This window comes from Leptidea sinapis, chromosome 15 (genome assembly GCF_905404315.1).
Source record: "Leptidea sinapis chromosome 15, ilLepSina1.1, whole genome shotgun sequence".
Lineage (NCBI taxonomy): Eukaryota > Metazoa > Arthropoda > Insecta > Lepidoptera > Pieridae > Leptidea > Leptidea sinapis.
Genome location: NC_066279.1, coordinates 4,123,991 through 4,268,169, shown reverse-complemented (window position 1 = coordinate 4,268,169; position 144,179 = coordinate 4,123,991). Strand labels below are relative to the sequence as shown.

The 144,179-nt window shown below is 37.5% G+C and overlaps 4 protein-coding genes across 4 annotated transcripts; 1 reads left to right on the top strand and 3 right to left on the bottom strand.

Moving 5' to 3' along the window:
* Positions 1–8,391: 8,391 nt before the first annotated feature.
* Positions 8,392–9,269, bottom strand: LOC126968429 (ubiquitin carboxyl-terminal hydrolase-like). The gene has a single exon (XM_050813461.1). It carries the CDS (start codon positions 9,171–9,173, stop codon positions 8,499–8,501), a length of 675 nt encoding a protein of 224 aa, XP_050669418.1. The 5' UTR covers positions 9,174–9,269; the 3' UTR covers positions 8,392–8,498.
* A 22,123-nt stretch (positions 9,270–31,392) lies between these two features.
* LOC126968176 (dedicator of cytokinesis protein 3-like) lies at positions 31,393–48,773 on the bottom strand. Its single transcript, XM_050813033.1, has 12 exons — positions 48,752–48,773; positions 46,930–46,947; positions 44,631–44,711; positions 44,368–44,443; positions 39,271–39,384; positions 38,117–38,245; positions 37,182–37,376; positions 36,477–36,618; positions 34,583–34,743; positions 33,549–33,656; positions 32,926–33,057; positions 31,393–31,578 (listed from the first exon to the last, which is right to left on the bottom strand). The coding sequence occupies exons 3-12, from the start codon at positions 44,705–44,707 to the stop codon at positions 31,393–31,395; spliced, it is 1,320 nt and encodes a 439-aa protein (XP_050668990.1). The 5' UTR covers positions 44,708–44,711; positions 46,930–46,947; positions 48,752–48,773.
* A 2,845-nt stretch (positions 48,774–51,618) lies between these two features.
* On the bottom strand, positions 51,619–135,159 carry LOC126968175 (dedicator of cytokinesis protein 3). Its single transcript, XM_050813032.1, has 18 exons — positions 135,005–135,159; positions 134,466–134,549; positions 131,652–131,845; positions 129,953–130,101; positions 81,138–81,252; positions 77,557–77,832; positions 76,028–76,139; positions 74,686–74,786; positions 73,525–73,624; positions 72,843–73,078; positions 70,607–70,766; positions 68,566–68,689; positions 67,874–68,028; positions 66,675–66,843; positions 65,473–65,607; positions 64,161–64,407; positions 61,738–61,860; positions 51,619–51,693 (listed from the first exon to the last, which is right to left on the bottom strand). The coding sequence occupies exons 1-18, from the start codon at positions 135,039–135,041 to the stop codon at positions 51,619–51,621; spliced, it is 2,592 nt and encodes an 863-aa protein (XP_050668989.1). The 5' UTR covers positions 135,042–135,159.
* Positions 89,727–125,450, top strand: LOC126968410 (innexin inx3). Its single transcript, XM_050813430.1, has 9 exons — positions 89,727–89,974; positions 102,837–103,022; positions 117,439–117,635; positions 118,166–118,288; positions 119,627–119,722; positions 120,408–120,518; positions 121,737–121,873; positions 122,473–122,620; positions 123,686–125,450. Exons 2-9 carry the CDS (start codon positions 102,860–102,862, stop codon positions 123,869–123,871), a joined length of 1,161 nt encoding a protein of 386 aa, XP_050669387.1. The 5' UTR covers positions 89,727–89,974; positions 102,837–102,859; the 3' UTR covers positions 123,872–125,450.
* Positions 135,160–144,179: the final 9,020 nt, after the last annotated feature.

Genomic DNA, 144,179 nt, shown 5'->3' with positions numbered 1-144,179 from the left:
TTTAGAATTCTTTTTGATGTCATTTTCAATATATTAGATACTACTCTCTCTCTCCCCTCTCCCAGCATTCCTTTTTCTGCGCTCTTTTCAATAAAATATACAATATTGTACAGTCATTTCTATCGCTATAAAATAATCATAATCTAGTCCCAGGCTGTTCGAGTACTTAGATATTCAGCTGTGGTGTAATAGGATTTACGACAGAGCCATTTTTTACAAAACATTTAAATTTATTTATAGATAATGCCTGAACAGTGGGTGGGACTTTATTATAAAAGTGTATACATTTACCCTTAAAGCTATTATGTATCTTATGAAGCCTACTAGAATAAGTTACAAGCAATCCCTTATTTCCAGTGTTATAATAATAAAAATCACTATTAAGAGCAAATAATAACAAATAATAACGCTATCAAAAGATGGGCTAAACAAACCAATGGACAAGAATCAAGCAGAGATGTTTCTCGTTAAGTAAGGATGGCTGCATCTAGTTTGTTTAACGACTCCACGATACGAGCTGACAAGATCAGCCGAGCCCATGGTGCCCACGTTGTGTCACCAGTGGCTACTATGTTATTTAATTTAGACAATTTACTGTTTTCATTGGGATCGTGTCTTACCTTACCGTTTCATGGAAATCGTAAAATAGCTGCTGCGATGGCGCGTTGTTGTAACTATAATTTTGGTATATTATTTTTTATAATGTCCACGATTTTTTCCTTGGGTTGTGTTGTATTTTGGGTACCTAATTAGTTGGTCATAGGCATGTTTTCTTGTAAGAAGAAATATTTAATTTTTTTTATGACATAATGGGACGAGACGAGCAGGTCGTTCAGCTGATGGTAATTGGTACGTCCTGCCCATTACAAACCAGTGCCGCTCAGGAAATCTACTTGAAAAATCCATGAAATTCTCCAGAGGGTACACAGAGGATACGGACTTATTCTTACTTCTACCTCAGTGTCCATCTTCTCATACATCTGTTTTTCGTATGCCTGACTTTCCTTTTTAATATATTCCCAACTTACCGTGTAGGGTACTCCAAGGTCGTACACATCCATCCATATAAGTTGATATTACCAAACCACTCAATCATTTTCTTAAAAATAGCTGTCACCACCTCTTCTCTTATTATATCTCTTATAGTTGCAGAAGTATACTTTAATTTTTACTTACAATCCAGAATAGTTACATTGTTCACCAAGGAGATAAGCGATTACACCGAGGGTGTAGTTTGTAGGCACAAGGCAAAGCCGGGGGCTTAAATATATTCGGGGAAACGCGTTTTCTCATATTGTGTACGTTTGAGGAAAATAAAATTCCAATTCAATGGATTATAGTTTAAACAAGAATTAGAGAAAATATAATATTAAAAATAAAATGCAAAGAGATGCTTACAGTACTCTTTTGAAACTGATCATTCAGAAAAAATGATAAAAACTAATGTAAAAAATATTTTAACATAATATTTTTCTTTCCACTACATCTGAAAGCTTTCTGCTAGAATAGTTTTACAAAATAAATTAGGTACTCAGCTTATACCTAGCTGCTGTCACATAAAGGCACTTTACTAGATGTTGTTGTGTTTTAAAAATCAAAAATTTTTAATTACTGCAGTCGAAAGACTGAAAACCAGACTTATCACAAACTTACATATTAAGTAAAATGAAGCACACAACTGCAAGTAGAATGACATTATTTAAATCAAATTTACGGACAAACAAATGCAAGTAGAAGGCCATTATTTAAAGTAAGTTTACGTACAAATAAATATAAGTAGTAGGACATTATTTAAAGCAAACTTAGGTATAAACAATTACTGCAAGTAGAAGGACATTATTTAAATCAAATTTAGGTAAAAACAACTGCAAGTAGAAGGACATTGTTGAAATCAAATTTAAGTACAAACGAATGCAAGTTTAAGAACATCATTTAAGCAAATTTACGTACAAATTAATATAAGCAGAAGGACATTATTTGAAGCAAAATTAGGTACAAACAACTGCAAGTAGAAGGACATTATTTAAATCAAATTTAGGTAAATACAACTGCAAGTAGAAGGACATTATTTAAATCAAATTTAGGTAAAAACAACTGCAAGTAGAAGGACATTATTTAAATCAAATTTAGGTAAAAACAACTGCAAGTAGAAGGACATTATTTAAATCAAATTTAGGTAAAAACAACTGCAAGTAGAAGGACATTATTTAAATCAAATTTAGGTAAAAACAACTGCAAGTACAAGGACATTACTTAAATGAAATGTAGGTAAAAACTACTGCAAGTAGAAGGACATTATTTAAATCAAATTTAGGTACAAACAACTAGGAGTAGAAGGACATTATTTACAGCAAAATTAGGTACAAACATAATAATTAAAACTATAAATAACAGTGCGTGATGACATGAGTAATTGTGGCAATGTTTATGGTTTAAAATCTACTCCATTTTCAAATCGTTTAACTGACTTATTCCACCTATAACTCGTGCGTGCGTCGTACTTACTTACAATTTATAGGATTTACTAAATAAAAAAATCCGGATAGTGCGAGTCGGACTCGCCCACTGAGGGTTCGCTGCATATTATTAGGTACCGCTATATATGAAAAAAGTGGAAATGTTTTTTTTTTTATTCTTCGTCATAAATCTAAAACTATACATATATAATTAAAACTTTTTTTAAGATTGTGCCATTGAAGCCCTTACATACGATACCCGACATGACACGATTAACTCAATTGAAAATTTGGACTGCCCTTAAAAGGCATAAAAAGGCATTTATTTTCTCAAAATTTATTCCTTTAGAATTCTTTTTGATGTCATTTCTTATACTACTAGATACTACTACCGCTTCGGAAACAAATGGCGCTCTGAGAGAGAAGAAGCGGCGCAAGAAACTCTCCCAGCATTCTTGTTTTTGCGCTCTTTTCAATAAAAAAGTTTACTTACTTGCATAAAGACCGGTTTAAGGTTAATGCAAATGTATAGATACTTTTCCCTATACTTGTAGTATAAGACGATTTTACTTAAACTTTCATAGCTTTAGGTCAACAAAAAATACCCAATAAATTTTGATTTCCTTGAGAGTATTAAAAATACGTTTTTTGCGCCATAAACGACTCAATCTTTTTTTTTTTAATAATTTAGAAGTTTTATTTTTTCACAGCAATAGACTGTTTTGAGCATATATTTTTAATTTCAACTCGATACCTCCACGCGTTTCCAAGATAAAGGGTCTTGAGAGACGGACGGATGGACCATAAAGTGATCCTTATATGGGTTCCGTTTTTTCGCTATTGTGTTTATGTTTATTAAACTCAGGTAAAATGTATTTCTCCTCTCGTCACTTTTCCTCATTAAAATAATGGAAGAAAAAATCAAAAAAAAATATCCGCATACCTATTACCTAGGTCAGAAAATTTCTGAAAACTTTTTTTTTTTTATTATTTATTGCAAGAATAAACATACATTTAGACATTAAAAAAAATATTAGTGAGCAATTCAAAACATTTTGTAAAACCATAAAATTTTAACGGTTAAAAAAATTACGCTCAGTACAGTTACTCCCAAGTCACGCCAAGATGCAGTATATCGGAACAATGTAGAATAACACACAATGCCTGAACGCAAGCAAAGCAGTGTTGAATAGACAGCTTATTAATACTATATTGCGGTCAAAAGTTAATCGGGTTTAAGTCGCATCGCCCACGAAGATCCATCACAATCGTCATTATTCACACACAAATTATGTAATTTCAATAAATGGAACTTATTGAATAGTGATGAGCGTCGGTAGGCTCCGCGGGAACCCCTGGCGTGAGCCTCGCACAACCAACCATTACTCATTCGCTTTATTACAACAATCATAACCAGCGAACACGATACATTACTCCTCTTGCAAACGTATCTGTACAAAAGCTGAAGCGAAACTAGCAATGTATATGAAGATGGTATTAAATAGCAGTTCTGCTATTGGTAGACAGAGTCAATAAGCACTTAGATCGTCATTGTCTAAAATAAATGCATTTTGTTAAAATAAATCGAGCGTCTTGAGATGAAGGAGTGTTAATGAACTTTAATAAGCATAAACAGATAATTTAAATCTAAGTGGACTATACTTGTGAGCTATTTATAATTTATATATTTTCATAGAACTACTTGAAGGATTAATTTCCTGTTAGACAGACTGTTGCAAAATGAATACAATAACTTCTAGAATGTTCGATGATTATTTGTTTTCAAGTATTAATTTAATACAATGAGTTTATTATTCCCATAGCGAAAGACGAAAGATGTAAAATTATGCGATTTTATAACATCTTAGAAAATTCCGGGATTAATTTCATTTTGTGTGTGTCATAGATGATTGTGTAAAATAACAATCATATATTTATTTTAACTACCTAAGAATAATAAATTAGGTACTTTAGGTACTTTCAAATGATAAAATACAAACCAAAGTTTCGAACAGTGGGAGATTCATTGCTTTATGAACGGCTAGATCACTTGGCGTTGTATAAAGACGTCTCTATTTGACCTGATTCACACTATAAACTTGGATATTACCTGGACGTCACTCCTCTACAGTGTGGCTTTCAAGTAACTTTCTAACCCCGTACTAACAAACTCTAGAATTGGCTTCCTTAATAGGTATTTCTAGGACGATACGATTTGGGTTCCATCAAAAAGGCGAATTGTCTGGTGCACATGGGTGACGGTGATCACTTCTCCATCCGTCTGTCCCAAAAAAAACAAAGAAAATACGACTGCACATGGAACAAATGCCATTTATTGCATATCAACAGACGAACCGACAAACTGAGAAAAAATCGAAAAATGACGACGAAAATAACATGAAGATATAATACATATATAAAGTTTTTACTTTGACCGGTGTTGGTAGTGAGTGTGTCATTACAAGAACAATAATTGACTAACGGCCGTTTTCAATAACGTATCTCTAGTTACGGATACAATAATGTCACAATAATGACAAGATCTTATCTATCGATAGTTATGTCCAATATAGTTATAGTCCAATGCTTTATGTCGATAGGTTATTGAAATATAAGTAAGCGTATAAGGATAGATTTGTCTACCTCTAGTAAGTTAACCTAAGGATAGATAGGTTATTGAAAACGGCCGTTAAAAGCTACATCAAAATATTTAAATACAAACCTAAGATATAATTTTACGAGCTCGGTTTAGAAAATCCATAACAAATGAATATATTATTGAAAACTATAGCAGAGAGGTACGATTCTGTAATTTTAAATTGCATAATTCAAAGGTGCATTACTGGAAACGTGCTTGTCTCTAAGCACTAGAATTTACTAACATAAGATCTCTGTTTCTACTAACATTCTATGGATGATAGGAACTTATCTGAAATAAACCTTTTTTGAAGTTATACTTCTTTACGCGCGTTATTAAGAAATTATGAGAATGAAATTTTAAAATGCTGCGCATCACTGTAACACAAAAGTAGCAGTTTGAAGTTGGTTCCTAAAATTTTCTGACGTTTGCGTCATTCGTTTCTTTTTATTTTTGGTTTCTTCGTCCATTATTAGGACAGGGAAATGGCAAGCCCATACAGCCGTAAACATTATTTAATAATTAATTGTTTTTACAATTTTTTTTTCCAAAAACGTAGAATAGCACGAGGAATGAAGCAATTTAATGATTTTTGCTTCGTTACGCTAAAGATGTATAACGTCTTGCGTGCAAAAAGAAGTACAAACACACTTTTTTTTATCATCATACACTCACAAAAACTGATTTCCAGAGGGTTAGAGACCATTGTTTTTATGAGAGTCGATTTTGGAGTCTGGATGTTCTAAACGTCAAAAAAATTACCAAATGTCCAGGTAAATGTAGGCATGCATCACAACAGCACACTTATCAAAACACCACAAAACGCGGGATGTTATCGATAAGGATCGCGACCACGAATCTCTAAATTGTTTTTGTTGGTTGACATAGCGCTAATAATACTCATGAGAAAAATGCTGGCCCCTGTCATCTTCCTTTTGTTTTTAATTTCTACCTCAGTGGCACCGATTTAATTGGCCCCAACCGAGCGAGCGCGCAGGGCACCTCCGTATTTCACCCGGCTCGCTTCATTTGAATATTTAAAGCATTTCGGGACTCGGCTCGTATTATTTTCTTTACACAAATACAATATTTATATATTTATTTCAGGGACAGTGTCATTTATTCGGCGACGTGACTTACCGATGCGTCCTTCCCAGTATCGGCTTCACTACGTGGTGGATTCTCTCGCGTTCCATTTGAAAGTTTGTAGTTGTCTGTTTGTTTGTTTGGTTTTTTCTTTTTGTCGTCGAGGCCGCGTGTGGCGAGTTGCGCTCTTCGTTGTTTTCTCGCCAGCCGTTATCTTGGACAAGATTGCTCGTTTTTAAATGAAGTTATATCGCCCGTTTAAACACCGGCCCATGAGGCGAGGCGAATTTTTAATTAGTTTCCGAAGATAGAGAACTTTAAGGAATGCGGGAGTTGCGATTTAAGGGCTAATCCTTCTGGATTGAGATGTGATTGCGTAAATATTTGCATTGTGTTTGAATTTTAAGCAATAAAACTATTAACAGTGGTTTTACTGTAATAGTAGTGTGAATGAAAATCATAATTGAACGCTTTGGCTACATATTATAACTAATCTATTCATTGAATAATAGTTACGATAGATGAACTGTCTTCTGAATTAAGACAGTCTCTCGGTCATTGGTAACCATTATTTTATGTTCGTTATTTTTATAGTTTGGCTTCAGAAAAGAACGAATTAAAGACGTAACATTTATTTTAAAAATGACTTTGAACATTTTCTTTTATATATTATTGAAATATTATTAAAATATCAATAAAATTTAATTGAAATCAAACGGCAATATTCTGTTTATGCTTAAGGTATAATAAGGTCCGGATCTCCGTATGCGGATAAGGCCTTCACCAAACAAAACCGATCTGCATACACTCTTCGATGACGCATGATTAATATTGAGATATAGACATACCCCCTTATTCATAATAGTCTGCTAACTTAAAGAATTGGTAATTCTCACTCTGTCTTCTTCTATAGACCTAAGTCTGAATGAAAAAACACTCCTTAGCGGCTGTTTTAAGTTAGCGGACCATTATGAATAAAGGGGTAAGGCTTTCAATATACCTAATATACAAGCGTATTACAGCAAGATAGAACAGGAAAGCGATTCTGTTGTAGGTAGGACTGTATCTAATTTTGATTGACAAGTCGTAAACTGTCAGCCACGATGGGGTATAAGCTCCTTAGTATTATGAAATTTATGTATTAACTATTAATGTTTAATACATTAACATTTATTTATTTATATATTAAACTATTTAATTATATATTAAACTTCTAGCACACCCATTGACAAATCTAAATTCTTCACGCATTGGGCTGGTGTCTTTATGCTAGTTTTATCTCAGTTTATGACTGTACACACATAATATAAAAGACGACAGTAAATAATTAGAAATGTCACCAGATCTATAGTAGTTTTCTTATTTTAATCAACAGAATACTGAATCGAGCGACAATCAATTTACGTTGGGTAGAAGCACAAACGAGCGTAACCTGTTGGTAAGAGATCACGCCTCATGTTCGAGAACGCTCGACAATTGATTCTCTGACTTTGGCGGAGTCTATATGTTACTGTAATCGCTCTTTCATGACTGTTGACTAAGGCATTTATCCGACCAGTTGCGATGAATGAGAAGCGAGAAATTAGAAACGAATTAGCGAACACGTTGAATGCAAGTGTAATTCCGCGGCCATATTGCTTGTATACGAGTCACGGCCGAACTTTTTGTGACCATTAAATAAGCAACACATCTTTGATATCCTCCTATCGTTGCGACAAACTGGAGAGTCCTCGCTGGCTGTTAAAACAGTCACCGAACGAACATTAATTTAAATGTGTCTCTATTTACACGTGATTTATATCTCTTGTGCGTTTCTTTTGCGAGAAAATAGTTTGGCGATTTCGGGCCAGCAGTGGGCCGTGTCTTATTCTGGTAGAGGAATGGGCACTGGTTCTTGATACTAACTGCGAAAAATAGTAGCACTTTAACGATACTTCTTTACCGATCTTTCCGTTTGTAATGTCGTCGTAAGGAAACATACTCACCAGCATCAAAAAGTCCTTAGTTGCCTCTTCCCTACTTGCAAACATCGTGCTGTCGACACTCGTGGGCCTGATATATCCTTATTTTTACTACCCAGGGTTTGCATATTGACTATGTATGTTTGACAGCCGAATTATTTTCCTAACTTAAGTTACTATTAATTTCAATCTGATTCTTCGACGATCATATACTAGGTATCACTAATAAGAATCTAAAAAAAAATAGAAATTTATCATAATTATTTATTTAGGAATAAATAAAGAACAGTTCAATTAACATAAAATGTATTATAGAGCTAAAGGCACTGAATTCATTATTATAGGAGTATTTAAAAATTATTCAGCTGGTACAAGTGCAACAACATTAAATCCAATATTGTCGGGTTCACGGTCTATAAAACTCCGACAAATTTTAGCCGCGTCCTTCAAGAAATTTTTCGAGGTTGTTTTTCCATGAATTATAGGAAACGACTTGCGACCATCCAATTCTACCAACATCCCATTCTTATGTACGAAAGTCACGAAATGATTATTAGTTTCACCTGCATCTCCATCCACACTTCCTGTCAAATCTTTATAGACATCAAGAAATGCAGTCGAATTTTCAAGAAGAGCACCCTTCGCTGCTGCATCGAGACCTTCTGCGTCATTCAAATATTTCTTTAAGGGACCTTCGTCAATGTCAATTTGCTGCACGTTATTAGCAACGCTGTGAACAAGAGCCACGGTCCCACAAATATTACTAAGGACTTGTTTCAAATGAAATACATCATTTGGTACATTTTGACCTTTAGACTTCACTTCATTCTCTTCGTTAACTCTATACTCTTCATAATTTTCAGAGAGAGGAAAAAGCAGTAGAACAGCGAGTACAGGTTGAGGTACCCACTCAAGGGCATCGTCTTCTAAACCAAGAACGTCAACCATCTTCCATTTATCAGAAACACCCAACTTTTGTAAATATTTATTCATCACATCTGGGTTTGATTCAAGTGGTAGTGCTACAGCCATTATTGCTTTTATATAATTTTCTTTACAAACAATATCGTAGATATCTCGCTTCAATTGCCGATTTTGTTGTAGACAAATATTGACACCTGACTTTTGTTTTGAAGTTACCAACGCATATTTGGAATACTTTTTAAATAATCTGGAAAAAGTTTTAATGTTTTATTAAAAAGTAGATAGTTGCTATAAAATATACCCTTTTTATGAATGCGATATTGTAAGACACTAATTTATTAATTTCCTATCAATCTATATAAAAAAAGAAAATTATTATGGTGATTATCTAAATAATAATAATGCTATTCTTACTACATTGTCTATACTGATACGAGCTAAGTATTGTATCATAAGAGTGCATTCAGTCGCGCTTCCCTCTTATTAAGGTGTCAAATTTTGTCAAACATTCTCCGCATCCATTAAGGGCACCAGATGGGCGTGGTTATACCAAATATCTAGTACAATGTATGCTGTTGATCATAGTAAAAAATGAGTCTGAAGATATTTAATGCATAAAATTCATCATGTGAGTATATATTTTATTATTATAGTTCTCTTATCCTGTGTTAATTGCCGTTCTTTTTATTATTCGTAGACGGCTTCCTAGCATTGTATGGCTAACATTTTAGGCGCATTATTATGGCGGACTTCCAAAGACGGTAAAATTTCAAATGATAGAGTTCGCTACGAAAAATAAGATAGATAAATTGAATTTAGAGAAATATTAATTTATTTATACATATATATATATATATATCTTGAAGCTATATTTATGCCATACCAACTAGGCAAACGAATGTTGATTGGATTGGATTTTATTTTTAAAATAATCCGTTCTTCTAATTCTTAAATAAATTAAAGTAATTATAATTAAATACATGAAATATTTTCTTTGTTGAGCAAATAAGCAGAAAGGAAATGAGAATTTCAACCAATAATTAAACCGTTACATTAAGTACTTACCTTAAAAATATTTCATACATTTTATCAGAAATTTACAATAATAATAAAGATTCGTTTTCGGTATATCTTTTCTTGTTTTTACAAGTTCTCATTAAAAATTGCTGTAATGATTAGTTTTCTAATTAGGTATTTTAATTAAAATAATATTTTTTTTTCTTCATTTAAATCAATCTTAGGTTTTATTTAGATTTTTGCTCATATAGGTATTTTCATTTAGTTGGGTTTCTACATTAAGTTGTTCCAAAATTACAACTTATCGTAAGATGCATCTTCGGATACATAATACCATCTTATTCATAAATCAGGGCGTGTCTGATGGAACGTGCTGACTACCATCAATTACCTTCACCTTAAGAGCGCTCATTACGACATGATTTGGTTAAATACAATAATTTCGCATCATATCGACTGAAGCGCGACCAGCGACCAGGTAGGCGTCACTGATTAGTACTTTCCATTTTGTAACATTAAGTCTTACTAAAATAGATGCCTAGTTCTCTTTTAATTACATAATTTTCAGTGAGTTGTACTATTTACTAGACACTTTCTGATAAGCCTCACCTATATTTTTTATGACAATAAGGGACGAGACGATGACGTTCAACTGATGGTAACTGATGTGCCCTGCCCATTACAATGCAGAGCTGCTCAGGGTTCTTGCAAAGATTCTGAGCGGCACTACAATAGCGCTCGTCTACTTGAGACTAAGATGTTAAGTCTCATTTGCCCAGTAGTTTCACTAGCTACGGCGCCCTGCACTGAATTACAATAATGCTAACACATTACTGCTACACGGCAAAAAAAGGCGCCGTTGTGGTACCCATAATCTAGCCGGCATCCTGTGCAAAGGAGCCTCCCATTGGGATAATATATCTTTGGAGATTGAGGCAACTGATGTAGAAAGGTCTGCTTGAATTTCCTAATTATTATTTCTTAATATCTTTCGATTATCGACCTCGACCTCATATCGACAGGACCAGTCATCGTGGAGATCTTTGGCGGGGGAGGCCTTTGGCCAGCAGTGGACGTCTTCCATCTGAAATGATGATATCTTTCCAGTGCTCGAATTGAGTATGCATATAGTTTATAATATATACTTGCTGTTATTAAAAACGAAAGTATAGAATTATAGAAATATTAACTTTATTAGTTTATTTTCTACCCTGGTTTATGTCAAGCATTTTCATTTTCAGCAAATTTTCGTGAATATCCAAATGCATTCAACGAGACAAGTGAGTCTCGTGCCAGAGTTTGGCGAGTCAACATCTCCTGAGGATGCCTCGTGTAGAGGCGAAACACGTGTCGAATTGTTTAAAAACAAATATTGCTGGAATTAAAACTTTAAAAAACTCAAAACATTTGGATAATTATGGATTTCCGTAAAGTAACGCCTACTTTAATAAAATTAACTTTTCGTGAATGTAAATCTTGTACATAACTTACTACAGATTATTGTATTACAAGTGGTGTAAAAGTATTTAATATTGCCTTCGTTTGATTAATCTTTTAATGTATCTATTGCTACATTTATGAAAATTTAATATACGTTCACAAAAATCGTCACCTTTTTGCTCTTAATAGCGACACTAGGAATAAGGGATTTCTTATAACTAATTATAGTAGACTTCATAAGATGCATGATAGCTTTAAGGGTAAATGTATACACTTTTATAATAAAGTCCCAGCCAGTGTTCTCTCTGTCGTAAATCCTACTACTCCACAGCTGAATATCTAAGTGATCGGACAGCCTGGGCAAGTCCCAGGCCATGATTATTTTATAGCAATAGCAATGACAGTACAATATTGTATATTTTTATTAAAAAGAGCGCAAAGAAATAATGCTGGGAGAGTTTCTTGCGCCTCTTCTTCTCCCTCAGAGCGCCATTTGTTTCCGAAACAGTAGTAGTATCTAGTATATTAGAAATGACATCAAAAATAATTGTAACGGTTTCAATTTTGAAAAAATAAATGCCTTTTATGACAGATTTTATACTTCGACTAAGAAATTAAAGATAACGGGGTTATAAAAACAACATTGATTCATCTAAATATTTATTTTGCCCCAATACATCTTACAATGGCGCCGAACAAACACATCACCTCTATTTTTGCTACTCTTTGTACTTACGTCACGACTCTGATTGTTTCTGTCAGTGGAGATCAAAGTCCACAAATCGAAAAATAAAATAATTGAAAGACGGATATTAATATGTAATATTTTTTTATATAAAGCGATCCTCACATCAATAGAATTTAAGCGCTACTCGCAATTATTTATTAATGGAGGTCTTTAAATCGATCGAAACATGCACAATAAAAAGCATATATTATTTTTGATTGCTAATAAACTTAGATAATTTATACGTCTAGATAGTCTCTTGCTGTTGTAAGGCAACCGATATAAAAAAAGGGGGGGAATGTTAGTTTAGTGTGCGTGACAAGTTACGTCTTACACTCGCGATTTTTATGACACTTTGTGTTAGTGTGCGCGCAGTTCTCTAAATAGAGGTTAGTTCTGAACTCAATTTTTTTTAGACGATTTCACAACTGTCATAATCTTTCTAGACGTATAAATGATCTAAGCTAATAATACTGCACGATAGACATTATTATTATTTCAACTAAAAAAGGGCCAATAAATTAAGTAAGCATTAAATATTATAATTAAAATATAGAAGTATACTTATATATGTATGAATGATATACTTATACGAGTAATAATACACTATTATATATCTAAGAACTCCACCTGACATTAAACACATTGTACATTAGAAAAGAGCGAACGCCATTACTAAACATTACTACAATTCCATTATAAAAATAGCAGTTAAAATATTTGGTTAAATTACATTATGCATATATAACGTTGAGCTCTAAGACTAAAAACACTTTAATTATTGTAACAATCAACCGATATTAACGTATTTTATTAAGTACTGGAAACCTTGACGAAAACAAAATGCAGGCAAATGTCAGGCTTGTCATACAAATGTCATGTCATCGATCAACATATTATACAGCCTAGAGTAACTCTAAAAAAAAAGGGATTCACTCGATTTTATGAAACGTGCCGTCATTGGATAGATTGACAGATGACGTCAATAATCTCGTAAAAACGGAGATAGCCGAAATACACTATACTCCTTATTAATAATGGTCTGCTAACTAAAAGCATTGCTAATTCTCACTCTGTCTTCTTCTGTTGACCTAAGTCAGAATGAAAAATAACACTCTGTAGCAGCTATTTTAAGTTAGCGTAGTATTTACATCCTCTTTGATATTGTAAATTTTTAACTCCGTAGGATATAAGACAAAGACGTGGTTTCAATTCAACTTGTAAGTTTTGACCAAAACTCGCGAATACTATATTATACGCATTTAAACTGATTTACCGAAACTCAAATTTCAGTTCACGTTAATATTGATAATAATATTTATTTGTGTTTCTAATATAGTCTGTGAGCCAAATGTTAATATTTAAACGTCTCGGATTAGCGATAGTCGCCTTTTGTCGCAATCTGTGTGATTGCGGGCTAATGGTAGGAGGCAAACAGCTGTTGTCGATCGCAAGAGCACTGGCGCCGCTCGATATCGGTAAAATAAAGCCGCATATCCTGACTATAATGTTTATTTTCACTGGCATAACAAGTGTTAATTTCGTGTATTTTAAAAGTAAATCTTTATTTGAAGAAATATTTCTTAATTTTTCAGATGTTGTTATACAAATTAAAATTGTTTCATTAATCCCAGAAGTGAGTGATTAGATAGAGGGGTCGATTTGGTAATGTATGTACTAAAAGCAACTCACGGCTATAGACCACGATATGTTTTATTTTTAGCCGCAGATTCAATTTTGAATTTCAAATACTTCGAACTGGTTCATTGACGATCATAATTAATTAATTTACTGTGCAGTCTAACTTTTTGTCTATCGGAAAACCAGCAAAAAAATCATCAAGGGAGAATATACGTCCCGACCTCTCGCACTCGAGTCAGACACAGCGCGTTCACCTAATTTGTCTATAGGTTTGTGCAACTTAATCCGGTTTTCACTCATGAGTCGCAGCAAGCTCTCAGTAATATGAAAAGATTGTCTTATATCAATCGTTAACAAAAAAGTTAAGTAAATTGAAACAATACGCCGAAATCTAAGCGGGCAAAGACGCGGGCGAAAACTCTCATGAAATACGGCAGCGCTTTTAGTCTTACAGCTCACGCCAAGTATTAAAACTAGTGAGAAACGACGTGAATAACAATTATATGACGTAAATGTACAACAAACGAACGACACACACAATATCAGTCAAAATTAGTACTTCATCGAAACAAACAGCGGTAACTTCTACGTTTGTAGTGAATCAAGATATTTTGAGAGACACGGTAGTAAAAATAACTGCAAGAACCGAATATGAACATGATATTTTTTTCGTTATTCTTAATTAGCTTGCCGGTTGATATTTTTTATAAAACAAGTTCAAATCAAAAATTCTGTACGATCTGATATTCCGGAGAACATTGACATGCAAAAAGAACAGTATAACAAAGTACAAATGTAATTTAGGATGCAAACCTATTTATAATATACATTCATACAATGTCATCACGTAACCAACGAATGCAATCTCTATATCGGACAAATTTGAGAAAAAAAATACCTTGAACCCACCCAAACATCACATAATCTATACTTAACATATAATAAAATACAATGGAGTAATATAAATTGGATTAATAGTAAAAATTACCGTACTTGTTCATTAAAAATATTTCTTAAAACTTAACACTACTTCTTAGGAGATTGCTACCTGAATATCGCTCTTACTCTGTAAAATTTCAATAATTTAAACATAAAAGTCAAAGAAATCAACTCAAGTAACACCAAAGAGTGCGGTGCCGTTTAGGATTCTTGAAAGCTTTGAGGTATGTTCGGATATGCACTGCGAGCACTGCACACTGTACAAAAATTCGTTCATACATATATATACTGTCGCAGTACCCTAGGGAAATATATGACGTCATAAATCGCCGCCATATTCTACTGTGAGCACTGGCGTTTTCGAGGTAAGGTACTCGCAGTATTTTGATCACGTGATCAGTCAAAACCACTCGAGTGCCTAACGTTTTATAAACAATACCTACAGTTTAACTAGAAAACTTTAATACACTCATTTGAATGCTGCGTCAAAAAATGCGGCTGACTGAGTATATCTAACTATAAAGGAACGGATTAACAGTATACTAAATTGACGTCACACTGTACAGTGGTCGCAGTGCATATCGAAACATACCCTTAGTATACTGAGCGACACTGCAACACAGCTTTAGTCATAAGATTTAGGATGACATCTATAGAGCAAACTAAAACTTTGCTCAGACTTGTGTAGCGAGTTCAGTCGAAGTCCGTATTTATAAACATCGCTTTGACGCTGAGATCTAGACTTACTTAACTTAGATTTTACTCACGCAAAACTTGTTGAGTTTAAGCTTCGGGTAATCTTTGATAACGTTTTTATATTCGATCGACATATATAATTATGCTGAACTTAAGTTAAGACAGCCCAGCAAAAGTTCGCGTTTTATCAAACTCCGCGACGTTTTTCGTAAGTAAAGTCTGGCCAAAGTCTAAGTTCGCTCTTAAGATTTCAGCCTGAGTGCGCTTAAGCTTAAGCTCAGACTTAAGTCCACCATAACGACGACTTAAGAAAAACTCAGAATATAAGCCGAATAAAAAGGAGATCAAGAAATACTTGCATAATAATAACAGCTGTTAACTAACTTTTACGTAAAATCTAATGTTAAAACACAGTTACAATTACACGCGTGTTAGTCCTTTAAAAAGTGTTTAATTTAAAAATTCTAGAATCTACTACGACAGTTCATGGCAGATTTTTTTTCACCAAAAAAAAATACAAAATATGCGGACAACAGACGCAATATTCAGAGCAGTCTCTTTTATATATTTATTATAATAATAAATTGCTACAGTTTATGTCACAAAAATATCACTTGGTTATTGGAAAGACGATAATAATTGAAGACAGTATTTGGAATAATTATAACTTAAAACTATTTGGGAGATAAATTCGAAACTACAGCTTTTATACTTAAGAATACACAAGAATATAAAGAAATACTGAATAAAGATAATAAATTTTGAGAAGAATGATTCGTTGTATTCGAGATCCTTATTTAAAGCCAAAACTTAGGGAAAACATATTTAAATCTACATCTATATGTTAAATGTAATAATATAATATTTGTACAACAGAAATACATCCACTTAATACACTAACATAATCTCAAATGCAATATTATATAAAAAGCAATATATTTATATATTAAAATTGCACTGATTCTAATTACATATAGAAACTTAATTAATACATTGATTATAAAATAATTTTACTAAAAGCATTACAAGTCTTCATAATTTTTTGGTTCATGCCATTAAATAGACAATCTACCTAAAATATAAAAAAAATAGTTGAATCAAGTCAATTCCTTGAAAGCATAAACATAGTTTTACTGTTTTAAATGTTCTGCACATTTCATAAACCGAAAAGCGATTATTAAAATATGTATTGATGTGAACTATCGCCTATTATTACTAAAAATGAAGTTTTTGTTGCGTCCAAAAATGGTAAAATAAAATAAATAAAGGTGTTTGTCCACAGACACCGTCACCGACAGCGAGATAATTTCTGAACTGGAGCAATTTGAGGTGAAGACGATCGTTTGTCCACTGAGACAATCTCGGTGGTTTAGTCAGTTTATTATAGTGCCATTGTGCCATGCATTTTCTTCGCAAAATGTTTTATCCCACAAACATTCTTAACTTTCTAAAAGTTCCATTAATGAAAAAATGTCGTATTTAAATTTCAAGGCAATTTTATTATATGTACTTAATATATTTTGATAATAATAGTCAAAAGCGATTGCGGTACGACGACGACGACGTCTTAGTAAGACACCTTTGAACGTGTTTTGTATTGCCGCCACTTCGGCTCGTCACAACCTCGAGCCGAGTTTTGGCGGTAGTGCCAAACTAATCGATATGTCGGCGATCGGATGTTGGCACTCGAGTGACGGGCGTACGGCGGACACAAGACCATGGTAAATATACCTATGTATCACTAAATCGGCGCCGACATCTCGTCCTAGCTGACGTCCCAGTGACGGTGGCGGTGGACAAGCGGCCTTAGAGTCAAGAATCACGTTTTTCTGTCAAAAGTATGACTGAATCATTTGTATTTCAGTTGTATTAATTTTATCAAAGTAATGCCATACTATCGGTCTAATAGTAAATGAAACGACTAATAAGAGTAGCATTTGTGTTACTTAGTGACATTAGAAAAGTACTACATAAATAGTAAATACCCTTCTTATTGCAAACCAGTAAACTAAGTTATCCAATTTATGGAAAGTAAAAAAAAAAGGCTTAATAAAGTTTCATAGTATCAAAACGCTGTATCAATGAGAGTTCGCGAATTAATTGAAGTATTCAGTATATATAAAATCAAATATGTACAAAATATAGAAAATATTTATGCAAAAGCACAAATTTATCACAATTGAAAAATACTTGCATTTTTTGTGCACAAAGAAAATCATCATTCAATGAAGCCTGAATACAAAATGTATATTATTCATTGAATATAACAAACAACAATAAACAAAAATATTATTTAAAACTGTTAATGTTGTATTAAATTGCATTCCTAATGAAAAACAATTGAAGTAAACAAATAGTAGTTATAATAGTGAACGAGATGTACATATTATCAGGACACGCAAAAAGTTTGCCGAAAAATCGGTTTTATGTACCTACTGGTTGGTCATCACTTATTTTGAAGGCATGATTTTAATTATAAGTAAAAATAGGAGCGTTCGAATGTGAAAATTCCCTCCTTATTTATACGAGCTAATTTTAAAAATCGAGTGTCATTGAAAAATTAAGCACGGTCAGGAACATTTTAGCGCAATGATTATTTATAAATCATATATCGCCTGAAACCCGAAGAATTTTAAAATAAATCGACTTCATATAGCATTTAACGATAAAAGTCCTTCCATATACGCTGGTATAATTTTAAAATTTGCCTTTCTATACGGTATTCCGGAAGGAAAGTCATGGCAATTTTCCGCCCTCTAAATCTGTTGAAGAATGCGCAAAAAAAATCAACCTTACTTCACGCAATGCAATTTAATTAACACCTTGAAAATATTTGTTGACTATTCTTTACAGTGTGATGGTTAATATCGATAAAAGTCGTTAATTAGTTCTATGCTTTGTAAATTAGTGAAGTAAAAATCAAGAAATACGTTCTTTCGTGAAATCCTCCGAAATCGGAAGTGAGACGAGGAATATTGCGGCTGAAGAAAGTACGAATAATCTGATACCACAAAGATCAGTGCAATATTTGGTACGAAACCTGCTACCAAGAAGACATCTTCCTGGTTCCTGAAAAATGAAACCGTCGACTGTGGAGCCGCTGGTCCATGTTCAGAAGCGTAATTCTCTTGCACCATGGGATCAACGTAAATAACTACAAACGATTGAATACGTTAATAAAGACCAAAGGATTTATTTCGAAATTTAATTCGAAAAGCACAAATTTTTTCTTTCTCCGATATTATGGGGTTCATCGATAAAGCTCCCGATAACTTATAACTGGCATGAAAGTTAAATGAAAAATATATATTTCACTGAGAATTTTTCATGGCAAAAGCACAAAATTCCGAATTGATATCAATGCCGACAGGTATACTACAAAATGCTTGTCAGAGGTTTTTTTCACTGCTGTGAGCAACCTAGATTTAGGCCGCGTGTGACTTTTCAATACCTAAAACAAAAAAATCATCGAAAATGGATACAGTGGCAGTAACAAAATCACCGGAAGATTCGCTATCACCTTTCAAGAAGACTATAGAAGGTGTCAGAAACAGACAGGAAAGTGTTTATAAATTTTTTTTCGAACTTTTTATAGATGTTAGCGGAGAGTTCTTTGAAACTATTTGATTTAAAAAAAGTAACCCATAGGCCATATTATTTGATTTCGCAAAATTTTCTGAGTGTCCTAAAATATATATAACCCACAGCCTCAATTCAATGAAACGTCGAGATAAATAATGATAGGTAATATTTTAATGTAATAAAAATGTAAATTCGCGTCGTAATCCTTGAGTAAGCATTTTTTTTAATGTAAATATGCATGCAGCAACAGAAAGACCTTACCAGAACTTCTTAACAGAATAAACATGCATTGTACGCTAATGCAACTGCGTATTATATTAACAATAATATGTATCAAAAAATCAGATATACAAAACATCTATTTACCACGGACGAGTAAAAAAATAAGGACTCCGTGTCACCTTACATAACAGTGAGGCACCAAAACAAGCCGGTAAAACTTGTAAATACATAGCCCCACGCACACACACTAATACAAGCCGATCGGCCGCCATTATGAGATTTGCCATCGTCTGTAACAGATCAGTTTGCGTCGCAATAAAATATTTTAAAAATGCCGTTGTGCGTTGTGATAAAGTGTAAAAACAATAATATAAAGTATTAGTGGATATATGATTATCTACGGGAGAAAAAATTGTAAAACTGGTATACGCCGTAACCGCACACACACTAGCATAAAGGTGCTTCACTTGCTAATATCACAACGCGGAGTCCTTCTTTTTTTACTAGTCGGTGCTATTTACTTAAAAATATTAAAATAAAATAAAAACATTAAATATTGCGGTCTGTCAATATGTAAAAGATAATAATATTGTAAAAAAAAAATATAATTCATCATAGGACGTATACATAATCTCAACTCCATACAAGGAAGCAGTCAGTAGTGAAAACAACCTACGTTATCATAGAATAAGTTTTAAAAAGTTTATTAAAATTCCGTTTTGGCAATATGAGCTATATTGTTTTATAAATTTGTATTTTAATCTACATATATCACTTATAATATGGCCCCGATTTACAAATAAAATAAATATTGCGCCTGATTTTCAACAGAGCAAAGCACATTAACTAAATTAAATACGTTATAGAATCTCAGGCATGGAATAAATATACCAATGACAACACATATCTAATAATTCTTAATAATTTAAAAAATCAATACCATAACCTTATTCATAGATACGAATTTTTAAATATCAAAAGTCGTGTATGTAATATTAGCTTAATTTTATGTATAATATTATTTATAAATACTATTTGAGAACGCATTTCATTTTTTTTAATATACTTTGATAATATAAGCTTGGTTTGACTAGCTTTATTCATTCGATGCGTGCGTTTTTCATTTTTTTTTTCAATAACTCTGAAATAATCAATTCCTCAACTGTTATATTATCTAACATTAATTCAAATCCGTTATTGTAGGTATGAACCATGCAGCATAGAGATAATGTTAAATTGATTTCAGTCGATTATACTGGTAACTTAGATTGGTCTTCGCTGCGCTCCAACTAGATACCGCACTACCTAAAAACAATAGCTTTTTTATTACGGCAACTACTAGATGCTTTTGTGTGTGGCATCTTGTCACTCAATGGCATTTTCAAATATTGTAGCACACGCTTCGTGTTATTTTAATAAAATATAAAATAATTACTGATGATATGTGATCCCAGTGTCTTTCTTATTTCTTGTAGTATTATTTAGACAAAGTTTTAATACGCATCCTGGCATTTTAGTTTAATTATTCGCAAAGTTTAATAGAACATGTGGCAAGTCAACGTCACACATTGTTCAAGACTGGCACGAGGACGCCCATTTGGGCGTAGTAAAAGTTACCGCACTTTGCGACTACGCCTGCGGTATCTAGTTGGAGCGCAGTGGAGACCAATCCTTAATCTAAGACTGATAATTTCTATAATTACTAATACCAAAAACCTTTCTGTAGTGGTCTAATAAAAATAATATTCTACAAGAATAAAGCAAATGACCCCAAAATAAATGAAAATTATAATGCTAACTGTGGAAATTAACCGTTAATATTAACCGACGCTATGAAATTCTGCAATCACAGCTCAAAGGTTTTTTCAGGCTGATGCATATGTTTGTAAGTGCGTCGCAACGCATTTTACGTATAAACGTAAACGTGCTAATTTTTAAATATAATAATAACGGCGATAAAACTGTTTCCTATTATAAGTCCAATTGCCCATCTAACATAGCTATTTTTAATCATGACTTTTCGAGGAGTCACACTCCGTTCGAGCGGATTGTAACTTACTTAATATGAATTATTACAAGACTTTCTACATTAGCAAGTTGACAGTTTAATTATTGTCCAACCGCAATAAAACTATTAGATGCCTAAAATAGTAAAAAATATGGCAACTATAATGTAATTAAGCCTGAATCTCTATCTCGTGCGCACAGCATAATACAAAGTATAAGTGTAAAATGGTACAAAACGTCAAATCGTTGATGTTTTCAAATGAGCATAAATAGTATTTTGTCTTGAATCTAGAAAAAACTACAATTTCCGACATAATATAAAAACCTGGCCCAGTTTATACTGGGTAAATACAGTTTCATAACAATGATAGATCTCGGAGGAACAACTACTTCGAAGAGTGTTCCATCACCACTTATTTTAAATTTATATTTCCATTCATTTTATACAGGCACCTACATCATTTAAATTAGCACTGATATACGATATTATTCCTGCTCGGCGACCATTTATTAATTGCTGTTTCTAATTAGCAATGGGACTCGCCATTCTCGTGGTGACCAGAATCAAAGCTGCTAAGGTGTCCCAGTCCTTTAGGCGGTATGGGAGGAGGGGTTTCACCTTCGTCGACACGGAGTGGTTCAGACATCATCGATATTATTTCTTCGTAACGCATAGATTCTACCAACTCGAGATCTGAAATTATTAAGATTAATACTATAGGTTAAGTGAGTCAAAGTTAAGTAAAGATTACTGTCTTTACTTACATCTCCAGGGGGTGCGCTTGATAAGATGTTTCTAGCTAGGGTCATAAAATGAATGCACGCAATGGTGCCGTAAGAGGCGACTTAGAGCATTTACCAGTGGAAAGCTCCTTTGCACAGGATGCCAATAGACTATGGGTAACACAACGGCGCCTTTTTTTGCCGTGAAGAAGTATAGTGTAAGTATTATTGTTTCGGTCTGAAGGGCGCTGTAGCTAGTGTAATTACTGGGCAAATCACACTAAACTCATTCTCTAATATATTAAGTCTCATTTGCCCAGTAATTTCACTAGCTACGGCGCCTTTCAGACCGAAACACAGTAATGCTTACACATTACTGTCTCACGGCAGAAACAGGCGCCGTTATGGTACCCATAATCTAGCCGGCATCCGATGCAAGGGAACCTTCCACTGGTATTAAATAGACCAAGCAACAATGCAATAGGTACCATACCCATAATCTAGTCGGCATCCTGTGCAAAGGAGCCTCGCTCAGGTAAAATTATTGTCATAATTGTCCTTACTGTCATAAATAAAAGTATTGCAGTCCATACCAGTGTTCAGCCGGTGTTCGTCTGCGTTGGTATACGCGTGTACGTCGACGCCGGAGTCACGTTCGTCACACACGGCGCGAGTCGCACGACGCGGCACACACGGCGCCTCCGTCCATGTACGCTTCTCACCTGAAGTGGACGTTATAAGTCGATAGAGAGAATAATATCAAAGTTGACTAGTACAGCTAGCACAGAAAAAAAGTTTAATCCCAAAGTTAACGATTTATATAAATGTTTGGTATCATTTATTTAGTAAGTACTCATTACACGCAGAAGTGCTGCGAGTGGGATGAGTTACGGTCGATAAGGTGTGAGTGAGAAGGAACGATAGGCCACAACAATTGAGATTATCTTGTCAATTTACTCGACTTATACTAATAATAATTATGGTATTAGTAATACGAGACGACTTAAAGCGTTGCATAATTTACACAGCCTCGACAACAAAACATTGCACCCATCAACCTGAGATTTACAGAAATTTATTCATTTATATACGAGCTATATATATCAATCTCAGGTTGTATATACGTGCGTTTTTTATATTATGTTATAATAATAAAATAAAAAAGCTACTTAAAAATAAACTCCAATATTTCAATTAAATTAAAAAGAAGAAAATAATGTTATTCAGGGTCTGTGCTTTTATTTGATCCAACAAACGTTGTATTGTTCGAAGAGTAGCAACTTTCAAACCATTAATCGAGGCATTAAAAAAGGGGTTCTGATATGAGATATAAGAAATAGAGTATAGTATACAAAGAACTACCAGAACTTGAACGCAGTGTCACATACTAAGTCCAATTATGAATATTAATACCCTACTACGCACCCAAAGCCTGCATGTATGGAATTTCACAAAATTATGCATATATCTTTGATATACTATAAACAACTTGACTCCCAATCAGAGAAGTCGTCAAATGTCCGAGCCGCGTTGTTTATATGTATACATTTACATTAAACACACTAAAAAAGACACTCCGTCCTTTTTAAGTTTGGATTTTTTTTTAATGATAATAAGGGACGAGACGAGCAATGATGGTAATTGATACGCCATACCCATTACAATGCAGTGCCGCTCAGGATTCTCAAAAATCCCAAAAATTCTGAGCGGCACTACTATTGCGCTCGTCACCTTGAGACATGTTAAGCCTCATTTTCCCAGTAATTTCACTAGCTACAACGCCCTTCAGACCGAAACACAGTAATGCTTACATATTACTGCTTCACGGCAGAAATAGGCGCCGTTGTGGTACCCATAATCTAGCCGGCTTCCTGTGCAAAGGAGCCTCCCACTGGTATATATACTGTTATTTGGATAGTTTCTCACTAAACACTTTGTCATTGCGTGGCGTCGTATTCAAAGCGCGGTCAAAACACAACTGAACGAAAACTCGGCCTAATAGGCAGAGTTTTGCTTCAGTCAATTTTTGAGCGTGATTGTGTCTAGCTGTTTATTGTATGTTAATGGCATATAATATGTACCGGAGACACGCGGCGGTAACGGCGGAGCGTCGTGCTCGCTCCACGACGCACGGCTGTGTCGCCTCGTCTCTACGTCCTCGTCCGGCCCATCGCTGTAATATGAAACGCTGTTCCGATTATTTTATTTTAAATGTATTTAACACAATATAGTCAATTTTTTTACGAGTCAGTAAACGAATTAGGAAAATATTTTTTTTTTTGATTAAAATTATATTATATCGAATTGGTGAAGTGTTGATATTTTGTGCACGTCAGTTGGAATGTTTATAAATCAAATAGTTCAAGCATTGAAATCATAACTAACCTTTTATATTGTATAAAATTTATTCTTTGTTGTCCTTTTTTCACTCTCTATTTTTTGTATCTATTACATTTTCACCTTGTAATGTATACCTTTCTCAATTTTCATATTTAATTAAATTAAAATTAAATTAATTAAATTTAAAACGGTGCTGGTGGCACATTAAGTATTACCTTATAATATTCTGTAGTTAGTAAGATCTAATGTTTCACTGTTTGTTTACACAAATAAATGAAATAAAATAAAATGAAGTATTTTGATACGGGTAAAGTAAAACAAAAACATATTTCGTTAAAGCAGTAAAAAATAACCAATTACAATATCTGTGATACGGATCTGTTGTTCATGCGTATGCAGAGAGTCTTCACTCTGTCGAGTTATTCACAATTACACACAACCGCAACATGTGAATATGTTGTACGGCACAATATAAACTTGTTGGTGGTAGCGACGAGGAATGGCGCTGTATAAAATTATTTTTACTATCAAAGTTAACTACGAGATTTAACAAGATTGCTTACTCTTCGAGCAGATTCGTACGATCTCAGAATCTGTGCTTAAATAATACCTTACTTAATCACTATAAAATTGAGAGATGCAAAATTGGAAGTATATTTACCGATATTTATCACTGACGGGTCTGGTGGGACTTCGAGGGTCTCCAGATTTAGGTCTCAAGGGCAGAGGAGGTGCCGACTTTACCATGCATGTGTCTTCGCTCTCTCGGCTGTCTAATGGAAGACTACTCGACATAATACTGTTCGAATTTTCTATAGAATCTTCAAGAGAATACTGAAAAAAAAAATTATGTGAAAAAGATTTCTGTCCAACGCGCTTTAATTTTAGCACCAGAATGTTTAAATAGTGTAATTACTCTTTAAATATTGAAACTTCTACAGTAAAATATAAATTTCATCATTCGTAATAAATTAAAAAAGGGTTTTATATTTTGCAATGGAGGAAATGTCGAATGTGTTGCTATACATAATAACAACCCTTGCTACGATGTAATTAGCACGTTATATGGTGTGAAAAATACATAAAATAAATTAATTAAGTTAGTAAAAATAATTTCCCGAATCTAAAAAGTGGAAAATGTTTAAGAATTCAATTTGGACAATTACATAACTAGTATTATGTATCTTAATTTATTAACTTGGATTCGAGAGTCCGATGATAAATTACTTACAATGGGTTTATTGTAGAGATGTCCATCTTCGTAGTAGCCGTCGCCTTGTTGTATACTGTGCGAGCGTTTGTCTAAGGCGGGCACGGGAGGTAACGGAGTACTGAAATTATAATAAAACATTTAATAAAATGAATCAAGAGGGCAAACAAGCCATCGGATTAGCATGTGACTTCATTCTAGTTAATAATTATAGATTAAGTTCTCGCAGTTTTGGTAGGCCCCCACAAGATTGACCGACGATCTCGCCAAGATCGCTGGAATACGTTGGATGAGGGCAGCGCAGGACCGATCGTCGTGGAAATCTTTGGTGGAGGCCTTTGTCCAGCACTGGACGTTTTGCGGCTGATGGTGATGATGATGAAGTTCTCTTAATTATGTAACAAAGAATTATAGGCAATAATGATGACCATAATGCTCATTTTATTATCAGTTATTATATAAATTTATTTTAATGTAATGTTATTTGATAATAAGTCTACGTTTTTAAATCATGGAAATCTTCAGCACGAGCACGGCAATACTTTAAGCCGGCTCACATTCTAGCGCTCTACAAAGTGCATATGGAGTATTGCTGTCATCTCTGGCCTGGTGGACCCCAGGATCAACTCCATCCATTTGACCGGGTGCGTAGAGATATTGCTTCATTATGTGTCTTCAACCGCATTTATCACGGGAAGTGTTCGGAAGAGCTGTTTCACCTTTTCACTGCCGTTTAATTAAACCTTACGACACGCCACAAATTAGGATTTCATCCATACGATCTGGTTGTGTGGCGGTCTTCCACAGTGCGGTTTTCAAGGAACTTTCTTCTACGTACGATCACGCTGTGGAATGAGCTTCCTTTTGCGGTATCTCCAGGACGATTCGACATGGGTACCTTGAAAAAAGAGCGTACACTATATTAAAGGGCCGGCAAAGCTCTTATCATTCCTCTGGCATTACAGAAGAATGTGGGTGGTGGTGATCACTTAATATCAGGTGACCCCTACGCTTCTTTGTCCACTCTTTCATACGAAAAAAATATTATTAGCTATGAAGGTTGAAATTAATATAACTTACTTAACAATACTCTCCGACAATTGACGCCTTGCCCTCGCTAGTCCAGGTCCCAGGTTCTGCCTCATCTGTGTGAATCGCTCCACCAAACGTCTGACAACATACGTATTGAAAATATTGTAGCAAAGTATTTTCATAAAAATTCGTTATATAATGTTTTGAATTAAGTCATTGTCGAGTGGTATATGTAATGTTATTAGATTCACCCACAAATCATGTTTGGTTAAAAATTAATATTAATATACCTGTGACGCAACATTCACTATTCAATTTCCGCAAGTGTTTAACTCTCTATTGTCGGAGATCCAGCATGTAATGGAATGAAATTACTTCACTCAAAGAACTTTCTGCCACGTACAAATAAATTGTGAAATGAACGTCCTCGCGATGTTGTTGCAGAACAGTACATCAGTGGTGCTCTCAAAAAAGTGCGTAGTACAATCTAAAAGCTGACGACGTTCCTGTGATTCCTTTGGTGTTGCAAGAGAGTGTTGAGGGAGTTGATAACTAAACATTAAGTATTAAATGACTTTTGTCCGCAATATTATAATATTGATTAGTTAAAGTTGTGCCAACAAGTGCTACCAACGTCATGGAGCCGTAAGATATCCCAATTAATTATTACGTATACAAGTAGGAGGCTCCTTGCTTGCTGGAGGATGTTGGCTAGATTATGAGTATACCACAACGGGGTCTACTTCTGCCGTGAAGCAGTAATGTGGAACCATTGTCGTGTTTCGGTCTGTAGGGCGCTGTAGCTAGTGAAATAACTGGTATAAATGAGACTTAATATTTTATGTATCAACGTGACGAGCGCAATTGTAGTGCCGCTCATAATTACTGAGTGTTTCAATAATCCTGAGCGGAACAGCATTGTAATGGGCATGGCGTATCAGCTGAACGTCCTGCTCGTATCGTCACTTATTTTCATAAAAAAATAAACCTTATTATCACTTCATTTTTAAAAAAAACATAAGAAATACTTGGCACTCCTGGTAACAGCATCACGGTTGGTTGTGGTGCGATATATAAGGTAAAGCGCCAAATTTCAATTGTGAATACTAAGTGGAAACTCTGCCCAAATACCGTGATGATAAGAGTTGCGTGTGTTGATACCAGCACCCTGGTCCCCCAGCTCACCTGTGCAGCGGCCTCACGTCGGCGGGCGCCAGCCGCGCGTGCAGCGCCAGCCCCGCGTCCCCCAGCTCACCTGTGGAGCGGCCTCACGTCGGCGGGCGCCAGCCGCGCGTGCAGCGCCAGCCCCGCGTCCCCCAGCTCACCTGTGGAGCGGCCTCACGTCGGCGGGCGCCAGCCGCGCGTGCAGCGCCAGCCCCGCGTCCCCCAGCTCACCTGTGGAGCGGCCTCACGTCGGCGGGCGCCAGCCGCGCGTGCAGCGCCAGCCCCGCGTCCCCCAGCTCACCTGTGGAGCGGCCTCACGTCGGCGGGCGCCAGCCGCGCGTGCAGCGCCAGCCCCGCGTCCCCCAGCTCACCTGTGGAGCGGCCTCACGTCGGCGGGCGCCAGCCGCGCGTGCAGCGCCAGCCCCGCGTCCCCCAGCTCACCTGTGGAGCGGCCTCACGTCGGCGGGCGCCAGCCGCGCGTGCAGCGCCAGCCCCGCGTCCCCCAGCTCACCTGTGGAGCGGCCTCACGTCGGCGGGCGCCAGCCGCGCGTGCAGCGCCAGCCCCGCGTCCCCCAGCTCACCTGTGGAGCGGCCTCACGTCGGCGGGCGCCAGCCGCGCGTGCAGCGCCAGCCCCGCGTCCCCCAGCTCACCTGTGGAGCGGCCTCACGTCGGCGGGCGCCAGCCGCGCGTGCAGCGCCAGCCCCGCGTCCCCCAGCTCACCTGTGGAGCGGCCTCACGTCGGCGGGCGCCAGCCGCGCGTGCAGCGCCAGCCCCGCGTCCCCCAGCTCACCTGTGGAGCGGCCTCACGTCGGCGGGCGCCAGCCGCGCGTGCAGCGCCAGCCCCGCGTCCCCCAGCTCACCTGTGGAGCGGCCTCACGTCGGCGGGCGCCAGCCGCGCGTGCAGCGCCAGCCCCGCGTCCCCCAGCTCACCTGTGGAGCGGCCTCACGTCGGCGGGCGCCAGCCGCGCGTGCAGCGCCAGCCCCGCGTCCCCCAGCTCACCTGTGGAGCGGCCTCACGTCGGCGGGCGCCAGCCGCGCGTGCAGCGCCAGCCCCGCGTCCCCCAGCTCACCTGTGGAGCGGCCTCACGTCGGCGGGCGCCAGCCGCGCGTGCAGCGCCAGCCCCGCGTCCCCCAGCTCACCTGTGGAGCGGCCTCACGTCGGCGGGCGCCAGCCGCGCGTGCAGCGCCAGCCCCGCGTCCCCCAGCTCACCTGTGGAGCGGCCTCACGTCGGCGGGCGCCAGCCGCGCGTGCAGCGCCAGCCCCGCGTCCCCCAGCTCACCTGTGGAGCGGCCTCACGTCGGCGGGCGCCAGCCGCGCGTGCAGCGCCAGCCCCGCGTCCCCCAGCTCACCTGTGGAGCGGCCTCACGTCGGCGGGCGCCAGCCGCGCGTGCAGCGCCAGCCCCGCGTCCCCCAGCTCACCTGTGGAGCGGCCTCACGTCGGCGGGCGCCAGCCGCGCGTGCAGCGCCAGCCCCGCGTCCCCCAGCTCACCTGTGGAGCGGCCTCACGTCGGCGGGCGCCAGCCGCGCGTGCAGCGCCAGCCCCGCGTCCCCCAGCTCACCTGTGGAGCGGCCTCACGTCGGCGGGCGCCAGCCGCGCGTGCAGCGCCAGCCCCGCGTCCCCCAGCTCACCTGTGGAGCGGCCTCACGTCGGCGGGCGCCAGCCGCGCGTGCAGCGCCAGCCCCGCGTCCCCCAGCTCACCTGTGGAGCGGCCTCACGTCGGCGGGCGCCAGCCGCGCGTGCAGCGCCAGCCCCGCGTCCCCCAGCTCACCTGTGGAGCGGCCTCACGTCGGCGGGCGCCAGCCGCGCGTGCAGCGCCAGCCCCGCGTCCCCCAGCTCACCTGTGGAGCGGCCTCACGTCGGCGGGCGCCAGCCGCGCGTGCAGCGCCAGCCCCGCGTCCCCCAGCTCACCTGTAGAGCGGCCTCACGTCGGCGGGCGCCAGCCGCGCGTGCAGCGCCAGCCCCGCGTCCCCCAGCTCACCTGTAGAGCGGCCTCACGTCGGCGGGCGCCAGCCGCGCGTGCAGCGCCAGCCCCGCGTCCCCCAGCTCACCTGTGGAGCGGCCTCACGTCGGCGGGCGCCAGCCGCGCGTGCAGCGCCAGCCCCGCGTCCCCCAGCTCACCTGTGGAGCGGCCTCACGTCGGCGGGCGCCAGCCGCGCGTGCAGCGCCAGCCCCGCGTCCCCCAGCTCACCTGTGGAGCGGCCTCACGTCGGCGGGCGCCAGCCGCGCGTGCAGCGCCAGCCCCGCGTCCCCCAGCTCACCTGTGGAGCGGCCTCACGTCGGCGGGCGCCAGCCGCGCGTGCAGCGCCAGCCCCGCGTCCCCCAGCTCACCTGTGGAGCGGCCTCACGTCGGCGGGCGCCAGCCGCGCGTGCAGCGCCAGCCCCGCGTCCCCCAGCTCACCTGTGGAGCGGCCTCACGTCGGCGGGCGCCAGCCGCGCGTGCAGCGCCAGCCCCGCGTCCCCCAGCTCACCTGTGGAGCGGCCTCACGTCGGCGGGCGCCAGCCGCGCGTGCAGCGCCAGCCCCGCGTCCCCCAGCTCACCTGTGGAGCGGCCTCACGTCGGCGGGCGCCAGCCGCGCGTGCAGCGCCAGCCCCGCGTCCCCCAGCTCACCTGTGGAGCGGCCTCACGTCGGCGGGCGCCAGCCGCGCGTGCAGCGCCAGCCCCGCGTCCCCCAGCTCACCTGTGGAGCGGCCTCACGTCGGCGGGCGCCAGCCGCGCGTGCAGCGCCAGCCCCGCGTCCCCCAGCTCACCTGTGGAGCGGCCTCACGTCGGCGGGCGCCAGCCGCGCGTGCAGCGCCAGCCCCGCGTCCCCCAGCTCACCTGTGGAGCGGCCTCACGTCGGCGGGCGCCAGCCGCGCGTGCAGCGCCAGCCCCGCGTCCCCCAGCTCACCTGTGGAGCGGCCTCACGTCGGCGGGCGCCAGCCGCGCGTGCAGCGCCAGCCCCGCGTCCCCCAGCTCACCTGTGGAGCGGCCTCACGTCGGCGGGCGCCAGCCGCGCGTGCAGCGCCAGCCCCGCGTCCCCCAGCTCACCTGTGGAGCGGCCTCACGTCGGCGGGCGCCAGCCGCGCGTGCAGCGCCAGCCCCGCGTCCCCCAGCTCACCTGTGGAGCGGCCTCACGTCGGCGGGCGCCAGCCGCGCGTGCAGCGCCAGCCCCGCGTCCCCCAGCTCACCTGTGGAGCGGCCTCACGTCGGCGGGCGCCAGCCGCGCGTGCAGCGCCAGCCCCGCGTCCCCCAGCTCACCTGTGGAGCGGCCTCACGTCGGCGGGCGCCAGCCGCGCGTGCAGCGCCAGCCCCGCGTCCCCCAGCTCACCTGTGGAGCGGCCTCACGTCGGCGGGCGCCAGCCGCGCGTGCAGCGCCAGCCCCGCGTCCCCCAGCTCACCTGTGGAGCGGCCTCACGTCGGCGGGCGCCAGCCGCGCGTGCAGCGCCAGCCCCGCGTCCCCCAGCTCACCTGTGGAGCGGCCTCACGTCGGCGGGCGCCAGCCGCGCGTGCAGCGCCAGCCCCGCGTCCCCCAGCTCACCTGTGGAGCGGCCTCACGTCGGCGGGCGCCAGCCGCGCGTGCAGCGCCAGCCCCGCGTCCCCCAGCTCACCTGTGGAGCGGCCTCACGTCGGCGGGCGCCAGCCGCGCGTGCAGCGCCAGCCCCGCGTCCACGACGGCCAGCTGCGCGGTCACCAGTCGCCGGAGCCGGGCCGCGGCCGCCGCCTCGCGGGGACTGGCGTTTCTCCCGAATTCCGCGCTCAGGAAAGCTTGCTCGTATTTGCTTATCCCACCCTTAATAACATTATAATAATTCAAAACGTGAAATAATTAATAACAATAAATCTAAACAATTTGTTGACCGACTTCTCAATTCTTCAGTATGTTTTTTTTATGTTTGTTACCTTTGATAATTCTTTTTTTACCTGAAAGCTGGTGCTTCCCGTGTGGTCCCATTGCAATATGGTTACTTAATTACTCTAATTCTATTAACGATTATTGTTATTTTTGGAGTCGGTGTCAGCCAAGGCAGATTTGTAACTACATACATAGTTAATGATGGAATGTGCTGAATCACACATGCAACGTGAGGAGGAGACGAGAGCGGGGCCGCGGCGGGAAGAAATCAATAATAACAGTAATCGCTAATACAATTCGATTGAATAAAAACACGCAATTATCAGAGCATACTTTATCTACTGTTTTGGAATTATTTTTTCGAAGTCGGTTGTTATTTTGTTATTTTTTTTGAATTATATGCTTATTATTAGTCTGGGATTAAATATACAAATTAAATTTGTAACCAAAATTTATGAATAATGCGGCACTCGAACCCACGACCTCTCGAATTCCGTCCGAGCGCTATTACCAACTGAACCAACGATTCGAGTGACGCAAGATGAAAGATTAGTATGTCTTGTTCAACTCTCAGTTCGTAACCTAGTCAAAACCAATAATTGTATATTAGAAAATTGACTTAAGATGTCGCTCGTTCCAATTCAAACACAATAAAAAAAGTTGCAAATTTAATTTGTATAATTAATCTAATGACACAGTTCTAATTCTTTAAAATATATTTTTGAAATGTTTTAGTCCAAGAAAATACTAATAATAATTATTACTGTAGAACTTTCTTTAGCTTATTAAACATATCAAGCATAGTCAACTCATCATCATAATCAGCCGGAAGACATCCACTACTGGACAAAGGCCACCCCCAAAGAATTCCACAACGATTGGTCCTGCGCTGCCCTCATCCGACGTATTCCGGCAATCTTGACCAGATCATCGGTCCATCTTGTGGGGACCTACCAACACTGCGTCTTCCGGTATATGGTTGCCATTCGAGGACTTTAGTGCCCCAACGATCATCTATCCGTCGAACTATGTGCCCTGCCCACTGTCACTTCAGTTTTGCAATCATTTCGATTATGTCTCATAAGGCCCATAGTTAGCGACCACGTCTAATCAACTATGGTCAATTAATACCAATAAAACAATCAAATAATTTAATGTATCCTGTTACTGGAGAGTAACGTATCCATTCTACAGACGAACTATAATATTAATATTCACACAATAAGAACAATAGGTGTTTATATTTGTTTTCTTCTGTGATGTTATTAAAAAGGTGCTTCATACCTGTACATTAGCGTCGATTGTGCCCTGCAGCCGCATAGAGAAAGGATTGATATTTCTCGAGGGATCCGCAGTGTACTGAGATATCAAGTTGCGTAGTTCTCGCTCAGTCGACTCCATAGTCTCACACGCAAACTACATATTAATAAAATTACATGAATTACAATTATTTTTTAACTTAACAAAAATTCGTAAATAGTTTTATTAATAGACTAGTTGATCGCCCCTACTTATAAAGCCCCAACTAATATAATGAGTAAAAGCGCCTCGATAGCAAAGTGTAAAAAAACCCACAATGACTACGATGTTTACCTATATTAACATTAATGCAGTGGATCAGTATTTTGTATTTTTATAATAATAACCGTACAGTTTTTGATTGAAATTTAAAAATTGCAAAAGTATGGCAACCGGGACAAATGCTCAGAATCCGTGCCAAAACGGAAGTGCTTAAATTTTTTAGAACCATTTGGAATGTGTCGCAAGCAGCAGAAGAATTGGTAATCTAATAAGAATTTTCTTATATTATTAAATATTTTTGATTACAATTTTTTACAAATTTATTAATTAGTGTTGCAAGAAATGTGTACATCTTTATGCAAATTGTACTTCAATTATAAACTCACTTCAACGGGTGTGATCTCTTCAACAGACCTGGTGACAACCTCCGACCACCTCAGAATGCCAGGCAATATATTCTCTGTTACAAGGGTTGTGCGCTCGATCCACAAACTCTGAAACGATAATGTACTCATGTTGTATTTATTAGTAGTGGAAGGGCTCTTGGCACATACTGTTCACTAGTTTTGAGTTAAGTTCAGTTCCGTGGTCACTTGGCGGCCTTGGAGGCCAAACTGGCCTCTAAAAAGCGTGGTGCACTCAGTAAAGCGAGACAGTACTACACTATAAGCCACCGTCTGCAACTGTATAAGAGGCAAATTCGGCCTCACATAGAGTACTGTTCCCCTGTTAGCGGACGCGCCCCATACAACGAAGAACGGCTCGAATCATCGACGATCAAGTCATGTACGATCGGCTTGATTCCTTGCGTTGCGTTGAGATGTGGGTTCTCTCTGCATCTTCTACCGCATTATCAGTTGGGGTTGATTCCAGCGGCCGACTTCTACCACCAGAAATTACGTCAAAATGCTAAATATCATCTGCATTACGTTGACGTCTGACATTCCTCAACTGCGCGTTTTGCAAGAAATTTCTTGCCTCGCACAGTCACTTTGTGAAACCAATTACCAACTGCTGTTTTCCCGAACCGATGCGACTTAGGGACCTTCAAGAAAAGAGCATACTCCCATCATAAAGGCCGCACACACATCTCTTGATACCTGTTGCTTCAAATGTCCATGGGCGGTTGCCTCACTACTTCCCATCCCGTGAGCCTCTTGCCCGTTTGCCCCCCTTATATAAATTAAACTAGCAGAGTAACGACGCCTTTTTCTACCGGCAAGTAAGTATATATGCAAACACTATTTTATTAGTTGTCGAGCGCAATCGCGGTGCTGCTAGAAATTTAGCGTTTTCAGTATAATATTCAGTCAGCTATTATATTATTGGATTAATTTCAATCACATGGTATCAATGCGCGCATTTATATGCAATTGTATCGTTTGGTCAGATAACAATACCCATAAATTATAAAAAGTACCTTAAACTCGTTATCCTTATCGATGGGCGGTTTATGCAGCGGCCGATCTGACAGAAAAGTGTTGACGTCATTGAACGAGTAGAATCGCTTCACTTGTTCGGGCGCGTTGCTCGGACACGACTCCAGTCTGGCTACTGGCTTCACGTTGCAAATCTGGATATCTAAGGAGTAAACATGCCCCATATATTAAAATATACTATATTGGGTGATTTGAAAAAAGAGAATGGATAAAAGTAGATTTGCTGCACAATTTTTTACGAATAATATTGTGTATGTTGGGGCAGGTCAACCTCCATTTGCCTGACCGACATTACGTTTACTTTACATTTTATTACGACCCATCGAGATTCTTTGCCACATAACCACTACTTTTCAATATTTATTTTCACATAAACAAAAAAATAAAAACGATATTATAATAAACTCTTTGTTATTATAATAAACATATCAACTTGATTTCAAGCGAAAAGAATCCTAAAAAATGTCGTGTGTGACACGTAATCACGACCTCTTACAATTCCAGAGCTTGACTCTCAATAATTGCCTTCCAGATTCGCAATGTACTGAAAATTAGCAAAGTCAAGAGTACCAAAAATAAGAGAGCTCGTACAAAATACTGATGTGAGTAGAAAAACCTGTAAATATTTGCCAGGACTGTGGTCGAAGTTCCATTATCTCATTATTTTAGAACACATACTTTATGTCAGACGTCACAAAGTCACAGTGGACAAACTAATTACAAGAAGGCACGAGACGAGCAGGACGCTCATCTGATGGTAATTGATACACCCTTTCCATTACAATACAGTGCCGCTCAGGATTCTTGAAAAACCCAAAAATTCTGAGCGGCACTACAATTGCGCTTGTCACCTCGAGACATAAGATATTCACATTTGCCCAGTAACATCACAAGCTACGGTGCCCTTCAGAACGAAACAATAATGCTAACACATTACAGCTTCACAGCAGGAAAAGGTTGTACTACTCATAATCTAGCTTCCTGTATCAAGAAGTCTCCCACTGGTAAATGCCCTTAGTCGGCTCTTACAACACCCTTTGGTCTGGGACTTCCATATCCTTTTTATGCCCCCTATTTAAAAACAATTTTTGAAAAAAAAAAAAAAAAAAAAAAAAAAAAAAAAAAACATTCCATTTCAAAATATTTAGAATTCTAATTTTATCTCCATAACTGTGCGTAAAAGAGAAAACAATCAACATTAGATAAAATATTGAGATGCCTTCTGAAATAAGGAAGCTTGCTAGGCGATTAATGAGACAATACCAAAGAACACATGCAAACAGTGCAAGTACAGAAGCCCGCAAAATCAATTAAAGAAATAGGGTCTCTTGCGGCCATACAATAAGGCCAGATTGCACAGCGCTATATGTTAATAGCTACATTTATATTCACCTAGAAGCTGTCTCTCTCTCACCTGACTCGTATCTCTTCTGACGACGTTAGGGTTGTCTTCTTTACCTAAAACTATACCTACCTAGTATAAGGTTATCTTATAAAAATAGTTAAGTTTTTTCTATAATATAAATAGGTATGCAAACATAATTTTAAATCAATATGCTTTCGTTGTCAAACATACATTAGTTGCAGATAGTAATGCATGCGTTGGAAGACCACGACGTAGTCAAACCTACTTAGTATAGGAAATAAATAGCTATCATGAAAGGTTATTTAATAATAATAAAAATCATCTTAGGTTAGATTGTTTCAGCGTTTTAGGAAGCTCAAAAAATTATATTTGGATCGCAATAACCTTTAATATGCTTAGCTTTTTTATGTTTCTCCATTCTTAAAAGATCGGTCGGACCGGTCACTGCCCGCTATGGAGTCCGTACTCCTTACCGGCGTGGGGAGTGAGACAGGCCTGACAATACGTACACTGTCCGTCAGCACTGATGACTGACTCGTCAGGCGGCGTGTTCCTCATCAGGATGTGAGCGGAGACATACTCCGCCTGCAACCGCTGCGTGAACGCGCCAATTCGCTCGTACTCATGCCCGCGATACACAAACTGCTTGTTCTGTTATACAAAAAAAAGTGTAAAGCTGAAGAGCTTTTATTTGCTTAAAAATTTATTTTAGTGTATGACAACCAGATCCATAAGAAATAAATTATATTAGCTGCAGATGAGGTCCTAAAGAATCATTGTGAGCAAAGTTTAAAGAAAAACATCTTAACTGTTGCCTCTCAATATATATAACATTCTTGATAATGTTAAGTATGTACATTCACATAAGTGTACAGGCACATAAGTGAATTTGCTAGAAACTGATGTTAACACCAGGCACAAAAACTTATTATGCTTACTACTCGGCCAAGTCGAGTAAGTAAGTAAGTGCTAGCGTAAGAATTACTTTTACTTACATACTTATTTAAACTTTCTTTTTAATTTATGTATTAGATACAAGTAAGTTACACTATAAAATCAATAAAGGATAACGGTATAGAAATTAATTAAGTACTATGCGTTGAAATTGTAAAATGTATTGTGTGAGCTGTTTGTTATCCCAAAGAAATAAAATAAAATATACAACTCAGATATGTTTAAGTCATACTGTATGTATTCAAGTCAAAATAACTTACCCTAACAAATGGAGGGCAGCCTTTTCCATAGAATCCAACACGGAAGTATTCAGGTTCCGGTCTTAGTTCCTTCATGACTGAGTCGAGGAAGGTGGCGTAAGTACGTAAACACTCCGCCAGGCGCGGGTAGTCACACAACTTCATTTCGTACAGTGTTGCCAGCTCACGAAGTAATGGCAACCCTTTCTCCCAACACTATATAAAGTGGCATGTATTAAGGAGTTTTAATATCCTTCTTATAACAGAAATATGAAGTTTTTATGAAATTTCATGAGCGAACAAACGCCAATACAGCAGTATTAAAATAAAATTTACTAGTATAATGTTACGCGTATTAATTACTTAATTAAGTTGGTTATGATTGGCATACGCAAATATTTTGCAGTAAATTTTAATCAAACTATGAGTAAACCTCGTTGTTTGAACAGTCGAGAACCGGTGCCCAACCTTCAAACCCAACAAATACAACTGTCCTGAAAGAGATAGGTACTACCGACAAGAGAATACCGACTTTGTTATATATTATGTCAATTTCTGTCAGTGTTAGTCAATTTCTATAATAATCTAAATTACGTCTTAATTCGTACTGATTAGTCCACTGGTTCAGATGTTTATGGTTATATTTTGTAAAAGGGCTTTAGAATAGTTCAGTGCAGCCCTGTGTCACTGCGACCAATGTGATCTATTGTGGTAGCCACTGTTAACTATAGCTCATTGCTAAGATTGAATCTTATATTATGAATATTATTATATCACTGAACTAACGTATCTCAAGCAGTTCAAGAATTGGACTTTCCAAATAGACGCTACGTTTACACATTAAAGGACCACATTCAGAGAGGATGTATACCGGTGTTTCATCTGGTTCATATGATTTACTTAAAAATAAAGACCATCGGTACCTGACTGCAATTAATAAAATAATATGTTGTTACCTTGCCCCTGTCAAAATATTGCAAGACTTGATTGTAGAGCGCCTCTTTCCTCTTCCATTCAGGAGTCTCTGGGTGTTCTGGGTCCACGCCAACTTGATCGCTCTCCCAGCTCAACGTTTCGGCATACAACTGTGTAATTATACATCTATTAAATCAAATCAAATCAAAATCACTTTATTCATGTAGGTAAGGAAATGACATTTCTTTTACCTTTTATATTAGCTATACAAATTTGATTAGGCGTTATTTTGCGGAAATCCATAATTATTCAAATGTTGTAAGCCTTCTTGAGTGTAAATTACACTAAGATTCATCTTCAATCTATTCGACACGTGTTTCGCCTCTACACGAGTCATCCTCATGAGATGTTGACTTGCTAAATTCTAGCACGATACAGTCTCCGTGTCGAATAGATTGAAGACAAATCTTAGCGGAATTCACACTCAAGAAGGCTCACAACATTTGAATAGCCATACTAATCTTATAAAGAATAGATTTAGTAAAGGTTAATGCCCATATTTGGCCAATACCACTCAAAGAATTACTTTAATTACAAAAATTCGTTCTTAATTGCATTCAATCGACCGGAATATTCCACGCTTGCGACGCGCTCCCTTCCAAACACACACACACACACACAGAGAGAAGTCAATATAAAACGCGTACTATTTTTTTCTGTTTGCTGTTTTTATATCAAGAATGTTATTTAAGAATTTTGTTTTGCCAATATAAAATCTCTGTTGATTGATCATTGTTTTGTATTATCTTACCTGGCTAAAGAATGATGTAATATGCTGTGGAATTTATGAAATTCAAAAAAAAATGTGCAGATAAAAGTAACAAAAATTTTTATTCTTTCTATTCAGCAGTGCTGCCATTTCTAAGCTCGATCAAGAATAAATAATCGATTATTTTTGTCAACAATTTCGTTTGTAATGTCGCATCTTTTATGTTGTTGAGAAAGCTACCTATTCCAGTGTATTTCACACAACTTAAAAACAACATTCTTAAGTGCGTGATGATTTACGACAAGAGTATGTATTTCTACACAGAGCTGTATATGTTAGGATCAAAACGATTCACTAATATATCAATATGATTTAAATTATATATTGTAATGAAAGGTTGATTTTACTATAAAATATGTTATTTACCAACAACGTGCATCCAGCTTCAACGAAGTTATCTGAACTGATGTGGAGGTCGTGCAGTTTGTACACATATCGTAGGTACATCTCCTTACGGTCTATCTCGTTCTTGTAGAAGTTCTGTAATAATATTTTTTATTTGTTATTCAGATGAATTAAAATTAGTGTTGATTTTATTATAAGTACATACATATATATATATTTTTTACTAGGTGTTCCTACGTATAATGTAACAACCGGGCTGAAAGTGTGTCACTTACGATTTACAAAAAGCGAGCGGAAAAGTTATACGAAAACCTATTATTATGACGCGTTTTTCCTTTGTTTTTTCTTTTTTTTTTGTTTGTGTATTGAATATCTTGACGCTCTGCGATATTGATTAATAAAAATTTACATAAAAACTATGTATCAGCATTAATATTTTGTAAAGAGTCTGGTAAACTTATTTTAAGAAATTAAATAGCCCTAATATGAGTTCAATTCGTTTTCGGTATATTACATTTATACTAGCAGTTTATTTGATAAAATATTAAATATGTATCAATCGGGGAGAAATGCCATTCCACTATTCGAGTGTATTGAGACCCTCGATAACGTCGATTTAGTCACCATGTGGTGGTCCTCCACAGTGCGGTTTTCAAGGAGCTTTCTTCCACGTACTACAAAGCTGTGGAATTAACTTCCTTGTGCGGTGTTACCGGGACGATACGACATGGGTACCTTCAAAAACGCGCGTACACCTTCCTTAAAGGCCGGTAACGCTCCTGTGATTCCTCTGGTGTTGCAAGAGAATGTGGGCTGTGGTGATCACTTAACACCAGGTGACACGTACTTTGTCCTTCTTTTGCATTAAAAAAACGCTTTCGGTTCGCTCTGTTTAACAATAGCTTAAAAGCACTGTCACATCGATAGATGGCGCTATAATATATATAATGATAGTTTTTAGGATCGGCCAATTAATAAAACGATAATGTGTTGCTCTGAAATAATAAAAGATTTATTATGCTTTATAGTTTTTAACACACTTAATTTATGACATCACCATATTAAAACAAACCTGAAATAATAAAAGAAACGACATTAAAGTTTATTCTTTAAATACGCCAACTCCTTATTAATTAATATTGATAGTTTCAACTTTCAATTCTAATCTTTTCTATTTTACCTCTAACCTCCAAGTTTGTAAAATGTGATAAAACTTTAAAACACAGATTAGACACAAGTCACTGACATTGACAACACATTCCTAAAAGCTTTGACATTCCTTTAGGCACTGTGGTAAAATTCATATTAAAGGTAATTAAGAAAATAGGAATATGTTTTCTTTACATCTCCCCTCCCAGAAAAGAAAATTCCCAATTTTCTCAAATCCAGCAGCACCTTAAACATCTAATGTAGGGACTGGTATAAGTTTTGTAACATGAAAAAGGTTTGATTCAGTTTTTCTGTGCCCTGTATAAAATTTTGTAAATTGAGTTTGATATTTTTCTTTTATTTCATAAGGTCCAATTTTTAGTTCATCTAATTTTTTCCTGTTCAGCTTATTTCCATTTTCCACATAAACCATGTCTCCCACATTAAATTCATAGTGTTTTCGATTTTTATCAAATAGTGTTTTATTGTAGTTGTGTGACTTTATTGTGTTTTCTAGTGCTGTTTTTCTGTCCCCTATCCAATCACTATTGGATATCTCTTGCTTTAATTCGTTTGGTAAAATATTAACATCTGTTAAAGCCAGTGACTGAATGTGTAGTGTTGTTATATATATTTACACATTCATGGGCTATTGTTGTCCATGCTCTCTTTCTCCCTTTTTCATTTATCACACGTCAGACACCCGACAAACGCTGCGCCGGCCTCGCGCCATCCTTCCGTCGACACCCGTTCCATTAGACTACGTACAAACACACGCTTTATAACTCACGAGCAGGTTGACAGTGGCGGACATTCTCTTGTCGCGGTGCTCGGCCCCCTGCATCACCGCGCGGTAGTCCAACAACCTCTCCAGAAGGCGCGTCACACACCCGACAAACGCTGCGCCGGCCTCGCGCCATCCTTCCGTCGACACCCGTTCCATTAGACTACGTACAAACACACGCTTTATAACTCACGAGCAGGTTGACAGTGGCGGACATTCTCTTGTCGCGGTGCTCGGCCCCCTGCATCACCGCGCGGTAGTCCAACAACCTCTCCAGAAGGCGCGTCACACACCCGACAAACGCTGCGCCGGCCTCGCGCCATCCTTCCGTCGACACCCGTTCCATTAGACTACGTACAAACACACGCTTTATAACTCACGAGCAGGTTGACAGTGGCGGACATTCTCTTGTCGCGGTGCTCGGCCCCCTGCATCACCGCGCGGTAGTCCAACAACCTCTCCAGAAGGCGCGTCACACACCCGACAAACGCTGCGCCGGCCTCGCGCCATCCTTCCGTCGACACCCGTTCCATTAGACTACGTACAAACACACGCTTTATAACTCACGAGCAGGTTGACAGTGGCGGACATTCTCTTGTCGCGGTGCTCGGCCCCCTGCATCACCGCGCGGTAGTCCAACAACCTCTCCAGAAGGCGCGTCACACACCCGACAAACGCTGCGCCGGCCTCGCGCCATCCTTCCGTCGACACCCGTTCCATTAGACTACGTACAAACACACGCTTTATAACTCACGAGCAGGTTGACAGTGGCGGACATTCTCTTGTCGCGGTGCTCGGCCCCCTGCATCACCGCGCGGTAGTCCAACAACCTCTCCAGAAGGCGCGTCACACACCCGACAAACGCTGCGCCGGCCTCGCGCCATCCTTCCGTCGACACCCGTTCCATTAGACTACGTACAAACACACGCTTTATAACTCACGAGCAGGTTGACAGTGGCGGACATTCTCTTGTCGCGGTGCTCGGCCCCCTGCATCACCGCGCGGTAGTCCAACAACCTCTCCAGAAGGCGCGTCACACACCCGACAAACGCTGCGCCGGCCTCGCGCCATCCTTCCGTCGACACCCGTTCCATTAGACTACGTACAAACACACGCTTTATAACTCACGAGCAGGTTGACAGTGGCGGACATTCTCTTGTCGCGGTGCTCGGCCCCCTGCATCACCGCGCGGTAGTCCAACAACCTCTCCAGAAGGCGCGTCACACACCCGACAAACGCTGCGCCGGCCTCGCGCCATCCTTCCGTCGACACCCGTTCCATTAGACTACGTACAAACACACGCTTTATAACTCACGAGCAGGTTGACAGTGGCGGACATTCTCTTGTCGCGGTGCTCGGCCCCCTGCATCACCGCGCGGTAGTCCAACAACCTCTCCAGAAGGCGCGTCACACACCCGACAAACGCTGCGCCGGCCTCGCGCCATCCTTCCGTCGACACCCGTTCCATTAGACTACGTACAAACACACGCTTTATAACTCACGAGCAGGTTGACAGTGGCGGACATTCTCTTGTCGCGGTGCTCGGCCCCCTGCATCACCGCGCGGTAGTCCAACAACCTCTCCAGAAGGCGCGTCACACACCCGACAAACGCTGCGCCGGCCTCGCGCCATCCTTCCGTCGACACCCGTTCCATTAGACTACGTACAAACACACGCTTTATAACTCACGAGCAGGTTGACAGTGGCGGACATTCTCTTGTCGCGGTGCTCGGCCCCCTGCATCACCGCGCGGTAGTCCAACAACCTCTCCAGAAGGCGCGTCACACACCCGACAAACGCTGCGCCGGCCTCGCGCCATCCTTCCGTCGACACCCGTTCCATTAGACTACGTACAAACACACGCTTTATAACTCACGAGCAGGTTGACAGTGGCGGACATTCTCTTGTCGCGGTGCTCGGCCCCCTGCATCACCGCGCGGTAGTCCAACAACCTCTCCAGAAGGCGCGTCACACACCCGACAAACGCTGCGCCGGCCTCGCGCCATCCTTCCGTCGACACCCGTTCCATTAGACTACGTACAAACACACGCTTTATAACTCACGAGCAGGTTGACAGTGGCGGACATTCTCTTGTCGCGGTGCTCGGCCCCCTGCATCACCGCGCGGTAGTCCAACAACCTCTCCAGAAGGCGCGTCACACACCCGACAAACGCTGCGCCGGCCTCGCGCCATCCTTCCGTCGACACCCGTTCCATTAGACTACGTACAAACACACGCTTTATAACTCACGAGCAGGTTGACAGTGGCGGACATTCTCTTGTCGCGGTGCTCGGCCCCCTGCATCACCGCGCGGTAGTCCAACAACCTCTCCAGAAGGCGCGTCACACACCCGACAAACGCTGCGCCGACCTCGCGCCATCCTTCCGTCGACACCCGTTCCATTAGACTACGTACAAACACACGCTTTATAACTCACGAGCAGGTTGACAGTGGCGGACATTCTCTTGTCGCGGTGCTCGGCCCCCTGCATCACCGCGCGGTAGTCCAACAACCTCTCCAGAAGGCGCGTCACACACCCGACAAACGCTGCGCCGGCCTCGCGCCATCCTTCCGTCGACACCCGTTCCATTAGACTACGTACAAACACACGCTTTATAACTCACGAGCAGGTTGACAGTGGCGGACATTCTCTTGTCGCGGTGCTCGGCCCCCTGCATCACCGCGCGGTAGTCCAACAACCTCTCCAGAAGGCGCGTCACACACCCGACAAACGCTGCGCCGACCTCGCGCCATCCTTCCGTCGACACCCGTTCCATTAGACTACGTACAAACACACGCTTTATAACTCACGAGCAGGTTGACAGTGGCGGACATTCTCTTGTCGCGGTGCTCGGCCCCCTGCATCACCGCGCGGTAGTCCAACAACCTCTCCAGAAGGCGCGTCACACACCCGACAAACGCTGCGCCGGCCTCGCGCCATCCTTCCGTCGACACCCGTTCCATTAGACTACGTACAAACACACGCTTTATAACTCACGAGCAGGTTGACAGTGGCGGACATTCTCTTGTCGCGGTGCTCGGCCCCCTGCATCACCGCGCGGTAGTCCAACAACCTCTCCAGAAGGCGCGTCACACACCCGACAAACGCTGCGCCGACCTCGCGCCATCCTTCCGTCGACACCCGTTCCATTAGACTACGTACAAACACACGCTTTATAACTCACGAGCAGGTTGACAGTGGCGGACATTCTCTTGTCGCGGTGCTCGGCCCCCTGCATCACCGCGCGGTAGTCCAACAACCTCTCCAGAAGGCGCGTCACACACCCGACAAACGCTGCGCCGACCTCGCGCCATCCTTCCGTCGACACCCGTTCCATTAGACTACGTACAAACACACGCTTTATAACTCACGAGCAGGTTGACAGTGGCGGACATTCTCTTGTCGCGGTGCTCGGCCCCCTGCATCACTGCGCGGTAGTCCAACAACCTCTCCAGAAGGCGCGTCACACACCCGACAAACGCTGCGCCGGCCTCGCGCCATCCTTCCGTTGACACCCGTTCCATTAGACTACGTACAAACACACGCTTTATAACGATATCATCTCACAATTTTTTTTTTGTCCTATGCTTCCCCGGGTCATTCACCGATGCCGATTAGGGCAAATGCCGTAAGGAAATCCTTGACCAACATGAATAAAGTGATTTTGATTAGATTTAATAGACGTATAATTATATAGTTGTATGGCGAAACGTTGAGCTGAAAGAGCGATCAAGTTGGCTTTTTCTGCTGTGAAGCAGTAGCTCCTTGCGAAAAGCCAACTTGCCAAAAAGCCAACACTACTGTGTGTAAGCATTATTGTGTTTCGGTCTGAAAGGCGCCGTAGCCAGTGAAATTACTGGGCAAATGAGACTTATCATTTTATGTCTCAAGGTGACGAGCGCAATTATAGTGGCGCTCAGAATTTTTGGGTTTATCATTCCTGAGCGGCACTCCATTGTAATGGGTAGGGTGTATTAATTACCAATTACCATCAGCTGAAGGTCCTTCTCGTCTAATCCCTTAATGTCATTAAAAAAAAACAAATAGCATTAATTTAATCATAGTTCTGTACATATACAGGGTGGACCAAAAGTCCGTTTACATTTGAATCGGTTGCCGCGTCTAGCAGCGGCGGCGGAGGGGGGTGGAAGGGTTACGCATTGCAAGAGCGGCCAATGGGAATTTAGTACCATGGCGTCGTTTAGCGGTAGTCAACGTGCATTTTGTGTACGCGAGTACTATCGAAACAACGATTCTACGACCTTAGCTCAACGAAAGTTTTGCAATCATTACAAGATACGACACAAAAATCAAGCTCCATCAGGTGTGTTAATTAAAAAATGGGTGCTCAAGTTTGAGAAGACGGGTTCAACATTGGATTTACGTCGATCTGGCCGGCCTAGAACGTCGAGGAACCCCGAAAACGTGGAGCGAGTATAATCGTCTGTTCATGACCAACCTGGACTATCAACTCGAAAGCGGTCTGGTGTCCTTAGCGTGCCAAGATAATGATGTATTAAACCGCATTTTCAAGAAAGATTTAAGTCTACATTCCTATAAAATCCAAATGGTGCAGGAATTAAGGCCTCAGGACCATGCCACTAGGTTGCAGTTTGCGAACGAAATGGTAGAGCGATTCACCAGTTTTACAAACATTTTTTTCTCAACAAGGCACACTTCCACCTAAATGGGCATGTTAATAGACAAAATTGTCGTTATTGGATTGACACTATGTCATGGTGATCAAAAACCCCTGCATTCCAGCCAACCAACCTTACTGGGTTCTTGCTTCTTGACGAATTAAAGGATCGTATTCGCACAGAAATCCAAAACATCTCAACAGAAACATGTAAAGCTGTCATCGAAAATTTCCGCTCTAGATTGCAGCAATGCCAGAATAATGAAGGATTGCATATGGATGATGTGATTTTTAAGAAATAAATTCCCCTTTTGTTTACTATCGAAAACAATAAACAATTTTGATCTACTGTAATTAGTTTTTTTTAATCATCATTCCAATTATAAACGGACTTTTGGTCCACCCTGTATTTAGGCAATAAAATCAAAATCTTACACATGATTATAAATATTCAGCATAATATGAAAATGTCTTTAACTGCCTTATTAATAAACGCAATGTAAATAAAATTACTTGTCCCTGTCAAGTAATTCTGTAGTGACAATGATAAGATAAGACATGCGGCGTTATTACAAAAACATAACTTAAACATGGCTTAGGCACGTATTTTGTTAAATAGTGACCCAACTATAACAACATTAGTGACCTAACAATAACGACGGCTTAAATGAAGTTGTCTTTTTCTCTTAGATCACTTATACGTCTAGATAGACTATGACAGCTGTGAAGCTTGTCACGCACACTAAACTAATATTCCTGGCCTGTTTTTATCGGTTGTCTAACAGCAGCAAGAGACTCTATCCAGACGTATAAATTATCTAAGCTATTACTATTACAAAACACTGTTTAGCATGTGTTTACTAAAACTTCGTTAAACACAACTTAAACTGAAGTGTACATCAGTTAGACACACCTTAGACAAGCTTGGATTCGTGTTTTAACATAAGCAATGTCTAAAGTTTGTTGAACGCTGAACAACAGAAAGACACAGCTTTATAGTAGAACTATTTAAAAACAAGTGTTTAACATATTTTTAACTTTTTTGTAATAACATAGAAAAAGTATTAAATTTAGAATAATTTTCCGCGAAATCTAAACAATACTTACACTGAACTTAAATGTTCCCTGAATTGCATGTAGGCATAGAAATAAAAAATTAGTTCTCAGATTTATGTACATAATTCAATAGATTAGAAAAATAATTTTACTTTTGACTCATCAATGTTCATACTATCAAGAATATTATATAAATCCGTTTTCATCGCAGCGAAATAAATAATTATTAATAATTATTTGTGGGCATAAATAAGGTTATTTTGTTTGTTAAAATGTTGCTCAATTGTAAAAATCTCACCCGTAAACAAAAAATTTCTGTAACTTCTTCCTTCCCTTTGCGTACCGCTTCAGTAGTTGTTTCGATTTTACCACTCTATTCTTTTTTAAATTATCAGTTAAGAAATAACCAGGACGTTTCTTATAGGCTGCAAGTATTAAGTCATTTTTAAATACGCGACATGGTTCTAGGTGTAATCTTCATCTCCTGAGATAAAATCTTTTGCTTTCGGACAGGATTTCTTCGAATTCTTTCCCTTACTGCTTTGTCCACGTTTTTCATAATTAATACCAAGCGTATGGAGAGTTTTAAAAATTGCATTAGGCTCCATACCTACTTTGTATAATGCAATCACAGCGATTCAGTTCTCTGTATCACCCCACTCCATTTTAATATCGCAAAATATTGTACAATGTATTGGCGCCAAATTATATAAAAATGACAGATTCCAAATTCAAATGTAATATTTAGTTTATTTTCAATTGTATTTATGGCCACACTAAGTATAATTGCTGAAATATTAAATGTTTGTGGATATAAAGGAGTTGCAATATCTTTCTTGCTAATTCAAATTTAAGTACATATTACTATTTCGAAGCGGTACAAGATCACAGAAATGGAAGTATGGAAATACAAAGTACACAAAACGGCTCACGAACGCCTCAGAAAATCTATGTATTACAAGTCACCGGAACCCTATCCGAAGTGGCATTACCGACATATTTATATATAAAAAAAAGGAAACTTTTGACGTTCATAAGTGCCATTTTATTGGCATACCTAGATGAATATAGTGATTTTGATTTGATTGGAATTGATTTGATTCAGTCTCAAGTAATAATAAAATATAAAATAAATATTATAACTGTTCATTGTGAATATATTTCTGAAAATTTAATATACCTACGTTCACAAAAATCGTCAACTTTTTGCTCTTAATGGTGATTTTTATCATTATAACACTAGAAATAAGGGATTTCTTGTTACTAATTCTAGTAGGCTTCATAAGATACATAATAGCTTTAAGGGTAAATGTATACACTTTTATAATAAAGTCCCAGCTGTTCAGCCAATGGCTCTGTCGTAAATCCTACTACTCCACAGCTGAATAGCTAAGTGATCGGACAGCCTGGGACTAGGTTATGATTATTTTATAGCAATAGCAATGACAGTACAATATTGTATACTTCTATTATTATTAAAAAGAGCGCAAAAAAAGAATGCTGGGAGAGTTTCTTGCGCCGCTTACTCTCTCAGAGCGCTATTTGTTTCCGAAGCGGTAGTAGTATCTAATATATAAAAAATGACACCAAAAAATTCTAAAGGAATCAATTTTGAGAAAATAAATGCCTTTTATGCCTTTTCATGTTAACTCGCCCAACTCTGTTGACTTGTCAGTTTCGTGCCAGAGTTTGGCCTCGGATGCCACGACTAGAGGCGAAACACTTGTCGAATTGTTTTCCGCCAATATTTGTCTTTAAACATTTGGAAAATTATGGAATTCTGTAAAGTAAAGCCTACTTCAATAAATTTTCTTGATATGAATTGACTTGATTCAATCTCAAGTAATAGCGCATGGGTAAATATGTGACTCACACTGTGTCGAAGAGTCTTCGATAATGATCGTCGGCTTTGTTGTCGGCGACGAGCGAGTCGAGTTTGTCGACGAGTGCAGCCTCCGTGCGTCTCGCAGAGCCCGTGGCTGCACGTTCAGCGGCCATTAGCGCCACGAGAGCACCCAACGCCGCGCGACGCAACTCACCCACCAGAGTTATCTCTAGTAAGGCACCTACTGCAGCACCTATTAGCTGAAGTTGCGCGGCACCTAACGAAACGGAATTCAAATTAGAAATAGAAACACTATATTAGCCATTACAAACACTCACACAAAAACATAACAATTTACAATTAATTAAAATTAATTAACAACAAATTAATTAAAACCTTAAAATACTAAATTAAATAACGTAACAAATATTATAAAAAATACAAAAATACTGTTATTTTTCTGAGCGTGATTCCCTGCTAAAAGGAGCTGACTCAGTATATTGTTGGTAAGTGCAGATTCAAATATTTTTGTTCAAAATAGGATTTAAAAACGCTTATTAAACGTCAAAAATTACCACCCATTCAAATAGTGTTTCTCATAAAATCAGGCCAATGGGAGGCTTCTTTGCACAGGATGCCTGCTAGGTTATGGGTAACGGCGCCTATTTCTGCCGTGAAGCAGTAATGTGTTTCGGTCGGAAGGGCGCCGTAGCTAGTGAAATTACTGGGCAAACGAGACTTAAAATCTTATGTCTCAAGGTGACAAGCGCAATTTTTGGGTTTTTGAAGAATCCTAAACGGCATTTCATTGTAATGGACAGGGCGTATCAGTAACCATGAGCTGAACGTGCTTATCGTCCCTTATTGTCATAAGAAAAAAAGACAAGGCGCTTGTCTGTTTGTCCGCTATAATGAAATTAAGTCTCCATAATAGAACTGGATCTCGAGTGTAGCAATGCATTTGAAATATTATTTTAAAGGCTAATGACGAACGCTATGGGATAAGCCATGGAACACTAGAATAATCATCGTATTGGAAAATATGGCGCAAGGCAACTCATTCCACAGTACGTGGAAGGGAGGTCATTGAAGTTTATAACTTATAGTGGATGTTTGAATTTGGCGGCAGGAGTCAGGTTTTTATTCTTATTTTTTATGGATCACTTGGCGATGCGTAGAGACGTCAGCGTCGCTTCGTTGTGTGTTTTCTGCAGCATTTATCACTATATATTATATTACTACTATTTATCACGGGGAGTGTTCCGAAGAGCTGTTTCACCTGATTCCTGCCACCCAATCCCACCACGACACGCCACAAATTAGGATATAATCCCCACCATCTGGGTGTTTAGCGGTCCTCCACAGTGCGGTTTTCAAGGAACTTTCTTCCATGTATTACAAAGCTGTGGAATGAGCTGCCTTGTGCGGTGTTTCCGGGACGATACGACATTCGAAAAAAGCGCGTACACAAAAGGCCGGCAACGCTTCTGTGATTCCTCTGGTGTTGCAAGGTAATATGGGCGACGGTGATCACTTAACACCAGGTCACCTGTACGCTAGTTTGTCCCCCTTTTCAATAAAACAACGCGGTAGAAGATACACATTGACGCGACGTCCTTAAACAACGCCGAAAGTGACCGCTTGTTATGTTACAACGCAGATCAAATAGTCCCTGCTATGGACAGATAAGGACAGTAAAAACAGTTGGTTCATCGACTCAATCCTCATCTAATAAACAAGTCCAATACCGAGCCTGCTCCATACGGCGAGTACTTGCAGGCCAGCCGCCGCCCTCATGGAACTGCGGTCCGGTCCCTTGCCGGTCCACCGCTCGCTCTGGAGCGCGCTGCAAGTCACCAAGGCCACGCCCAGCTCCATGTAGCCCGACCATAACTACACCAAGCCATGCCAAATTCATATTTACTTTGTAATTATTATGACGGGTACTCACGATATATATTTTATTGATTTGATGCCGATATTTCGATCCAATTGCATGAATCGTGGTCACACAGAAGCAAATTAAAAAGCATATCCTAACAACGCGGGAATCAGACTTTTATGTGCCCCCGCGAACTAGGCAATCGAGTTCCATCATACCACGGAAGGAAAATCAATAATTCCCAGAATGGCACGTAGGACGTAGCTTGTCACGCACACTAAAGTAATAAATATGGCCTGTTTTCATCCTTTGTCTAGCAGCAAGAGGCTCTATCTAGGCGTATAAATTATTTAATTCCTTAAGTCCAATATGGCCGCCGCGCAAAACTATGATTTTAATAATATGGGTACTCAAATAAAATTTGAAAACAAAATTTAATTTGTGTATCAATCTCAGAAGTGAGGGTTATTACTTTAAAAACATAACAAATTGTTTAAAAATGGGTATTGTTTCCAATGCAATGGTTTCAGTATAGTAAACAACGAATTTGGGATCATTGTTGAAATCCTACGCCGCATCATTTCTTATGCAATGCATATTGTAATGGATATCTTTCCCAGGGTTCTCAGGGTGGCATAGAACGGATCCTTGTTTTAACTTATCGTATATAAAGCTTGTATTTTATAAAAGCTGTAAATTTTTATATCACATTACATAGTAGATATGAACAACTGTATAAATTACCAACCCAACATTTTTTTGCAATCTTGTTAAGTATGGAAGAAAATGTGAAAAGATAATTGAACTTACCCAATTTTCATATATAATGAGATATTAAATCATTGCTTACAAATCAGGGTCATAATATATGAAAATTACTAACAGTCCTTAATTTATAATAAAAATTACGACGTTGCATTTATCTTCCTTCCTTAAAGTGTCACAAAAATACCAAAAGATTTTTTTAATATTTTGACAACACGAGTACGTACCTGAGAATCAAACTGCGGCGGTTCATCACCCAAGAACCTTTCTAGAAGAGGTTTCGCCAAGTCCTGTAACGCTGACAGTAGAACTTTACAGCTCTGCACGCGAAGCACCATCCAATCTCCTGGAAATACCTGCATAGACTTTCACTATTAATAGACACATTACCTAACTAAATATTAATAAAACGTCATTAGCAGGGTGTTGGGGTGCACATGTGCATCCCAACTCATCACACGACGGCCTCTGCCTCAAATATGTGCGAAGGAAACAATGGCTGGTCTATGTGTCAACTCGTGAACGGATGCTGATTGTGGTGCCAGTTCGACCTGTCATAAATCATTGTTTTTGTTGGATGCGATTACTAATTTTGACAGTAATCAGGACCATCATGTTCACGAAGCATCCTTGCACAAACGATAAATTCAAGATCTAAAGGTTGATGCATCCAATTTACGGTAATTTATATTTATACAGTTTATTTTTAATACTTATATGAAATATTTGATTCGAATCGTGTTTACAATTTACTATGTATTTTACAGCCATTGTAAAATATTCTATTGACCGAAAAAAGTGGCTGTTGAGTTTGTTGTATTTTCTTCTCACGAGCTCACCTTTTCCGAGCATATGGTAATTCAGCAATTTAAATGAAATATTTCAAGTCACGATTCAAAAGCACTTAAATTAAGCCAAATTTTATAAAATTTATTTGACTTTGAAGGGTTTCGCATTAGGTACTTTTCATGTAGGTCCAAGTTACAAATGTTACCATTTACAATTAATTTGGACAGGTTCAGCAGTAATGAGAAGAAGTTGGAAGAAATTCAATGCCATTCTTTATATTAATTACTGCTTCAGCATTTTTAACATAATATATAATATTGTGAACTAATCGTTGTCATCGAAACAATCACTTGAAGAAGTGCAATGTGCAAAGCATACCATATTGCTACAGTGCATGTATCTGAAGTTTGAAATAATAATATTAAGCTTATATTATTATTTTCAAGTGGAATTATTAACAATACTGCATTGCTAACCCCAATATTTAAATATTTCATAAGAAAAATAAATTAAATTTCATTAAAACCACCAAAGACAATACTCACGTCTTGTTCTATAAGGTGTCTGAAGACCAGGAATGCCCTCATAAGGAAGTCTTTCAATGGTTTCCTGTCGTGGGGATGCGGTGCTAAATGACTCCACAGCCGTTGATAATGAGCCCCCTTCAACAGTTCCATAACACCCAGGAGCCCAGCAACCATGGAACCCTGAAAATAAAAAATACATAAAGTGAATTTACCGTAATAACTACAATACCAGCTAGTAACTATAAAATTTGCACAAGACAAGTAAGGACAAGTTAATATGTCTGTTACATGCGATCCACTTTCGAGTTTTAATAAATTACATGCATACATAAAATCACGCCTCTTTCCCGTAGGGGTAGACAGAGACCACTTTTTTCCACTTGCTACGATCCTTACATACTTGTTTCGCTTCGTTCACTTTCATTAAAAAAAAAAATTATAATAAATTAACCTTATTATTAGGCATTATTCTAAATATAAGGCAAAGGGCAAATGGTATACCGCGTGACAGCGCGACTGTCACGTTCAAACGGCACGTCAAAACTGACCAATGCAAAGATGGAGATTTTTTATTTTTCAAACGCTCCAGAGGCGGCAATATGGCTGATTGTACTTTGTATTTACGCTAATTTTCTAGTTTCCGATAGGTTTACGAGCATTAATAAATTATTTTATTAAGGTACAGAAATAATTCTAGGTGGACAAGCCGGAAGATACAGAGAAAATTTACATACTTAATATAAAATAAATACTTATATTGTAGTTCAAATCGTCCATATTTCTTATGAAATGCGTTAATTACGTTAGATTAAAATGATGGTGAACGTTTTAATTCTAATTCTAATCTACCAACAATATTTTTTAATAACTATGACGTACTTGATCCTGTGCATTTCTGAGATATGTATGGATTCGCTTAATTAATTACCACTGATCTATTAAATTATCTTTTATGTGATTTACTATTCTGAGAAATACACAGGTGTGAGTTTTCGAGAAAAAATGAGCTGTTATTTCTGAGCAAAGTTTAAAAATTTTAATCTTTTTGTAAATCATCACATGGCACTACAATCTCCATTTCCAATTAATATAAAATAATTAGAAAGGATTCAACTTTCTTTAATAAACTTACACAAGCAATACAATAATAATTAACTATAATGTTTCAACATCACTCTTGTACTAACATTCAAATCAAAATTAAATTTAAAACGCTAATCTCGGCGTTGTTCACTCTAGTTATGCCAATCGAATAAATGAAATCACAATAGGGCCAACGTCAGGTCAGAGCAATCCTGCTTTAATTCTTTATGCTAACCCGTTATACCAACGTATAGATTATAGATAGATATACATAACATTTTCAAAAGATAAGAACGAAATATTATGACTGGAATCAATGCCCTGAATACAAGCCACCGTGTGTGAGCGAGATAGTCATCTTTATCTCAGCTTAAAATATTGGCCGATCTTGCGAGTTAAAATGTGCTTTGCTTTGATGCGGCTATTGAAGTTTTAAATAGATAGTTCTATTTTGGTAATATTCTTAATAGAAGATAATGCAAGCAAGTAAATCGATTATATAAATTACGTGTTTAAATCTATAGTGCTATTTGGTTTCCTAATTCCTTACCTTGAAATTTTAAGGGAAGATTGCCTTTGATTTTTAGTTTTGAATTGGTTTATTTTTTTATTCATACAATTTTATTTGATTAATAATCTGATAAATTGTTAACATGAATCTCTTAGGATTATTATTGGAATATAAAAAGCATGCACTTTTAAATAATATAAAAAAATCGATATTAATTGCAAATATCGATTATTAATTGTCATTGAAATCGATTTTTGACAAATCGATTAATTTTGAATACAGAACAATCGATTTTTACTTACGGCCGTTTTCAATAACTCTCTAATTACGGATGCCGTGCTGTCACCGTTTAATGTCAAGATCTTATCTATCCATAGTAAAGTCCAATATAGTTTTAGTCCCATGCTTTACGTAGATAGATTATTGACATGTAAGTAAGCTTAAAAGGATAGATTACTGTTTTCCTCGAGATGAGATTCCTACGCGCTATGTCTAAACACTTTCTGGCTGATTCATGGAATGCTTTATGGCAAACCACAAACTAAAGGTAAATTCTATGGTTCTATCCAACCCTTTATCCCCTCTAAGCCCTGGTTCTTTCCTCAAAAAAAAAACAAAATAAACTTTTCACTTCTGTCATCATACGACTTCGCTTGGGATTTGTCTGTTCCCCAGTATTTTTGGCCAAGGTCCGGGTAAGGGACCATTCTATATGTGAATGTGGCCTTGAGGAAGGTACTCTTGAACATATTTTTTTCTATTGCCCTAAATTGTCAATTCCTTTATATGACCTTCTACCGAAGGATATCCCTCGCCCCATCAACATCCCTTTTCTTCTTACTTTATGCCATTCCCCTTTCATAAAGATTCTTTATAAATTTATCTCCCGCAATAATATTAAAATTGTAATTTCTATCCTTCATACTTTCTACGCTTCTATTAGGCACATATTCCCACTTACATTTCTCCCTTAAACTTAGATTAGATACTAACAAGGTAGTTAATATTATTGTGTTATGGGTGTTTATTACTAACCGTACTAACTCTTGTTGCCTATTCTTCAGTTCACAAAAAAACCACAGCTATATCAACCGATCATTTCCTTTTAAATCAGCTCTTTATATACTTCAATCAGATAAATGAAAATAAAAAATCTCTCCACCTTGACGTTGGCCGAATCGTCGACATTTACTCGACGGAGCCAGTTATAAAAAAAAAAAAAAAAAGTAAAGTCCAATATAGTTTTAGTCCAATGCTTTATGTAGATAGTTTATTGAAATGTAAGCAAGCGGAAAAAGATAGATTTGTCTACTTCTAGTAAGTTAAACTAAGGGCAGATAGGTTATTGAAAACGGCCGGTAAGCGATTCTTTTCCATTCATCTCACATCCCTAGCAGCAACTCACAAGTACGGGTGAATTTCCACCAATCAAATGTAGCACAGTCTCGACGAGCACGTCGAGCGTGTTCAGACAGAGCACGTCGACGTCGGGGTCCAGTTGGTCGTCATCGAGCGGCGAGTCGGGCGAGTCCTTGCGCCACAGCAGGGTCACCAGCTCGCCGATCATGTCCGCGCACTGCGGCAACTCGTCCCGCCGCGCCAGGTGCACGCGCAGGTGGTGGCACGCCGTGGTGAGTACTATGTTGCGGGCCTCTGCGACGTAACAACATATTGGATATTATAATTCGGTAATGGGAGCGAGCTGTGGTCTGAAAGAACATGTGAAAAGGAATTGCTGAATTGGTTTGGATACGTGGAGCGAATGCGTGAAGAAAGTATGACGAATCAAATATATATGGCAAGTGTGTGTTGCCAAGTCGGTCGCGGGAGGCCTCGTAGGACATTCGTCGACCAAATTGGGGACGTCATGATAAAAAAGAAAGGTCAAAAGCATCCGGAACCGGCGAACATGTATAAAAAGAAAAGTGAAGAAGATAAGTGTCCAAGTGAAAACACCGAAGGTGCGCTGAGCACTTTATTTTGTGGGTATTTAATAAGACCGAGGTCGATACGCCTTCGCTTTCTTTTCGTCACGGTTCATGAAACTTTAATTCGGGTATGTTGGCTTGGATCGATAAGCCGGCTATGAAATATCGCACTCGAAGGGAGCACATTTAGCAGAGTGATTTATAAACAATTTTAATCATAATAAATATTTTAAATGATTCTTGATCACTTATGATAATTGATCATATTATATTTTCACTTTTATCGTTGCATTTTATATTAATAATACACTTATTTTCCTAACTATTATAAATGATGTGCAATTATAAATGTTAGGAAATTTGTGTGGATTATTCCCCAATATTTTACGCGCATTTTTAAAGGTACGGTGTCGTATCATCCTTGAAACTCCGCACAAGGAAGCAAATCCCATAGTTTAGTTGTGCGTGGAAGAGAGTTACTTGAACCGCACCGTAGAGGAACGCCACGCATCCAGACAGTGGGGATGATATCCGAGTTTTTAGCCAATCGCGCCGTGCGAACATCGATTTCGGCGGCTAGATTCAGGTTAAACAGCTCTTTGGAAGATTCCCCGTGATAAATGCGGTAATAGTTATTTATGCTACTGTTGTGTAATAAGGGTATTAAAACACAAATGTGGATTCATCACGAGGCGAAGCCAAGTGTGATAATAGTATCACATGAGTGTTTTAATACCTAATTATCAAGAGTTGCATCTGCAAGACTTTATCTACACCCATGCTTTAAATCCTCTATTAAAGATTCTGAAACAGAATTTCATAACAACACTCCTATTTTTTTTTCAATCCCTTCATGCTCAAAAAGTTTTAACAGACAGCCACATTCTTATAGCTCGATGCGTGGTGTCTGTATGAATTTCAAAAAAAGAACATTTCCGTTTACGCGCGTTCCACACTACCGGAACGTCGCACGCCGTAAAAAAAAGTAAGTTATTCGAATCCCCGCCATTTTTCTTAGATATTTTTATTGCTTTGTTTACAAAATATGAGCGATTCATTTTAAACGCAAAAGAACATAATATTCAAGTGAATTTTAATTATTTCACTATACAAAATGTAAATTACTACTAAAATAAATAATTCTTTCGTTAATACTTAGTTTATTTGTATGTAATCGGTAATGGGTACCACAAGGGTCAATTCTTGGACCCTTCCTCTTCCTAATTTATATAAATGATCTATCTAACCTTGTAGAAAAAAACACAAGGTGGTATTGTTTGCGGATGACACTTCACGTATATTCAAAGTGAAACGAAGCCAAGTTTTATATGACGAAGTAAACAATGCTCTATCTGACATCGTGTACTGGTTTACCGCCAATAACTTATTGTTAAATAGTCCTCAAACCAAATATATTAAATTCACCGCGCCAAATGTCAAAAATATAGATGCGAATATTTTATTAAATGGAGAGGTGGTAAAACCAGTGGAATCTGCTGTATTTCTTGGCATTACTCTTGATTCCAAATTGCAGTGGGGCCCCCATATTGAAGGATTGGCGAATAGGCTTAGTTCTGCAGCATATGCGGTTAAGAAAATTAGACGGTTAACTGACATAGATACGGCGAGATTAGTATACTTTCGTTATATTCATAGTATTATGTCCTATGGTATATTGTTATGGGGCAGTGCCGCCGATATTAATACCATCTTTGTGCTGCAGAAGAGGGCTATTCGCGCGATTTATAACCTAGGTCCTACAGAATCATTAAGAGAAATATTTCAAGAAATAAACATTTTTACTGTTGACAATACATTTTTGATAATGTTCTGTATGTTCATAAGCACATTGAGGAATTTTCTAGAAACTGTGACATTCATAATGTTAACACGAGGAACAAACATAAACTTGTTATGCCTACTACTCGGTTGGGTCGATTTAGTAAGTCTTTTAAGATCCCAGAAAATGTACAAAACAAATGTGTTACGAAATTTAAAAAAATTGTTAAAAAACGATTGTGTGGGAAAGGTTATTATAGCATAAACGATTTTCTTAATGACACCACGGACTGGGAATAAAGCGAACACCCTTAGGCTCTTTAATTATAAATGTTTATTGTACGATATCACATCGTAATCCATATTTTATATAAAAAAAAAGCCCGCTGAGTTTCTTGCGCCCATTCTTCTCAGGTCTGAGGCAGTCTCTTTTGAATGGGTGGTAGTTTTTGACGTTCAATAAGTGATTTTAAATCCTATTTTGAATAAAAATATTTGAATTTGAATTTGAATGGATGATATTAGGTTACTACTAGGACTGGCTGTTTTAATGTTAGCAGTAAGCTAACTGTTTCAGAAACTTTCATAGAGGATTCATATTATGGGCGTAGATAAAGTCTTGTATGCAACTGCTGATAGTTAGGTATTAAAACACTCATGTGATACTATTATCACACTCGGCTTCGCCTCGTGATAAACCCACATTCGTGTTTTAATACCCCTTATTACACAACAGTTGCATAAATAACTATTATCTACACCCACGCTTTAAATCCTCTATTAAAGATTCTGAAACAGTGAGTTTATTGCCAACATTAAAACACCCAATGTTCTAATAACCATTACAACATCCAAACAAGTGTTGTAATGTTGTACTGAATTTCATAACAACACTCCTATTTTTTTTCAATTCCTTCATGCTCAAAGAGTTTTAACAGACAGCCACATTCTTATTGCTCGATGCTAGGTATCTGTATGAATTTCAAAAAAAGAACATTTTCGTTTACGCGCGTTTCACACTACCAGAACGTCGCGCGGCGTAAAAAAAAGTAGGTTATTCGAAGCCCCGCCATATTTCTTCGATATTTTTATGCTAACATTAAAACAGCCAGTCCTAGTAGTAACCTAATATCATCCATTACCGATTATATACAAATAAACTAAGTATTAATGAATGAATTATTTATTTTATTAGTAATTTACATTTTGCATAGTGTAAAAATTAAAATTAACTTGAATATTATGTTCTTTTGCAGCATTTAAAATAAATCACAATTTTTTTTTAAACAAAACAATAAAAATATCGAAGAAAAATGGCGGGGATTCGAATAACCTACTTTTTTTACGTCGCGCGACGTTCTGGTAGTGTGGAACGCGCGTAAACGAAAATGTTCTTTTTTTGAAATACATACAGATACCACGCATCGAGCTATAAGAATGTGGCTGTCTGTTGAAAGTCTTTGCGCATGAAGGGATCGAAAAAAAAACATAGGAGTGTTGTTATAAAATTCAGTACAACATTACAACACTCGTTTGGATGATGTAATGGTTATTAGAACATTGGGTGTTTTAATGTTGGCAATAAACTGACTGTTTCAGAATCTTTAATAGAGGATTTAAAGCATGGGTGTAGATAAAAGACATAAAAGGTAGCGACGTCTCTGCTTATTAGTATCGAACTCGTGTACGTTAGCAAAAAAATGTATAATGAGTTGATGAATGACCTGCATCCCGCCCCAGCGGTCCCTTCAGTATCTGGTGCGCCGCGGCCAGACGCGCACGTGCGAGCGGCGCGGGCACGCCGGCCGCGAACGCGTCCAACATGGCGGCCGACACGCGGGCAGCTTCCGCCGCGCCCAGGGCCGACGACACCTCGCTGGCCACGCTCGCCCAGGACGTCATCAAACAAATGTATAATGACCTGCATCCTGCCCCAGCGGTCCCTTTAGTATCTGGTGCGCCGCGGCCAGACACGCACGTGCGAGCGGCGCGGGCACGCCGGCCGCGAACGAGTCCAACATGGCGGCCGACACGCGGGCAGCTTCCGCCGCGCCCAGGGCCGACGACACCTCGCTGGCCACGCTCGCCCAGGACGTCATCAAACAAATGTATAATGACCTGCATCCTGCCCCAGCGGTCCCTTTAGTATCTGGTGCGCCGCGGCCAGACGCGCACGTGCGAGCGGCGCGGGCACGCCGGCCGCGAACGCGTCCAACATGGCGGCCGACACGCGGGCAGCTTCCGCCGCGCCCAGGGCCGACGACACCTCGCTGGCCACGCTCGCCCAGGACGTCATCAAACAAATGTATAATGACCTGCATCCTGCCCCAGCGGTCCCTTCAGTATCTGGTGCGCCGCGGCCAGACGCGCACGTGCGAGCGGCGCGGGCACGCCGGCCGCGAACGCGTCCAACATGGCGGCCGACACGCGGGCAGCTTCTGCCGCGCCCAGGGCCGACGACACCTCGCTGGCCACGCTCGCCCAGGACGTCATCAAACAAATGTATAATGACCTGCATCCTGCCCCAGCGGTCCCTTCAGTATCTGGTGCGCCGCGGCCAGACGCGCACGTGCGAGCGGCGCGGGCACGCCGGCCGCGAACGCGTCCAACATGGCGGCCGACACGCGGGCAGCTTCCGCCGCGCCCAGGGCCGACGACACCTCGCTGGCCACGCTCGCCCAGGACGTCATCAAACAAATGTATAATGACCTGCATCCTGCCCCAGCGGTCCCTTTAGTATCTGGTGCGCCGCGGCCAGACGCGCACGTGCGAGCGGCGCGGGCACGCCGGCCGCGAACGCGTCCAACATGGCGGCCGACACGCGGGCAGCTTCCGCCGCGCCCAGGGCCGACGACACCTCGCTGGCCACGCTCGCCCAGGACGTCATCAAACAAATGTATAATGACCTGCATCCTGCCCCAGCGGTCCCTTCAGTATCTGGTGCGCCGCGGCCAGACGCGCACGTGCGAGCGGCGCGGGCACGCCGGCCGCGAACGCGTCCAACATGGCGGCCGACACGCGGGCAGCTTCCGCCGCGCCCAGGGCCGACGACACCTCGCTGGCCACGCTCGCCCAGGACGTCATCAAACAAATGTATAATGACCTGCACCCTGCCCCAGCGGTCCCTTCAGTATCTGGTGCGCCGCGGCCAGACGCGCACGTGCGAGCGGCGCGGGCACGCCGGCCGCGAACGCGTCCAACATGGCGGCCGACACGCGGGCAGCTTCCGCCGCGCCCAGGGCCGACGACACCTCGCTGGCCACGCTCGCCCAGGACGTCATCAAACAAATGTATAATGACCTGCATCCTGCCCCAGCGGTCCCTTCAGTATCTGGTGCGCCGCGGCCAGACGCGCACGTGCGAGCGGAGCGGGCACGCCAGCCGCGAACGCGTCCAACATGGCGGCCGACACGCGGGCAGCTTCCGCCGCGCCCAGGGCCGACGACACCTCGCTGGCCACGCTCGCCCAGGACGTCATCAAACAAATGTATAATGACCTGCATCCTGCCCCAGCGGTCCCTTCAGTATCTGGTGCGCCGCGGCCAGACGCGCACGTGCGAGCGGAGCGGGCACGCCAGCCGCGAACGCGTCCAACATGGCGGCCGACACGCGGGCAGCTTCCGCCGCGCCCAGGGCCGACGACACCTCGCTGGCCACGCTCGCCCAGGACGTCATCAAACAAATGTATAATGACCTGCATCCTGCCCCAGCGGTCCCTTCAGTATCTGGTGCGCCGCGGCCAGACGCGCACGTGCGAGCGGAGCGGGCACGCCAGCCGCGAACGCGTCCAACATGGCGGCCGACACGCGGGCAGCTTCCGCCGCGCCCAGGGCCGACGACACCTCGCTGGCCACGCTCGCCCAGGACGTCATCAGCGCCACCTTTATCACACTCTTCATCACAATTATAACACTAATTCTTAACTGAAAATATTATTTTAACAGCTAGCGGGCGCAATAATAATTTGGGCGAGTTTTATAAATTTAAAATACTTTTTTTTTGTGTCTGCACGTATCGAAATGAATGTATGCATGTGGCTACATGAAAAAGTAATAATAAAGTATTTATTTTATGGAATAGGAGGAAAAACGAGCGTACGGGTCACCTGGTGTTAAGTGATCACCGCCGCCCACATTCTCTTGCAACACCAGAGGAATCACAAGAGCGTTGCCGGCCTTTAAGAAAGGTGTACGCGCTTTTTTTGAAGGTACCCATGTCGTATCGTCCCGGAAAAACCGCTCAAGGAAGCTCATTGCACAGCTTTGTAGTACGCGGAAGAAAGCTCCTGGAAAAAAGAATTTATAAAAATTTCAGTGTGTGACGTCATAAACAGTGGTATACCCCAAAATATGACTTATAAGAATAGAAGTATTTCTGATGGTAAAGACATCTGTGATGCATTTAATGATCATTTCCATTCTGTTTTTCAACTTCCAAAATCTGATCATAATAGTAGTAACTTTTTAGATAATTGTGAATTACCTGCCTGCGCCTTGTTAGATATAAATTCGGTAGAAATTAATTGCACATGATTTAGTATTTAAATATTTAAAATCTGTTGACGTGAATAAGGGTGCAGGGCCGGATGGTATTCTTCCTATTTTCATTCGTTCATGGGCTTTAAGTCTTGCTTTGCCAATAACGTTACTTTATCAGAGTTATCCAAGAAGGTGTATTCCCTTCCTTGGGGAAACGTGCCTGGATCACACCTATACCAAAAGGTTAGTGATGACATTTGTAAGTACAGACCTATCTCCAAGCTGTGCCATTTTGGTAAGTTGTTGGAGAACATTGTTACTGCGCAACTCTCCGCTTCTGTACGCAGAATAATATCTTCATGTCAACATGGCTTTTACACAGGACGTAGTGTGGAACCTAACCTAACTTGCTTACATTCACCGAATTTATACTTAATGCAATGAATGAAGGTTGTCAGGTGGACGCAGTGTACAGCGATTTTGCCAAAGCTTTTGACAAGATTTGCCATAAAAACTTTAATTTTAAAGCTTTGGCGTCTTGGAGTACATGGTGATTTGCGCTGGATAAAATCATACATAGATAATAGGAGTCAGGCTGTTGCTCTCGCTGGCTATACTTCTAACTACAGAAATATTAGCTCAGGTATACCGCAGGGGTCTCATTTAGGCCCGTTACTCTTTATACTTTATGTTAATGACATTTCTAGTATTGTGAATGGATCTAATATGCTAATAAACGCAGATGACATAAAGATCTTTAAAATTGTGCGGAGTGTGCACGATTGCTACTCATTACAAGCAGATCTCACTTCTTTCGAGGGATAATGCAAGGGTAATAGTCTATTCTTGAACCCTGATAAGTGTCATGTGATCACTTATACACGCAAGATAAACCCGATCATATTCGCTTATACTATTTCTGGTAAGCCATTAAAAAGAGCTACTGAAGTGCGAGATCTGGGTGTTATCCTTGATTCAAAGCTTACCTTTGTACCACACATTGATAACATTCTTAAAAAAGCGTACAAAAAAAAAGGATTTATATTGAGAATAGGAAATCCATTTAAAAACACACAATCTTATAAAATTTTGTTTAATAGTTTTGTAAGAAGTAATTTAGAATTTGCATCCTCTGTTTGGAACCCGTTTTTCAAAATTCATGTTGATCGAATTGAAAGGATCCAAGAGAAATTTACGAAGACCTTAGATTATAAAACCGGTAATATATACACTGATTATAACATATCGGCAAACAGACATAGAATTGAAGATCTTGAAAAATGACGTCATTTTATTGATACTGTTATTTTGTACAAAATAATTAATAATATTATGGATTGTCCCTCATTGTTGCAATGTATAAACATAAAAATACCTCGCCCTCAAAAACGCACATGTCATTCAAATGAATTATTTCATGTAAATTCTTGTTCTAGTTGTTGTGTGGAAAATAGTTTTGTTCGTCGTGCGAGTAAATTTTACAATAATAATTTTCACCATGATTAAAGTGTAGTTTTTCAATATTTAAAAAACAAATTAAAATAATTCTATTTAAAATTCTCATAGGATTTGTATGATCTTTTAAAGTATTTTTATATGTTTGTATAATTATATTAAACCTGTCAATTAAGGAAACTCTAGATTTCCAAGTAGCCCTCGATCATTATTTAGAAATCTAGATTAAATATATTGGTTTAAAAATGAAAAAAACAAACTTGCGCCGGCGCCAGGTGTTCTCTATGCGGATGTTGCGCTAAAGCTTTCAGTGCGTGCAGTGCTGCCCGGACGTCTCTTCTGAAGCTGTCTTCGTACTGACCGCCCGTGGCACGTGCGAACAGACACCGCGAGCGCACGGCCAGGCGGAATACCGCACCCAGCGATCGCAAACATTTCCTTATTGGCTCCTGGCCTTCTGCACCAGCTGCCCACTCAGCACAGTGCTGGACCGATGATAGCAAACCTCTGGAATATGGGAAATCTTATTTAATTTAAATTACTATAAAAATTGAAAACATAATTATTAGATATATAATTAGATTAGGGATATCTACATCTTTTTTTCTTTATTGTTCACAAATAAAAAAAGTAATACACAGAAAATACATATAAGATCACCCACAAGAAACCATGTAAGGTTTATCCGTGGGGACGAGATCGCTCTTAATTACTTACATTATTATATTGATATCTTATACATAGAATGACTGGTGAGACACTAACGATCCAGACTCGATCTGTACTTGATATTTGGCGATGATCCCCAGATAGTCTATATTAATAGAGAAAAAAATAGTAGTAATAGTAAGCTTAACCAAAGTTAAGTAATTAATTACGCAACGCGTGGTCACCATGCGCTCGCATAAATTACACACTCATGTTTGAAACGAGAGGACTGACATACGAAACTATTGGCGGTTGTCCGCATGTAGTAATGAATTCACACTTTATTTATTTACAGGGAAATTTATACAAAAACTAAGTACCAAATTTACCTATCTACCAAGTAGAAAAAAGAATTCCACCTTCGCACGACACGCCACAAGTTAGGATATCATCCCCACCAACTGGATGTGTGGCGGTCCTCCACAGTGCGGTTTTCAAGGAGCTTTCGTCCACGTACTACAAAGCTGTGGAATGAACTTCTTAGGGCGGTGTTTCCGGGACGATACGACATGGGTACCTCCAAAAAAAGCGCGTACACCTTCCTTAAAGGCCGGCAACGCTCCTGTGATTCCTCTGGTGTTGCAAGAGATTGTGGGCGGTGGTGAGAACTTAACACTATTCCATAAAAAAAGCAGGTCATGATGTTTCTGTATTTTATTTACATTAGTTCACATAGATTGTAATTTAAATAATTTGTAAAATGATGGAACTGTAAATTAACTCAGTAATCACTTTTTTAAAAATTCAAAATGTTTCTATACACTTCTTCCGATTAAACCTTTTCCGAAGTGGTGTTAATTGTTAAAAACTACTCCCATCAGAATACATTATCGAAAATCGAAATAACAGAAAAGAAAATCTTACTTATAAACCAACGCAGCGGAAAAATGTTCCTCAATATAAACATCTAACACTGGTCTGAAATGTTGGAATCGAGGCTCATCAAGTAGGCTGCAAATGGAAACTAGCACGAGGAATACAGTTCCCGAATGTGGCGTGCTGCAACAATAAAACAGAATATTTTTTCTCAAACATGCATGGAAATATTGTCATTATTTACGAAAAAAGAACACGCGAAGTATCGATTTTTCGGACAAAGAAAATCAAATGCATTGCAATGATCTCTTTTGTCATTCTTGGCTACCATAGTCTCTTTGCTTAGTAAAAATTGCGTTTACGTGGCTGTATAGCCATACATGCGTTTGCCTGTCGGCACAGGTGAAAAAAAAAATTGGCGGCAAAGCTGAAAATTAGTATTGATTTGTTATTTACATACCTACTAAATAAATATAAATTTACTAGTTGACCCGACAAACGTTGTTCTGTATATTATAAATAAAATAATGTTTTTTTATGAATATGTCAGTAATATATCATAGCATCAAGAATTACTTCGTAAAATATGATCCCTGTTGTTGTAATGAAATTGTTTTACAGCAGAACTGTCAAACCGTGCGTCAATAAATTCTCTCATAGAAAATATGTCCATACAAAACAAATATCGGACGACGGGGGACACATCAAAGGAAAAACAAAATTGTTGTTTCTATTTAATTCCGAACACTTTCATATTTATTCACCTTTTGAACCTTCCCTGGACTTCCACAAATAATTCAAGACCAATATTAGCCAAATCGGTCCAGCCGTTCTCGAGTTTTAGCGAAACTAACGAACAGCAATTCTTTTAAATGACTTAAATTTTTTTAGAGTTGGTTAGATTTGAAAGCGCAACATTTCCAGTCAAATTCCTAATATGCAATTATTGGGGTTAGCAAGTTATCAACTGTTAAATAGATCCTGTAAATGGAGCCACAACCTGAGAGTTGAACTAGATATACTAAAATTTATGGCCCATGCGTACTCGTACGGTTAGCTCAGTTGTAAAGAGCGCTTGGACGGAATCCGTGTGATCGCGGGTTCGAATCCCGCATCGTTCTTAAATTTTGGTTTCAAATTTAATTTCTATTATTAATCCCAGAAGTGATCATGTAAAAGAAGACATTGTTTACAATTTTTTTTGTTTAAGTAAGTATCAAATGATAATTAAGTATTCTGTTCATTCAGACCTATTGCCATCTTCAGTGGAGAACAAAGCGAACAGTGCGTCGAGTACGTCTCTAAGGAATTTGATGAGTTCTTCGCAGCTCAGTCCGTCGCCCAATCGAAGCACTCTCAGAAGTGTTTCTTGTACTTTCTCTGGGTGGGCCCGCCATTGTAGCAATGCCAATAGGTCCTCTGAAGAATAATTAATGATTGTTTGAATACAGCAAAGGTTTAAAATAAACAAGCACCTCACAAACTAATTTGTTATGTATATTATAGCCATTGTAAAATACTCTATTTGATTGAAAAGAATGGCTGTTGAGTTTATTGCATGTTCTTCTTCCGAGCTCTACTGTTTGCGAACATATTTTGGTAGATTCAGTAATTCAAAAGAAATACTTATGATAACGATTCAAAAGCGCTCAGTCTAAGCCATGAATAAAGTTTATTTGAATTTGACTTTGACAATTATTCGAATTTGTCGAATTGACAAAAATTTGTCGAATTGTATTGAATTGAAAGAAAGAAAACCATTTATTTCACAAAACACACTAACAACTTATACTTAATATAAAAAGATAAATTACTCTTAAAACTAAAATTCACCGATTAGATTAGATAGGTTGTGGCATACTGAGATAAATAATAAATATATGAACAATTATTAAAACTCACTTGAAAATGGAACTTTCTAGTAATACATATGTTATTTTTTTACCTGGCGGGATTATATTTTGTTTTTCCACGAAGCAGATTAATTCCGTTTTGAATTGATGGGCATTTTCATAAGCAAAATTATTAAGATGTGAACACATGAATTTAGCTGCGGTCTAAAGTAGTTAGTGGGTTGCTAGTCAATTCTATATACATTTTTTGTTTATGCCCCATCTTCCAAGACTGAGACATGGACTTAACCATCTCCATGAAGGTATACCCTTGTAGGTGAACCAGCGATTACTGTTACTGAATCTTAAATTGGTAAAGTTGTGAAATTCCTTTTCAGCAAATTCGAACAGTAATCAACACTGGAATGAGCCAAGTGAAAAATATTTTACATGTGCATCATTTTACATCACATCGCAAGATTTTGAAGAATTTGTCGTAAAATTTGTGGGACTTTTTGGCGGAAACGTTTCACGAAGCTATTGAAAGGGTACTGGAGCAATACTTATACAAAAGGCGTCTTAATTTAGTTGAATTATAGTTAGGTTCGAAAACTTACCATTTTGTGTAAGCTTAGTAGAACACAAAAGTGTACTTATCGTACAATTCTCTTTAGTACTTCTGGGAAATGACGCCACGAGACCATTACTTGGCGGTGTCCGAACGACATCCGTCGCGCAAGACGGCAGAGAGAGATAACTACCCGATGTCAATCTGTGGACGATATTAATATGGTTTATTTAAAAATTCTAAATAAAAATATAACTTATATATCGTCTATATATTTTTTTAAATCTAACAACAGAGAATGAATTAGACAAATTTGCAGTCATAAAAAATACCAGATCATGCATTGGACTTTTTAAATCATATATCATCAAATGGCCTAAATTACTGTTTAATAATTTGATTAATTATATCCAAAACAAACATCTTAATCATAGACACAAAGTCGGCATCAGCAGCCCCAAGATATAGCCATCATACATTTCGGTTACGTAAAATTTAAAATTAATAAAATTTAGTTAGTTAGTTATTTTTCTGTTCAGAAGCCTCAATCATCCCTCATAATAAAAGTAGTCCAAGTTACTCCTCATAACGTGGCAATGCAAGCCGTTCGAAGATTTAATAAAAAAAAAAGTCAGACAAACAACAATTTTCAAAAAATAATTTACACATATCTAGCAATAACATTTAGAGAAAAGTAGCTATAATTGCGTTACAAACATACAATAATTTATAGATATTTACTTGCTAGAGTCGTCACATTTGTACACGTATAACTCGTGCGCACCGTCTCTGAGCGTCGCGCCGCTCGGCTCCATGAGACGAGCGAACGCAAAACCGAAGAGTTTCCTCTCGTTCTTATCTCGAGCTAAAATCATTATGACATTAATATTCAACACGATGCCAACATAGTCACCACGTTATGCTGTCAATTCAAAGTCGAGCATATCAATCATTTCACGACACTGACTTGTATTAATACCACTGGACAGGCTGTTCAATATGTTTGACAGCAAATTTTTTGTGCCTATTTGAAGCGCCACTCGCGAGCGTCAAGAGAAATAATTTTGACGGATAATTCAAATGGCTGCGAAGGAACGGACAATACTTATTTTTGCATTTTGAATTAATTTATTTCGTTTTCCGTGTTATTTATACTTCAACCTCATTCCAAATGGTCCGCTAACTTTAAACAGCCGCTAAGGAGTGTTTTATCTCATTCTGACTTAGGTGAATAGAAGAAGACAGAGTGCGAATTAGCAATGCTTTAAGTTAGCACACTATTATGAATAAGGGGGCAAGAATCAACGTAATAAAGTACACATTTCTTTTTTAAATAGTTTCCCACCATCTATCAATGTTTGCTGAGGTTGTCATCACTAGTTTTAGTACTGCACTCTCGGTACATGGCCAACAGCGCCAAAATGGCGAATATCAAACAGCCACAAAAGCACTTTGACAGCCAGCCAAGTGGTATATAGTAGGTAGAGGTCAGTGTTTCGCGAACATTTTCTTTGATGGACACGAGTGTTACACCCGGGTCGGGTCCCCCTGAAAACTTCCTCTAGAAAGGTCACGAAACGTCGGGTTAACTAAAGTAATAGTAAAAATGTAACTTACGCAAAATTTAATGTAAAAACACAGTTACAATTACTCGCATTTAAATCCATTAAAAAGTGTTTCAGTTCACGAGTACTCCCAATTGAATCATTTTAGACTTACCCCAAGATATCATTTGTGATTAAGTCTCGTTTAAATTACGAATCATGTATAAATTACATCATTATCCTTAGAAGTTATTTGTCGTCGTTGTTACTGTGACAATTGTGGGCAAAACTATATTTTCTAAGGTTTGAAGGACATGTACTTCAAACCTTTAAGATTTCCAATTGATTCACTTTATTTGACTTGAAATCTCTTGACAAAGGAAACTTTATGTACTAAACATCATTTCAGCCATCCACAAATCACTTCCGTCATTGACTAACTTGTTTTGCCTATGATGGAATGGAAAATCTTCTGATCAGACTGACATGACAAGCACATGCAGTCTATAGATGGAACCCAATTAAAGGTCTCAAACCTACCAACTCAAACCCACACACACAGTTTTCAGACTTGTTTTAATTGTGCGAAAATGTAAAGTTTTTGTTTATTTATATATTTTTGCGAGATATTCCCAATACAAGTGTCGTAAGACAACTAATTTACTAGGAAGTCCCAACCACTAAAATGTAAATGCAATCTTTGAAATAAACGAAATTTACTTATAATTATTGTTTGACGACCCATATAGCCGAATGGTTAGTGACTCAGACTAATAAGCTAGAGGTCCCGGGTTCGAGTCCCGGTAGATGCAATCATTTATACGATGAATATGGATGTTTGTTTCCGAGTCATAGATATTTGTCTGTATTTATGTATGTTTAAGTAAGTATATTGTATTAAATATATCGTTGTCTTGTAAACAGTCGGCGACACCCCTCGCCCGGACCGCCTATGTTCGGCATGATGCGGCTAAAAGCAGCTGCCGTAGCTGTGAGCCGCCAGTGCCGTGAAATGGGCTCAAAATGTCCATCGTGAGTCCAGGACCAGCCCAAGATATTTGAGCGTGGCTCCGATGCGGATGGAGACACCGCCCACGATATACCAGCTCCATCAGGACGAGTTCTCCTCGGACCGTAAAAGCTGGCTTATGAGATTATGATAGTACAGGCTATGCCCAGTTTGGGGCAAGATAATTTGTGTGAAAGTGTGTCAATATTATTATTAGGTATTTACTCACTGGAGCAGTGTCGGAACTCGATGCGCACGTGAGCGTGTGTGAAGGTGTCAAGCGGCACAGTGAGTCGCAGCTGTTCGCCCCACGCGGGGCTGTTGTTGTGGTACAACACCAGCGACTCGTACGACGTGGCGCCCGCTCCACTCGCGCCCCACACGCAATCCTGTTAAATATTTTTTTTATTAAAATAAGGGCGAGACGAGCAGGACATTCAGCTTATGGTAATTGATACGTCCTACCCATTACAATGCAGTGTCGCTCAGGATTGTTGAAAATCCCAAAAATTGTGAGCGGCACTACAATTGCGCTCGTCACCTTGAGACATAAGATGTTAAGTCTCATTTGCCCAATAATTGCACTAGCTACGGCGCCCTTCAGACCGAAACACAGTGATGTTTACACGTCACTGCTTCATGGCAGAAATAGGCACCGTTGTGGTACCCATAATCTAGCCGGCATGCTGTACAAAGGAGCATCCCACTGGTAAGAACACCACATAAAGAAAGGGCGAACGAGCGAACGAGCGACCGCACCACCTAATTTTAAGTGATCACCGCAGCCCACATTCTCTTGCAACACAAGAGCGTTGCGGGCCTTTCAGAAAGACATAAACCCAAGTCTTATCATCCTGGTCACCGCGCAAGGAAGCTCATTCCACAGCTTGGTTGTACGTGGAAGATAGTTCCTTGAAAATTGCACTGTAGAGGAACGCCACACATCCAGATGTTGGGGATGATTCAGTGAAAATGAATAAATAAAGAACACCATAATAGGCCACCCGACCTCCTTAATGATACGTATTTCATAGATGATAACAAGATATCGCGATAAGGATATTGAAGCGAATCTTCTTCAACTTTAATCTACCCAATACTGAGTAAAGGTCTCTTCCATTTTAGATCACTTTGTGCGGTCCTGAGTTTTCCGCATCCAGTCCTACCCAGCCACTCGCACCAATTCGTCCGTCCATCTTGCTGGCTGTCTCCCAACATTCCTGAACCCCCTTTCGTGGTCTCCTCTCCAACAACTTTTTGTCCCATCTTTCATCGGACCTACGACAAATATGGCCGGCCCACTTACACTTCCTAGAGGCGATGGTTTTTGCTATGTCAGTTAGTCCCGTTCTCTTGCGGATTTCGGTGTTCCGGACGTGATCGCGTAGAAAATTCACGACATCGCTCTTTCCATAGTCCTTTGGGAGACTTGTAGTCGGTGGATGAGCTGCCGAGTCAGCGTCGAAGTCTCGGCTCCAATTAAACCATTACGGGTAGGACGCACTGTTCGAATGTGCGGCGCTTGAGCTTTAAAGGCACTCTTTTGTCCTTGAACACATCAGAAAGTTTGTCGAAAGCCTCCCTCCCTCATCCCAATTGAATACGTCGCTTTATCTCACGTTCCTGTCCGCTCCTGTCGAGACTTATATCTTGATCTAAATAGACGTATTCGGCAAAACTGTCGATCAGTTGACCGTGCACGGTCACATAATCAGCCTCGGCATTGCAGCTCATAATTTTTGTTTTAAGGCTGTTCATTTTTAGACCTACGTTAAGAGATGCAGAATACAGCTCCTCCAATTTAGTCTGTAGGTAGGTCCTCAGCATTCCTGGCTAACAGTACAATATCATCTGCGAAGCGCGACGCGGTATTCTCCATTGATGATTACGCCTCTATTGGACCAGTCGAGAAGCTTAAATAATATGTCCTCCAAGCAGACCGTGAAAAGTTTTGGGGATATTGTGTTGAAGCGAATAACAAAATATAATTCTAATGGAAATAGATCTGTAGCAAGGAGATTATATTAGAATTAGATCTCTATTTCATTACTTTTGACATCAAATTTTAAAAACTCCACCTTTATCGTTGTTTACGCATAGCGCCCAACCTTTGTTGATAGCAATGTCTCAAGTCGTAGTGTTGAGGATTATTAGTTACAGGTTCACAATATTGTTCGCATTCCCACCAAATTATTTTCTACTGTTCTAAAAACGTCAACTGTTTAATCCCTTTGTTTAAAAATTCATAATTACACGAAATTGTAAGAAATACTTGAGTTTCTTAACTTACTAAGGGCTCTCAACAATCTTGAGTTTAAACAATCTTAAATTTGAAAACTTGTCGCGATGAGAGATGAGATGATATTGATGAGATGTTTAGAATATCCTCAAAAATAAAACAGGCTGTGATTAAGTACCTATTCATTGTCATATTATTATTTGTATATTAATCGTATAATACTCACATTAATAGCTTGCCCGCTTCCATCGTGCACGGTAACTGTTGCTAGAACATTCTTTGCGGTACTCTTGCCGCCCCGCTCAAACTCTGCCCGTTCCAGTGTCAAGTAGAGGTCGTTTCTGACGTCACCAGGCATGATGACGTCAGGAAAGCCACGTTTAGCCGTCACCGTAGCTCCGGAAGCTACTGCCTCCGAAATACTGCCACTGTTTGTTAGAAGCTTTAGGGCAACTACGATTCCTGGAAAAGGTTTTCTTAATTTATAATGTTTGTTAGTCTTACTTTTTAACCGACTTCAAAAAAGGAGGAGTTTCTCATTTCGTCGGTATGTTTTTTTTTACATATCAACGCGATTTTTTTATTTGTAAATGCATGATAAATTTTGATTTTTTAATGCATGCCTGCAACCACTAGCTAGTGGTTTTATATTCAACTAAATACTAAGGAGGTAATGTCAAGCACAGTTGACTGTTTACGACTTGTCAATCAAAATCGGTTACAGGAACAATAGATTCGCTCATCCTTTTCTATCTTGCTGTATCTCCGTTAGAGATAACCTTCACTAACCCTCTCCTGCATGGTAGAGAGATATATACACACCATCAAAGCTTTAAGATGATGTCTGCAGTCAGACGATAACTTGCGTGTTGCAAGTATAATTTTACGTTCATACCATTTGAACTTACCATAATTAGGTTGGCCTGGCAAAATGTTACACTTATTGGTTTGCTTGCGTATCAACATGTCGTGTAGTTGATGGAAATCTTTCTCTTCACACTGGTAAACCTGAAATAAAACGAAAAAGTTGAACAATATAACACGAACCTGATAGCATCGCATTGCCGTTCCGGCGCCTTTCAAAGAGGTTCGCCCGCCACCTGACGAGACTACAAAGGGACAAAATGCTGTAGTAGGGCAAACAGTAGGTGATATCTATCATAGGTGTAACAGAAAGAGAGAGAGAGACAGAGGATGCATGGAAGCGAAAGAAACACCAGGACTCGTGTTTATGGAATGCGGGATGGCCAAGCAATGGGCACAAATCTTCCGATCTCCAGCATAGCTCCCGGATGCCTGCAGAAATTGTAAAAGACTGCTAAACTTCTGGAACGTAGAGTAGGAAGACGAACGAACACGCACAATGGCCCAATTCAAAAGGCTAAGTGTGTAAACAGCCTAACTAAACTAACTAAAGCATCGAATTACGTTCTTCATCCTGAACTTATATGCATTCAGAGCATTTCAGTGGGGCCCACTTCCTTCAAAACACATAACTAATGCATGCAATGTAGCAGAAATAAGTGAGATAGCAGTAAAAAAATGCTACCAGACGAAAACTGCCCTTACCTACCTAAATTGGTTATAGTTTGACAACGTAACCTAAAGTCATAAAAAGCATTTATTTTCTAAAATTTAACTTAACTCTATAATTATTTAAGACACATAAAACATCATATTATTGTGTATATATTTTCATAACTTCGTTGTTTTATCTCGCTGAACTTCAACAGATTTTGAAGAAATTATAAACATAATTTATTCAATACGAAACTGTGGAAACACAGACTGAGATATGGCTTAAAACATGACTCTATGTAATGTATGAAGGAAATGTTTATCAAATACAAGATGATTTTGGGTAAGTTATACGTCAGCCGTTTGTTGATTCAATATCTGCTATTTTATAAACAAATTCACATGTTGAATATTAATACTACAACGCGATTTCTTGAATGAAGGTACTCCCCATTACTTTAATTGAAAACCGGGGCGTCATCCCTGGGGGCTGAAATCGGCCAATATTAACCCAGCAAGTCGTAACATTACATAATTTAGTTCATTGTTACCTTGAAGGTATACTCCTTTTCCATTGTTTGTTGATCGTTCTGTCTAAGGAAATCCGCTACCGGCAACACTCCGGCACCCAGAGGCCTTCTTGCAACTGGACCTGAAATAACATTTGAGATCAAAACTTATCTAAAACTAAAAATGGTTTTATTCGTCTTCTGTTCTCTCTCATTCTCTTTTCGTTACAGTGCTTCTTATTGTGTTTTAGCTTATATAAGGTGACAGGAAGATATAATAATTATAGAGAACAGTTTCTATCGAAAACCTTACTGGTCTGAGTTATCTCGCGTATCGACATTTTTGCAATTAATATAATTTAGGCGCTAATGTTGGTCTGGCTTTAGGCTTAGTTTCATGCTCCAATTAACTGGATTTCGATTTTATTGAATACTTTTATAATAAAATGCCTAAAGAATAAAGAGAAAAGATGTCAAATTCACCCATTTAAAATATTCCTACAGTAAATATATGATGAGCGAGATATGTATCAAACGAGTGAATTTTACAAATAATTAACGACACATTTTAATTTATTAGAAAAAAGGAACAAATGCAATTGAAGCCCCGACAAAACTTGCCGAATAAACGTACATATTATGAATTTGAAAAATGAAAACATAATATTAGTATGTGACAGGCGAGGATCAAACCGGGGGCACCGTGGTGTGTTATTTGTCTACGTATTGCGCCACCATAGTATAATAATACATATTATTATTGAAACATATTAAAAGGTAATAATTATTATTAGCTCGTAAGTAGCTATTTATGTGTATTCTGACTGACTGACGACCTGTATAGCCGAGTGGTTAGCGATCCTACCTACTAAGCTAGAGATCCCGGGTTCGAATCCCGGTAGGTGCAAGCATTTATATGATGAATATGGATGTTTGTTTCCGAGTCATGGATGTTTAAATGTATTAATGTATGTTTATATGAATTTATGTATGTTTAAGTAAGTATATTGTATTAAATATATCATTGTCTTGTAACCCATAACACAGGCTATATATGCTTAACTTGGGACAAGATAATTTGTGTAAAAAGTGTGTCAATATATTATTATTATTCTTTTTAATTATCTAATGAGAATGTACCTAATAAATCAAAAACTGTATGATCGTAGATAATTTATACGTGTAGATAGAGCCTCTTGCTGCTAGACAACCGATAATAGCAGGCCAGGTTTATTTTATTCACTCGCGATTTATATGTCACTTTGTATTAGTGTGTGCGCATTGTTCAAAATAGAGGTCAACAGTCAACCTCAATTTTTTTCGACGTTTACACAGCTGTCACAGTCTATTTATACGTATAAATGATCTAAGATTATGAACATACCTCTTCGTTCTCCCGTGCCACTCCCACTATTGCCGCCACCAGACCAACGACCCACACGTATTACCCACGCCACCAGCCATAGTTCTCTTGACAGATCCGTCGCAGATAGATCCTGAAGCAACCAAATAGTTTTATATTTAACTAGTGGACCCAACAGACGTTGTCCTGTACACAGGTCTTAAATGTGAAAAATCGGTCCAGCCGTTAGGAGCAGTTCACTTACATACACATGAGAAGGAGAATTATATTATATGGACGGAATTAAGAATCTAAACCAATCTCAAATTCACTGAAACAAACAAAAAAATCATCAAAATCGGTCCAGCCGTTTAGGTGGTGGTTTAATTGTGAATTTAAACCATTCTCGAATCCACCTGAAGACACACGCCAATCTCAAATTCACTGGAACACACAAAAATATCATCAAAATCGGTCCAGCCGTTTAGGAGGTAGTTCAATTGTGTATCTAAACCATCCTCGAATCCCCTTGAACTCACACAAAAAAATTAATCAAAATCGGTCCAGCCGTCTAGGAGGAGTTCAGTGACATACACACGCACACAAGAATTATATATATAAAGATTATACCAGCATTAATATTATGTTCATTGTAACAAATCAAGAACTCTGAACGCTGTGAACAGTTTTATTATTTACTAACTGACCCAGCAAACGTTGTATTGCCATCATAGTTAACAATTGTAGTAAATCTACTAACTGAAGGTAGCTAAAATTAAGTTTGTTTTTGTCAACCTCCTGAGAAAGATATAAAGATTCTAATTAGTTATTAATTTTATGCTATATCTTTCAATTTGATTTCTGAACGACGGGCCCACACATCAAAGGAATAACAAAATTGTTGATTTTATTTAATGCCAAACATTTTCATATTTATTCACCTTTTAAACCTTCTCTGGACTTCCACAAATAATTCAAGACCAAATTTAGCCCAATCGGTCCAGCCGTTATCGAGTTTTAGTGAGACTAACGAACAGCAATTCATTTTTATATATATAGATAAGAGCCACCACCACACCAATATAAAACAATAACCATAGAACTTAAGCCTACTAAAATTAGTTTTCAAGTAAAACATTACACTAACAAAGGTCTCTGGTCTGAAATAAATGTTTTATTATATTACTAACAATTTTACCAATGGGTGGCTCCTTTGCACATGATGCCGGCTACATTATGAGTACTACAACGGCGCCTATTTCTGCCGTGAAGCAGTATGTGTAAGCATCACTGTGTTTCGGCCTGAAGGGCGCCGTAGCTAGTGAAATTACTGGGCAAATGAGACTTGACATCTTATTTCTCAAGGTGACGAGCGGAATTGTAGAGTGCCACTCAGAATTTTTGGGTATTTCAAGAATCCTGAGCGGCACCATCAGCTGAACGTCCTGCTAGTCTCGCCCCGTATTTTCATAAAAATAAAAACACTATCAGCGTTGCTAGATAGGAAACATTACCAGCACCCAGGAAACGAGCTGGTCTCGATTAGAGAACAGAAAAGAGCTCGAACTTACCGCAAAAAGAGTACTGTTCGCATGCAACCTATCAATGTAGTTGGAGAAGCCGTCCCTCGCTATTCTGACCCTGAACCGCTCGGAGAGTGGCTGCGCTCTCCTGGCGTCGTGAAGCCACAGCAGTAGTTCCGCCTCGTCACCGCCGGCCGTGTGGCCGAAGTCTCTCATGCTGCACATCAGGTAGTGAGACTGAACCGTCGGCGTTTGTATGGCGTTCGTGAGACTGCCAGAGTTGATACTTCCAGAGCCGCCGGCGCGACGCAGTGTGCCTCTCCACTGAAAAACGTTTTAGTATCGGTTAACACAGTGGTGGCAGGATGATCTTGTTACCGGGGGGTCTGCTTCAAGTTTACTATTTCCATTCAGTTTTATTTCCTTTATTTAAATATCTTAAAGTTAAAATTGTTATATACTAGCTGACCCAGAGAACGTTGTATTGCCGATATTAAAATCGCGATACAAAAGTAACTGTTGATCGTAGATGGGAGAAAATTTGAAGTTGTATGTATTTTTTAATGCTGACTCATAATCAAATAAATTTAAAAAAAAATTACAAAAAATTAAAAAAAAAGAATTTGGCGTGGACCACCCTTAACATTTCGGGGGATGAAAAATAGATGTTGTCCGATTCTCAGACCTACTCAATATGCACTCAAAATTTCATGAGAATCGGTCAAGCCGTTTCGAAGGAGTTTAAGTACAAACACCGCGACATGAGGATTTAATATATTAGATTTTATTTAATAGAATGCTCGCATAATGCCTTTATTTATTTACGGTATGTGTGGATTGATGCATCTACTCAATAACTCTTGTGATTATTATTATTAATTCACTTTTTTTTACTTACTCGTGTAAGCCTTTCTGTTTTTGACGTTTGAGTATTTTTGTTGCGTCACTTTGCATATATTGTTATTGAAATGATTTGTAAATTGCATTAAAAATATGAACTTGTAAAACCTAATCTGTTTTGAAAAGAGCAACCTTAGAGTTTCCTGCTCATTGTTCTCTGAGGAAAACTGCCTTCCGGATGAGCTGTATGAAAACAATGACATATATCAAGTGTAATTTGATTTGCCTATGTAATAAAAAAAATTGATTTGATTTGAATTATGACGTCATCAAAATATGATGATCATATCGTATATCATAGAGGCTGGGAATTTCTTATCAGTTCTTCTCCCCATGATTTATATCCTCTCTACAAACTAATATAGCTTCATAACGTTTACCAAGTGTTGTTGCAATATATATATAATATCCGGACGACCGAGCCTTGCTCGGATTTTTAAGAATGTACACAACTTGAACAAAAAAAAACTAATAGGACATCTGGATTCGAACCGGGGTCTTCTGCTTTCCGGATCACCCAATGTCCCATCTGAGCTATAATAGTCTTGTATATAGTGGCGAAATTTACCTTTGTATTCTAATGTTATTGTAGCTGTTTCTCATTCAAACATGGATAAAACCATTTTTTTTAAATTGAAACTTAGCTAGATCGATTTATCCACACATGACTGAGCACGCGGTGCTCATATAAATTGTTGTTTCTTAAAACGTTGATAACTTAATATTAAGGCGACACTAAATGCCAGCGACCTTGAGCGATATGAGTTCACGGCTGCCGGCCCGCCATCTATGTAACAAAGCAAATATTTTCAAAATTCTTGCTTGGAAAACAGTTTATATTTTTACAATGAATGAAGATTTCGCAATCATTTAGGTCAGTGTCTAAAGAATTAGATTTGGAATACTCAATTAAAATTGTCCGTGATGCGCCCACAAATTGAAATCATTTTATTTATACATTGATATTAGGTAGGTTTTTCGTTCCACGGATATTCGGATTGAAGCATGTATTTTTTTTTCAAAACTAAAGGGCGCCGTAGCTAGTGAAATTACTGGGCAAATGAGACTTAACATCTTTAGTCCCAAGGTGACGAGCGCAATTGTAGTGCCGCTCAGAATTTTTGAGTTTTTTCAAGAATCCTGAGCAGCATTTCATTATAATGGGTACGGCGTATCAATTACCATTAGCTGAACGTCCTGCTCGTCTCGTCCCTTATTTTCATTAAAAAAAAACCTATTTTTTTTTTTATGGAATAGGAGGACAAACGAGCGTACGGGTCACCTGTTGTTAAGTGATCACCGCCGCCCACAACCTCTTGCAACACCAGAGGAATCACAGGAGCGTTGCCGGCCTTTAAGGAAGGTGTACGCGCTTTTTTTGAAGGTACCCAAGACGTATCGTCCCGGAAACATCGCACAAGGAAGCTCATTCCACAGTTTTGTAGTACGAGGAAGAAAGCTCCTTGAAAACCGCACTGTGGAGGACCGCCACACATCCAGATGGTGAGGATGATATCCTAACTTGTGGCGTGTCATGCGAAGGTGGAATTCGGCGGCAGGAATCAGGTTAAACAGCTCTTCGGAACATTCCCCGTGATAAATGCGGTAGAAGACACACAATAAAGCGACGTCTCTACGCAACGCCAAGTGATCCAGCCGTTCATAATAAAAGTTGATGAGAAGTAAACATGACGCATGCAAAAATTTCAACATTCTAGCTACGTAAGCCTTAACTACGTGCAAATATTATATAAACATGATATCTTACATCTTAAGACAAAATTGCATGTTACCAAGAAAATATATGAATCATGCACATTCAAAATTCGCTAACAATTATCCTATACATATAAATATAATAGAAGTGTCTATGGTTGTATCATCGAAATAATAGAATTTATACTAAATGCATATCATGAATGAATAGTGCTAGAAAACTTTTTTGTTTGTTTTTACCGCGACCGGACCTATTTTAACGAGAATTACGCTGACGTATCGCTCATATTACAAGGAGTCACCTAGGCTACTTTTGTTTCAGAAAAATAAACAAAAAATAATTCCACGAGGCGTAAGCATGGCGCGGATTTAGCTTTTATGTTATATATATATTTCGAATTCTACTCATAAAACCAAATTACAAAAAATGCAGTAAAATCTAAGAAACGTTTCTTAAATGACCCATCCCCGAATGGTATCCAATTGAGAAATATGTTTCCTTTAAAAGGATAAGTAGGATTCGAATTGTCGTATATCCAGTGCTTTGTGAACGGCTGGATTACTTGGCGTTGCGTAGAGACATCGCTTCATTGTGTGTCTTCTAACACATTTATCACAGGAGTGTTCCGAATAGTTGTTTCACCGGATTCCTGCCGCTGAAATCTACCTTCGCACGACACGTCACAAATTAGGATATCATCCCCACCATCTGGATGTGTGGCGTTCCTCCACAGTGCGGTTTTGAAGGAACTTTCTTCTACTATGTTGTAATGTATTACAAAGCTGTGGAATGAGCTTTCTTGTGCGGTGTTTCCGGGACGATACGACATGAATACCTTAAAAAAAAGCGTGTACACCTTCCATAAAGTTCGGCAACGCTCCTTCCTTTCCTCTGGTGTTGCAAGAGTAAGTATGAACCTAAAAAAGCACAAAGAATTTCATCTTGTACCATCGTACAGAACCAATTGTGTGCTCTGTTTGTTGAACATGATAGGAACTATTAAGATACTTACTGCTGCAGCTCTTTCGGCACTCTCCACGTGGACTCTGTACAGCTCCACCAGACTAATATCTTCAGGGTCGACTGCCTCAGCGCCTCGTCTCGGCACCAGTTCAAGTGCCAATTTTCTGAGCAATCAAAAAACATTAATTTCAACGCGAGTATCACACTAATAAATAAAATACTTTTTAAGCAATTACACCGCAAAGAATACCATAAAATAGTTTTTTTTTTATTTGTAACAGTATTCAGTGAAGTCACACCCATTGGTAAAACATCAGCGTCGGTGTCAATATCAATTTATTTAAAAAAAAATCTACTACATTTTCATCATTAAAAAATACCCACTGCCACATTGATTCACAATACCAATAGAAAGGCTTGAGCGGATTACAATTCCGCGGAGGCACTGCGCTGGTCGACAAAGTAAAAAGGGTACACGGTGTGAATAATATGAATCACTTATAATTGATTCTAAGAATTTTTTACCCAACAACTGACAACGGATGTATGGATTGACCACCTAACGAGTTCTAAAATTTGTACGGAATCGATGAAATGAATTAAACAAACATGCCAATACAACAGTTTTTTTTTAATATATGAGGGGGCAAACGGGCAAGAGGCTCACGGGGTGGGGAGAGGTGAGGCTATATATACCTACTGCGTACACCAAGCTTTTTAGAGGCCAGTTTGGCCTTCTCTTCCAAGTGACCACGGAACTGAACGTCGCTCGATATATATCGACGCCAATTATGCCAATGCAGGCTGTGGCAGTTAGAGGAGTGATCTCGAATCGAGGGGATACAACGCAGAAAGACTTTTTAGAGGTGAACGCACAAACTTGCGTCTTCTTGGGGTTGAATTGGACTAAATTTTGTCGGCCCCATTCCGAGACTTTGCAAAGCACAGTCTCAGTTTCAGACACAAGTTTGTTTCAGTTCTCGTCGAAGCTTTCCCGGGACATGTTGGCACGGCCAGTGTACGAAGCATTCCCTTTGCTGTCGTCTTCATAGTTAAATATTGTTAAATGTGCCTATTAATTTGCCTTGCACTTTAGTACAGCTGTGTATCTCGGCGTTTTGAAACAATACATGAAAACTTATGAATTCGTCTCTGTCTTGCCTATAAATATTAGCAAATTGATCTAGTTATGATTCTAATGTGGACCGTTTTTTTTTATGGAATAGGAGGACAAACGAGCGTACGGGTCACCTGTTGTTAAGTGATCACCGCCGCCCACAATCTCTTGCAACACAAGAGGAATCACAGGAGCGTTGCCGGCCTTTAAGGAAGGTGTACGCGCTTTTTTTGAAGGTACCCATGTCGTATCGTCCCGGAAACACCGCACAAGGAAGTTCATTCCACAGCTTTGTTGTAGGTACGTGGAAGAAAGCTCCTTGAATACCGCACTGTGGAGGACCGCCACACATCCAGATGGTGAGGATGATATCCTAACTTGTGGCGTGTCGTGCGAATATTCTGAATAGACCTTAGTATTAGTGAAGTTGTTAAAATCGGATGCAAAGTTTTAAGGCTTTTTATTAATATTAAAATAAAAGTAAAGATTAATAAAGCGTTGCTTTTTCAACTATAGATATACTATTTTAAAAAATATCTACTTCCAGTGTATCAAGGTTAATACCAATATACATAATATGGAATGTGCAATTGAATGTCCTCTTTGGAATTTGTGCTGTGCGAAAGCAGCTCGAACTTTAGTAACTTTTATACGCTATTTAAGCCGAGTTTCACGCAAATTTCTTAAATCTTCTAACTTACTGCCGTAGGGCAAGCAAATTAAGCATATCCAAATGTTTTTCGGTTTCTTTAGTGTTAATTCCGCAAATATTTGTCCTTAAACAATTCGACACGTGTTTGAATCTTTTGCCAGAGTTTGGCGAGTCATCATCTCCTGGGGATGCCTCGTGTAGAGGCGAAACACTTGTCGAATTGTTTAAGGACAAATATTGGCGGAATTAACACTGAAGAAAACTCAAACTTATAATTATGGATTTCCGCAAATTAACGCCTACTTCAATAAATTAAGCATATTCCTTGGCGTTGTGTGAGATCTGCTTAGACTTATAGATCTACACGCTATTCTATGTTTAAAGTTATTTTTAAGTTAAAAATTACGAATATTATCAATTTGTGATTAACTAAATAAGTACTATTTAGCTATGTTTTCTAATAAAGCTAAGTAGGTATGTTATAATATAGACACATAATATATAATATAATATGTAATATAGACACACTTTTTACACAAATTGTCTTGCCCCAAGTTAAGCATACATAGCCTGTGTTATGGGTTACAAGACAATGATATATTTAATACAATATACTTACTTAAACATACATAAATTCATATAAACATACATTAATACATTTAAACATCCATGACTCGGAAACAAACATCCATATTCATCATATAAATGCTTGCACCTACCGGGATTCGAACCCGGGACCTCTAGCTTTGTAGGTAGGATCGCTAACCACTCGGCTGTACAGGTCGTCAAGATAGCATAATACATCCCGGAACAGCTGAAGATAATATCTATTGTCTATATTGCTATTATTAAGCGAATAATAATATAAACACATTCAAAATCGCACGCTTGATAGTTTAATATGAAGCAAATTAGATGTTTAGATAATCGGTCACGTAACAACCGTTAAAACAAGCTACAAACCGTCAACTGATATAATAAACCAAAAGCCAACCTAAATTCGACTTTATACGCGTTCAATATTAAGTGCATTTTCGAGTGTTCGATTCAAAGCGCCATTTTTGATCTCACAAATATTTTGCAAAAACAAACTATTTTATTTTATCAATCTTGATGTAACAAAGGCTGATGAATGCGTCATGTAGAACAAAACGAGTTCCGTAGAGTTTTATTGAATACTAGCTGACCCAGCAAACGTTGTATTGCCGATATTAAAATCGCGATACAAAAGTAACTGTTGATCGTAGATGGGTAAAAATTTGAAGTTGTAATAATGCTCATAATCAAACAAATTTAAAAAATATGTCAAAAAAATTAAAAAAAAATCGTGTTGACCACCCTTAACATTTAGGGGGATGAAAAACAGATGTTGTCCGATTCTCAGACCTATCCAAATACACTCAAAATTTCATGAGAATCGATCAAGCCGTTTCGGAGGAGTTCAAAGTTTAACACCATGACACGAGAATTTTATATATTAGATAATAAATAGATCCTATTTTATGGTAATACATACCATAGGCCACATAAGGTCTAATACTTTTATCAAGTTATGCAATTCTTTCAAATTAGTCATAATATCAATATAACTTAGAATATACTAGCGTTTAGACAACCTGACAGCCGGATAGTGAGTAACCAATTTTGATTCTTCAATTTGTGCGTTATCATTTCAGCCGTTAGTTGCATCACTTTACATATTATATTGTAATTGAATTGATTTATGTACGATGAAGATGTTAATCTTAATTTAAAAAAACGAATCTTATAGAGCTGTAACCAACGACGAAGTCGTTGGATGGAGGTTGGATGAGGGCAGCGCAGGAACGACCGTCATGGCGATCTTTGGTGAAGGCCTTTGCCCAGCAGTGGACGTCTTCAAATCAAAATCACTTTACTCATGTAGGGCACATACACGAAAATGTCACTTCTGTCAAAAAAATTTTTATTCTTATTAAATATACCGCTACTTCGTAAAGGGTTGAGATAACGAGACGGTAAGTCTATGCATAATATACGCGAACACGATATACTACTCAGTTTTATCGATCGCACTTTTCGATATAAAGGTAACAGTTGCTTGTGCAACCATTGATTCGAAAGCAATGCTATGTAATTAAAATGTTTTATATCTATACCACCACAAAAATAGGTAAACAAGGCTATTTTTGTATAAATTATAATGTAAATCCTAACCTACTCCACATTTGAATAGCTAAGTGATCGGACAGCCTGGGACTAGATTAGGATTATTTTATAGCAATAGCAATGATAGTACAATATTTTATATTTTTATTAAAAAGAGCACAAAAAATGTATATTGGGAGAGTTTCTTGCGCCAAGTGTTTCTCGTATATTAGAAATGACATCAAAAAGAATTCTAAAGGAATCGATTTTGAGAAAATAAATTTTAAGCCTTTTATATTCGTAATAAAGTATGATTAAAGAGAACAATGGTTTTATATGATTTATATATTACATAGACTCAGTAAAAACCAGCTTCAGTACCGTATTACATTAAAATATGCTATAATTTCCAAACTACAAACTGGTTTGACATGTTTTACAAGAGTTGCAATGCTCACGCGCATAAACGTCATCACAGGTCATTCAATAATTTTTGCATTTATTTATAACTCCTTAAAACTTTACGACGTTAAAGTTTTTCACCAAATATTGTACACTAGAATAAATGTTATACCTACATTTTGTCAATAGACATTTTTATCTTAGAGCGACCAAACATTAAGGTGGCTCACCTAATGCTCAAATTTTACATTCAAATATTCAAATAAAATTTGAAAAACAACAAAACTTTATGAACGATGCGGGACTCGAACCCATGACCTCCGGCGTTCCGTGCCGGTGCTCTAACCAACTGAGCTAACCGTTCGAGTGACGTCTCGTTATAAAATCTTGTATGCTTTGTTCAACTCTCAGGTTGTGGCTTCATCTACAGGATCTACTTTACAGTTGATAACCTGCTGCTGCTGATTGGTTAGAGCACCGGCACGGAAAGCCGGAGGTCATGGGTTCAATTCCCGCATCATTCATAAAGTTTTTCAAATTTTATTTGTGTATTAATCCTAGAAGTGAGGGTTATCACTTTAAAAACATAACAAATCATTCAAATATTGATGTTTAAAATAGGCTTTTAAAATGAAGAACACCAAATTCTTACCACCCATTCGTCTACCAAGATACGTTACTTGTGAAGAAGGGCGCAAAAAAATCCTTCTTTATATTAATAAACAAAAATCCTCCTTCTCCTCGTCGCTGAGGGTCGTGATTTCTTTGAGAATTCAACTTTTTGACAATAGTTCGCCATCTGTGTCGGTCTTTGACTACGTGCAGTGCGTCATGAAGTCCGGTATCCAGAGATGTGCGGATTTGGTCAGACCATCTTATAGGGCTGCGACCTCTGGGAAGTCCGTCTACCTTTCCAGCAACCATCAGTTGTTCGAGGTTGTGGCCATCTTTTCTGTCAATATGTCCAAAGAACTCTAAGATTCTACGGAGGCAGATGCATAAGAGTCTGGTTTTTACACCTAGAGTGTGAAGGATGGATTGGTTGGTGCGGAATGCTGTCCAAGGGATTTAAAGCATCTTCCTACAGCACCACATCTCAAAGGCATCAATCCGATCTCTGTCGGCCATCTTTAGTGTCCATGTCTCAGCCCCATAGCTTAAGATAGAAGAAATGTGACTATTGACTAGCCTCATTTTTGCTTTTCTACCGTTTTTTATTATTAAAAAATAATAATAATAGGTAAGTATGTGTAATGCAGGGGCGTGCTTTCCTTATAGGCATTTAGGCAGTGCCTCCCTTAATGATAATCTAAAGTAATTTATACCACTCGTGTTAAAGTTAATTTAGTTCCGTTATTCTATAACCAAATTTCTATTGAACATCCACCCAGTTAGTTTTAGCTTTTAAAACCACAAAATTGACATGTTGAGGGTAAATCATAAAGTCAACCTTTTTGCGATATAAGTGCAATGCCTAAATATTATATTATTAACGTAGGTACTTCTATCTAAAGGTAGGCAACCTTGCTAGAAAAGTAATGCACGCCCCTGGTGTAATGACAAACCGTCGCCAACCAACTTCAATACAAGATGTCAGGGGAAAAGTTTCCTTCTTTGAAGTGAGAATATGCTTTAAATTGAGGTAGTCAACTCAGTCGGTTTGGGAATACGACAGTCGGCAGATGATTCTACAAAATAAAGCGAGAAAGAAAATTAACTATGATCTACTTAATTTACTCAAAACCCTCTCCGTTATATAAGTATATCACTTCCTTATATCTAAATTAGGCCCGAAATCGACTGTTCGTCATGCTTTATCTTGACTCACTGGGCAAACGGCGCGTTTTTCAAAATGCTTCATCTTGACTCACTCGGCAAACGACGAAGAAGTTGACGGTAAGAACCGAAACGTAGAAGTTGCTATAGATCACTACTACAGAGGCATAATACCTACTGAGAAACAATAGAATCTTGAAGTACATAATATTGTTTAAAAATACATATAATAATTAACAGTGAAAAAGTAGCGAGGATATTATGATTATTTATCGCAACTATAATATAGTCCATCCGTCACTGTGATTCACAACAGATAAATCACACACTAGATACTTGTTACACCAGTGGGAGGCCGGGATGCTGGCTAGATTATGGGTACCACAACGGCGCCTATTTCTACCGTGAAGCAGTAATCTGTAAGCATTACTGTGGGCGCCGTAGCTAGTGAAATTACTGGGCTAATCAGACTTGACATCTTATGTCTCAAGGTGATCAGCGCAGTTGTAGTGCCGTTCAGAATTTTTGAGTTTTTCAATAATCTTGAGCGGCACTGCATTGTAATGGGCAGGGCGTATCAATTACCATCAGCTGAACGTCCTGCTCGTCTCGTCCCTTATTTTCATACAGAAACACGCTAATTATTGTTAAAGTAATTATGCTACAGAAATTGTTAAATATTTCTATACAGATCTCCGAATGCCTTTGTTCCGTGCGATATTTCTTTTTTATTTCTGAAAGGATCGCGAGGCAGGTAGACCGGCCGCATGCCTAGCCAATGACAACGCCTCGTCTCACATGCTTGACCTCATAAAGATAATGAAACAACTCCTTACTGTACAAGGGAAGCGTTATAATAATGAGGGAGTTATGTACTGTAAGGTTATAAGTGATAAAATTCAAAGTCAAATAAACTTAATTCAAATAATTATTTTAAATTACTGAATTCCTTATGTTCGGAAAAAGTTGAGCTCGTGAGAAGAACATACAAGAAACTGACAACCACTCTTTTCAATTTAATAGAGTATTATACAATGGCTGTAATATACATAACAAATACGATTGTCAGGTACTGCATCCAATATATGAATTGTGTTCAAAATTAAAAGCGTTTTAAAAGTGAAATATTTCATAAAAAAGTAATAAGGAATAAACTGTATAAATTATATATAAATTATCGCATATTGCATGAATCAACCTTCAGACCTTGAATTCATTGTTTGAATTCATTTAAAATGACGTAAAATCTTTACCCTCCCAAAGGAGTTAGTAGGTAATTAGTACATTAGTTGATTAGGCTGGGTTGATTTAGCAATAACATGTTAAAGTACCGGTTAAGCAAAAAAATCTGTTGCACCATTTGATAATTTATAGATAACGTCACAACTTTAACTGTTAACCGTAACCGTCCAATCTTCGCCGGTTAAAGCTATTGTTAATGTTAAATAGCTACATGTCAAAAGTTTCAAATAAATATTCGTTAATGACTTGATATCTCACTTTTTACTTTAACTATGCCAAGGAATAATATGCAGATGGTGCAACACATTCCGCAGTCTAGGTTAAAGTCAGCGTTACTTAAAACTTAACTTTAACAGCTAATATGATGCAACTCATCCCTAGTCTTGCTAATCAGTGACAACACGTTATAGTCCGAACTTTACAAATTTATTACATTGCTTATCTGCGAGAACTTAATAACAGTTCAAGCACTTATTAAAAAATAATCAATAATCAGCTGTATACAAATATTAGCCATTATTTAAGCAATTTCGATTATTCCGATACTAAATATCCCAGTAATTAGGTAGGTACTTCGGTAACAAAAATCAAAAAATTTATAGTTACCCAGTTAAAAAGTACTTAATTATAAATAATAATGAGTAATTACCTACTTTTTATGTTTTAATTTAAGAAATGTATCTTTTTTTATGGAATAGGAGGACAAACGAGCGTACGGGTCACCTGCTGTTAAGTGATCACCGCCGCCCATACTCTCTTGCAACACCAGAGGAATCACAGGAGCGTTGCCGGCCTTTAAGGAAGGTGTTATACGTTACGCATCAATAATCAAAAAATATCCACCTGCCGATCAAAGTATTATTAAAACGTATAGATTTAGTTCATGGATCGTAAAATTCTTATTTTCATTTCTGAGATATGTAATATAATTTTGGTGGACTCACAGTATTAATCATTAATATAATAAATGATGGATCGACATCATATTTTAATTCCTGACAGACACCCCACCTATGAATACGTGTTAAGTTATTAATCGCCCTTATTTTCACCGGCAACAACCGGTAACCAAAATCACCAGGAAAAAATAATAAGAAACGAAGCGATTTGTCCGCGAACTACGGAGAAAACGCAATATGAAGTAACGACGGACCGAACTCGTTCCCCGATGGGCTTTCGAAATTGACTACTGTGCATTTACACGGGTTTAAATGGAAAGAGACAGATAGTAGTGAGTTATACGGTTGTGTGAGTGAGACGGGTATAGGTTGCGCACGCGCTGCCGGTCCGCGGTAGTGATACATGCTCGACTCGGCAGATCGAGTGCGCTTTCCAGTTCCAGTTTGCGTTCCCACCCGACCAGCAGCTGTGGTGAGCGGCAATATCGCCGCCCGAGCCACTCGTTTTACACAAAATTTTACCAACCCTTTCGTCGTGCCGAATAGCATGACGTAAACTCAACACGACTCCGAAGAAAATAACCAAGTGCTAGTGTAATTTGTGCTGTGATAGACGGCGGCGAGTTTTGACGAAATCTGTGCGGCTACACTGACAGTTAACTTCAAAAAAGGTAAGTAATTCCACAAAAGCTCGGAGTATTGGGACGCGCTTAGCGGCTATCGACAACTACGGAATGCAGTTTGACGGCATACGTTATGAGCATGTGCAGGAACAAAAGCCTCGCGCACCGTCTTCGAGTCTTTTTGTGTACCCTCTTTCTTACTAGAGGGTGTGAATAAACCATAGATTCTATCCAAAGTTGTGAGTCAAACTCGGTTTTATTATCTTAATATTTTGAGTAGATCCTCATTTGCCAGGTAGAGCTTACCTGTACTTAAAAGGTTGGATACAGTTATATTGTCAGAAAAGAAATAGACAATGACGAAAAGAATACAGCTAAGCATAGCATTTTAGACAGCTATATCAATGTTCAAAGCGATTCGAAATTTGAATGAAAATGTTGATAAGATTATTTTTTTTTAATAAAATCGGTTGGTTCAATGTGAGAAATGCTTAATAGATATTATATACGTACTTCACATGGCCAAATAACTTATCGTCACATTATAACTTATAACTTAGTTTACATAAGATAATATTTGTTTACAGTGTGATATCCAAGTGATGCCATTTAAGTTATGAATTTATTATATTTTAAATTTAAGTATGTTCGGTTGTCAGTCAAGCAATTTAATTTGTTCATAATATATTCAGACAATTTTTTACTTACCTTTATCAAAGTCGAATGTTATTAATTTTGTTAAAATAATGCAAACGTTGTTTTACACGTTTACGGTATAGCTTATCTATACATTTGAATAAAAATGGAGTGTCTGTTTGTAATATTGAAATAACCGTATTTTATTTACTACATGAATATGAATATACAGACCAAAATAACCTTTTTGTTTAAATTTTGTCTGTCTGTCTGTTTGTTCCGGCTAATCTCTGAAATAAGGAGTAACTTAGGCTACGTTTATTTTAGAAAAATAATGTTGCAATGTCCAAGAAACAGTATTAAGTATAAAAATAATTTATATGGCAAAACAGCGTTTGCCAGGTCAGCTAGTATTATATATTTTTAATTCAATATAATGACAAAACAGTTATTAACTTATTTTTTCATCGTACATATACAAACAAGATTATAACATGAATAGAAGTCGCATACGTATGTAGGCTAACAAATCGACATCCACTTCCCTATTAGGCGGTGAATTATTATTTCACCATGTTAAATCCTCGATTACCAGAGTACCTACCACGGAGACACTCACGATCTACCTATTCAAAAGCGAGTCATGCATAAGACCCCAATAGTGAATGTTATTCTGAGAATTTTAAGAGAATACATGACATGGTTCATTAAATGAATAACGTTTTTATATAAACAGGTAAATTTTAATATTTTAGTATGACTAATAAATAGCAATCCGTGAATTTACTTACTTACTTATCCAATATGCTCTAATATCAAAGGTTTTCCTGTCGATTATCAAATAAAAAGATGAATACTGATTACCCATCCAAGACATTACTAGAACTCCTTAGTTTCATTAATTAAAACTACTTTCACTTTCTTGAGTATAGAACTCAAAACATTGAAGCAAAATTACTACAGATATTGGAATGTTTCGAAAAATTATAAATTTTATTTTATATACGAAAACTTTGATTCTAAGTTTAGAGCTTTACTATAGTAACGTGTAAAAACTTCGAAAATGATTAAAAAAGACATATTTTATGAAAATTTCCCATCTTCCTTTAAGTTGTTAACATTTTGTGTGACTAAGATTTAGCTAAAACACGAACAATAAGGAAAAGGACTTCTCTTTCACTGTCTTTGTTCGGAAAACCCTGACTTCGTAAGCATTATAGCATCAATTATTAATGATCATCAATAATTAAGGATTCATTAACATCAGGTCAAGGATTTTCAGTACAAATAGATGGTTCGCAATGCAATATCGCTAGCTATCGATGGGAGTGAGAATGAGATTTTTACAACATTGTATCGAGAATAAATTTAAGTAGGTAATGGTGGTGGGAGTGTAAATAACTAAGATAATTTATACGTCTAGATAGAGCCTCTTGCTGTTAGACAATCGATGAAATCAGACCAGGTTTATTATTTTAATGTACTCATTTCGAATTAATGATACCCAGTGTAAACAATGAGCAGCTAAATCGCTTTGTAAGTTCTTGTGACAAATAAATTCCAATGACTAAGCAATCCTGTTACACCTTAAGCGATTTGATGTATTTTACGCCATTTACTTACCATGCAATATTAAGTATTACAATTTTGTATTAGGTTTGGAGTGAAATCATTTAAGAAAAGGATACTTTTTTTTATTGATTGCTGACATTAGAAAAGAAAACCCTTTACATGTCTAGCAGCGATGTGCTGTAGATACAATTATTAGGATCTTACAAATAATCAATGTGGCATTTACACTTATCGATATACTCATATCGTGAGTCAATTCAAAACTGTTTCAATAACTTAAGTACAGTGTAAACCACAATAAGTTCATTGAATGCTCACTTGTAACTTGTGGTCGGTGTGCGTGACAGAATACACTCAACTGTGACCCGCTCATGATAATTATAAACAGGTGTATTGATGTACGAGAACTTCTTATAACATATGGCTTTTTACTACCGATAATCACTTTATACATTGCGTATGAAAATGGTTTATTGAGAAAGAAATTCTGTTTGGCTCCAGGGAATTAACTAACAGTCTATTTCTAAATATTCCTTGGGCTGTAAGCATAAAGAATTAGCACAAATATTATCTTAGATTGATAGTATTGCTTATTAGAGATTTAATGTGACTATTTATCTATGGAAGTGCAAATTACTTAGCTAAGATCCTTTATACGTCTAGATGTGACAGCTGTGAAAACGTCAACAAAATTGAGTTTGAAAGTTAACCTGTTTTTGAGCAATGCACGCACACTAACTCAAAGTGACATACAAATCGCGAGTGTAACATAGCTTGTCACGCATTAAAGTTAAAATATAAACTATATGTGCACTATTGGTCTGAGGAATATTTCTGACACAAAATACGGTTTAAAATACTATTCTTATGCCACATGAGACTTAAACGTACGTATTGTAGTAAGGTCTCAATACGATATCCGAGTATTTTGTCTCTCTTATGTACAGTTGACAGTGACAGCGATACACTAAGTCACGGATAACGTATTGAGACGTCTTCTGGAATACAGGCAAAAAGGGACAGGGCGACAGGTGTAGTGTGACGTCATCGGGGTTGCATCCATAGACTTACAATATACTAGTGAATAGACAAAGAAAGCCAGTCAGGGAGAAGAACATATCTCTAACGGAGATTTTTATTCATGGAGAAGGAGGACAAACGAGCGTACGGGTCACCTGGTGTTAAGTGATCACCGCCGCCTAGATTCTCTTGCAACACCAGAGGAATCACAGAAGCGTTGCCGACCTTTAAGAAAGGTGTACGCGCTTGTTTTAATGGCACCCATGTCGTATCTTCCCGGAAATACCGCACAAGGAAGTTCATTCCACAGCTTTGTAATACGTGGAAAGCTCCTTGAAAATCGCACAGTGGAGGACCGCCACACAACCAGATGGTGGGGGATGATATCCTAACTTGTGGCGTGTCGTGCGAAGGTGGACTTCGGAGATACAGCAAGATAGAAAACGCTAGGCATTAGCTCCTTAGTAGTCTGAATATTAAACCACTTACTAACTCACACACTGACAACTCATACGGGCTGTCAGGTCATCTAAACGCTAGTATACTGTCTTTTTGTGATGTCATATTGGTACTGTTATGGGTAGATGATACTGCATCTGCCTGTTCCGTCACTCATTCCTGTGAAACATTATACATTCCCGTATTGTTTCAAAATGTAACAGTATATCTACTACTATGTTGTTTGAGCTCACGACCCACATTTTAATATGCGATTGTAACTGTAATCATATGAAAGCTCCAAAACAAATAAATTAATGTCTCGATTTATATCTTATATATAAAATTCTCGTGCCCGGTGTTTCTTACGAAACAGCTAAACTAATTTGTTTGAAAATTTGTGTGTATATCGGATAGGTCTGAGAATTGGCCAACATCTATTTTTCGTAACCCTAAATATGTTTTTGGCAATTATTTTTGTATCGTGATTTTAATATTATTCTATTCCATCCACAGATACGCATTTTACGTACGATATTTTTGGTAGGTCTGAGAAAAGGTCGTTATCTATTTTATATACCCCAAAAATTTTAATTATCGATTTTTTTTTTTACTTTATATGGCAATACAACGTTGCTGGGTCAGCTAGTCTATATTCTATATATATATATATAATGAAATTGGTCTTTGTATGACGCTCAATCACTCCTAAACCACTGATCGTATCGACATGAAACTACCACCATGCAAAATTATCCTAGATGGTTTATGGCTACTAATTTTTATTGTAATTGTAATAAGATGAATAAAATTTAATTTATCTCCTTTTAAAATTCAGCGAAGCGGGAGGGCTAGTATTTTAATTTATTTCAACAGCACAGTGTCCATGTAAAACCGCACACTGATCAAGTCGTAGAGAATAATTGATAGTAACCTATTTTGTTTCGAACTCTAATGGTTCACTGAAACAAAACAATATCGTCGCAGTCGATAATTCTCATTTAGTATTCATCACATGCGGTGCCAATTAAGCTATACAAGTTTTACGATACACACTTTGTTTACAAAATATTGTATCATCTTAGTATTGCATCTGCTTTGAGAACGCGCCACTACTTCTATAAACGAGAAAAGCATTTAAGGGATTCTTCATCTGGCTCCTTGTCACTTTTGGAGATGACGTATTTTTTTTTCTATGAAAATAGGACAAGACGAGCAAGGCGTTCAGCTGATAATTATTGATAGGTCCTGTCCATTACAATGCAGTGCCGCTCAGGTTTCATGAAAAATCCAAAAATTCTGAGTGGCACTACAATTGCGCTCGTCACCTTGAGACATAATATGTTAAGTCTCATTTGCCCAGTAATTTCACTAGCTATGACGCCCTTCAGATCGAAACACAGTAATGCTTACACATTACTGCTTCACGGCAGAAATAGGCGCCGTTTTGGTACCCATTATCTAGCCGGCATCCGGTGCAAAGGAGCCTCCCACTGGTAAAATAACTGTTGGAGATGACGTATTCATATCTTTTCATTAATTCCCTACTCATATTATAAATGTGAATGTATGTTTGTAGTTTGTTACGCTTTTACGCTAGAGCTACTAAACCGATTTTGATGAAATTTGATACAGCCATAGACTAGAGCTTGGGAAAGGACATAGGCTACATATTTATCCCGGAAAAATCCATTGTTTCCGCGGGATTTGGGATGAAAAACTGAAATTCGATGAGCTATAACTATACCAATAGTAGGTTCAGTTTGTCATAGCAATCTTCCTCGAAATAAGATTCATATCATATTATATGTTAGGAACAGGAGCGAAAACGGGAACCGGAACTGGAATAGGACATGAGATAACCTTCAATTCTAAACTTGCTTATTATTTTTTTAAAACCTTTATATACGCGGACGAAGTCGCGGGCATCATCTAGTAATAAATCATTGTATGTGTTGGATGCGATTACTAATTATGACAGTTATCACGACCATCATGTTCACGAAGCATGCTTTCACAAACAACGAATTCAAGCTCTAAAGGTTGATGCATCAAATATACGATAATTTACATTTATACAGTTAATTCTTTATTTCTTTTCATGAAATATTTGATATGATTTAAACACGATTCATATATTGGATGCAGCATCTTTCCAACTAATTTGGTATGTATTATTAAAATACTCTATTGAAATTCAATATAGTAAATTCAGAATTTTAAAAGAAATATTTTAAATAGTGACGATACAAAAGCGCTTAGTTTAAGCCTAATTGAATAAAGTTTATTTAACTTTGACTTTGAATAACTAAACCAACAAAAATTTTAAGTTGTAATTAACCAACAAAATGTGTATCATCGGCCAAGAGTCATATCCCGCATCGTAAGTCGCTTATCAGTGATTGGCGACTGCACATTCGAATCTGCGACACTTGATAAAGGCCCGAAAGATTGGAGCTTAAAAGTACATATATTCATCACGACAGATAATAATCTTTATATCTATACTAATATTATAAAGCTGCAGTGTTTGTTTGTTTGTTTGTTTGAACGCGCTAATCTCTGGTACTACTGGTCCGATTTAAATGATTATTTCAGTGTTGGGTAGTCCATTTATCGAGGAAGGCTATATGCTATGTTTTTTTTTTCAAAATTAGGGATCCGTAATAAAATTGCTATTTTGTAACACAAGGTGTAAAATCGAAAACCTATTTTTGCGTGCGCTGCAAAAATTATTGAGAATAGAACAAAATGATGTACAGGCTATAATATAGGCAATATTTTATTACTTATAAAACTATCGCGTGAATTATACTTTATGTGGCAAAACAACGTTTGCCGGGTCAGCTAGTTATATATAAAATTCTTGTGTCCCGGTGTTTCTTACTAACTATTTTTCATATCCCTTAATGATAAGGGTGACCCACCCACCCCTACATAACTTTTTTACAATGTTTTTATTTTATTATGATTCAGCATTGAAGTATACATACAACTTCGAATTTTCACCCGTCTATGAGCAACACCCTTTTTGTATCGCGATTTTAATATTATTCTATTCCATCCACAGATACGCAATAGAGTTGCATGCAGATTGATGACAATCGAATATAAAGATTATTGTAGTAGATACCATAAATTTTATGTACGATATATTTGGTAGGTCTGAGAATCAGTCATCCATTTTTATATATTTTATTTTAAACCCCAAAATGTTTAATGATTTTTTTAATACTTAATAAGCCAATACAACGTTTGCTGAGTGAGCTAGTTATATATAAAATTTCCTGTCACGTTGTTCTCTAAACTACTGAACCGATTTTAATCAAATTTCGCACACTGTGTGCACTTTCATCCAACTTGAGAGATAGGATAGTTTTATTTTGATTCGTAAACCTTTCATATGTTTTAATTTCAATTTTGTATTTCTGTATGTTTAATTCTACAAGATTAATTTTTGACGCACATTTTGCCAGTTCTGCTGTGAAATTTTTTCATTACAAAAACAGGGAAAAGCGCTTCGTCAGGAAACGACAGATTTTAAGTATTAATATGAAATTTTGTATGCACGCATTGCATTTGTTTATGTGAAGCGAAGCGCACGGGCGATCAACAGCTAGGCATAGATATATAAATAGAAACGTATTGTTTCATTTCCGAGTAAAAATATAGCTATTATGTAACTTATCCATACTATTATACGTCGGTTCTGCTGTGTCTTCTTAAGGTCAAATATTATCTGCAATATTCCGGTATCATGCCACTGAAACATAAACCAAAGCCGTCTAACCGCAATCCCGGTGGTGCATCAACTTCCGCAGAACTTGATATCATCTCCGTGGAAACTCGAAGTAATCTGAAACACTCGCCGGATACGATACGGCATCACTGAATATTGTAATATTAATGAATTAAATTTCAATATTATATAATATATTACTAGCTGACCCAGCAAACATTGTATCGCCATATAAAGTAATAAAAAATTACGATAATTAAAATTTTTGGCGTATAAAAAATAGATGACGATTCACAGACCTACCAAATATATCGTACATAAATTTTATCGTACTATAATAATCATTATAATAATTATTCGATTGCCATCTTGAAACTCTATTACGTGGTTGGAATAGAATAATATTAAAATCGCGATACAAAAATAGGTGTTGATCGTAGATAGGTAAAAATTTTAAGTTGTATGTATTTTTAATGCTGAATCATAAAAAATAAAAAGAGTTGTCAAAAAAATTAAAACAACTAGCTAGGGGTGGGTGACACTTATCATTTAGGGGTATGTAAAATAGATGTTGGCCGATTCTCAGATCTACCCGATATACACACAAATTGGTTGAGCCGTTTCGGAGGAGTTAGGTAACAAACACCGGGACACGAGAATTATATGTATATAGAGGACGAAACACAACAAAACTCGAAAACTACGGATCATTTTCATTTTCATGCGACATTAATAGACATAATGAGGTAGACCGTAGTAAGTAACTATATATGGAGGAAAACCGAAAAAAAACATCTAAAAATATATCAGAACTGCTACTTATACATGTAAAATGTTTTCATAACAACAATACAAGTTCGCATTTCTATCTTGGCTTTTATTTTTTATTTTAGAACAGGTAAGATAAAGTTATGGATTTGGGAATGGAGCGACCGCCCTGAGGCTATTATACTACAAATTTTATTGTATGATATTACATTGAAACCATATTTTATAAAAAAAAAGAAGCCCGCTGAGTTTCTTGCGCCCGTTCTTCTCAGGTCTGAGGCAAACTTTTTCGAATGGGTGGTAATTTATGACTTTCAATAAGTAACATTATATCCTATTTAGAATAAAAATATTTGAATTTGAATTAGTCTGTTGGTCAGTTAAGATTGTACTTCCTTAACTAATACAAGAAAATACGAAGTTATGTTCAAAGAACATCAAAATAATATTGAGCCTGAGAGATAATAATATGAGGGGTCAATAGGGGTTAATTATATCAAACAGACGACATTCCTATCCGTAGTAAATAGTATGGTCGTTAATCACAATCGCATAAAATAACTCGAGTATATCTCATCTCACGAAACGACATTCAAGACAATGGCTTTAGATAGAAATTTAGATTTACAGAATTACACAATGTGTGCACAGCTATTTGTAAATTCATTCAAAATACAATAATTACAAGAAGGTTCAGCGCGTTTGAACTTGGTTAAAGTGTCATTATGAACGTCGGTATAAAAGAAACTATTATTACTGTTCAGATTTGTTTCTCACGGCTGTGATCTTTCAATGTGGGACGCTGTATCGACGCTCTCGTTCATCTTATACAATTAGAACCCATTTAGATCGGACGACGCGTGCCCGGTCACCGGTGACAAACAGACAAGTGACCAAAGTACAATATCGTATATCTTTAAACGACCAATTCTTGTATACAATCTGAATCTCGGAAACGGCTCCAACGATTGAAAAATTTAGTATACAGGGGATTTCGGAGGCGATAAATAGATCTAGCTAGGTTTCAATTTAAAAAAATGTTGTTTTATCCGTGTTTTAATGAGAAACACCTACAATAACATTAGAATACAAAGGTAAAATTCGCCACTATATACAAGACAATAATAGCACAGATGGGACATTGGGTGATTCGGAAAGCAGAAGACCCCGGTTCGAAACCAGATGTCCTATTACTTTTTTTTGTTGTTCAAGTTGTGTACATACTAAAAAATCCGAGCAAGGCTGGGTGGTCCGGATATTAACTATAACATGTACAAATTACGTCATATTTGATTGTTACTCAAGAGATTATAATCAACGACAAGTCTCAAGATGAAAGAAAGCATTTAGTTACTAGAGACGCGGACGTGCAAAGCGGTTAAGGATTGTCGCTTAGCAAACCGACGAAACTGGTTTCCGCGTAAATTCGCGCTGCCACGCGGTGCATCAGACTGCTTCGGAGAGTTGAAGCAGCAGCGGCGGGAGGTCGAGGGCAGGGGGGGGGGGTCGCGGCAAACACAGGAGTCGAACAGCGGCCGGTCGACGACCTGAGCGTGCCCTGCGCAGGCGAAACATTCGTCTTCAGCGCAGTCTTTACTATTAAACTAGTGACTCGCTTCGGCTATCGATATTAAAAATAGCCCATTTTACTTTAAAGAATCTTAGATTTCGTTTATTTTTTTTTAAGCCCACGCTACTTGCTAGTAATATATAGTAGCTATAGGTCTGCTAGCGACGGACTCTTTCCCAGCTGTTTCGGAGATGATATTGAATGGACAGGGAAAAATGCATTGGTCTTACGGCATAAGAAGTATCATATTGTAATCGTTTATATACCTGCTATTGCTTAGAAGCTTGTTCTTTGACCAACAAAGACTTCGAATGTATTTAAGACTAGCTAACCCGGCAAACGTTGTTTTGCCCTATAAAAAGTATTTTTAGAGTTAAACAGTTTGTTGGACATTTCAACATTACTTTATTATTCTAAAATAAACGTAGCCTAAATTACTCCTTATTACATCAGCTACCTGACAATAAAAGTCCCGTCAAAATTGGTCCAGTCATTACAAAGATTAGCCGGAACAAACAGACGGACAAAAATTAAAAAAAATATTTTGATGTATGTACATTCATAAACATGTACAACAGTAATAAACGATTACTTCAATATTACAAGCAGACACTCCAATTTTATTTATATGTAAGTACTAGCTGACCCGGAAAACGTTGTTTAGCCATATAAAGTATAATTCACGCGATAGATTTATAAATAATAGCCTATGTGTTATTCTGGTGTGTAAGCTATATTATTATAAAGTTTCATCAAAATCTATTCAGTAGTTTTTGCGTTAAAGAAGTTCAAACATACATCCAGACATACAAACTTTCACATTTATAATATTAACGAATAGGATAGTAGATACATATAAACTATCTATAAAGATAGATAAATATTAAGTCTATCTCTTATTTAGGACAAAAATCGTATATATCGTTGACTTTTCTGTCCCAATAAACTTATCGACGGTAAGTCACCTTATCCGTACACGCTGTCTGTCAATGGGAGGACGTATAGCTTACCAGCGATAGTTTAAGTTGGTATGGAAATTGCAATTCACGCGTCCCAATATAAGACGATAAGAAGAAGGTAGTAATTTATCTCTATCTGTAGATAGTATATTGGGAACGGCCGTTAATGACCATAGATTGTATAAAGATGTGTTTATAAACCTTGATCATATTTGAACTAATTAATCCGATGAACATCAGGTGGGTTATCACCTCGTAAGGTCACATTCACATATTTTTTTTATGAAAATAAGGAACAAAACGAGCAGGACGTTCAGCTGATGGTAATTGATACGCCCTGCCCATTACAATGCAGTGCCGCTCAGGATTCTTGAAAAACCCCAAAAGTTCTGAGCGGCACTACAACTGCGCTCGTCACCTTGAGACATAAGATGTTAAGTCTCATTTACCCAGTAATTTCACTAGCTACGGCGCCCTTCAAACCGAAACACAGTAATGCTTACACATTACTGCTTCACGGCAGAAAAAGGCGCCGTTGTGGTACCCATAATCTAGCCGGCATCCTGTGCAAAGGAGCCTTCCACCGGTAAGAATCATAAAAAAATACAACAAGTGGCCAATTAGTCGATTTCCTTTAATGAATAGTCCGAATAAATATATGCCACACGACATCGCGTAGGAACAGGACCAACAAACGTTCAAGGCTAGATCTATTTGAGATGATGAATTGCCCCTTAGCCCGTAGGTAACTCGCTCATTGAGACGTATTCGAAACACTGCATCTTCAAACTGTCCGGCAAGGCGACGCTTTATAAATAGTATAAGAATTTATCACCTTCGAATGGAACGGGTTATAAAAAACGTATGTAAAAAACGCGAGGCACCCGTACAGATAATGCGACGTGGGCGTGAAGAAGCCGAAACTCTTAAATAAGTCGAGGTCAATGATTGAGAAGGCTGGAATTGGTATGTTTAATTATTAACAATGTTTTCATGCTTATGCATGTGACTAGGTATGTGTTGTAATTTCTGTCTTAAATAATTTATACTTCTAGATAGAGCCAGTACCAGTGGGAGGCTGATTTGCACAGGATGCCGGCTAGAGTATGGGGAGCACAACTGCGCCTATTTCTACCGTGAAGTAGTAATGTGTAAACATTTGTGTTTCGATCTGGTGGGCGCCGTAGCTAGTGAAATTACTGGGCAAATGAGACTTAACATCTTATGTCTCAAGGTGACACGATTGTAGTGCCGCTCAGAATTTTTGGGTTTTTCAAAACTCGTGAGCGGCACTGCATTGTAGTGGGCAGGCCGTTTCAATTACCATCAGCTGAACGTCCAGCTCGTCTTAAATAAGGGATTATTTTCATAAAATTCATAAAAAGCCTCTTGCTGCTAGACAACCAATGAAAACAGGCCAGGTTTATTACTTTAGCGCGCGTGTATGTAATTTTTTTTCACAGCTGTCATAGTCTATCTAGACGTATAAATGATCTAAGATTTCTATAATATATTTCCACTAGAATAATAATAGTATGCGGAACACGAGCGTAAGTAAAATTCAATTATGCGGGTAGAGTTAAAAAACAAAGGCAACAAGGTTTACCGTTCGAGCGCTGATTCATTATGGATGCGCGACTGTATGGTATGGTTATAATCTAACGACACCGTTTCATTTGGGGAATTTACGAATACTGTGTTATTGAAAGTAACAAAAATAGTATATGGTTAGTCATTGCTAATTTTTTTTTTATGAGCGTTCAGTATAAAACACAGTCGATGTTCATAAATTGACGCAGAAACATGCAATAGGTACTCACACGCCCTTTATATTTGCGATAGGTTTCTTCAAATCACGAAGCTAAGCTTAAATTATTTGCCCCGAACAAAAACAGCATATCAACTTCAAGTTTACTGCTATATTTTTTATGGAAGAGGTGGACAAACGAGCGTACCTGATATTAAGTGATCACCGCCGCCCACATTCTCTTGCAACACCACAGGAGCGTTGTCGGCCTTTAAGTAAGGTCTACGCGCTTTCTTTGATACACGCACAAGGAAGCTCATTCCACAGCTTTGTAGTATAAAGCTCCTTGAAAACCGCACTGTGGAGGAACGCCACACATTCAGATCGTGGGGATGGTATTGTAATCTGTGTCTAGTATTATATTTTTGTTTATTTTACAAATAATATGTTTATCTGAACAGGATAACAAGAAGATCATTCGAAGATGGCGATCTTCGGTATGGCGTCCGCTGTGGCGGGCTTCGTGAAAGTCCGCTACCTCATCGACAAGGCCGTCATTGACAACATGGTGTTTCGAATGCACTACAGAATTACATCGGCCATCATGTTCCTGTGCTGTATACTCGTCACGGCGAACAACTTGATCGGTAAGTTGATTGTTGATTTTTTTTATATATAACCTGGTGGATTCTAATTACAGCCACTTATACTCTCCAGCTACACAAAACTAATCACAGGAACACTATCGGCTTTTAGTTTAACGTGGAATTGGCATTGGAAACCGCATTGTGGACGATTAACTCTATATTTCAATCAATAACATTGGTCAGGGTCAAAAATACTCTTTCAAATCAAATCGAACTGACACTTATGAATGTCAAATAATTATTTTTCTTTTTGAATCTACTGCTACTTCGTTAAAGTGTTGAGTATGATATGAGATATGAAAAGAAGTAGCAAGAAACTTATTGCCACTCTTTTAAATCAAGTTTTAGGTACATTTTTATCGTTTTACAAATCATTTGCAATTACTATATCATATGTAAAGTGATGCAACAAACATACTCAAACGTTAAATAGTCAATGCCTAACACAAAAAAGTAAATGTAAATTTATACAAAACAAAACTAATTGAGTACAGTAGCTGCATCATCCACACACACCGTAAATAAATAAAGGTATTCTGTGAGCATTTTATAAGGAATTATATATATATATATATATATATATATATAATAATCTCATATATAAAATTCTCGTGTCATGGTGTTAAACATTGAACTCCTCCGAAACGGCTTGACCGATTCTCATGAAATATTGAGTGCATATTGGGCAGTTCTGAGAATCGGACAACCCACTAAATGTTAAGGGTGGTCCGAAATTTTTTTTTTATTTTTTTTTACATTTTTTTTAAATTTGTTTGATTATGAGTCAGCATTCAATAATACATACAACTTAAAATTTTCACCCATCTACGATCAACAGTTACTTTGTATCGCGATTTTAATATCGGCAATACAACGTTTGCTGGGTCAGCTAGTTAGTATATATATAATATAATAATTTCCTATAATATAACTTATAATAACATAGCTTCTACGACAGTTATATTCTATATAACGTTTCAGCTAACTGATTCAGAGACCTGCTAATTATACCTGACCGAATAACCTAGACATTGTTACACAAACCGTCTGGCATTAACATCATGAAAACTTACGGTAAAGATGACTCATTTCAGCAGATTCCCGTTCGATACGTGTTTGTCAGTTAACGAAATTGAGACGTAAAGAGCAAATTGATTGAACACATAAACATTACGACCAAACCATTGAGGATTTGGCCCACTCAACTACTGCGTTTATACGCAATAACTATTGACTTGATAAAATAAAGTATGGATAAAAGTAACAATAGACAAAATGGCGTAACTAGATATATTATTATTAATAATCATAATAATTTCTTTTGATAGAAACAATAATAAAGACTATCATAATACGTTTTAACATAATATAATATGGCTTAATAGTCGCAACAGGCTGGGTGGCCAAATTTAGAGCAAGGCAATATTCAAAATTAAAATACTTTTATACAAAATAGGATATGAAATCATTTATTGAACAAACAAATTCAAAATAAAAGTCTTAGACCTAAGATGTACGAGTGCAGGAAAATCAGCAGGATTCTTATTTTTTATAAAATTGCGATACAATCAAATTTCTAATCTTAACAGCCTAACGGCGATATTATGTTTATTATACTTAGTTTTTGGACAATTCTTTTCAATTTCATAATACATTTGTTTTGAACATTTTCTGGTATCATATTGTAAAAGTAATACATACTCACATTTCCCCACAAAAGACTTACTAATGTCATAACTCTCACCTAAAATTTATTTATTGCTATATAATGACGAGTATGTTTATAAAGATCTTGTGGTAGTATTTTAATTATAAAAATAAACAATTCGACACGTATTTCGCCTCTACACGAGGCATCCTCAGGACGTGTTGTCTCGCCAAAATCAGTCGCTGATTTTGGCGAGACAACACGTGTCGAATTGTTTTAAAGACAAATATTGGCGGAATTAACAATAAAGAAAACTTAAATAATTTGTATAATTATGGATTTCCGCAAAGTAACGCCTAACTCAAAAAGTAGTATTTTAACTAATCTCTGTCCCTCTCAGACGTAAATACATACATCTATATATATAAAAATGAATTGCTGTTCGTTAGTCTCGCTAAAACTCGAGAACGGCTGGACCGGACCGATTTGTCTAATTTTGGTCTTGAATTATTTGTGGAAGTCCAGGGAAGGTTTAAAAGGTGAATAATTATATGAAAATGCTCGGAATTAAATAAATACAACAATTTTGTTTTTCTCTATATCTTTCTTACTTTCTCGGGAGGTAAAAAACAAACTTTAATTTAATTATTGATTTTTTCTTGTTACTTTATATGGCAATACAACGTTTGCTGGGTCAACTAGTATGTAATACAAAAACGTTACCGCTGTCTAGAGGGGTCAAGTTCTAAACGTGGGCGGGTGTGATTACATCGCAGACAGTCCAATAAGCGGAAGCTCTAGTATGTATACCTAGAGCTGGTAATTCTATTGTCGATGGAAACTGTCAACTTAATATAAACAAAAAAGATACAATTTTGCCAATATTTCAAACTATCTATAAATATATCTAGATACCTAAAGGTACTTTTTTTGACTTACTCGTGTAAGCCTTTCAGTTTTTGACATTTGAGCATTTTTGTTGCGTCACTTTGCATATATTGTAATTGAATGATTTGTAAAACAATTAAAATGTAAATCTTGACTTGAAAGAGTGGCAATGAGTTTCTTGCTACTTCTTCTCATTAGCTCAACCCTTTACGAAGTAGCGGTAAATTCAATAAGAAACAATTTTTTTTTGACATTCATAAGTGTCATTTCCGTGACCTACATGAATAAAGTGTTTTTGAATTTGAATTTGAATTAGTAACTTCAAAAAAACTTTCAGTAGATAGGTTTTTTCCTGCCTAGGTTGACCATTCTTATACTTCTTCCAAATTATCTTCTACAATCTACAATGGCATTAAACAAACTCAATATTCGCTTTTCAGTAACAGTCACTACATGTTCTTCAAATTTCGCAGATTTTTTTAGATATTTTACAAAGTCATGATAATTATGTAAGATTAAATGAATTTGTTATACAGGGTCAAGTGTTAGTGGGATGCAACTTGCCTGTTTACTGTCGAAAAAAGTGTGTTGGTACTTGAGAGTTAAGTGTTACTACAGAAGCACGCTTAATCACCTTTCAGCATAGTTTATAGCCCCTTTATCGCCTGTTCCTATTCATATTATTGTAAACAAATCCATTAATAATTATACTTGAAAGTTTCCATTGAAATATGAGGCAAAATAAAAGTTCAATGACTGAATTTTATCTTACAAAGAAATACGTTTTAATATTACTTTTGTATTTACGAGCTAATCTATAAAATTATGAAACACAAACAAAAATATATTTGTTGTGTTATTTTATTACAACTACAAGGACCAAATAGTATATTGACTATAATTAAATGAGACAGCTAAACAATTTTTAGAATAATTTTTACAAATAGGTATAGTAAAAACACGAAATTAATTAATAGTTTAAAACAAATCTAAGAACATTAGATTTATACAGTAGGTTTTTGTAATAAAACAAATGGACTTTATTTCGCTATACAACTATCTCTTCATATTAGGGAAAGTATTAAAAAAGCTTCTTTATTAAAGCGCGCCTATATTTTTGACTAAAATCCATTTCCATTTATTCTATACTAGCTGCCCCGACAGACGTTGTTCTGTAGATAATAAAAAAAATACTGTTTTATAGTAATTTACCAATAATTTTTCAAAACATCAAGAATTATTTCGTAAAAAATGCTCCCTGTTGCTATAATGAAATTGTTTCACAGAAGAACTGTCAAAACTGTGCGTCAAAAAATTCTCTCATAGAAAATATGTCCATACAAAACAAAAATTGGAAATAAAAATAATTATGGGTCCCAAATCGAAATAAAAACTATCCTATCTCTCAAGTTGGACTAAACTACACTCCATGAAGTAATCCCCATTAAAATCCATTCATTAATTTAGGAGTCCATCGCGGTTAAACAACGTGTCTCGTAATTTATATATATTAGACATGAGTCCAATTATGATAATATTGTATTGCAAATATTCAAGTAAATCGGACTCGGATTTAAAGTTTCAGTTACATTCATCATATACAAGCCTTCCTATAATATAATCATCAATAAAATGAGTCTGTTAGTAGTTATTACGTCATCACAGTACGTTTCTATATAAAAGTATTAAAGGTACAAAGTGCATCTTAATCAGCATTTCTATTTCTTATAGCAACTGTGCAGTTCGTGATGTCTAGCCGTTTACCGAGACCACATCTGCAAGCCAGGTGGCTGTAATCAAAACACTGCACCTAGCTAATGCGATAACGACGGTTGCTAAGGCTTATGATTATGTCAAGGCACCCATTCGATGCAATAAACCTCGATATTTTCTTGTGCTCGATTTGATAACGCAACGAAATGTACATCATAGCTTAGTCTAGAGAATAATAACAGGCTTAGATCATTTATACGTCGAGATAGACTATGATAGCTGTGAAGACGTTGAAAAATGTTGCACACTAACACAAAATGTAAGACGTAGCTTATCACGCACACTAAAGTTTTAGACCTGGCCTGTTTTTATCGGTTGTCTAACAGCAAGAGACTCTAACATATTCCATTAACTTAGACTTGAAAAAAAAAGTAATAAGTCAAAATATGACGTTCGGAAAAGCGTGGCCATTCAGTTCCTTGTATTTTCCTCCCGAGCAGGGGCGTGCATATCATATAGGCAACTAGGCAGTGCCTACCTTAATATGAACCTAATGAATATTGTATTAAAGTTAATTTAGTTTAGTTATGTTCCGTTATTTTACGAACATCGTAAAAAGACTAACATATTGAACATCTACTCATAAAATTTTTCCTTGCGCTACTGCAACTTTCAAAGCTCAACTACGACTTGTTAGATCTACAGTGCCTACCTAGCTAGAAAACCAATAAACGCCAATGCTCCGATTGCAATTTTTTCCGAACATAATATTATGGTAGATTCAGTAATTCAAAAGAAATATTTAAAGTGACAATTCAACAGCGCTTAGTTTAAGCGTAATTGATTAAAGTTTATTTAACTTTGAATTACTGAACATCTGCAAATCAGTCTGACATTAGAATGACTTGTTCATTTCGAAGTTGGGTTTGCAATTAATTCTATTGTGCTGGTGTAGTAGAAGGAGAGATATATTTTCTTTGAAAGTCACGCCACAGTAACAGTATTGTTTTATTATATCATTCTATTTCTTGTTGGACAAAACATAATATAAGCTAAAATTTTATATAGCACTTTACAGCCAAGCTTAACGTAATCCGGCTCGGATTTATAAGCCTCCAATTCTGGGTCAAGCAACCACGACTTTTATGTCAGATGTTACAACACACTGCAATATGGCAACATTGATTTTAAAATACCAGAGACAATGCGTTGTAAATATTCCTGACATTTAGGTATTCACCGATCGGTGCGTGAATATTAATGATCTTCCCGCATCGTCGTTAAATATATAATATTAAGAATATGCATAGTACATTGTTCAAAGTGATAGACGAACATGACCTTCTGTTAGTATGTTCTACACTATTATGCTATAGTAAATATCTAAGATTATTTATGCGTCTAAATAGAGAGCCTCTTGCTGCTAGACGACCGATGAAAACAGGCCAGGTTTATTACCCTAGTGCATAGTTTCACAACCTTATTTAGCTCACCGCCCACTTTGAGAATATATTTTTTTCTAGAGTATTTTCATGTATTTTTTTGCCTTTTTAGACTATATTTTTTAATCTTCCCACGCCCCATCTGCGCCATCTCAATGCCCCTAATTTTCTCTGGGTCTTCTACTGCCCCCCCGAAAGTCTCAAACGCCCACAAGGGGGCGTTATCGCCCACGGTGAGAACCTATGCTCTAGTGTGAGTGACAAGCTACGTCTTACACTCGCGTTTTGTATGTCATTTTGTGTTCATGTGAGTGCATTGCTAGAGGTTAACTGCCAACCTCAATTTTTTTGACGTTTTCACAGCTTTCACAGTCGTCTATGTAGACATATTAATGATCTAAGGTCTATCTAAATATTTGTTGTAAAAAGTATTCGAATAGTAACACCACTACAGGTGAATTGCATAATATATAACACTAAGTTGGATGCGTTTTAATATAGCTACTAACTCCTAACGTGATGCTTCATCGAGTGAAACTGAAGTTTCGTTAGCCATATTATATTTTCATACATAGAAATAGAGCGACAAAATAGCCCTAAAGCAACATCTATCCTCTTATAACCTAAAAAAAAACCGCAGTCTGCTTAGGTTGTTAATTCTGTTCCCTGAATTCAAGTAGAATTAATAATACTAAAATCAATAGTTAATATAACTTGCAAACGCAACAATTTTAATAATAAACTAGGTGTTCCTGCTATTTGTGGATTTGATAAGAAAGAGGTATATTATGTTATCCAGATTTACAATAGATCAAAATATTTGTTAACCTTATCTAGACAGCTTTTACTACTTATTCGTCATGGCTATGCGCAAGCGCATGATTCAATCCCATGTGTTTTCCCAGTCCTATACAATGCGGGGGATATTCTTTGACGTCACTTTTGTGGTTTTGTCGTAAACAGAAACTATAATTATAATGAGCAGTTTTCCTCTTTTCGAGCATCGTCAGTTCTGGCAGTGGAGGTCTTTTTGGGTGGCGAGCAGGGCAATTGTTCGGAGCCTCGCTCTTATAGCATAAACACATTGTAGGATTTGGTACAGCCGAACCACGCCGAACTATCGGCCGGTCTGGTGGGCGCTAATACAGTCCGGACGTTAGTAATAATAATTTTGTACGATAGACAATGCGACCGCATGCGATGGTTCTGCCGTACCAAATCCGATCATGTGTTTGGGCTATTACAGATGTCTCGTTATCCATTCTAAGTTTTAATTATTTAACATCTGTTTTAACTTTATCGTCACGGTTATTAACAGATGTTCTCTCGTAAGTTGAACAATTATACCTATACGAACGACATGTGCACTTGTGAGACGCTCACCATGACCCACTGAGACAACGCCGTAGAAATACAACTCCTTATTTATTTTTAATTTGACGTAATAAAAATTAAAAAAAAATCAGCAATAACTTACACTAACGTAACGTACTATGTAATATTCTAAAATTTAAGTCATTGTTGTGACAACTAGTATTACTGTACTAAATTAATTTGCATGTTTAGTTAAACCTGCCGAAACATGTGAAACTGTAAGATTGTACCATCGTAACATACCACTCATTGATTGATATGTTCACAAGGGATTGGATCAAATCTTGTACCATGTGAACGGCGATAATCCCTTACCATCAGATGGCCCAAAACTCGTTGCGTAAAGGTGTAGGTTCTATCTGCATCTTCTGCAGCATACCTTTTATTTTCTTATCATTTATTTTTTAATTTACCAGTGGGAGGCTCCTTTGCACCGATTATAGGGTACCTACCACAACGGCGCCTATTTCTGCCATGAAGCAGTAAGTAAGCGTTACTGTGTTTCGGTCTGAAGCTAGTGAAATTACTGGGCAAATGAGACTTGACATCTTTTGTCTAAGTGTGACGAACGCAGTTGTAATGCCGCTCAGAATTTTTGGGTTTTTTAATAACATTGAGCGGCACTGCAATAATTGACACGGCGAATCAATTGTCATCAGCTGAAGAACTTCCTGCTTGTCTCGTCTCTTACTGTCATAAGTAATGTGTCACTATTGAAATCGCTCAGCAAAACTTTATTAATGCATCACGATATTCCGACACTCTCATAACTGTATCGGCCCTAACTCCTAATTCAATGATAAACGGTCTAAGTATGCTAAGTGCTCGTTACATGGCAATTAGCAGCATGTGACCGGCTCAGCTGAGATACGGCGCTCGTCTCCTTTATGTAGAACGTTTTATTAAACTCGTGTTACGTTTCCTATAGCGTCTACAATTACATCATATTTCTTTGTTAAGGAGCAATTAATCTAGCTTCGTTATCATTTACTTCGACGGTTAAACGTTCGTGATGAAATAACATACTTAGGTGAGACATTGATATTATAAGTTGCCTTTTTTTATTAAAATAATAATGCAGTACCGCTCAGGATTCTTGAAAAACCTAAATATTCTGAGTGGCACTACAATTGCGCTCGTCACCTTGAGACAGAAGATGTTAAGTCTCAATTGCCCAGTAATTTCACTAGCTACGGCGCCCTTCAGACCGAAACACAGTAATGTTTTAACATTACTGCTTTACGGCAGTAATAGGCGCCGTTGTGGTTCCCATAAACTAGCCGGCATCCTGTGCAAAGGAGCCGCCCACTTGTGCCTTGGGGGTTTGTCGTGGCCGATATTGTATAATATCTTCTAAGGCCGGGCCTACATGTAACGAACGCAAAAATCTATGAAGCAGAAGAGAAAGATAAGTGAAGACATGAGTGAATCGTTTACGGATCGGTATGGCAGCGTATTAAATGAACAAACGAACAAATGTAATTTTTATATATTAGACTAGCCGTTCCCGGCTAATTTTTAAAGAAAATGAAGTTATGAAGGAACGTAGGAATGTGTAATAATAAGCCATAAATCATCTAGGATAAATTTCGCATCGAATGGCGGTAGTTTCATTTCGATACAATCAGTGGTTTAGGCATGATTGAGCCTCAAGCAAGACCATTTTCATTATACATATATAGATTACCTTATTACATATATATTATATTATACTACTATTAAATTAATCTAATTGAAACCCAATCTGATTAGCGAAGCGTGCCAATTCATTAATAAAAAACCGTTAGTATTAATCATTCACAAATTGAGGTCGTTAAACAATCGTTAATTAATTATAAATCATTAAATATTGTTGTGACGTATATAACTTAGAATACAAAACGCACCGGATTTGTTGTGATACAAGAATTATGTAGTTCAATGTCGTTCGAGCTTTGTACGTACACAACAGAACATAATATAATCACGCATACAATTGCTCTAAAACGAATGAATTACATACAATATGGCCAAATACTGTTACAATAGATATTAACTATTATGTTTATTCTTGACTGGCATCAACATTTTCTGTTTGTAAACCCTTGATTGGTGCAACTGGAACATATGTTACCAGTGTGAACAGTTCGTGTGCTGAATCTTCATCATTATTGCGTCTGCGGGAAAGCCTGACTCGAACTCGGAATGGTACATTTCTGACACCTTTAGACCACAAGTATTTGTTCAACCTAGTATCCACTCTTACATCAGGTGTGCCCATTTGTTTTTCTAAGCTCTTAGCTTCCTTTGGTTTCATCTTGTTTCCGTCAGCAGATATCTTTTTTATCGTATTTATATTATTATGTACATATTGTAATATCGCAATTTATTAATCTTAATCTGCTATTATAAAATAATTTTGTTTTATTTTGGCATCAAACAGTCACAAAATCACAATTTTAATGTTATAATATAATTACTAAAGAGAAGACTTATAGTGCCGAAATACACAAATTATTTGTTCAAAACCAACTTTTCGGATTTACTCGCAAATTCTGATGAGTTCCATTTTTTTAAAGATCGCGTTATAATGCGTTGAATAGTATGTACGTGCGTAGCTCAAAAACTATTGTGTGGCAAAAAATATATGGACGTTATAAAATACATATATACATATAGTACCACTAAGTTTTTCTCAGGCCTGAAGCGTTTGTATTCCTACTATAGAATCGACTTAGTCGGTCATTAAAATTTCTTCTATTTACTGCCAACTAACAAATGCATTTTTTTATGGAAAAGGAGGACAAGCGCTCGTTTGTACCCTCGTAGGGGTCACCTGATGTTAAGTGATCACCGCCGCCAACATTCACTTGTAACAGCAGAGAAATCACAGGAGCGTTGCCGGCCTCTTAGAAAAGATTACGTGATTTTTAAAATGTCTCTCTCTAGGGTCGGTCTCTCATGTCTGAGGATCATGCCCAGTATTAGGGTTGCATCTGTAGCGGATGAACTGCCTCCACCGAATTCTCCAGCCTGTCTATTACAACCGTGGAGAATGTGGATGACTGAGTCTTTAATTTGGTCGGTCCATCTTGTTGGAGAACGATCACGCGATATTATGCCTTCGGTATTTCCAAAATTTTCATGGTACCTACCCATGTAGGTAATATAATCTTGGAAATACCGGATAAGGAAGCTAAGTCCACAGCTTTGTTGTACGTGGAAGAAAAACTCAATTCATAATAAAAGACAAACAAAGCGGAGGTTTTGCTGTTATTAGTGTAGCAGTTCCATTAAAAAATACAATGTTAAAATATATCACGTGGCACTACTTTCTTAGAAAGAAACACGGTATTGTTATTTTGATCATATAACTTCAATGGAGAGTTCTAGGTAAATTGCAAAACAATGGCTCTGTTCCCCAAATAATCAGTTTCGACGAATCAAGTACAATTGTGGTCATCATAATTCGCTGTATGCGTAATAGTGACAAACAGACATCAAGACAGAAAAGGTTTATTTGTGTATCAGTACCTATAATTAACAATAGTTCTAATCCCTTTTAATACAAAGTCATTCATTTTGTCAGGCCTATAACCAGTCAACTGTCTCCTGTCTAACAAATCTTTCCCAATTTCATGTTTTATATTAACGGTGTCTTATAGTGTTTGTAATGAAATAAAAAAATACGCTTTGGTTGATAAGTTAATGGCTGAAATTTAAAATGAACATTAATTCCTGCCTTATCGACTATAGATGAAAAATAATATAAATTACTTAACAAAAATCTTATTTTGCAAATTGTCATCGGACTTCGATAAATCTACGAATCTGGCCGTTTTAAAGTGGGTCAAAATCGCGCCCAAATGAGTCGGTTACAAACAAACATACACACAGGTGAAGCTAATGAGACGCGTGTAAAAAAATAAGTCGTCCAATTTAAATAAAATACTTTTTGTTTAAAACGTGTGTTATGGTAACTACTTTTCTAATTTATTTATTTAACCTGACGTTGTGGTCTTTTCAGAGCAAGTAACACTCGTGTTAATCAAAGAAAACTCTGTGTGTAGTTCTCCAATTTTCGTCACAGTCTCTTCCACACTTTCAATCCTTTGGGTATAATTAAGACTTACTACACATTACTGTTATAACGTAAAAGTACAAAATCCTTAGCCAAGCTAGTTTAGCCTTGATATAGAAGTTTTATACAGTGTCCTTTATTATAGGTACACAGTATTATGAAATTTGTTAATTTTATAGTACATTTTTCATCCAAAACATTCACAATTCAGTCAATCTTCATCCGTTTTTATCTGAGGAAAGATTTGATGATTGATTAAATATAAATTTAACAGGCGTGCGCTGTCCGAAAAAAATTGTCAAGACTATAAAGAAGGAACAAATATTAAAATATAATTTTTACTAAGAATTGCACTTGAACGTAGAATATCAAACCAGTGATTTGATCACTTCATGAATAAATTTGGTTAGTTAGGGTTGTGTGTCTGGGAAAAATCTTATTTTTTGCAGTCCGGTAAAATTTTTAATAAAATACAGCATTGACAGAACTGTTCGGACACTCACTTGTGATAATTTTAGTATTTTTATCTTCAAACATAAAAATTTCGTGTCACGTTGTTTATCCGCGATGAACTCTTTAAACTACTGAACCAATTTCAATCAATTTTTGCACACTGTCATATAAGATTGTGTGTCTACGAAAGAACTTTTTTGCCGTCCGTTTAAATTTTTAATAAATGACAGCATTGACAGAATTTTCGGACATCCACTCATGTATTAAGATAATGTTCATACATAAAGCGGATGGATGAAAATCGCTTCCTATTCGTATCCTAGACTATTGAAAAAAAAAACTTGAGCATACGTAGTATCCTTGTTTACTTTTTGCCGCTAGATATAGTATTAATAAAAACCTAAACGGTTCCATTATTAAAACGCATAAGCGTTGGTTTTACGGACACAGCAAGGTCTCTTTTGTTGGATTTTCGAGTGAATATTGGGTAAATAGTTTCGTACACGATTATGAGGTGATCAAGAGTCACGGCCAATACAATTATGCAGATGGGGACAGGTTCACTACCTGCTATTAGTCTATCCGCAACGATCACGGATGCAATGTCGAGGACGCGTGGGAACGCGTACGACACAATGCACTAACCAGAAAACGAAACAAGTTCATTCAATACAAACGTTACACAATGGAGTGCTAAGGTAAACAAACACAATATCTAATATTGTCTATAGTTCAACATTTGTGGTTCTTGAATTGGTTGAAGCATTTTGTACGGTAATTGTGGTAATCTTTTGTTCTAGCAGCGAGAGAATAGATAACTGTTTTTTTATGAAAATAAGGGAAGAGATGAGCAGGACGTTCAGCTAATACAGTACCGCTCAGGGTTCTTGAAAAACCCAAAAATTCTGAGAGGCACTACAATTGCACTCCTCACCTTGAGACATAAGATGTTAAGTCTCATTTGCCCAGTAATTTCAGTAGCTACCGCGCCCTTCAGACCGAAACACAGTAATGTTTACACATTACTGCTTCACGGCAGAAATAGGCGCCGTTGTAGTACCCATACTATAGCCGTGCAAAGGCAAAATCTTCCTGTGCAATGGAGACTAACTCTGTAAGGCTTTTATTTTTTGGGTTCTGGTAATTGGATTTCGGATCGGCTATAGTAATATATACACAGCTGTCTTTTGCAGTTTATGAGGCCACAAAATGTTTCCAAAGAATTTAAAAGTAGAGAGGTGTATCTTGTACGAAGGTACAAAGCCCTTCGTGTGTGAGAGCGACTCGCACTAAACTTTAAGTTTCCCACAATGTTAACCGCCAAGTGCGTACGATGGTGAGACTAAATATTATAGAACTAGCTGATATCAGAGTATTCTTCTGCGGACACACATGAACAAGCACGCAGTGCTCATTAAAATCGTTGTTTTTTAAAACTTTAATAACTTTATGTTAAATGAAGATATCGCAATATTTGATGAATGATTTAGATAGGCCAAATGTCTAAGAAATAAGTCTTTGAAACCTCGACCATTTTATTTATATAAATTGACGGATAAGAAAAGTTAAAGATAAAAAAGCTGTAGACTGTAGACATGCAAAGTATTGACACTAAAACAAGTTCATTCAATACTAACGCTGTGTTAACAATTATTACAACAAATATTGACTGTAGTCGATCATTTGTGGTTAGAGAATTGGTTGATGCATTTTGTATGGAGAATGCAGTTATTTTCTTTTGTTCTAACTTTACCCGTTATCTCTTTAGAGTGTTTCTGACGTTAAATGTATACGTACATACAAAATTAACACTAATGTTACCGATGAAAAATTAATTGCGATTTCAAATAAAGAACTCTTTTATAAAACTTATTTTAAAATAAGAAGTTCGAATAAAGGAAGGAGAAAAATGAAACATTTGAAAGTATCCATCGAAATGTATACACCTAGCGACTTTTTGTATTGGTTTCATAATAGACAACTTATATAACCCGTTAATATCGTAATTAGAAAGTTGGTATCTAAAATGTTGACTCACATTTAATACAACTACCATATACAAGTAATGTCCAGCAAATATTATTTTTAGCTTGTAGGCAGAAGCTTAATGAATGGCTTGAAGATTAATGAGCATATTGAGATTTTTTGTCTGTAACTGCTGTTACTAATAACAAGCTGCTATTGTTACTCTACGATATTAAGAAAATACTGGACCTAACTTCGTCCGCGTGGATTTCCCTAGAGAACTCTTAAAATTATCGGGGATAAATGTAGCCTACGTTCCAATTCCCTACAAAATCTCAGGATATATCTATACTAAATTACGTGAAATTCGCCCGGACAGTTTAGTTTATTTAAATGCAGACAAAGCGAATTACATTACATTAGTTTGGACCATGTCAAACACAGGCTTTAAGTTCAATCATCAAATCAGTTTGGTTGGTTAAAGCCACTTATCAATCTTATACCTTCTTAATTATCATAGACAAGTCTGTCATTTTTCGGTATTTCTTTTCACCTTTGAAAACAATAAGAGTATTAATAATTCGCTAATAGAATCGAATTATGGTATGTTTAATGACATTACTGTGGAAATTCGGCGCTGACAGCAGGATTAATCTAATAAATCTCCTAGTTCATTGAAATAGCAAATATCAAGATTTATAGCGTATTATTTATATGATAAGTACCTACGTATAATTGTATTTAGACTGAGTTATACCTACATTAATGGTATCAAAAACCACCTCAGTCTTCAATCGATACAAAACATAAAAATATCGTCGACAGAGCAAGCAGTGCAAGAAATAGTTTCTAAATACAACTTTTTATTTTCAGGCGATCCAATTTCTTGCATCAGTGACGGCGCGATACCGAACCACGTCATCAACACATACTGCTGGATCACGTACACCTTCACTCTTCCCAACACTGGCTTGAAAGGCATCGCACATCCTGGTCTCGGCAATGATTATGAAGAGGAAAAGCGAATTCATTCATACTACCAATGGGTTCCATTTATGCTTTTCTTCCAGGTACTGTTCCACTTTATATTGTATATATTTGAGTTACATATAAATTTGCAGGCATTATTTATATATTTATAGCTATATTTATAGCTATATCTATGGTTTTATATATGTATATACGTAAAAAAATCATGAACTGCTATACAAATAAAGTTAGTATAAAGTTGTCCCTATCTGAAAATAAACCAATGTTATGCAAAATGTTTAGTATAATGTTTCCCGCGTTTGTTTACAAGGCTGCCTGACATTCGGAAATCTTCAGAATTATCATGGTATTGACAGTGTTGTCAGCGATATAGTCAAAATTCTGCATATTCTAGGTTTATACTCGGGTTTAACTTTATACCAAGTTTATTTGTAAGCTAGTTAAGAGATATATAAGCAGAATTTCTGATATTATTTTACCTACTGTATTTCCTGGTTAAGTTACTGAAAAGTATGTGATGAACTTGCCAGAGGTGCTCTAATTTAAGTTACGCATCTTTTATCTGTGTATCTAACGAATTAAGAGTATGAAGGTAAGCTTAACTTTTCAGGGAGTTCTCTTTTACCTCCCCCACTGGATCTGGAAGAACTGGGAGGAGGGCAAGGTGCGAATGATCTCCGACGGCATGCGCGGCACCATGGCTACCATTGATGACACGAGAACTAACCGACAGGTAGATTGACTTATAAATACCCCAATCTTTACTGTCTTATAAATAAACGCCATTTAAAGTTATTCCAAATTTAAAGCTTTTTATCTGTATCGTACCTTTGTCACTACAGAAATACATGACAGGGAGAAGTAATTTTAAACTTGGAGTAACGTTGCGTTTATCAATGAGACGGTTATTAAGCCTGTTTCAAGAGATGCGTAGGTACTATTAAGCTAATCCAAAGAATCGCTACCGGGGCAATAGTATTTTGAGCGGTGCTTGTCCACACCTTAGTACTTAAGGGGTTTATTGAAGATGCAGTGACGAAAAGTGAAAAGACTTTCCGCTTATAGTCAGATGGACGCCTTGATCTTGCCACTGCTTATCAAAACAAATCGATGTAAATATTATGACTAACTTATACAAGGAACATGCGTATAAAACCATTATTAATACGGACAGTAATATTACTACAGTTCTATTGCTATTTAAAAGAAACTCGCTGAGTTTCTTGCGCCTGTTTTTCTCAGGTCTGAGGCATATTTTGTTTATTGGTGGTTTCTCTTTTTCTTTGGTGTCGAATTTCTTGTCGATCAACAACTGAGTTTAAATCCTATTTTGAATAAAAATATTAATATTGGATATGGAATATCCAAACAGTTTGTTATTTTTATGTGATATCCCTCACTTTGGTGAGGTTGCGGGTTCGAATCCCGCATCGTTCAAAAATTCTGGAACAAATTAAATTCGGAATATCAACTCGTTATGAGCGAATCTCACAAAAACAAAAGCCTGACATGTAGAGAGCTTACTTCCAAAAGTGATCGTGGAGAGAATACCTTATTCGACCTATCACAAAACGTCTATCCACATTAGCTCTATAACTTTATGCAGTCAATCTATTTATTATAATATCACAAAAACTTTACAAATATCGCGTGTGGAAGTTATACTTGTTGATTGAAATTATTACATTGACTTATGCAGACATATTCAATCCTAAAGGACTAGAGTACACGTTATTTGTTGCATTTGATCGCACAATCTTGGATTTTTTTTTAAATTTCTAGTCCTTCTAAACATTAACTTAGAGTGGGAATCTAAATAGATAAAACAGTCAATATAGCCTATATAATCAGTTATCGAACTACCCGCACGTGGACACCATTTTGCTCTACATAACTCAATGTATTCTTTGATCGAGCACATAAGCACGCCTCGTCAATTTGTACAATTGCGATAAGACCTCTGTACCAATAAATGATGTTCAGAATAATTGACCCCGGTATCTTTATTGTGTAATGATAAATTCTTTACAGAGTAATGTAGTTGGAATTGTACGTAATTTGTTTTTTGCAGAATCGACTTGTGCAGTACCTGCTTGATACGTTGAATATGCATAATACATACTCTTTTGGATACTTTTTCTGCGAGATTTTGAACTTCGTTAACGCTGTGAGTATTTGGTTATCTTTTTTTTTTATGAAAATAAGGGACGAGACGAGCAGTACGTTCAGCTGATGGTAATTGATAAGCCCTGCCTATTACAATGCAGTGCCGTTCAGGATTCTTGAAAAACCCAAAAATTCTGAGCGGCACTACAATTACGCTCATCATCTTGAGACGTAAGATGTTAAGTCTCATTTGCGCAGTAATTTCACTGGCGACAGCGCCCTTCAGACCGAAACACAGTAATGTTTACACATTACTGCTTCACGGCCGAAATAGGCGCCTCGAAATATCTCTGTCTTAGTTAAATACCTAATTAATGAGAGTTTTTACGCTACTAATGAAATGAATCCTGTCTTGTGTGTGTTTTAAATTTTTTTTATTACTTTGTCAAAAACATGTATTTGCCTTTTGCTTAAGTCCAGCTATTTTAATTGTAATATTCTAAATTAGTGTTTTATCACGCCATCATATGACTTTCCATTTAATTGACGTATATGTTAATCATGATCTGCCTTCAGTAGCGTTATTATGTAAAGTTTAATACATGTATATTGTTTAGAAAAAAAAATAAAATAAAAAATAAAACGTCTTATGTATCCGATACTTGCAAATGAAGAAGTAAACATAGTGTTCTTTAAAAAAATATGAAAGCAGAATATATATTACTTATCAGAAATTATGATTTTAGCTTGGCAACATATTCTTTCTGGATACATTCCTGGGTGGAGCATTTATGACGTATGGAACAGATGTGGTGAGGTTTTCCAATATGAACCAAGAACAAAGAACGGATCCTATGGTAAATAAAATCATCACTTTTGTTGCTTTAATATTAATTTTCTCAAGTATTTCGTATTATTTACGTCGCCTGGTTAAGTTTTTATTTCTGTAGTGGTAAGTAAATTAGGCGAAGTTTATAGACCTCCAGTTGAACGTAGTTCCTCAAAAACGTTCCAGGCCACAAACATCACATTTAAAAAAAATTGTGTTTAAAGTTTAATAAATATTAGTGTATACCATGCGTGTGGATTGGGCTACTAAGTCATAATGTCATTTAAAGAGTGACAGTAGGGATGCCATTTTTGGCCAGTCAGTAATATGAATCACGTGACCAGTTTTGTTGTTGACATGATTGTGGTTTGGACGGTTTTTCTGGAATTACATCCAATTGCAACGGTTTTTTATGAAAGATGAGGACAAAGGAGCACCACCAAAGCCCACACTATTCTGTAAAACAAGAGGAATTACAAGAGCATTCCCGACCTTATAAACCGTCGAATAAGCGTACATATGAATTCAAAAACTGAAAACGCATTCTACCCATTGCGACAGCGACGCTACCTATCATCGTCCAATCGCATCAAACTTATCATGCAAACTCTCTTATTCTTGGGGTTGTTGTTGACCCAAGCCCTTTCAGTACATACACTACTTAGCCACAACAAACAATTCAGTTTATCGAGTTGACCGAACGCGGGGATTGAACGACAACACATCCTTTAGTCCGACAACTTCTCACGCGTTGCCCCTCTCTGCAACACGCTGACGTCTTTAGTACCCTCTCCCCGCTACCGTCTGTCACCGCTTGAGACGGTCGCGCACCAAGTTGTCGGACTATAATCGGTCAGGTAATAATAACAACATATCATCAATCACTACTGACTATCTATACTGGGTATTATGAAAGCGTTTGCGATGTGGCGTTAATATAAGGTCATTGGTGTCAAAACTTCAATCCATATTCGCTCTACAATTTTCCGCAGTCAATCTCTTTTTTTTTCTCTCTTGAAAAAGTAAGCAACTAAAATACTTTCATAAGACGAACTTAAGTACAATTCCGAAGCATAATATAAGAGAAAAAAAAACAAAAAGTTTAAATAATTTGCCAATACAATTGATAAACTTACTTCAATTGATGTTGACTGTCGCTTTTCTCTAAGCGGTTAACTTCTCCCCTAATAATACTGTTTCTTAATCACTTAATAATTAATGTAATATTTATTTTTTCATTTTACAGATCGAAGTGTTCCCAAGAATCACGAAGTGTACATTCCACAAGTTTGGTGCTTCTGGAACAATCCAGAAACACGACGCGCTTTGTGTCCTCGCCTTGAACATTCTTAATGAGAAAATATTCATCTTCCTTTGGTTCTGGTCAGTCAATTGAATAATTCCTATAGTATTAAGAACATAAACGGTTTCAGAGGATAAATATGTCGTATATAAATATAAATAATTTAAATACTTTCGGATTGAATTAGATATAATCCTATCGGATCCGAGTTGGTTACCCTTTGGTCAAATCGCTATTAATATACATCTGATGATTTTTCTAAGGTCTAACGATCATTAATAATTTTTACTCGAGACTTAACATCTTCTGTCTCAAGGTGACGAGCGCAATTGTAGTGCCACTCAGAATTTTTGGCTTTTTCAAGAATCCTGAGTGGCACTGCATTGAAATGGGCAAGGCGTTTCAATTTCCACCAGCTGAACGTCCTGCTCGTCTCATCCCTTATTTTCATAAAAAAAAAATCTATTCAAAAATAATAATCAATGTGTTTAATTCTTACGATTATTACTAATAAACTGGAAACAATGAGTTTATAACTTTCTTTTTTAAAGTCTGCAAAAATTTTCGTAGACGCGTAAATTGTAACTTTGATAAGTAGTTTTTCAATAAAATACTTTATCATATTTATAAAACATTATAATATACTCAAACATTGTAATTGAGGAATTTTACTTTTCAGGTTGATTATTCTGTCTATCGTTTCTGGTCTGGCATTGGTCTATTCGGCTGCTGTCATTCTTCTGCCAAGCACTCGGGAAACCATACTCAAGAGACGCTTCCGGTTTGGAACACCTAACGGAGTCGAGGCATTGGTGCGCAGGACTCAGGTATGTATATATTTTTTTTTGAATTAAAAATGACAAGCTTCTATTAGCAAGCCAAATGTATAAAATACCTGTCTTGGTCACACACAAAGAACAACGGTGAACGAAACACAGCGAGATTTCCTCTCTTTCACTCACCTTCGGAAAACTGTACATGCACCATAGACTTACAATATACTAGCGTATAAACGTTCTAGCAACTCCACATTGCAAATTAATTTGTTAATGTGTGCGTTAGCTAGTTTAATATTAAAAATAGTAGCTGACTGTTTACGACTTCTCATCAAAATCAGTTACAGTTACAATAGATTTACATACCTTTTCCATCTTGTTGTATCTTCTTTAGAGACATTCTTCTCTCTCGCACGCTATGTATGTCTATACTCACTCACACACACACACACTTCCCTATCGTTCATAAGTTTTCTGTTGTGTAATTACTCGGTAATATGCTTTTAGATGTCACAAAAATTTATCGTTGTATTCAATAATATTTGAGGATTGGGTTGTTGCATTTTATAACTGAAATTAAAATTGAAGTCGGAAAAAGAAGCATAAAATAATAGGAATATAATAGCGACACACACAAATTATCTTGCCCCTAATAGACATAGCCTGTACTACAAAGAGGATGTAAATACTACGTAATAAGAGGCGGGAAAGTAAAAATTGAAATTTAGTTTAGCATGAAACGTGCTGTGATTTGACACAAGTTAGAAATAGTAGTAATTCCAGTATGGCGATTATAACGAAGCAACGAAGTATAATCCGGCTAAGTTTGAAATCGAACAGTTGCTTATAACGTAGTGGATCTCAGCTATCTCCATTTTTTACAAGATTATAGCCGTCATCTGCCGATATATCAATCACTGCACGTTTCATATCACTTTTTTCTTAGAGTTTCGCTAGGCTACTGTACTATGGGTACAAGACAACGATATATTTAGTACAAAAATACATAATAACATCCATATTCATTGTATAAATGTTTGCACCTATCAGAATTCGACCCCGAGATCAAATTATAATATAGATTGAGGAGAAATAAGTAAAATATTTGTTTATCAGGTTGGCGACTTCTTGCTCCTACATCTCCTTGGCCAGAATATGTCACTGCGCGTATTTGGGGAAGTGTTGGACGAATTGGCTAGAAGACTACACTTCGGCTCGAACCCTCCATCTGCACCTTCCACTATCGAAATGGCACCTATGTATCCTGACGTTGACAAGTTCTCCAAAGAAACCGAGACGTAAGCAAATCATGCGCTGTACACCCAAGTACTACAAAATGCGAAAGGCTCAACTACGCTCGTGGAGAAATTTGGAGCGACAACAGTATCATTTGCAACTTCCTAATGCAATGAGATTACTTTACATGTATTTCTCTACGTAATTGATATCGTTCTCACGGTACGTACTTGAGCCTTGACAGTAACTTCTCTTGTTGGGTGTACTGTCCATGTTTTAGCCTAAACAATTTCTCATTAGGATACTTTCCATTCGAAGCAATTTCATGACATTCCTTACTGTATTACTATACAATACATAGCCACATTATATTGCCTTTTTGCATTACTATTAAGACTAAAGACAGTAATTTTGTAATCTTGAATTGTTACGTGTTTATGTATGTTTGTAAGAGTAAATTTATGAAAGATAAGCGGTTTGTTATATGTGTCGGTTGTGTCCTTCAAATAATGATATCATCAGGGTGGATTTTATGTTGAATATTATCATATGTGTAATAAAACATAATAAGCTTATTGTAACTATAAAAGACAAATGTACAAAATTACCTGCAAGCTTAAAAAAAAACGTCACTGTTAATTTTCTATGAGCACAATAGTTCTTTATGCAACTGTTGTGTAATAAGGGGTATTAAAACACGAATGTGGGTTTATCACGAGGCGAAGCCGAGTGTGATAATAGTATCACATGAGTGTTTTAATACCTAACTATCAGCAAAGACTTTATCTACGCCCATAATATGAATCCTCTATAAAAGTTTCTGAAACAGTAGCTTACTGCTAACATTAAAAAAGCCAGACCTTATAACCATTACATCCAAACGAGTGTTGTAATGAAATTAAGTACAACATTACAACACTCGTTTGGATGATGTAATGGTTATAAGGACATTGGGTGTTCTAATGTTGGCAATATGCTGACTGTTTTAGAATCTTTAATAGAGCATTTAAAGCAGATAAAATATATTGTACAATATCGAATACATATTACTCGCAAAGTTCAATGTACCTAATACAAGAATAACAAGTACCTATACAGATTATTTTTATGCTGCCTTTATTGGGTATTTTTATTGGTAGAATAAACTTAGGTGCATAACTAATTTCCCTACTCGCGTAAAGTTCACGAAGTTTGTGTGCCATTTAGAAAAAATTTTTGGCATTAAATTTTACTCTAACCAGTAGTGCATTTGGCAAATGAATGCTGTATATCATTTAGGACCAATTTTATTATGCTTTTTTGTATACTATTTAGGTTAAGACTTTTCAGTCAAATTAGCCATATACATCGTTAGGAATTAGGATTATTATATTATAGATTATTTCCTGGAATCTCTTTAACGTTCATTTAAACGTAGCATAATAAGTTCCCAGTAATTATCGTGCATATTATAGAATTACGGACAATTTATGACGATTTTGGAAGATAAGGCATATATTGCAATTAGTGGATCAAATTGAAAAAGTGTCTTTCAATCCTGTACTAGGTTATAAAATTAGGAAGACTGTTCTTATGAATTACTAGGACGTATGAATTTTCTGTATTTTGATTATATACATTCGATGAAATAAAGTATAGAATATAATCAGTGTTTTATTTAAGTCTTCATGAGAAGAACCACCAATAACCATCTCCTTTATAATAGCTAAGCTAACAAATATATACAAACAAGTTCAAAATACTGTACTAGTTATTTATGCCACCAATGCCAAGTATTAGATTGCTCTTATAATATGAGGCGAAGTTGAATGGCACATTCCGTGAGCTTTCAAAAGCTCACTGCCTTTTTATATGAAATTTGTGGCTTTTATCGTGTACAAAATACGATTAAAACGTTTTCATAGTAGTTCACCTACGAATAGTAGGAATGTATAAGTTTTTCTGTTATGCTCACATGATTTGCATTGAGTAGAAAAATTTTAGAACAGAAACCTGAGAGTTGTACAAAGCATAATAGATTTTATGACAATACGACACTCGAACAGTTAGCTCGGTTGGAAGAGCACACGGAACACGAGAGGTCGTGGGTTCGAGTCCCGCAACGTTAATAAAATTTTGTTTTCAAATTTTATTTGTGTATTAATCCCAGAAGTGAGGGATAACACGTAACAAATTGTTTAGAATTTTTTTATCAATTAGTTGAGTGCCAATAACCAAACAACACTATTCATTGGTGCATTCTAGGATAAAGCATATACCACCTGAATAATACCGTGCATGAAGAGATCATATCATACAAAAACTGTTGGAAAAAAAGGACGAAATTATTGTGTCTTTATTATTTTTTCCTGCTTTATTTTTTGGTCGTAGGTAACCTTCACGCGTCGGTTGGGATCGTACATAACGGATTTGTAAATTTTTCGTTAGTAACAGTCATTTAAGCGGTAATTGAGAGTTGAATATAACAACAAACAAACAGAAACATGTCACACATTATTTATTAAATCATCTTTACCGACTCACGGTTCATAATGTCTCATAATTTTTTAATAATATAATATCACATGTTATTTATAAGCTGCACAGCCGTACTGAACAGAAATCTTAAACATAACATATACGTAAGTACAATTTTTAGCTTAAATGAATTCCGTAAAAATATTACTTACTAGCTGACCCGGCAAACGTTGTTTTGCTATATAAATTAGCTATAGATTTAGACCGTTCCCTGGACATTTTTCTAAAATAAAAGATTTTTTCTAAAATAAACGTAGCCTAATTTACTCCTTATTACATCAGCTACCTGCCCATAAAAGTCCCGTCAAAATCGGTTTTCCCATTTCATTTATTGCCCATTTCAGAGATTAGCGGGAATAAACAGACAGACAGACACTGTTTAAAAAATTTGCAAAAATTGTAAATAATGTTATTTTAGTGTATCGTATATATATTAATATACATGTAGTAAAAACGGTTATTTCAATATTACAAACAGACACTCCAATTTTATTAATATGTAAAGATATATAGATTATCACCATAATCAGTACTGGACATAATAAATACAACCAAACCGAAGGTCAAGTTTTTCCACCATGTTCTACTGCTTTTTAGTCTGTTCTTATCCCTTTCGGATAAACGCGCATGGCAAATCAAGTTGACACTTTATCCAAGGGCTTTATCCAATATATTATTGGCCGCACAGAACAGTTAAAACAAATGAAAGTGCCGTTAATCTTCCTTAGAATTGGAACCAATGTCGCCAAAACAATTAAGTAAAAGGCGACATTTGGCGACTTTGGCGAAAAGCTTTTTGTAGCTGTTCAACATTAAGTATTTTATATCTAATATATAAAATTCTCGTGTCATGGTGTTAAACATTGAACTCCTCCGAAACGGGTTGACCGATTCTCATGAAATTTTGAGTGCATATTGGGTAGGTGTGAGAATCGGACAACATCTATTTTTCATCCCCCTAAATGTTAAGGGTGGTACACACGATTTTTTTTTTAATTTTTTTGACATAATTTTTTTAATTTGTTTGATTATGAGTCAGCATTAAAAAATACATGCAACTTCAAATTTTCACCCATTTACGATCAAGTTACTTTTGTATCGCGATTTTAATATCGGCAATACAACGTTTGCTGGGTCAGCTAGTTACTCTATACTATTACTCGTGAATGTAGATTCAAACATCCTAGTACCTGAGTATATTAAATTTCAGCCTCATTTAATTATATTTTTTCATCCTAACAAAAAAGTTAATGAACTAGTAACATGTTCGGCCTCTCAACGCTGGCGCTGTTACCAAATTCCTATATTAAGCGCACCAATGATTTTGAAATAGATGTCATTATTTGCATAAAACTGTCATATTTTATTCATAAAATGGCTATAGTAATCGTAATATATTTCGATACGACAAAGACGTCATGTCACAGACAGTAGCTGATCCAAAGAGTATAATAATATATACAGAGGAACAGAGAGCCCTCTCTACGCATTATCAGCTGTCAATTTGAAAGCTGGCGCCATCTGGAGATTGGCCCCGAAAATAACTATATATATAAGCTCGAAATTATAAAATTCATTTTTAATGTTCTGACGCAATTAAATAACTAACTCTGCTTTTTAATGTAGGTATTGCAATTTTTTACCATGTTGAAATTGCGCGTAGAGTTAGTTATCTAACTTTGTCACAACATAGAACATAAAGGATAGATTTAGTAGTGTAAATATGTAAAATGGAACACGAGAGCTACATGTGCAAACGCTAGACGCCATTTTATGACCAGTGGGCACTTGGGCAGTAACACAAATAAAGAAAAGTTGAAAGGTTTCAAAGCGAGTGACAGCTGCCGAAGCTTTCATTTTCGGGCCAACTAACAGATGGCACTACAGTCTTCTGAAAACGTCACTTTAAGGCGTCTTTCCCACCCCTGAGCTGATCGCTACTGAGCCTATGTTGCGGACCTCAGCATAATGGCAGTTCTACTTTAATTTTCTACTCAGACTATCCAACCTAAAGACTTGCAATATGCTTTAGCACAGGTTTGGCAGTGACACTGTCTAACAGCGGGCCCCGCCTCTTTATGTTACTCAGTCCTCCGCCGAGAGTCACAGTGATAACATTTTTCGTGTTACCGTCATAATGCCATAAGAAAATTAACTGCATGTGTAAACCTATCGAAAAAGTTAAGTTGTGTAAATTACCAAGGAGTAAAAATAAATACCTCTTTTACCTGGGATTTCCACATAGATTACGTATGTAGAAAATTAAGAATATTACTAGAAAAGTTTTATAATTTAAGTATTAAAGTCCCCTTGACAATACTAAAATGTATATATTTGGCACTAGTGGATTCGATATGTTACGCTCTTGATTGCTATGCACATTTAAAACATACATAGATAAAATAGAATTATTGCAAACAAGATTTTTAAAATTACTCGTAAATAAAAAGACAAAGTATCAATGTAAAGGAGATTACACTAAACTAGAATATATATGTAAAATTTTACCGGCTAGCCTGAAATATAAATATCTTCTACTTGTAAACAATCATAGTAAACAGGATCGTTTCACTAATTTAGTGCAACATAAAACTGGCACAAGGTCATTGTCCAAAGGTAAATTTGAAATACCCATCGTACAAAATTACTATAAAGATAGTACGTTAAAAAAACGAGTTCCATACTTACTCAATAGTTAACCCGAGGACATAAGACGTGAGCCTACACTTGATAATTTTAAAAGTTTATTAAAAAAAAAACACTTGTTAAATACGTTGTTACCATTTACGTAAATTAATTGTATTAATATAACCTAATTTAATAATTTATAAGCTATGTTTACATAAAGCGAGTTACCTGCAGTTAAACTGCGTAAGCATTTTAGCGGGGCATGGTTTAAATGAAATTATAACTGTTTATGAATAAATATATTACATACATACATACTGTTCAGTGAAATGGTGTGGAAAGTCAAGTCTCACAAAAGATAGCAATACATTACACAGGTAGGTAAATCATTATTCCATCATGAATCAATGACACAATTTACTACCCAAAAATAAAATATGCATGTATAAAAAGAGCTCTTATTGACCTTTTATCACATCCCTTTCTTTCGTAGATAAATTCACACATTCATCTCCATTACATTAGTCGAGCAACACCTACAAAACTTGCTTACATTCATTTTTAAATATTATGAAGTGACCAATACACATCTAGGTGGAGCATTTTGACATTCAAACTGACATGGCATGCGCTCTTCAAATTTAAAAACAGTTGTGATAATCGTCACATTAAAATATCATCCTCAATATTTGGGTAAGTGTTCTTCCATAGTGGGATTTACATGGATTTTATTTTATATAGTGCCTTGCGAGTGCTCCAGATCGATATAACATTGGTCAAAAAATAAATTCATACACCTACCGAAAAGGCGGCAACGTTTTTGCACGAAAATATAGCGATATACATACGATAGTGCTCACTTACAATCAGTATTTACCAATATGCTCGCTTCTCCTTCTATTCCAAAAAAAAAATGAATACAACTCTTCTATTCCATAAAAAAATGGAAACAGCAACAAGAACCTGATCACAATTGGCAATACATGCAAAGATCTTACTTACCTATTCCCCCAGTCAAGTTTCTCAACAAGCTTCAGCCTTAATGCCCTAGTTTGGTCTTGGGTTAGGGTGCCTGTTAGTAGGGCACGCCTTCCGCTCAGCAACTCGCGCATAACTTTTGCCACTGCACTAAATCTGTATGTTTCACGCTCCTAAAAAGTAAGTTTTCAGAATATAGGTTTAATTCAACATAGGCTACATTTAGTAGGTATTAATTCAACTATAGTTCAATTTTATTTTATCAACCATCACATTGTTGTGTGGCAGCCAATTCGCTTGAACAGCCATTCAAGTAACAGCCTTGCCTTTTCACTAAACAGCAGTACTTATTCATAGAAAGCTTGTACGAGGGCTGCACTAAAAGTATCGGGAATGGAATATTTCCACTGTTCCTGTCAAATTAAAATCTTTTTAATTGAAAACTCCTTGGTTTTAAAAATCGAATACCATTTATTTATTTAAAAAAATATTCTCGGTCTTGTCACAAGGTCTTTTCAAACTTGTTTAGTCGTTGAGAAAATGGAATTGACTCGAGAAAATTCTAGAGTGATGATTTATTATGACTTTCGAAGTGGTTTAACACAAAAACAGTGTGTTGACCGGACTGCATTTATACAAGACACAAATACATGGCTTGTCTCTTCAATCAAATGCCAGAGTTCAATTAATATTTTTTATGTTCTTTTGTATTGGCTGTTTTAACATATATTATGATAACATAACCTACACCAACTAGAGTCTAGACCATCCTAGACTACATATTATAGGTACATCAAAAGTCATTTTATCAAAAGTTCTCTACAACTTAACATGTATTATCCCCACCATCTGAATGTGTGGCGGTCCTCCACAGTGCGGTTTTCAAGGAGCTTTCTTCCACATACTACAAAGCTGTGGAATTTACTTCCTTGTGCGGTGTTTCCGAGACGATACGATATGGGTACCTTCAAAAAAGCGCGTACACCTTCCTTAAAGGCCTGCAACGCTCCTGTGATTCCTTTGGTGTTGCAAAAGATTGTGGGCGGCGATGATCACTTAACAACAGATGACTCGTACGCTCGTTTGTCCTCCAATTCCATAAAAATAAACTAGTTTTAAGTTGCGTAGCAGACTGGGCTAGTTCTTTCTCAGTAATTTTTAAATTTATTTTTATTAATTATTTAAAAAATGTAATATTAATGAAAAAGGGCTAAGCCTACTTAAAGATTATTTGAGTTTCAGTTTGCTTCCCAAACTTACAACATCGACAATAGGTACTAATGTTAATTGAGGCACAAGACATGTCATGTTAGGTGACACACAAACATCCATTTCTGCTGTATAATGTATAAGTTACTTAAGCAAGCAGTAAGTTAGTTAAGCACTAAGAATTTTGGCTTTTATAAATTGCTTTTGATGGTCAGCCAACAATCAAGTGAATATCATACTCATTTTGTCACTTCTGAGATCTGACCATAGAAGACTGCTATGTGCATGCATCTTCTAAACTTGTGACGGAAATCACTCAAAGTTTCATTAAGCATTTAAATAATTATTGGACAGTAAGCATATAAGTATAAATTTTATTTGAATATGAAAAGGTTTGATCCTTGACACACTCACACACCGAATTTTTTTTTTACCAGAGAACATATCACAACTAATTATAGTGATAATTGTTTCAGTGTGTTGGTGAAGTACAGTTTTTACTAATGATACATACAACATAGAGTTTCTTCCACAACCGGGCCCACTCTCTTAGCACACATGCTATCTCTCTTACAAGAGGGTCATCTTTTAGCTCGGCAATACATGAAGAGCCCGACCCTTTGATTGTACAGGGCCTGAGAGTCACCACACAAGCAGGAAATATACCCCATGCAGATCTGTTCTTTGTACTGAATCCCCTATGCCATCCTAAAAATAAAAATATATTGTTACATAATAATAAAAATCATTTCAATAAGTGCCATTATTAATAACCATTGTGATAATATGCAAAAAATACAAATGTATTTGATACATTACAACAAATATGTTGAATGCTAAATGCTAGATGACAAATTTACTAATAGCTATATACCAGTTTTAAAAGTGGAAATTATTTTATTGAAGTAGGCGTTACTTTGCGGAAATCCATAATTATACAAATGATTTAAGTTTTCTTCAGTGTTAATTCCGCCAATATTTGTTAGACATATTATAGAGTCTCGTGCCAGAAGACAACACGTCCTGAGGATGTTTAAAAACAAATATTGGCGGAATTAACACTGAAGAAAACTTAAATCATTTGTATAGTGGAAAGTATATTTGCGCAGGATACCAGCTATGTTGGCACAACAGCACCTTTTTCTGCCTTAGAGCAGTAATGTGTATGTATTTTTGTGTTTCGCTTTAAGCGTTTCCATACCTACCTAGTGAAATTATTGGGCTAATGAGACATAATATTTTATGTCTCAATGTCACAGGCGCATCTGCAATGCCACTCCAAGCTAAATAGTGTCAAATGAAGGTAAATATATGTATTTGAAAATAGAAAACACATTGATATACATTTTTGAAAATACAGCAGGGAATGATGCCTTCTCAAGAGGCAATTGCTCCAGCCTTACCAGCAACACAATTTCTTTCCCATAACAACTACACCTGATTTAGAACTATAATAAAATACAGATTATTAATACTTCATAACAAATCTCTTCCCGGAAGTGAGAGTTATCTTGAAATGAGATTGTTTCCTTTTTTAAGGAAGAGAATATACAAATATACTTATGGGTCACCTGATGTTAAATCTCTGTCCACATTCTGCTGGATCCAGGAAAACAACCATCGTAAAAACAGTACTATTGGCTGTTGATCAACTGGTAGGTTGATACTATGAGCTGGCAGTTAATTATGCTTTCCATGATTTTGGCAGAGAGGTAAAGGCCTCTATTTTATTTTATATAAGAGGGTGAGATAGTGATGAAGCAGCTGAAAGTGTGTTGCTAGGGTTTATATCACATAAATGGGACATGTGGTAAGCTGGATCCGAACTATTACCAAGTTATTGGATGGACAAGGGCTGACTTTCAATGAGACCGGGACTAAACCTTTTGTGTGAGAGCTGGAATTAACCCATTAGCAATGTTCTCTACTTCACAGGCATGTTCCCATTACAATGTGAGATATTTCATCAGGGCTGCTCAACTTCATAAAATTTACATTATATTATACCATATTGAAAGTTCAAATATCATTAAGATTAATGAATATTACATGACAGTAAACACAATCTTAATTATGATTGACATCAGAGAGATGATCAACAATAGAAGTCTACATTAAATTTTTCATTAATGGTGACTGTGTTCTGTTCAAATAACTGCACACAAAAAATATTAATGTTACATGGCTTGGTGTGAGTTTGAAAGACTAGATCCATTTTTCCCATCAAATAGAGGATAAGACTGAAAATTATAAATGCTGAAAAAAACTAGATATATACTGTTTATACACTCCCCACATCAAATATATTTTTTAAAGCTGGTTCTAATAATAAATAATGTTATTCTGACTATAGTAAGCCTTCTTAAGTAGACTAGCCTCCTTGATTTTTCAAATTCAAATATTTTTATTCAAAATAGGATTTAAAATCACTTATTGAACGTAAAAAACTACCACCCATTCAAAAGAGACTGCCTCAGGCCTGAGAAGAATGGGCGCAAGAAACTCAGCGGGCTTTTTTTTAATATAAAATATGGATTACAATGTAATATCATACAATAAACATTTATAATTAAAGAGCCTGAGGGTGTTTGCTTTATTCCCAGTCCGTGGTGTCAATAAGAAAATTGTTTATGCTATAATAACCTTTCCCACACAAACATTTTTTAACAATTCTTTTAAATTTCGTAACACATTTGTTTTGTACATTTTCTGGGATCATATTGTAGAAGCATGTATATCTCCCAACAAAAGACTAACTCGACCCAACCGAGTAGTAGGCATAACAAGTTTATGTTTGTTCCTCATGTTAACAATAATGTTCATAAGAATGTCACAGTTTCTAGAAAATTCCTCAATGTGCTTATGAACATACAGAACATTATCAAAAATGTATTGAGAAGCAACAGTCAAAATGTTTCTTTAAATTTTTCTCTTAATTATTTTTTACGACCTAGGTTATAAATCTCGCTAATAGCCCTCTTCTGCAGCACAAAGATAATATTGAAATCGGCCGCACTGCCCCATAACAATATACCATTGGACATAATACTATGAAAATAACTAAAGTATACTAATATCTCCGTATCTATGTCCGTTTGCCGTCTAATTTTCTTAACCGCATATGCTGCAGAACTAATTATTTATTGGCAGATTAGTATCGAAAAGGTTATTCCTTACTATATCTAGTAGAAGGTAGAATACTGTGGTAGTAACCTATATCTTACAGCATAGTCAAAATAAAATACAATTTAATAACAATACAAAATATACAATTCAATAATTTAGTCTATGTGCCTTTAGCATAATTAAGTAAAAGTAACAAATTTACCTCCATTTTCTTCTAAAATTTGTACTGTTTCTCCAATTTCTAGAGGTAATCCAGCCTTTACATCTCCCTTCCAGTTGTAGACAGCTGCAGAATACAGAACAATATATTTAATAAACAATAATATTTAAGAAATTAATTGAATATAATATGTTAGTGTAGTGTAAGAAGATGAGTTATATAGATGAAGAAATATTAAGTGATATAGTGCTTTTAAAAATATATAATTAGTTAAATATTCTATATTTCTAATCTATTAATTAATATATTATATAATAAATAATTAATATAATATATTAAGTAGGTGAGGGATACATAGAGATCATAAAGTTGCAAAAACCATTACTGTTACTCAAATTAATAATTAAAACATTTGTTAAATAAATTGATATATAAATAAAACAAAGTGATTTAATATAAATATAATACTAAGAGGAAGTAGGATTATCGAAATTCACTTCGCGTCTTTTTATTTCCTGCAATAATTAACCATTGTGCAGGAAGAAAAGGATGAATAACATTAGAATTGTCGTCAAACTTACCGACTCCGAGTTTTGGAGTCTTCAATGGAATCCACATTATGATTACTTTATTACTTGTAGCAGAATAAATTTTTCAGTTCATTGTTTTTATCATTTCCTGATAATTTCCACAAAGGTTCAAGGAAGGGCTCACATAACTTATCAATTCATCACGATTCACGGTCTCGAAAACAAGGATAAAGGGCAAGGGAGGCAGGGTAAAACAGAAGTCAGACATTATGTCACATTCATACAACATTGCCATCTGGGAGTAAGTATTAATCTATACTTTTTAATATATAAAGCTACAGTGTTTGTTTGTTTGAACGCGCTAATCTCTGGTACTACTGGTCCGATTTGAATGATTCTTTCAGTGTTGGGTAGTCCATTTATCGAGGAAGGCTATAGGCTATGTTGTTTTGTTTCAAAATTAGGGATCCGTAATAAAATTGCTATTTTGTAACACAAGGTGTAAAATCGAATACCTATTTTTGCGTGCGCTGCAAAAACTATTGACAATAGAACAAAATGATGTACAGGCTATAATATAGGCAATATTTTATTACTTATAAAACTATCGCGTGAATTATACTTTATATGGCAAAACAACGTTTGCCGGGTCAGCTAGTTGATAAATAAAATTCATAAGTTCAATAGATGTCAGCACCATACGAGTTTTGTATCCCGAATAAATTGTTAATAATTTATATAATTTAAACTATTGTGTTGAGTATTAAACGCTGGTCAGGAAGCTATTTCTCTAAGGCATAAAAGGAACTGCGCTCCATCTTCTGATTTCATATCTAAACAATAGAATTCAGAGGTTAGACGTGAATAGCAGGACATCTCCTGGGACTCCTCTCAGTATGAGGATACCTCAAAGATCTATTCTAGGACCGTTCCTCTTCCTTATCTATATAAATCATCTTCGTAACCTTATAGAAAAAAATTAAGCTAGTATTGGATGACACTTCACTGATATACAAAGTATCAAGATACCATTTTATGTTTGACGAAGTAAACGATATTCTATCTAACATCACGTACTCTGGTTTAGCGTTAATAACGCAAGTGTTTTGTAATACGGAGAGGTGATAAAACTAAAAACTAAATGTAAAAAAAAACCGATGGAATCTACAATATTTCTTGACATTACTCTGAATTCTCAATTATTTCAATGGGACCCCCATATTGAAGAATTGGCTAATAGACAAAGTTCTGCAGCATAAAGTATAGTACTAAATAAATAAAGGTTATGTCCTATGGTATTGTACGGGCCATCGCACGTACATTTGTTATTTCAGCACTTTTACGCCACATGCATTAATTTAGGTCATTTAGACAGCAGTTCGTCATCGGCAATCAATCACGCCGCGCGTAACTCATAAAGATATCATTTAAGAATCTATCAATATATCATTTATCAACTATCAATATATCATTTATCAACTATCAATATATCAACTATCAAAGACTTTTACTTCTTTCGGTCTTATCATTAAAGGTGTAGCTCATACAGGTATATTGATTCCTATGGGGCTATTCGATTCTGGAATTGCTTAATTGATCAGAATTAAAGTACTAGCATTTATGTGGATAAATACAATAATAATGTATTGCGCTATCGTACACTAAAATTGACAGTTTATATTACATAATTTATTTTAACGATTAAGAACTATTACAATTATTATATATCGCACCAATCATTTATTGATATCTCTCAGAAAAACAAACTTTCATCCATAATTTTAGAACACCAACGAACTACTCGTACAACAACGACGGGCCAGCACTTGTTTAATATTTTGATAAAATGCGCATTGTGCATGAACCTCTCAGCTGCATAATATGATGCTAGGATGACACAATATGATTTCTACTGCTGCGAAAGACATTAACCCTTTACCGCATATCGTATCATATATTATGATACACTAGGTTTTATACAGATTAAAAAATATTGAGCGGTCTATAAGGCAGAATTGAACACTTGACTAATGTTTGGGTAACACAAACAAAAAATAGTTTTTACTTGGCTATGGTTCGTTAGATCTGTCAACAAACTTTAGAAGCTATCATTTCTTCCAGTTAGTGTTTATTGGAGATTTCAAATGTTGATTTTCACAAGGTTTTCCTCCGCATCCAATTATTTCTTTATTTTGCATGAATAAAGGATGGATCCTGCTAAGTTTTACGGCGTTCTAAAAAGGCGTAAGTTTTATCAATTACTTTTTTATAATTGCATATCCCAAAGATTGTATCTGATATGATCCTGTGATACTACATGCAATAAGAGTAAGTCTAATTTCTTTATGTTGATACTTATTACTGATGATTATAATATTTCCAATATTATTTATATGTAATTTTTTTTTAGCGATTCGACAATGTCGACGCGTTACTGGTGGTACCACCGCCTCTTTTTCCACATGTTGGATATGAATATTGTGAACAGCTGGCTTATGTAGCGTCGCCGAAACAAACAAATTGCTGAAAAGAAACAGGAGGAACGGATTTATACTGTTAGATTTTAAAATCTATATTGCTGAGGTTTTGATGCGCGAGATGACCGGAGTTTTTACTCCTACCACCAGAGGTCGAGGGCGCCCTCCGACTAAGAAGGAAGAAGTAGTACACGACTCAATTGGACATTGGCCCAACTGGCGTGAAAAACGCCAGCGCTGCAAAAGTTGCTCACGCATATCATACATTTACTGCAGTAAATGCAATTGTTACTTTTGTTTAAACAAAGAACGAAATTGTTTTAAAACCTTTCATTTTGAATAAAATTTAATTAAACACTTTCATTGTATTTTAATTTGTTTTATTTCATCAGAATTAAATATAAATAGATATATAACTAAAGACACACACCCTTACTGCATTTAGTATCATATATGGTGTGTGTACCTAACTGCATCATGTATCATATTTGAGACTTTGACTTTGGAGTTGAATATTTCAAATTACAATAATCCAAAAATTAAAATTATATTTTTCTGGAGTACCTATCACCTAAATTAATTTGAACAAAATAAAAAAATTCATGCGGTAAAGGGTTAACCACAGAGTAGGGCTGGATACTACGTACGTATAACTTTAGTATTCTAAGCGTATTAGTATTTTCCTGATGGCTTAAAGGTCTCGTTACCAGGCCATAAAATTAAAAAATTAAATATTTTCCTGCTCTCCAAAAAAAAAAAAATTATTGACAAGATTCGGTCAGCTGTTGCTTTTGTTTTGTTATTTTATAACCATAGAGAATTTAAACACTACGTTTATTAAAACTTGGAAAAGGTAAAACTAAAAAATTTGTAAAAGATTTTGTTTCGATTTTCTGATAAAATGATAATGCTATAAAAATCTAATTTTGCTTGAAAGTGAACAACAAATGAAAGGTATTACTTACTTTTAAATTAGGTAAGGTAGGTAAGTTTTAAGTTCGCATAATATGTTTTTCTGTTACCTTGTTAACTACAATGCTGTACATCGAAATGAATGATTCTAAATTTAAAATAAGTTTTACATTAAAATATCCTTCCTATTCGACCATCTTGTAATTTAAGGCTGATGTATTATTAGTATATATTAGTATTTATGGTGGATGGTCATATTTTTTTTAAATTAACAGGCAGCTATTTTCTCTTATTTATTATTTGAACATATTTTTTTAGTTGAACTGCACAATGTCAGATAATTTTATACCACTAAATCAAAGCACACCAACACAGAATCGCTGGAATAATAGGAGCCAAAATCATAGTGGTTACCAAAATAATTGGCAACAGAGTGGTAATAGGCGAAGAGGTCCTCAAAGATGGCAAAACAACACTCACAGAAATAATAGTTTTGGTGTAAGTTTACTTGTTTTGTGGTAACTACTGAATATTAAGTGCCCACCACTGATACACCATAAGATTTCATCTGAATGTGGTTAAAAAGATTAGTCAATTAACTGACATAGATACGGCACAACTAATATACTTTAGTTATTTCCATAGTATTATGTCCTATGGTATATTGCTGTGGGGCAGTGCAGTGGGGATATTATTACAATATTTATGCTGCAGAAGAGGGCTATTCACACTAATAATAACCTAGACCCTAAGGAATCATTGAGAGCAAAATTCAAAGAAATTAACATCTTGACTGTTGCTTCTCAATATATTCTTGATAATGTAATGTATGTTCATAGGCACATAAGTGAATTGGCTAGAAACTGTCATTACCATAATGTTAACACCAGGAACAGACATAAGCTTATAATGCCTACTACTCAGCTAAGTTGAGTTAGCAAGTCTTTTGTGGGGCAATGTATATGCTTTTACAACAGAAACCCAGAAAATGTTCAAAACAAAAGTATTATGTTATTCAAAAGAATTGTTACAAAATGTTTGTGTGGTTAAGGTTACTATAACATAAATGACTTTCTTAATGATACCACAAATTGGGAATGGAGCAACCACCCTCAGTCTATTAAATATTTTTTTTTTATGAAAATAAAGGCCACTGAGCTTGTTGCGCCCGTTCTACTCAGGCCTGAGGCATTCACTTTGGAATGGGTGGTTTTTTAGACTTTCAATAAGTGATGTTACATCCTATTTTGAATAAAAATATTTGAATTTGAACAGAATTTGAGTTTGAACAGGCTATGGCAGCAGCACCGGGGCTCTTAATCACATGTCAATGAAAATGATAAGCTTTTCTTTTGTGATTACTGATTAGCATTTTAAAAGATTAATATGTCCTTAAGCCCACATCCTCTAAATTCCACACTCAAAGGTGTGGAGGTCAACACTGTTAATAAGGATACCTTTAGTCTCCTGAAGTTTTTAACTAATTTGGTATTTTCATAACTCATATCTTGCATGATCTATCATGAAAGAATTTTTATTTATTTATTGGGTACCAATTAGTAATAATAATTTATTTCCCAAACATTACAATAATTAATAATAGTATTACATGTTACAAATGTTTCTAAATTATATTATTAATTATGTACATACAATACAGGGAGCAAAGACAGCTAAACTAGTATGAACTGTGTTTCAGCTTTCAGTGACTTCTCGGTACCAGACATAATTACCTACATAGTCAAATCAAATTATCAAAATCAGATAAAATAAAATAAAAGTATACTTCTAAGAATGTGTGTGTGTTTGGGTGTAATAGGTTGTGATAGTAATCTTCCATCATTGTCTTTTTCAATATGACTATAAAGGATGTATAGTGAGAATTCTTAATAGATAATAGATTTTAATTCTTTATTTCAGAGTGACAGTAACAGCAGCTTTGGCAGGGATCAGAGAAATAGCATAGATGCTTATTTGCATCCATCTATGTTGCAAGATCCATGGGCTCATTTACGCCAAAAAGAATAATGTGATATTATAACTTATAAGCGCAAATTGTGTAGAATTATTCCCTGTGTATTCTGGTAACATGGATGGAGCCTTGTCATATTGACCAATGTCAGTTGACTTGCAAATTTCAACAACATGACAATTATACTACAACTTATAGAATAAGTAAATAGAAATGATTATAATGAATATTGATTGCTACATATATTCTTAATTTTTGTGTACGAAAAATATGAAATGGTATACAAACCACAATTTACAATAAACATTATACCTATGAAGTTTGATGTTTATAGCTTCTGGTCTGAATGTCACTAACATTTGTACTTGATAAAATAAATATCTCCTAGAAATTGTCGCATAAAAAATAATAAATGGTGTTTCATCATCATCCATCAACCTTTCTTCCCTTTACTTCAATGCTTTTTTTTATGTAAAAGGAGGACTAATGAGCATATGGGTCACCTGGTGATCAAGTGATCACCACTGTCCACATTCTCTTGCACCACCAGAGAAGTCACAGAAGCGTTGCCGGCCCTGAAGGAAGGTGTACGCGCTTTTTTTGAAGGTACCCATGTCATATCATCCCGGAAACACCTCACAAGAAAGTTCATTCCACAGCTTTGTAGTATGTGGAAGAATGTTCCTTGAAAACCACACTGTGGAGGAATGAAACACATCCAGATGGCAGGGATGATATCCTAATAAGTGGCGTGTCGTGCGAAGGTGGAATTCGGCGGCAGGAATCAGGTGTTTCAGCTCTTCGGTATACTCTCCGTGATAAATGCGGTAGAAGACACACAATAAAGCGCAAACCTGAGTCGTCTGGGGGTTTAATTGGACAAAATTCAATTAACCACATTCCGCGACGTCCTTAAAAGAGGACTCGATAGAAGACACAAGTTTCTCCTGGCACTGATCGACGTTTTCCCGAGAGACACCTGCATGGCTCGTGTGTACGGCATCACCAGTGCTGTCGTCTGCATAGTAATGTATGTTGGAGGTGTTCAAGATATCATTGATATGCAGAAGAAAAATTGTAGGCGACACAGCCTTGGGGCACCGCAGCGTTCACAGGCTTCGGGTTCGAGCAATAACCGTCGACAGTGGTCTGTATGCTGCGCCCAGTGAGGAAGCTTGGCTAGGAGGACTTGCATAAACTTTCGGGAAGCCCAAAAGATGGAAGTTTTGAGAGAAGTGCCTTGTGCCATACACGATCAAAGGCCTTCGCTATATCCAGGCTAACGGACAGGCTTTCTCCCTTTCTTTCGATAACCGACGCCCATCTATGTGTTAGGTATTACAGAAGATCGCCTGCCGACCGACCATTGCGAAAGCCCGTACTGTCGGTCGTTGATCAACTGATGACCCTCTAGGTATACCTACCAATAGCTGGTAGTTAATTATGCTCTCCATGATCTTGGAGAGTATGGAGGTAACAGCAATAGGCCTGTAGTTTTCCGGATCCGAACTGTCTTCTTCTTTTTGGATCGGTTGGACAAGGGCTGACTGCGCGCGTTAGCAATGGCGTCTAAGTACAAATTGGAGAAATGCTATCCGGCCCGCTCGACTTCCTTACGTCCCACGAAAACAGAGATCGCCGGACAGAATTCTGTCTGAACTGTACTTCAGGCATAGAGAGCTCTGACACCGTGGGATGGGCGGTGGTGTTTTTCGTTGCCGCCAGGAGTTGAATTAGAGACGAAAACACAGAAGATCGGCTTTGTCTTTTACCGTATGGGCCAGGGTGTTATTCACTTGCATAGAAATATAAATAACGGTAAAACCCAATTAGGAAGTTGATTAAACCTAAAAAAATGTTTTTAAGCATTTGTATACAGAAAGTACCTATCATTTCGCGAAGTGTAACAGATGAGAAAACCACAACTAGGTCCCGGAAATTTAAGAGCAAGTATTTTACATGTAGTGTCTATATTGTAAACCGCATCGATAACAGTTACAACTATCTAGCTATCCGACTGTGATTTCATAGGTATAATGTCATCTAACATCTTTGTTGACTTTGCCTTTGAAATATTAAATCAAAATCTCTTTATTTTTTTGGTAAGTATGTAAAAATAAAATTACACAAATTGTGAATATTAACAATAATATCTACATTTTACCATTATAGTAACACCACTTGAGAAAAGGTGGAGCTTTACTGAGAAGTGGCATGAAACTGATTGCCACTCTATTAAATCAGCATCTAAGTGGCAGAAAATTTATTGCCTCTCCTTTATATCAACATTTAAAGCTTCATCGCCTTACAAATTATTTTAATTATAATATGTGTATCTAAAATGATGCAGCAAAAGTACCTACCCAAAGAATGAACTAATTAAAAAAGTGCAGTAGATACATCAATCAACACACACTAACGGCGGTTCCCAATATACTATCTACAGATAGAGATAAATTACTACCTTCTACTGTCAGTAATTAGCTGTCAATAATCTGTATCTGTCCCAATATACCCGGTAAGTCATTCTTATCGCCTCATATTGGGACGCGTCAATTGCAATTTCCATACAAACTATATCGCTGGTAAGCTATACGTCGTCCCATTGACAGATAGCGTGCACGGATAAGGTGAGTTTCCGTCGATAAGTTTATTGGGACAGAAAAGTCAACGATAGTTAAGATTTTTATCTCAAGTAAGAGATAGACTGAATATTGGGAACGGCCGTAAGTTAACCTAGTATATCAGTAAATATCTGGACGACTGAGCCTTGCCCGGATCTTTAAGAATGTATAAAACTTGAACAAAAAAAATTAATAGGACATCTGGTTAAGAACTGGGTCTTCTGCTTTCCGGATCACCCAATGTCTCATCTGAGCTATTATAGACTTGTATATAGTGGCGAAATTTACCTTTGTGTGCTAATGTTATAGTAGCTGTTTCTCATTAAAACACGGATAAAACTAAGTACTTTTTTTTAATTGAACCGAACAGCTAGATCGATTTATCGCCCCCGAAATCCCCTGTATACTAAATTTTATGAAAAACGTTGAAGCCGTTTCCGAGATTCAGATTCTATATAAACAAGAATTGCTCGTTTAAAGATAATTATATGATATGTAATATTTATTTATCATAAATGAAAAAAAGTATACAGTTCGGATCCGGAAAACTACAGGCCTATTGCTGTTACCTTCATACTCTCTAAGATCATGGAGAGCATAATTAACTACCAGCTATTGGTAGGTATATCTAGAGGGTCATCAATTGATCAACGACCGACAGTACGGGCTTTCGCCATGGTCCGTCGGCAGGCGATCTTATGTAATAAATAAAAAATAAATTAATAAAGGGATTATGACAATTATTAGATATAAAGATGTAACTAATTTTAAAATTATAAAATATTATGAAGCAGAGTATCATTCAGCCACCATAAGAAGCGGCCAGTCATTGCCTCCCTCGCTCATACATTCATTACTCACTCATTAGGTAAGGGAACAACCTGCCCCACGACGCCGTTACAAGAAATTATGTCTTTATTAATGTGGTTTGTTTGGTTTACCAAGGCGGATATTTAGTACATGATTTTAATACTGGGAGCTTAGATAATTTGAACGTCTGGATTAATAGACTGACAACAGTGAAAACGTAGAAAAAATTAGCGGCGAACTGTTCACCCTATTTTCTGTAACGCCAGCACACGTAAACAAAGTGACGTGAAGCTCGTCATACACACTATATTATAAACCTGGCCTAACAGCGAGGGGCTCGTATAAATTATCTAAGACTGGGACATAATGACGAATCTAATTGGTCCACTAAAGTCTGTCATAACTTTGATGGATAACTTTAATGGCGGATG

Excerpts from the sequence above, each read along its gene's own strand:
- LOC126968429 (XM_050813461.1), bottom strand. The coding sequence starts at position 9,173 with ATGGCTGTAGCACTACCACTTGAATCAAACCCAGATGTGATGAATAAA.
- LOC126968176 (XM_050813033.1), bottom strand. The coding sequence starts at position 44,707 with ATGGAACGGGTGTCAACGGAAGGATGGCGCGAGGCCGGCGCAGCGTTT. Across the intron at positions 39,385-44,367 it reads CCGCCACTGTCAACCTGCTC|AACTTCTACAAGAACGAGAT; the intron begins GTGAGTTATAAA and ends ATATTATTACAG. Across the intron at positions 36,619-37,181 it reads GCTGCCCTCCATTTGTTAGG|AACAAGCAGTTTGTGTATCG; the intron begins GTAAGTTATTTT and ends TTTGTATAACAG.
- LOC126968410 (XM_050813430.1), top strand. The coding sequence starts at position 102,860 with ATGGCGATCTTCGGTATGGCGTCCGCTGTGGCGGGCTTCGTGAAAGTC. Across the intron at positions 117,636-118,165 it reads CATTTATGCTTTTCTTCCAG|GGAGTTCTCTTTTACCTCCC; the intron begins GTACTGTTCCAC and ends TTAACTTTTCAG. Across the intron at positions 120,519-121,736 it reads AACAAAGAACGGATCCTATG|ATCGAAGTGTTCCCAAGAAT; the intron begins GTAAATAAAATC and ends TTCATTTTACAG.
- LOC126968175 (XM_050813032.1), bottom strand. The coding sequence starts at position 135,041 with ATGTGGATTCCATTGAAGACTCCAAAACTCGGAGTCG. Across the intron at positions 130,102-131,651 it reads TGTGGAAGAAACTCTATGTT|GAGCGTGAAACATACAGATT; the intron begins GTATGTATCATT and ends CTTACTTTTTAG. Across the intron at positions 81,253-129,952 it reads AAACTTGACTGGGGGAATAG|AAAATTGGCACTTGAACTGG; the intron begins GTAAGTAAGATC and ends TTGATTGCTCAG.